Raw genomic sequence first — 144,179 nt, 5'->3', positions numbered from 1 at the left:
CCAGAGTAGACATTTCTCTCCATTGAATATAAAGGGAGCTTAGACAGCCAGCTAGGGGAGAGATGACTGGACTATGTGAAGTTTCATCTTTTCATGTGAATCCTGTCCTCTGTCCATCAGAGCTGTGTGACTGACCAGCAGCAGCTATCTGAGATTGACTGGATGATATTCCTTCTCTAATGCCCAATCCATTTACTGAAAAAGTATTACAACACTATGAGAAAGCTTGCTGATATTTGCCCAAATAACTCTTTTTGCTGCAATTTTCAGTGCTGATTCCCAGATATTCTTCCTGCTGTAATATTTATTTCTAGGGAAAAGGCTTCCTATAAGTTTCTCATCTGTACCATATCCAGGCTTGCAATCATTATAGTGCAACTGTCCTACTCTTGAAATTGCTAGAGGACAAAAATTTCAGAGGGGTCATCAAACAGTTTACAGTCCAATACTGGCTTGTGCTTAAATGCTTAAACTTAAAAATAACCCATTTTATAATAATCTTCTGCTTTTCCCAATCCAAAATGTTTTCTAGCCCCCTTTCCAGAGGGCTCTCATTAGATCGTATAAAACAGTTTCATTCTGTATGCTCAACTTTGAGCAGGTAACGGCTGTTCTTTTGTTTAGTAGTCATAAAACCTGACTTTTTATCTTTAAGAGAAGGACAGATTGACTGTATCATAAAATATTATCATGATCACAAATTTCATTACTTCAATCTGTGCATATATTGTTGAATTTATAGTTAAATTTCTCTGACAAACAATTCATTACCATATAACCGACCACAAAATCAAGCCATCTACATAAAACAATCTGCACTATTACAGTTAAAATGTGCAGCAGCTGGGAATGAAGGCAATTAAATTGCTTAACAAATGGACAAATTTAATTAGTACAATAGCAGTGAAACCATACCTTAAAAAAAAAAAAAAAAAAAAAAAAAAAAAAAACAGCAACAACAAAGCAGTTGTAATTCTTTCCATAAAGAACTTGCATTAAAGACAGTCTGCTCAGGAGTTTTGATTCTCTTTAAGCAGAGTCCTTTTATGGTCTTTTGTTCACTGCAAGTAAGTATTACCAGCTATAAGGCTCAGATTTGTGAAGTGCTGAGCAACCCCAGTTTTCAATGAAATCAGGAGGGGGCTCATGGAGCAGCATGGCTTAAAGTTCCCATTGACTGCAAACACACACAGTCTGCTGTGGAGAAGAGCCAAAACATATTTCTTTTTCTGGTAACCAGGAAGAATGGAAGAATATCTGCTGGGCTGTGGATTCACAACCAACTACAGCAGGACAAATGGCAAAGATTTTAATTCACAGACAGGACACAGCAATGGCAACATAAAATGCAACATGTGGAGATGTAGTTGAAATTCAGCCAGGCTGATATATGAAGCAGTGGCATCACAAATCAGCACCATTCAACTTGTACTGACAGGAGTGAAGTGATGAAAGGGAAAAGATGGTGTAAATTTAACCATACGTTACCCTTTTGCTTAAAAGATCAAATGCAAGAGTCAGTTCCCTAATTTGTACACAGTGTAAAGTCAAGCTGTGGGCTTTTGTCTTTTTGACCTTGTTCTTCTGCTAATATCCTTGGTTATTGAAGGGATCCATGAAGAGGCTTTAGCTAAGTTTAGACTCCTTGAAAGCAGCTCATTAGCTGTGCTCATCCCTCACTGTGAATTCCCAAAGCCCAAAGAAAATCACTCTGCTAAATTTCAGAGGTGTTAAAGATAATCCAGCCAGCCTAAGAGGCATTTTTCTTTCCATAGAATAAAACAATGCCTTATAGCTTTTGTTGCTATGTAATTTATGGCAAAGTTACAGACTGACTCTGATTGCAAGGGAGGTCCTCATGAAGTGCACTCTTTTGCCAGCCATTATTGCTTTGCCCAGGACATGCTGCACCTGCAGTACACAAAGCATGGCAGGAAGTTCCTTAAAAAGGATGCAGGCTTTTTACAGAGCTTCTGGAAGAAAAGATGTCATTCAGATCCAGCATAAAACTGCTCACAGCCTAAGCATTTATTACAAAATAAATCTAAGGCTACAAAGGCTCTTGGGCAGCTCTGTTGTTAGAGTACTGAGGTTAAGGTATCCTGCCGATGTTCTTGCTTCTCTGTCTGTACGAGGAAAAGGGATCAGATGTTTGGCATCTCCAGCTTCATCTGTATCAGTGAGTAAGATGGGCCAGGGACTATGGGCCCTGGGGCTAACTGGCAGGGCACACCTAACATCCTTTGCTCAAACAGTTTTTTAGGAACAGTCTCTGGCAGATACTGTCGTCCAGATTGTGCCTGGGCGTTCCTTGGGGGAGAGCTAGTTGGTGCATGCCAAAACCATGCCAGGGGTTATGCGAACAGCAAGTTTCCAGCAAGTTGCCAGTGCTGGAACCTGTGCCCTAGCCCTGTTTTATTTACCATTATAGCCTTAGTCTCCATTTCTCACTGCCAACTCAATAATTGTGGATGCTGTTCTCTCCTCTAAATGGGATGAACCCTTTAGCAGATGGAAGGCAGAGATCACAGGGTACAGTGCCAGTTCTGTGACTAAATAAAACTAAAATCAGACCATGAGTCAGTGCCAGGGAGGAGTGGGTATGATCTCCAAAAGCAGAAGGAGGCATCTGTGGCCTCCGCTGTAACAGTCATCCGAGGCGCAAAGCTGAGTTATCTGGTTCCAAGTCTGCTCTTCAGACAGGGTGACCATAACTTTCTGGAGGCAATCTCAAAGCTCCTTCCCCTTCAGACATTTAATGTCTGCAAACACTTGGGCAGAGTAGTGACAGTGAAGGCGTCAATGCAGCAGGACTGTCTGGGGCTTGTAGCTGCCAGAGCAAAGCAAACACAAGGCAACTATTCTACCACTGGACTGTCACCATTCAAAATCAGACCTTTCAGCAGGAAAAACAAACAAAGGAAAAAAAAAAAAACAACCCACACCTTTCACTGATTTTACTGAAATCAGAATCCCATCCCTCCAACAAGTCATGAGCAACTGATATTTTAATACTCTTTTGTAAATAAGCAATCTGTTTATTGTCCAAATAAAACCATGGCTTGGTTTTTGAGCACCCAAGACCATGAGCTGGAGCAAGTTATAGCAACTCACTAATTAAGGTATAATTATTTCAGACTACAATTACTTTAATGAGGGGATCACACTGCTCTTCTCACAGCAGTGCGTCACAGCAATTAGTTTAGAGCTGCAAAAAGGCTGGTTTGGCAGCTCCTGATGCCCTGGGGACTTCGCACCATTTCTCAGTGTCATGCCCAGCTGAACCATCTGATGACAAGCAATGGGCACCAACAGCGAGCAGCGGGCCTGAAGGGCATCCTGGGTTGTATCACAAATCATGTAGTTGGCAGGACCAGGGAGGTGATTGTCCCCCCGTACTCTGTTCTGGGGAGGCTGCACCTTGAGTACTGTGTTCAGCTTTGGGCCCCTCAGTACAGGAAGGACATCAAGTCCCAAGATCATGTCCAGAGAAGGGCTACACAGCTAGTGGAGAGCCTGGAACACAGGTCATATAAGGAGCAGCTGAGGGAACTGTGGTAGTTTGGTCTGGAGAAGAAGAGGCTCAGGGGAGACCTTATTGATCTCTACAGCTACATGAAGGGAGTTGTAGGGAGCTGGGGGTTGGCCTCTTATTGCAGATAACCAGTGATAGGACTAGAGGGAAAAGCCTCAAGTTGCTCCAAGGGAGGTTCAGGTTGGCAATGAGGAGACATTTCTTCTCAGAAAGAGCAGTCAGGCATTGGAATGGGTTGCTCAGGGAGGAGGTGGAGTCACCGTTCCTTGGGGTATTTAAGAAAAGGCTGGACCTGGTGCTTAGGGACCTGGTTTAGTGGGTAGTATAGGTGGTAGAAGGACTGTTGGATGAGATGATTTTGAAGGTCTTTTCCGACCTTAATGATTCTGTGATTCTATGATCCCATGTGCTGAATCCCAAGCCTACGTCACGGGTATGGTGGTGACAGCCCAACAGGGCATGTTTCACAAACTCGCAGTAAAACTGTTAAGTTTGTCTACTTGGCAGATCCTGTCATGTTCACAGAGGAGTGCAGATAACTCGGGTCTTTGGGCTTGAAGCTGAGCTAATGCTTGTGAATCTTGCAGGATGCCTCACTCACTGCTCAGCACAAGACCAAGCCTGAGGGCAGCAACCATGCAAACTTCAGAAGCAGAGCTTAAATATTTCATCCACAGTAGCAGAGAGAGCAACCCGTGGCACTGAGGACATGCAGGCAGACATTGCTTGCCACACAGCTGAGCTGGAAGCTTTGAAGCAGAGCACTACCTTTGAAAGGCAAAGGATTCCAACTCCCTTGAGCATATTATCCTTAAGCTGGAAAACTACAGCCTGCTCAGTCATTTAAAGGCTGCCAGCAGCTGCCTTAGCATACACACAGTGTTGTGGGCCGCTGCTCTCAGTCATATATGCTTATCACCACCTACCTGCTCTTAGCTACTCCCCACTTTTGTCCTGAAGGGATGTGGGGTGGCCACACAAGCTAACCAAATTTAGGGTTCATATTCTCAGGTGAAAATCACCCACTGTGACAGCTTAACCCCTGATTTTCCTAGCGTCCACCTGCATGCATTGTTATTGCTGTGGCAGCACCATCCTGAGGCTGAGCCATTTCGTAAAGGTCTTCCCGTCCATTTGGCTAGTGAATTATTGCCATCGTATCTTTCCTGGCACAAAACCAGCCTTTGGAACATGGTCTAATAACAAAGAAGCAATCAGTCTTCAGAAAATCCCACTGCTAACATTTCTGTATGCCTAATTCAAGTTGCTGCATCCATATATAGCTGGTAAAATGAAATGGCCTGATTTTCAGAGATGTTTGGCTCCTCCTTGTAAGTGCCTTTGCAAGACAGATGATTTATAAGGCTGTGCTGTAAAGCTTGTTAGCTGGTGGCTCTAAAGTTTAGAAGACTAATCTAACCTGACAGAAATAAGAGTTTTGTGGAGGGACCATCTCAGAAGAGAAATATTTTATATGAATACACACCTCACGTAGAGAGATTGTTACCTGTCCTGGACTATAAGCCAGGGTTTGGAGTCCTACAGATGGTTTCTACTGGACAGAGAAATTGATAAAGAAGCCAGACACTTCTTATATGTGGTCCCATTTATTCTCAACAGCAACAACAAAAATGCAAGCACATGTGTTCCCTTCACAACACTGATTTAGCAGGGAAACTAACAGATATACAGTCCTCTTTCCAGTAGCCCCATCTAGTAAAACACAACCACCCTACAACTCTAGAGGAGGAACTGCTTCTTCCCCTCCATCACAACTTTGTCTGCTTTGGAGCCACATGTGTGAGGGGAACAAAGCTTCTTTTTCCTTGGCATCAAGCTTCTTTCCTGCCTGCTAGGAAACCTTGCATATCTCTTTTTCATAGTGTCATACAATATAGGCCTTTTTCTTGTCTTTTCTCTTTTTGATTTTCTTCTGCTTTTTTTCTCACATAATCAAATATGTATCAGCATGTACATTTTATTTTTATTTTTATTTTCCTGGAGACTGCTTGTTTCCACTCTTATCTATGCTCAGAATATAATTATTTGCTGTATGAAATGAGTGGTGCCCTTCTTCCTACAGAAATCATAAGAGAGGTTCTCACAGTCTTTTCTGTGCCCTAGATGAAGACCTCCTTCCAGAGTATTCCTTTGTGTGAGATGCCCTTCTCCCACAGATTTCACAGGAAATAAATAAATATTCAATAGCAGCTGTGAAACTGATTCAGGACCCAAAATCAGTGTAAAAAAATAATTTTCTGATGAAGCAAGAATTGGGGAAAATATCATAAATCATTCAAAATTTCCATTTTGGACAAATTCTCTAAATCAGATGGGAACGTAACAAAAAATATGGCTTGAGTGGGGCATTTATTTCTTCTTAACAGCTAGGTGCAGAAACTGATGTTGACTTTGTGATAAGGAACATTCAACAAAATACTGATTTTAGTTACTGATGAGTTCAATACTGTACTTGCATGCTCTTCAAAATTTTAATTTTTCCAGTGAGTAGACATAATATAATTTACTCTTCCCCGAGACAGAAAATGAGCAAAAGACAGACAGCAAGCTCTGTTCTTATAATTCATTAATTCATTAATCTAGTAATCTATATTCCACATTTTTGCAAATCAAATTTTTCCTGCATAGTAAATATAGTCTGGCAAGACTTCACTTGAGTATATGTGATTTTACAAATCTCCTTTCAGAAATCCTTGACTACTCTGCATTTTTGCAAACATCAAAGCAGAGATCATGGCAGCTGCCTTTTTTCTTTTACTAGGCTGGAACTGAAATATCCCATGAGTATATGCTGTGAAATAGAGATGCTGATCTGACAGATTTTGAGATGCTGTAGTCACTGGAAATCTTGCAGCTCACATGGAATCTGTATCGCAAATCTCTCTCATAACCTCATTTTGGGGTGTATAATAATAGCTTCCATACACATCCTTCATTAATTTGGTGGGGTTTATGTTTTTTACTTCCTTTGTGTCCCCTCTGCAAACTATAATATCAGTCATTTCCTAATGTTATCAGACTTTCTAAGCTTCTAAATTTTCTAATAATCTAATGTGTATTCAGTGACAGTTCTTTCCCTCTGTTCATCCTATTATCCCATTTATGCTACACTTTTTAGGAAAGAAAAAAAAAAAAAAAGTAAAGCCATCTTAAAGAAAAGCGCAGTTTCTTGCACTGATGGTTATAGGAAACCTTGCAGCAACTGCTCGTGAACCCTGAAGTCTTTCCTTTTCAGTAGCAATACACTCCTATTAGCACAAGAAGTATTACATTTGCCTGTTTTCGGTGTTTCAAATCTGCTTGTTCAGGAGCAAAAGAGCTTCCCATCAGCTCAAAGAATGATATAGCACGTGTCAGAGTTAGGACACTGAGTATGACCCAGAGCTCCTACTGTAGATGTTCTGTGACTGTTGAGGTCACTGTAATTTAAACTACTTTAAACATAGCTTCAAATCACACCAAAAATCCATTCACACTTCAAACAGAATCAAGCCTAAAAGCATTTCTTTTCAACTGAAGACTCAGTTTTTCTGTGTATGCATTGAAAGCACTATGCATTTTCATATACTGTCATCTAGAGAATATCCTCATGTAGCTAGGTAGCTGATCATAATTAACCAGCTATTTCTGCTATTACACACTGTTCTTTAATCTTACTATTTCACTTGTGTTTAGTATAGCATAGCAGCAAATGTACAGACTTAAGAATAGTAATTCTATTTCGTTACTCAAGATGACTTCTCAATCAAATATGAAACTTCAGACAGGACACTCGTATAGTCAGAGGAAGCTGTTCACTATGTTAAAAACTGAAATCAACCTTGACCACAACATTTGTCTACAGACAATAAATGATTCAAACTTCTTTACAACTTACCATGTTTTTTCTACACTTAAGCTATTAGGTTAATAGGACCACAACACATGTAAAACTCTCAAATTTGTATGAGCTTCCAGGTACTTTGTTTTGTATATTTCAAGCATGTCTTTCAAAAAAACTTATTTTAACAGCTTTCAATTTCTGAAAACAAAATTGTTACAAAATAATAATACAGAATTATTAAAACAAATTAACTCAATCGGGTTCCATGTTAAGAGAATCTAGAAAATTATCATTTCTGGACCTATTTTCAGAACTAGGCAAAGACAATAAATTTATATTTCAGCCAGGGTTCAAAATCCATGTGTTTACCATTTTTAGAGCCCTCCATACCTGAATTGTGTTTGAATTTTTGTAATCAAGCAAGATTATATACTTATAGTTATATAAAGTTATATAAGTTATATACTTATATACTTATAGCATCTAACATATTGTGGAAATTGTTTTCAAGCCATATGGAAAAGTTATATTCATGAAATAAGTAAAAGAAAAATTCTGGAAAATTCAAAATCCATGTGTAGACCCAGAGCCTAAGATATCTTTTGGCATAATGACTTTGTACTAGGAAATTTTTCAATCCTCCTATTTATGAGATTTCTAGATGACTTTTCTTTATCATTGTATGTATGCAGAAATGTTAACATTGTTTGTTTATTTCATCTCCCGGTCTGCATTCAGCCCCTTCCAATATATCCTAACCATAAGTGCAATAGTTAAGAAGCTCGTGTGGATTAGCATTTCCTCAGACCATAGAATTGATGGGCTAAGGCAACAAATGCGTGTAAACAGATAAAGAATAACTCATATTCTAGTGTACCTTGGTTATTCTGCTTTAAATAATTCATCAGCATTCAGCCTTTGTAGGGGACTTCTTGCCCATTAAAAAAATATGTTTTCTACTGTATCTCACAATGGGGCATCAACAGCAGCAGGCTCTCCCTGTAGATAGAACTGGATAAAAAGCTGGACTAGATTAGATTTAAAAGATAAAACAGGAACGGGAAGAAAGAGAGGAAAGGTTCAAGAATCTAAAAAAGATACCATGGTAACTTGGGCAGAGAAGGTACCAGAGGTATTTTTGGCTTGCTTCATATAAGTGTGAAAGTAAGTCTCATTTGATATATTCTTCCAAATAATGTTTTGAAGTGGTCAGAACACCTCAAAACTCACAAAGATGGATCTCTTAAAGGTCCTCCTGCCTTCCCCACCCTCTCTTCACTGTCATTCTTCCTCTCTTTCTTTCTACATCATATTCAGCTTGATTTAGGTTCCAGTTTAACTTCTGCTCATCAAATACAGAAAATAAGCAAACCTGTATGCTTTATTAGTCCTAATTTGTACAAGAATAATTATCTGATTTAGGACTGTGAATCACTTGCAGAAAAAGCTATACTGGTATGAATCCGCCTAAGGAGGAGTTAGCATTAGCTAACGAGCTAACTAGCTAGACAAACTAACTAATGTTGGTATAAGCAGTTTTAAATAAGCATGCTAGTCTTTAGTTGAATAAAATTACTCTAAGGAAACAAAACTGAAGTGAGGAAGCCTATTGATTTCAATGGCATTGCTTACGTGACTAAGGTACTAAATGGGAAAACAGTTGAGCTATCTATTGTTCAAAATGCCAATGAAGTATCCTTAAAAATAAGGTAATGTTTCAAAGAAAGTCCACCAGTGCTCCTTCTCTGCAAAACAGAACTGGACAAACATCTCATTGCTTTTCTGCTGCACTCTCATCTCTTCTAATTCTAAATGAATACAGTTGTGTTCTGCACAACAGCTGTATGTCCTTGTGTTCCTAGATGAAGCCAGCACATTTCAGTTAGAAACTATGTAATTAGTGTGAGTAAAAATGTTTCCAGGGGGGCGCAATGCACCACACATTTTTCTGGATTTCAGTTATTGTAAGAAATATTTTTATTTCCAAAAGTGTTATATATGGTAGCTTATAACAACAACAAAAAAAAATCACAATACCCAATATGATGGACTGTATGTAAAATAAACCAAAATGGAGGTACTGGCATATTTCACACTACTAATAGAAATACCTCTCAGGGTATTTCTGTTAAATTTGGATGTAAAAAATAGTTTTCATGAGCAGAAAACACGGTAATGTCACACACAAGCAGAAACAGCAGTATATATCAAGTGAAGTGTCAGCATGTAAAACATATTAGCATCATGGAATGGTTTGGCTTGGAAGGGACCTTAAAGATCATCTCGTTCCAACACATGTTCTACATGTACTGTGGACATTTATCTTAGAGGGTATCCATCCTGTTTAGATTAAGTATCTGGTGTTTGATTTGTGGAAGATTACTTCAATAAAGATGTAAAAGCTTTCTACCATTTGTTCACATAACATTTTACTCCTCATTGTCAAATTCTGGGATCATTATTTATAGATAAGAGAACCCTGGACTATCACACAAGAAAGTGAGAGTTCTTCATCTGTTCATAATTTATTCTAGTCCCGCTGCTAGTTTTGGCAGTTCAACCATTAGACACAGTCAGACAATAAAAGCTCACAGCACGGTGCATATCTGTAGAGTTTTGCTCTGCTTTTGCAATCTCGGCAACAAAATTCTTCTGTTAAGTAGGGGCAAAATCCTGCATACCCTGCAAACATGTTTTTAGGTCAGCTATGTGCATTACCTGCTGTTGAAACAAATATAAGCAACATATAACCAATGACAGAATCTGGTGTTTTATCTGCAAAGAGTTTATTCTTATTTAGCTTCAGAACCATGGTCAGATATGAGAGGATAAGCAAAACAAAATACAACTTTTAAAAGACTAAATGTGCTCTACTCCTCACATATTTTGTCTTTTTATCCTTGTAATCACAGCTATGCTTACAGATCCAAATGATAATTAACTATGTATGTTAACCGACATGCTGACTAGGAGCTGACAGAAGTTATTGATTAACAGAAGTCATCATATATGCACAGAGATTAACTTTGCCCTGTGGTTCTGTTGATCAGTCTACTTTTCCAGTTCCTTTCCTAGCAAAGAATTTACAAGGAAATTTTGACAAACACTTTGACTGCCTCTGCTAAAACCAGGTAATTCCCATTTCCCATCTTAAAAATAAATAAATATATAAATAAAATAATCCTGTGTTTTTTATCTAAGCCCCCAGAAAATTTTCTTTCAATGGAGGGAGTGCAGTGTGTAGGCACCTTTCCCGGTTCTCTTATTACCCTGTGGTGATATACACCTTCCTGCTTCCCCAGTTCCAGGAGTTATGACTCCTGGTATCACCCAGGCTGATCGGTACATGAAAATGTTGGAAAGCCTGATCCATCCCATTGAACAGAGGGGTAGTAATGCAGGCCTCACCGCACAACCTGACCGTGAATACTGAGGCCTTGTGTATGGGTGGTACCCATTACACTTAAAAGATGCAGAGCACTTTCAACACTAAATGAGAAATGCAACTTCTCTTCAGTGTTGACATATTCTTTAAAGTGGCCTAGAAAAGTAGAATGCATGGACAGGTTTGCAAAATGCAAAAATGCATCAAGCTTTCATATGCAGCTTTTCCCGGGGCGGGGGGGAACTTTAATTTTTGTTGGGACTTCTGCTGAGCAAGGCTCATCCTGCTGTGTTGAACTTAAATGGGAAAAAAAAAAAAAAAAAAAAATTTTGGATTAGGCATTAAGGCAAACTTTTTAATGACATGGATACTAAAGCACTAGGTGGATTGTCCAGGGACATTGTTGAATATCTATGCCTGGAAATCTCAAAAACAAAAAATCTGTTGCTATGGCTGATGATATCTTGGGGCAGGCAGTTAAAGTAGGTAATATTTTGGGGTTACCTCTATGATCTTCTGTTTCTTAAATTACTATGAAGACTGTCAGCGGAACAGGTCCCCTTAGCCTGGTTTCAGCATGTCCTTTGCATCTGACGACATGCTGTGGACAGTGGCACAAAACAGACTGCAGCAGTAATTGAGATGACCCACAAGAACCTTAAGCAGACATGCAAAAGGTGTTTCAAGTCAAGGTAGCTAAGATGAATCTTCACTCTAATGAGCATGAGGCACAAGACACGGGGACAGATACAATTAGAGTTTAACAGATGAAGAATTATGTGAGACTCTTTCCCCTTTCTCAATATCAAAAGGGGAAAAAAAAAAAAAAAAAAAAAAAAGACTGCCTGTAAGCTTTATAAGAAAGCCATTTACTTACTTTTAGCAAATGTTCTCTTTCTACACATTCTGCAGAGCCAGAGTGCAAAACAGCTCTAGACTTTGTTTTTGCATCACTTTCTTACTGGCCTTATGCTAAATAGGATACAGAATTAAATAGGAGCAGCAGGGTGGGAGACATCTATTAGGACTGAAGAGCAGTGTTGACATTTTTAGGAGGAAGTGTGAGAAAAGATTTGTAGGATGCCATGAGCAGAAAGCCTGCGCCATTCTGTGTATTCTTCAAAATAGGGTCCAGAAAGAGCTTATTACATTTAAATATAATCATGATGATGGGAAACAGTCTTTAATTCAATATCTTTAGATACAGCGCAGGTGACAAGTGGTCACTATCATGTTGAGAATATTTAGTCCTCTTCATGAATTACAAAAACATGAATTCCTACTGTTTGTGTATTTATATCCTGAACAGATGGATTTCCTTGCCAGTCAAACTGGTAATCTCAGTTAGGAGGCCAAGATTTGAAAGAACCCTGCTAGGACAAGTGAGTATCACTGTTTTGTTGTTGTTGTTGTTGTTGTTGTTGTTGTTGTTGTTTTTTTAATTTCTACTCCAAGTATAATTTAAAAAACAATAAACAGACAAACAACAACAACAAAAACAGGCTGGAGTACATTCCAAATGGAATTAAAAGTAGAGGAGAAGAAATATGCTTTTTCCACATGTGCTGCAATAGAGAGATAAGCAGATAGGGAGAAATATCATCAAATTCATATTGCACAAGACTAGACAGTAAAAACTTTTACAAACCCTGTGATACAGAGCCAAAGATGTTCTACAACTGATTTAATTTAGGCATCTAACATCTAAAGGGATAACAGTTTAATGCATTCTAGTATGAATAGTGTTTTATTCAGACTATGGAAGGCACAGATGGGAGTTTTCAGTTTCTTTTCCAAGGCAGGGTTTCTGACCTGTCCAATGACTGATCCCAAGATAAAAGAAAGGATTGTGAAATGAGGACTGGAGCTGCATTTTACAAAAAGTGAAGGAAATTCTCAACACTAGAAAAATGCATCTTCAGTGACCAAGACAGCAATACAGCTGTGCAGTGAAAGACTCATTAATGTACCAATAGCCACAGCATGCGTTTGGTTTTGTGTTTTTTTTTGTTTTGTTTTGTTTTGTTTTGTTTTCTCTTTGCTCCTTGTAGCAGTAATGAAGCTTAAAAAGTTCATTTTAATAAAAAGACAGAAAGCAAATATCTTTCAGTGTACTATATTTACTTTGTGAGGCCTGTAACCTTCCTGTCTTCAAGGTTAGCAGTCTCATTAGCTTTTCAGTGTCTGAGCTGCAATGAATAAGCCAACTACACAAAGCCCTCTGAAAATGCAGCTGGTTACAGTACTTCAACACTTAAAAAATAAATAAATTATTAAAAAAAAAAAATCAATAATTACTACTCCCACAGTAAGACAGCCATGAATTATTCTAAACAAACCAGAGTGCACTCAACCTAAATATTTATTTTTGCTGCATTCCTTTTGAAGCATCTAAAGTTGTGCTGTTGAACAGAATGGGTTTATCTATTTTAGACTAAAAAAAAAAAAAAAAAAGGCAAGAGAGAGAAAAAAAAGCCAAAAAAAAACATAATATATTATTTCTCACAGGCTGCTTAAATTTCTCAATTAGCCAAATAAGCATAAAGCTGTGCATTTTTGCTTTTAGGATTACCATCTTCTTTATGAACATGTGCGTGAAAGTACATTCATGCCTGTGATACTGATATATTCAGTTGTACATGGACAACAAATAGAGATACATGACCTTAATTAGAAATGATGTAAGTCTAAATAAGTGGACATAATCTGATGTCAGCTGAGATCATGGAAAATGCAGAGAAAAAAAAAATCATAAAAGATGGCAGAAAGTAAATCTAGAAATCTGGACTGATGGAGTGAAGTCTACTTGACATCGTGGACATCTTTTCTGTTATAATCTTATCCTTGTAATCCATATAGATGCAAACTTCATGAATGTACATCCATATAGTCTTACTGGAATACACTATTTTTTTCATGTAGAGTTAACATCACTATTTTCTCTCATAATTTTCTTTTTGTTAAAACAATAGTTCAGTAGTGATAACCAGATAGCTTTCCAAACTTGTTCTCCAAAAAATTGTAGGAACAATTTTTATGTCCCCCCTAATAATAATCAAGAAAATTAAAGTCAGCTTTAGCCTTCTCTTCTTATGCTTTCTCCCTTTTTCTCCCACCTTAGTTAACCCTTCTTCAAAGCCTTGTCTCTGCCTAGGTTGGCACTGAGCCTGTACTCCAAGTTTGTGGCAGAGTGAGTCAGAGGAGATCTCTGCAGATCCTCTGCACTTGCACTGATGCTGAGTCAGCAGAGATTTCTGCACAGCCAGGCTGCAATACTTAAAATTCTATATAGTGCAACTGAATATATCACTTCACAGCAACATTTTAATAAGATTTTTAGAAATAGGCTAATAAACCAAGCTCCTAATAAAAAGAAGAGAGAGAGAAGAGAACAAAATTATAATATATAAAAGTTGTCTTTAAATTTACTGCTCAATCTTATGTTCAGCCGTTCATTAATCTGCTGTAATAACATGTCGGACCTTTCCTGTTATTAATTAATGTACTTTATCAATAACAATGGTTGTTGTCCATCATTATATGTACATATATAAATGAATAGAGAGAGAGGGATTTTCTCCTTTTTTCGAGTTCTCAAGGCTTACAGAGACTGCAGTTTGCCAAATACTGAGTTTTCAGCACTTTCAGCAGTAAGCATTCCTATCAGCAAAGGCTAAAAAAATAGGGACTGAGTTATCTTTCAATGTCAGATCAACTTCTGTGGGCAAAACATTTTAGTCTAGAGCACAAGAAAGAATTACCATGTAAAACTCACAAAAGCAGGCGCTCCAACTTGTTCTGCTCAATGCACATCCTTCATCAAGAGGAGAAGGAATGGCATCCTAGAAGAGTGATTGTATGGGAGACACCTGAGAGTGCATCACTAGAAGTTAGCTTCATGTTGCGTGAAAGTACCATACCTTCAAATCAGCCAGGAAAAGCTGCATTATCCTGCTAGAACTGGAGAGAGATTCTCTGTATACTATTTCAAAAGATGATTTGCTCAACTTGATACTGGATAATTTTCAGCCCCACTTTAACTCCTGTAAGACAAAACTCAATTTTGTGTCTGAAACACAGGAATGGAAGTTCAGAGATCAGGAAATTCCTCCTGGCTGAGTACCAAGACTTATGTGAAAATGACAAAAATGGACATCACAGGTGGAGTAAGAGCATTCATTCTTAAGGTACCACAAAGAATTCATATGAGCTTCTACCATGGCAGAAGTTTTGCCTCTCTCTGTTCTCCACACTCAGCATATTAGCTCATGGGATGCGTGGAAAAGAATCCTGATAAAATCACATTGATTTGTTATGTACTAAGGTTGCCAAACACTAATCTGCAAAGTCTTTACAAGGGCATATAGTGATAGGACAAGGGCTAATGGCTTTAAATTGAAAGACATTAGATTTAGATTAAATATAAGGAATAAATTCTTCATGATGAAGGAGGTGAGCCACTGGAACAGGTTGCCCAGAGAAGCTGTGGATGCTCCATCCCTAGAAGTGTTCAAGGAAGGCCAGGATGGATGGGGTTTTGAGCAACCTGGTCTGGTGGGAGGTGTTTCTGCCCGTGGGTTGGAGCTAGGTGGTCTTTAAGGTCTTCCAACCCAAACCATTCCGTGAGTCTACGAATCTTGGGATAGCATTACTTTCTTCTGCCAAAGCACTTAACCTAAATGTTGCTATAATTTAATGAAGAAAATGTCACTTTGAAGGGTGCCTGGAAAAAGGATATATATAAATATTTATTCCATGAATCAGAGAGATAACAGTATGACAAAGCTATTCCAATAAAATAACTGCCAATTGTGTAACCATTTTTCCCCCAGTGGGATGTCTTGGAATCAGTAGAAAAATCCGCCCAACTCAACATCAGGTAAGAAAATATGAAATCTTTAATTACAAAATTCCTCCTTTGGCATTTTGCTGAAATTATTAAGGGATTTCTGTGAATTGCAGTTGTTTTCTTTGGCATGCAACCTGGATCTGGAGGTTTTATACTTCTTAATACAAGTGGCTGTTGAAATTAGGGCAGAAATAATGAGGAATAAAGCACACAAGCTGTGGCAGGCCTTTTATTATTTCACTGAAAAATGAAGGGGGAGGCAGGGAATGTATTATGAGTAATGTGTTTCTCATGTTTTAGAGTAAAAAAAAAATAAATAAAAATACTAGAAATATGGTGGGAAACACTATGGAAGATCACATCAGAATTATGAAAGCCACACAGCATTGTATTCTAGGGCACGGAAGAAAATGTTTAGCTGAAAATAAAGAAGTAAAATAAAGTACTTTTTAGTACTGCCTGGTTTCTCATGCCTCTTCATATTTCTCTGTCCCTGCTTGGATCCTGGATCCTCCCACCACCATCTCCCTTGCATGGAAGTTAGAGCACTATCTTTGGAAGAAGAGCCTCAGATCATAAATGTCTCAGAAACAGATTTTTCAGTCCCTGGTGACAGTTCAGACCTACCACCTCTCTCAACATCTCCTTTTCAACAGGAGGGAGCCTTAGCCCTTTAGGCATTCACCCTCCTTGAGAAGCCTTCAGCATCTAGCTCTTGCCCAGGCAGCAGCCCTGCATGCATCCAGCATGCAGGCTCTTGACAGAAGCAGGTCTCATAGAATCTTAGGTTGGAAAAGACCTTTAAGACCATCAAGTCCAACCATCCACTCTCAGGTCTAAGCCATGTCCCTAAGCACCACATCCACACTTCTCTTAAATTCCTCCAGGGATGCTGAATTCACCACCTACCTAGGCAGTATGTTCCAAAGCCTAACCACGCCTTCTGTGAAGAAATCCTTCCTGATATCCAATTTAAACTTCCCCTAGTGCAACTTGAGGCCATTTCCTCATGCTCTATCACTTCTCACCTCAGAAAAGAGACCAACCCCATTCATACTTCAGAATAGTCCTTTCTAGTAGTTTCTTTATCTTGTGCTTGTGGTAAGTAGCGCTATTGAGTAATATATCTTCCAAGATTTCCAAACCCCCTGTACTGCCATCACTTCCCAACATTTTTGCAACCTTTAACTGAAACTTAATGGAAAATGCATTAAGTTAATGTTGTTCTTTGGCTGATCTGTAGGCCTTCAACCATGGCCTTGCAGACTTATTGATGAAGGTGGCAGTTTGGGAAGTCTTTTTTATTTTCTTGCAAGTTTTTAAATGAAGATTTATTCTTTCATGATTTTCCTGTATCACAGAGAGCAGCATGACTGGAAAGCCTGTAGTGTGATCTCTGAAAATTGAAATCAAATACAGCAGAGAATGAAAAGAGCACACAGAAATCACAGCCCTGGCCGGTGGGCAGACAGTCACTTCCTGAGCAATGGCTGCTCTTAGGTCAGCCCTTTTCTTGCAGTCAGAAGCTCCTAGATCAATGTGAGCAGCTTCACACCTCCTGTCAACAAAGATTTTTTTTCCACAGACAAATGTCTCTGCTAAAAGATGGGGCAGCCCAGCAACATCAAACAGACCGGTAGAGAGCAGCAGTATCCCTTTCAGGAGCATATGGTAGAAACAGCTGAAGGCAGCATTTCAGCTGCTTGGCTGTGTGAGCTGTATCTCCATGGAGAGAAAATCAGTCACCTTCTAAGATTAGATCCACCTCTGCTTAGTATTCCTTGCATACCCTCTGGTGAACACATACATAAGGTGGCAAATTCCACATGCTGAATTCACACACTCCTGTTTGAAAATAAGGAGACCAGGAATTGGGTGCACATGCTGACAGTGTTTATGGAAAACAGAGATACCATACAGGGATGACAGGGGAGTTCATCCATGCACCAAACCATGGACAAGAGAGCACCTGCCCAGGAAAGCAGGAGCTTAGCAGTCCATGCCTCCTGGGATGCTTCTCTTCCAAGGCATGGGGACAAGCACATTTGGAAAGGCTACAGAGCAAAATAAAGGTGCACAAGGCTAGCAATCTCCACCAAGACTAAATACAACAATAGGACACTTTATGGTTTGTTTTTTTTCCACACCGTTAACCAAACCTGTACAAAGTGATGCTGTTACCAAGTAGTTACGTGTGTATTCTCATTGAATGTCAGCTTCCCCCATAATTGTAATTGCTACAAAGCCTGCAACTTTAAGAGGTGCTATTCACTGTGCACAGTAGAGGTCAAACCTTACCCAAAATGATTTTCTTACTACTTTGTCTGAACCACCACTCTTCACTTCCCTTTACAGACTTGCCCTTTTATTGATGAGAAAGAAAACTCTCATTTTTAAAGTGACAACAACTATTTTTCACCCATTTACTGCAGTATTAACCTGGAGAAGCTATTGACATCAATAATGCTGAACGTCAAAAGAGGAAAATCAGGCCCCAGTGGCTCACAAAGGATTTAAAGGGATCACTGGTTCTGAAAATGAATAATTGAGTTTTCTGTGTCACCAGCGGTTTTACTTTTCCATCAGAAATGCAAGCTTCTTTTTCAATACTGTTTTTCAAAATGTCTCTAAAAGGTCAGTATACTCTATGCTCAGCCATCTCCTGGTGGGTGCTAGTTAGCAGACACTTTAGGTCAAGCAAACGATATAAAACTCATAATTTTATCTTCTCATCTCCAATTTAAGAAAGGCCACTTAATTAAAGCTCTACTTATGAGACTGAGCAATCTGTAGATTACCAAACACACAATTCTTTGGTCTGCTTATTTATGCAAAATCCCACTGATGGATTTCATGTGCTTAAACAAAACCTTCCAATGGAAGATTTTTAAACTACTGTTCATATGTAAAAGAATTTCGTGAGGAAAAACAGTAAGTTTTCTGGTTCACAGCATGCATTTAAACTCTGTTCTGAACTGCAGACTCTACAATAAATACTGTCCAGAAACACAGAAAAATTCCCCATGATTCCAACATGAACAACACGCTGAAATAAACCCGGAGCTTCAAGAGCTGACATTAGTTATGTGTATTCTGAACAGCTGTCATATAAATCATTCCAAAACTTTAATCTTTAGTCCCACATTTTGTTCCTTTCTAGTTATTATTTTTTCCCATTGTTCAAATTCCCAATAATAAAACCAAACAAACACATCTTCTTTCTTATCAAAGCCAATAAATTTCTTGGCTTCTTGCTTCACATCTCAGCTGCCATATCACCACTTCATTTAACTTCACTCAGCCAATTCTAAATCATATAAAAAATTCATGACTGCTAAAGTTGTCTTAAGATATTTATTGAAAGTGATATATTTACTCTGTGATTGTTTTTTTTTTTTTTTTTAATTTTTAACGTGATTCCAAGCAGATATCAATGTTTCATGTTCATAAGCATTTGCCTTAAAAATGCATTAAAAGAACTTCTAATCTACTGGCCATTCACTAGCAAGGTACTTTGGCTATTTATTAGATATTATTCATATTAAAGTATCACTTCCAGCATTCATATTGTAATATAACTTGGCTACCTACTGGCTAATTGGAATCCTTTCAAGAATATTAACCCTGAAGCTCAGGGTATTCATACCAAAGCTTTCAGCTGCATCACGTCTACAACTAAGCAGGTCAAATATAACTGTAGCATAAGAACTACGCTCTGAAATTTGTTTGACATTTAGGATCCAGTTTATTGACATATCTTTTGGGGAATATTTTTAAGCTTGATCATAATCCAGTTCACAATCAACCAATCTGTTTATAGCATTGACTTGCAGACTCCAGTGCAAATCTGCAGACCTCTCTAGCAAGCCAATAGTGAGAAACATTATGTAAAATGGGACATATTCCAGCAGATTTTCTGTTTCATTTATGGTGCCATGCTCTACTCAAAGAAATCAGGTCCCTTTGGTTTCTGCATATTTAACCTCAGAATTTAGCTACTAATATACAGGGGAAAAAATCAAAATGTTAACGAGAAATCTTTTATCTTTTGGAACAGTAATTGTCCTAAAGGGTATAGAAACACTTGGGCTACTAGATCATTATACCAAAACTGTCATAATGTTTTTAGCTCCCCAAAAAAAAAAAAAAAAAAAAAAAAAAAAAAAAAAAGGTCTAATTACATGTGGGTTTTTTTTGGTTTGGTTTGGTTTGGTTTTTTGGTTTTTTGGTGCTGTGGTGGTTTTCATTAGTGACTGTGCCAGGACTAAATGTATCTACATCTATCGACATATAAACCTGCTTGATCCTGTCAAAGGGTGCATAAATATCCAATCACTTAAGAATGAGAACAAGTGGTAAAAATAATAAAATGCCTGCTCTAACAGAGGGGAATGGACCCAATAGATTGTTTTCTTCTACAGCCTTGAGCAAAAGCCATAAAACACTTTGAACTCCAAAATTACTTCCTGAAAAGGGACCCTACCCTTCCAACCTGGTATTTCATAATGCCTTACCAAAGGAAATATCCACCCGGTACTTCCCAGGCAAATCCCCACTGCGGCCATCCTCACATTCTTCTGTCACGCACCCACACTTTAGGACGCAACATGGTTCTCCCCCACACGATCTCAGGGCCTCTGGTTTAGACTCCCCACTCCATACCTGCCTACATGAACACAAAGCCCACTCCCTCCTGCTCACATTATGGGCAGAAAGCACACAACAGCCACCCTGTCCCTACAGAAGTACTTGCATTCACCCCTTTGTCATGGACAGTCTGGAGGTGTTTGCATGGCAGCCAGAGCTCAGGCCATGCTTCCCAGCCCCTGGTGGTTCATCCTGACCTCTTCACCTGCATGGGGTCACAATATCTCCCCCCACTAGGGAGCACTAGCTCTTGGAAACAGAATCACAGAATCACAGAATTTCTAGGTTGGAAGAGACCTCAAGGTCATCGAGTCCAACCTCCAACCTAACGCTAACAGCCCTCCACTAAACCATATCCCTAAGCTCTACATCTAAACGTCTTTTGAAGACTTCCAGGGATGGTGACTCCACCACTTCCCTGGGCAGCCTGTTCCAATGTCTAACAACCCTTTCAGTGAAGAAGTTCTTCCTAACATCTAACCTAAAACTCCCCTGGCTCAACTTAAGCCCATTCCCCCTCGTCCTGTCACCAGGCACGTGGGAGAACAGGCCAACCCCCACCTCGCTACAGCCTCCCTTGAGGTACCTAAAAAGAGCGATAAGGTCACCCCTGAGCCTCCTCTTCTCCAGGCTGAACAAGCCCAGCTCCCTCAGCCGCTCCTCGTAGGACTTGTTCTCCAGGCCCCTCACCAGCTTCGTCGCCCTTCTCTGCACCCGCTCAAGCACCTCGATGTCCTTCTTGTAGCGAGGGGCCCAAAACTGAACACAGTACTCGAGGTGCGGCCTCACCAGAGCTGAGTACAGGGGGACGATCACCTCCCTAGCCCTGCTGGTCACACTGTTCCTGATACAAGCCAGGATGCCGTTGGCCTTCTTGGCCACCTGAGCACACTGCTGGCTCATATTCAGCTGACTATCCACCATCACTCCCAGGTCCTTCTCTGCCTGGCAGCTCTCCAACCATACCTCTCCCAGCCTGTAGCTCTGCTTGGGGTTATTGCGCCCCAGGTGCAGGACCCGGCACTTGGCCTTGTTGAACTTCATGCAGTTGACCTCAGCCCATCGGTGCAGCCTATCCAGATCCTCCTGCAGAGCTTTCCTACCCTCAAGCAGATCGACACACGCACCTAACTTGGTGTCATCTGCGAACTTACTGAGGGTGCACTCGATGCCCTCGTCCAGATCATCGATGAAGATATTAAAGAGGACTGGCCCCAGCACCGAGCCCTGGGGGACGCCACTAGTGACTGGCCTCCAACTGGACTTGGCTCCATTCACCACGACTCTTTGGGCCCGGCTATCCAGCCAGTTTCTAACCCAGCGAAGCGTGCGCCAGTCCAAGCCAAGAGCAGCCAGTTTCTTGAGGAGAATGCTGTGGGAGACGGTGTCAAAAGCCTTGCTGAAGTCAAGGTAGACCACATCCACAGCCTTTCCCTCATCTACCCAGCGCGTCACTCTGTCATAGAAGGAGATCAGGTTCGTCAGGCATGACCTGCCTTTCATAAAGCCATGCTGACTGGGCCTGATCGCCTGCTTCCCCTGCAATTGCTGCATGATGACTCTCAGGAGGATCTGCTCCATGAGCTTTCCTGGCACTGAGGTCAAACTGACAGGCCTGTAGTTTCCCGGGTCTGTCCTCCGGCCCTTCTTGTAGATGGGCGTCACGTTTGCTAGCCGCCAGTCGATTGGAACCTCCCCTGATAGCCAGGACTGTTGATAAATGATGGAAAGCGGCTTGGCCAGCTCCTCTGCCAGTTCCCTCAGTACCCTTGGGTGGATCCCATCCGGCCCCATCGACTTGTGCACATCTAAGTGCCGTAGCAGGTCACCAACCAGTTCTTCATGGATAATGAGGGCCACATCCTGCTCCCCATCGCCTTCCACCAGCTCAGGGTACTGAGTATCCAGAGAACATCCGGTATTGCCGCTAAAGACTGAGGCAAAGAAGGCATTGAGCACCTCCGCCTTTTCCTCATCTCTTGTAACTAAGTTTCCCCCCGCATCCAGTAAAGGATGGAGATTCTCCTTAGTCCTCCTTTTTGTGTTGATGTATTTATAGAAACGTTTTTTGTTATCTTTAACGGCAGTAGCCAGATTGAGCTCCAGATGAGCTTTGGCCTTCCTAATTTTGTCCCTGCACAGCCTCACTACTTCTTTAAAGTCCTCCTTAGTGGCCTGCCCACTTTTCCAAAGCTTATAAACCCTCTTTTTCCTCCTAAGATCAAGCCACAATTCTCTGTTGAGCCAGGCCGGTCTTCTTCCCCGCCAGCTCGTCTTTGGGCACGTGGGGACAGACCGTTCCTGCGCCATTAAGACTTCCCTCTTGAAGAGCGCCCAGCCTTCCTGGACCCCTCTGCCCTTCAGAACCACCTCCCAAGGGACTCCACCAACCAGTGTCCTGAGCAGCTCAAAGTCAGCCCTTCGAAAGTCCAATACAGCGGTTTTACTGGTCCCCTTCCTGGCCTCGCCAAGAATAGTGAACTCCACCATTGCGTGGTCACTCTGCCCAAGACAGCTCCCGACGATCACGTCCTCCACCAGTCCTTCTCTGTTTGTGAAGAGAAGGTCTAGCGGGGCACCACCCCTGGTAGGTTCACTAACCAGCTGCGTCAGGAAGCTATCTTCCACGCTCTCCAGAAACCTCCTAGACTGCTTTCTCAGGGCTGTGTTGTGCTTCCAGGATATGTCAGGGAAGTTGAAGTCCCCCACGAGTACAAGAGCTGATGATTTAGCAACCTCTGTCAGCTGCCTGTAGAATTCCTCATCCGTCTCCTCATCCTGGTTCGGCGGTCTATAGCAGACCCCGACCAGGACACTAGCCTTGTTGTCCCTGCCGATCCTAACCCAAAGGGACTCGACCTTGTCATTCCCAACCTCGAGTTCTACAACCTCGAAAGACTCTCTAATATAGAGAGCCACACCACCACCCCTTCTATGCTGCCTGTCCCTTCTATAGAGCTTATAGCCAGGCATTGCAGCACTCCAGTCATGAGACTGGTCCCACCACGTCTCCGTGATGGCAACCAAGTCGTAGCCTGCCTGCCGCACGATGGCTTCCAGCTCCTCCTGTTTGTTACCCATGCTGCGTGCATTGGTGTAGATGCACTTCAGCTGGGCCATAGCCTTATCCTCCAGCCTAGCCATTGTTCCCCCTGGCACAGCCCCAACAATCCTAGCCTCAGCCCCATCCCCCTTCCTACCTAGTTTAAAGCCCTCTCAATGAGCCCTGCCAGTTCCTGGCCCAGGATCCTTTTTCCCCTAAAAGATAGGGACCCGTCTGCGGCCATCAGGCCAGGTGCTGAGTAAAGTGCCCCATGATCAAAAAACCCAAGATTTCTGCGTTGGCACCAGTCCCGGAGCCACGTGTTTAACAGGTGAGCTTTCCGTGTCCTCTCTGAACCCCTCTCTGCCACCGTAGGGATGGACGAAAACACCACCTGCACTCCCGCTCCATCCACTAACCGACCCAGTCCCCTAAAGTCCCTTTTGATAGCCTTGAGGCTTCTCTCTTCGATGTTATCACTGCCCGCCTGGACTATCAAAAGGGGGTAATAGTCAGAGGGGCGTACCAGGTGAGGAAGCTTCCTGGCAACGTCCCTGACCCTGGCCCCAGGGAGACAGCAGACTTCCCTACGGGTAGGCTCAGGCCGACAAATAGGGCCCTCTGTTCCCCTAAGAATAGAGTCTCCAACAACAATAAACTTCCTGTCTTTCTTGATGGAGGCAGTCCTGAGGCATGGAGTCGACCTCCTCACCCTAGGCATCCTCCTGGGAACACTTGCTACCTCTTCCTCAGCCACTGGTCTGTCAAGCTCCAGGGCCTCAAACCTGTTGTGTAAGGGCACTTGGGAAGGCAGGGCCGGAAGGGGAGGGCATCGCCTGCGATGTCGAGCAGGGACCTGTTTCCATTCCTCCTCAACTCCCAGATTCCCTCCCTCTGCCCGACGGCTACAGGGCAGGGGGTCCACCCCCATTTGGGGTGTCTCACCTCGGTACCTCCCCTTGAGGCCCTGCAGGGAGTTACTCCAGAAGTCTATCTCCCGCTCACACTCCCTGATGGCCCTCAACCTCTCCACCTCCTCCTTGAGCTCCGCCACCATGCGGACCAGGTCATCCACCTGCTCGCACCTCACGCACGCAGTTTCTCTGCCTCCCGCCGATGGTAGCAACAGGCTCAGACACTCCTTGCATCCGGTGACCTGAACTGCGGCATTTTTTAACGGGTAGTCGGTCTGCGTGTGTACCGACTTCTTGGAGAGCGCGCCGTGCCTGGTGGCGACCATTATCACCTAGCTACGGCTGTTGTTAACGAGGTGTTGTTTGTGTGTAGGGGGAGCGCTCCGCCCTTCCTGCGCGAACTGCCGCGCTAACTGCCGCGCCACTCCCTTCTGACGCGCCACGCCCTGTTTGCCCGTCCTGGTCGCCGCGCTCCTGGTCGCTCGCGCTCCCTAGGGGCAGCTTTTGAATGGCTGGGGAGGGGGCGCTGCTGGCTCCGCCTTCGCCTCGTCAGCCTCCCTCACGAGGGCTGCCGGGTCCTGGCGGCTCCCACAAGTAGGCTCGATGCCGGAAAAAATTAGCCCTGCCTGGCCCGATCCCCCGCTCCGCTGCAGAACGCGTCTGCCCCGGAGCCGATCGCCTCGGCAAATGGCCTTCTTTATCTTAAAAGGTATTGGAGTTGGTTCTGTTTCCCCCTCAATTGATTATGAGGGCTTTTATTTTATTAACGAGAGTCTGGGATTCAGTTTCATGTTGAGAGACACAAATATATGGGTGTTCAGCCTGTGGAGAGGCTCTCGGGACAGTCACTGTGGCCAGAGGACTCCAGCATCAGTCCAAACTGAGCAGCCCCTGTGCCTGTCCTTTGCAATACTCTACGGCATCCAGATCCCTGTGTGGGACTGGGACAGACATGACACAGGACTCACAGGGGTCCGCACATCTCTGGGGAAACAAGTGCTCAGCCAGGACACAACACGATGTTTAAAATGACACTAAATATTTACACTTCTGTAACTAAATTCTGCTTGAACTGTTTTGAGTGTTAGACAAGCCATCCTTTAGGCTCTGCTGATGGAGTTAACTAGATCTTTCTCAACTATACTAGAAACTTCACAGGTTTAGTGATATTGTACAAATCTACAGGTATGTCCCTATGCATAGATGGCTTAATGTCTGAACTGAATCCCAGCGTGTGTAATTAGGAATAAACTTTTGAGGCAAAGTAGTCCCACAATTAATTCACTTCATACCACTGAGGCCACTGAAAAAAAATTAGAATTTACCTTTAGTTTCTCTGTTTCTGTAACGTATTCTGAGATATTTTGAACATGTTTAAAGAAATGCAGAACACTTCTCACTCTTCTTGTTGGGAAAGAAATAAAATAAATAAGATCTAGGCCAAAAGCAATGTATTCACCCTACCTTTGTAAGGCAACCATGCTAAGAAAACAACCATGTGGTAAAGAACGACCGGTATAAAATGGCCAGATTTCCCATCCTTCATGTACAAGTTGTAGGAGATTACCTGAGAACACCTGCGCTCCTCCTCTAAAGAGTGTGGTTGTTGCTTGTCCTTGCTACAACTGACCAAGGTACTTCAGGCAGGTAAAATGTGAGCGATCTGCAACCTTCCCTGGCCCTCCCTTCCAAATGCTGCTTGAGATGGTGTTGACAAGTTGGACTGCATCTCACATACCTCACTTCTTTCCTGATGAATCCAATTAAAGACCAAGCCCCAGCTTGCAAATGAAACCCAAAACAAAAGGCTTCACTCTATTTGGGCAGGAGCTGCAGCTGCTGTGGGTTAGGGAGCCAGTCGGCCGAGAGGGCTAGCCTTCAGCCCTAGTGCCATTTGTGTTTACAGGAGAAATCTGGAGGGAGACGCCAGTGGAGCCAACCCTTGCCTGCCACATGTGCTTCAGGAAACAGAGCTCAGGCATACACATTCAGATCTGACTGGTCTGGCAGAAAGCTTTCCATGACAGGACTGTTCTCTTCTGGGAACTTGCATCTCCTTTTCTTACAAAAGTTGATCAAAGGAACCATGATTCACTTAAGGTTTGTTCCACTGTAAATAAACCCAAAGCCATAACCACAAACACTTCACATGTGCTATTTAGCAGTATGTGAGCTCTATCCCCAGTCCCTTCTGGCTTTTTGCAACTAGTCCAGGATTCATTTATTACCATCCTGAGTGTCTAACTCTATCCTACTGATCTATAGAAAAAAAATATAAATAAATAGTAAGCAACAATTGAATAATATAAAAGGCTCCCACTTTTGCTGTTTAATGCATTGTCAGACTCATATATCTTTACATTACCACAAGGTTTCTGGAAATTAAAGTGTTGCAATGTGACTGGCATGGTACATGAGATTTTCTGGTAGGTTTACAAGATATCAAAGGATCAGCTCAAATTTGTATAAATTGTAAGTCTAATAAGTGGAAAAATGGATGTGTGGTTGTGTAACTGTTGACAGCTGGCACAGGCATGCCCTAGTTTCACGTACAAGCACTTTGCATACTGCTGTCTCACAAAAAGTAAACATTTGTCCTGTTTAATCTTAAGGGACAGTTTTAAACAGCCAAGTATCCAAACAAACAAGAAGCAAAGAAAGCATTTAGTACTTCAGCATTCCATAAATTAGACTGATTTGTAAGCAGACGTTAAATTTCAGTCACAGAAGCCAAGGTGTGAAACAGAAAACTGTCAAGGCAAGAGGCTTCAGCTCCATGCCCACAGCCATGGCACCTGCTGCTGCCATCTTCACACATCATGCAGGAGCAGCAGGGCAGCATTTGTCAGATGTGCAAAGGAAAGTTGCCTGTAACCCCCAGAAAACCCCTACAAAACTGGTGAACTATGTTCCAATGAGGTACACTTGATTTTGGAAGTAACTGCCAACCTACAGATAACGCTGAAGTCAAAGGTAAAAGATTTGCTGTACTGCAATTTAAAATGTTTGGGGAATAATCTAAAAAGAAGTATTGAGTAATTAAATCTCCGTTCTCCTTTTTTCTTTAGATTTTGTCATTACTAATTCATTAGAAACAAGTAATAAAAAAAAAAAAAAATCAATCAGTATTCTAATTCATTAAAAAGACGGAATTAAGTAAAGCCTTTAGAACATCAACAAGAACACCAAGATGCATCACACTGCATTTTAAGTAAAATGAAAGCTAGAGTAAAATATTCAAAACTGTTATGGCAATTTCACATTCTCAAAGGGATACCACTCAAGATCAATTAAATTTTCTAAAGACATCCTTGTGACAAATAAAAAGAAAATAGAAATTGGAATTTGGCATTTTGGGGAGCCATTTCAACAAATAATATAACTTATTGCTTTATTATAGAAAATTATGGCTTACAGAATTATGATTTATGAAAAATTAAAAGATGATTCAAAATTAATGTTTTAAAATAAAATTTTAAGCTGTTTCAAAGACAGTCTTAATGGATAGATTTGAGAAGAAGAGGGATGGTGTATGCATGAGGAACTGAAATACTTTCTCTAGTTTTAGTTATTAGAGGTACCTATAAGGGACAAACAGGCAAAATCAGCACACTTCATAACTCCTGCCTAGAAACCTGGAATACTTGCCTAAAGAAGTCTTAATGTTTCTGATGTTATTTTTCAATAAATCTTAGAACTTTGGAGAAATTCCAGACAGTTGGATGTCATCAGGAGTCAGGTACAAAAAAGGACAGATAAAGAAAGTAGACTACTGCTTCAGAGTAACATAGATAATTGGCATGGTGGATTTTAATCAACAAAGTACATAATTGAGCTTCTCAGATGAATTTTAATATTTCTTGAATTTTATGATCCCCTTTTACCATTCTGTCTAGTATACTATCATCTTCAGATCTGAAATGATTTTTTTAAAGGGTATTAAAATGAGTCTTACAAATCTGGTCCTGACAATGGAGATGACTATTGGCCAATTTAAGCTGTTACCTGTGACAGCAGCTAATTAATTCACTCTGACAAGGGGGAAAAAATGATGTGTCTGAATCTTACCACACTTATGTAAGGTTTCCATGGTGCTTCTACTCCCTGAAAACCAAATCTGGGGGAGTGATCTCATCCCAAACATGCCATCAGTCCAAACTTGCTTTACTGTCATCACTTTGAGACTCTGTCAATAACTCATAATAAGATGTTTTCATAATTCCCCTTTCCATGTTTATATTCAACATATTTCTGATGCATATGATATAAAGGGTTGCACACTGAGGTTTATACCACTCCTTGACAGTCTGCAAAGAACATTTCACTTGCAACAGGTAAATGATCTGTATATTGCCAAGTATCAAGCTACTGATAAGGCGTTGTCACTAATGAGTGTTTTGTCTGGCCAAATGCTAACTCTCTCTGATATGCCCCAGGGACATCAGCATTTCTAAATCATTTTGAAATCCACAACTTTTTGGAAGATGGCTTAAAACTCTTACTTTACTTGTTAGAAGGCAACCATGGGAACACATATTATTTTGGGTAGAGTCCCCAGAGAAAAGGCTCAAAACAAAAGGCATGATCTCAGATGACACTCTGATCCTGCCAATACAATCATGATAGTGGATGTTTTTAAAAGTCTGAGTCCCAGCTTGCAGAGCTGCATGACTATCAATCCTTTTGCCTGATGGAGGAGAGAACACCTTGGAGTTATTAAGCAAAATACCAATAGCTAGAAGCACAGGAGGTTGTCTTCTGTGTACTTGCTTCAGATATACCAAGCATTTTGTGAAGTTTTATATTTTAGCATGATAAACAGTTCATTTTGCTTTTACTTATGCTTTAAAAGCATTATCAATGTGGCACCTGACAGGCCACAGAGATTGCATCTGCAACAGAAACTGTCAGATGGGAATGACCTTTCCCATGTGACATTTGCTGACCAGTACCCTCTTCACATTGGTAGTAATTTTAGGAAGAAAAAAAAAAAAAAGGGGAAAAAAAAAAAAAGTTGATCAACTTTAAATTTGAACAGGCATAAAATCCTGATGTTTGGCTGTTTATCTCCAGGTACTTAAAGTCATGAGAAGCATGATGAGATGACTGGGTGAGGAGTTATAAAATCTTGTTGTTATCAAAAAAGTACTTTGTTTCTCTTTTTTTTTCTATTTGCTATCTGAATTTTTGAAACTTGAGACATGTAATTGAAACATCTTCCCTGCAAGAGCTGGAAATATGCTCTCTTCAGTGTCACATACTCATGTGAGTATAAGTTTTGACTTGGTTAGTGAATTTAAGGTTATGACATTCAAATAGATTTAGTGAAGTATTTTTTTGTTTAATTTATTATTATTTCAAAAACTTTTGGCAGATTCTTTGTGAAAAATCTTTTCCTTGCTCCAAATCTTCTCCCCTAATGGACACCTCACTATTGTTCAATGGTGCCACAGATCATGTTGGGAGTTCTGTGGACTCCCCTCTTTTTTTTCAGAGTCCTTATGTATAGCTTAAGCATAAGGAACACTTAAGGCATCTTCTGTGTTTCCACCTCCAGACTGCTGTTTTTTCATTTGTGCCAAGTTTTGCTTTCTGCTATATGTAATAAAAGAGACATTCTTACTGTAGTCTCTGGTGGAGCTTTTATTTTCTTTCTTGTCACTTTCCTTAATTGAAATTAAAGTACCCATAGCTTGCAAGAGCATGATTTGTTCCTTGTGCATCAAAACATAATGCCCTTCTAGATTATCTCAGTGGGGTGCACTATGCCTGCAATGCACCAAAAACATTCTGAAGGTAAAAGAAAATAAACCAGCTGATTTCATGTTAAACAAAACAATGGAAAATTCCTATTAATATAAAAGAGAGAGCTTGCATAAAAGATATGTTCTTTGTTCTTTGCCAAACTCACCACTTTCTTTTCTGCTTAGCAAGAAAAGAAGCACTGTGCTGCTTTTTCCTGATCAGTGACCATGTTATAATGATGCTCTCTTTCCTACAATCATAAAAAGTTAAAAACAAATAACTTAGAAAGTTGGTAATATTACAGCTGCTCTTTGCAGTTGCATTCATATCAGGATATATCGCTATTAGCCACATAACTCAGCCTCAGTGTTATAGTGGAAATAGCACTATCTGAAATTATTACAAAAGTTTTCCTGCTAAAAGAGATATTTTCATCTCCCACAGTTGAAATCAGTGTGATCACTGACTGTGACCAATAAAATGATCATTTCAACTTCAACTTTAAACCTTTGGTAACAGGAACAAGCTAGTATAATCCATTTGCCTTCAAAGTGCCAACATGGACATCACAGCCATAATTCAGGGCTCTTATTGTACAAATAAAGAACAAAAATGATGATCCTTGCCTCTTTTTCTAAGTTCCTTGTACTAAGTAAAGACATTACTTAGTGATGACAAATGTCAGGATGGCTTCCTATATGCTGTGTGTGACACTCTCTAAAATACATAAGCATGCAACAGTGACAGCAAACCACACATATCTTCAATATCTTCAATAGGAAGCACGTAAGGTAGAAGATTAAATGCCTCAAGATTTTCTTGGAATCCCCACTATTCCACCTGTGATTATTTCAGCAAGGTGAAAAAGGATGAAGATAAAATATATCACTTCCATTTATTTAAATCTCAAAAATTACCCCAAAATACATTTAGATGACTGGAGGGATTCAGAACTTCCATGCTGTTTAACCAGGGCCTTGCTGTTAATCAAAACCCTCTTTTCTTGACAAGGAAACTGTGTTATCTTGAAGTTAGCACATGGAAGTTAGCACACTCATGTTCTCTACCTTTATAGATTGGTTTAATGGCTTGAGAAGTTCCCAGAAGCCTCGGATTTGGAAAATATTTTGCAGTCTAGGACAAGTTAAGTCCTGCTGCAGTTCTGAAGGAACTGCAATGACAATGATAAAGGTAAGGGAATTCAGAATGAAAGAAGCAGAAGTATTGCACATCACATTCACACCAGCATTTGGAACATTCTTACAGCTAACTGTTCTTGTGTAGCTAATCCAGTGCCTCATTTTACAAATAAACAGAAAGCCTTATTGCACTTGGACGCACAAAGGGAAGGTTTCTTATCTTTGTAGGTTGCAATTCAGCTTGCTTTCGCCTAATGAGCCTTGGTAAAGTTTGCACCCTGAAAGAACTGAGTTAAAAATAGCGATAAAATACAGAAATGCTTGCTGAAATGCCAGGAGTTAATCTGTGCTCGCAGTATTTCTTATGAGAGGTTATCTCGCTGATCCTCCCTCTGACTGCCTTGACACCTGGTTGTGGCTGCAGCAAATTCTTGAGCTGCACTTCAACATGCGAAAGGAATGCAGGGACCCAACACTCCCAAGGGTGCCATAGCAACAAAAAAACACAAACCAAAAACACATTTTTGTGTAAGTTTCTTACCAGTGTGAATACTCTTAAATGTAGCGTGGAAGGTGCTTCATCTCCAAGTAAGAGCACCAGGGAAACGACAGCTAAGTCCTTCTGCAAATCTACCTGTATGAATTTCTTTTAGCAGTTACATCACATCTAGGCTGTCACAAATGTTTTAATGAAGTGCTTGCCTTACCAGAATCATTTCCATTTCTACATGCAGAGAAGTCAATTTTAATTATCCCTGGACAAACAAATAAACCTGCTCAAAAGTGAAGTAATTCCCCAGGTTTGGCAGTCTGCTTCCCTGAAGAGTGATTGAACCTTTTGGTGAGACGTGGAAGTCTGTTATATATTGGGGAAGTGTACCAAATATTGAACTAAGATAATTAAACAGGTTTAATGAGCCCAGTATTCTAACTCAGCCTAAAGTTCAATGCCAATTTATATTCCAAGGTAACTGTGCCTATGTTAGATACTTAAACATGACTTAGCATGCCTGAAACAAAAGAAGACATCTGTGCTAGTTAGAAAAATGAGTCCAGAGACAAAACCATACAGCAAGCCTTGCACCCACATAGAGACATTCTCTTTCAGTTCAAAATAGGGTCTTAGCTGCTGGGCTGGGCTGGGCTGTGGTGTTCCTTGAACTACACCCAACCACTGTTTGGGAAAGGGTTAGATGACCCAGATTAAAACCACACCAGAGACATACTGAGAGTTAAACTATGTATGACAGAGCTGTGTCCTGGCTTTTTACAGCTTACTAACACAGATGCAGTATATAATTTCAGGAAGTTCGTTTTTGAATGAATCCATCTGTTTATAGTGTTTCTGCAAAGCCACAGTATATGTTTAAGACTTTCCTAATTTAAGGTGTTTTATGCTGCAAAGCATGTATCCAGGACTCTTCTGTGGCTGTAAGTACCTCCAGCCTATGTCTATATTACTAAACTCTCTTACCCTCCAAAACACAAAGTCCTCATGAAAATTTCTAACTTTGAATGAGCTGTGCTAACTCCTAAATTGTGCCCCGGAACTGCTTGAGAGAGCGCTGCTTGGCCTGGGTCAAATCTGGCCAAAAACATTCCAACAATTTGACATTAGAGAGGATCTAGTTCCCATATCTAAGGTATAGCTAAGATTAGAGTTAGAGTTTGCTTTTGTCCACAGGTATGTCAGTACTAACTACAGGCAGTCAAACATTACACAAGGCAGGCCTTCCTTCAGTAATCTTGGACAGCATCCTATGTTAAAGTCCTACAAAACCACTCAATCCAAGAATTAACTATATTAAAAAACAGAGAATATCAACTTTTTCTACACATGTAGTTTTTATACCCAAGACTTTGTATTTACAGTGGCAAAATGACATGGTTTGTATTTTTAAAAACTAAATATTTAAAAAAAAAAAAGTGGTGTATATGACGTCTATCACATCTATCACAATAAAATATTTTGAATGCACTAACATATGAAAAGAATATAATTAACATTTGGAGGCTGCAAATCGAAGTGTAATGAAATCTGTGGGACGATTGCTACATACTTCAGTAAATGTAGCTTGCAGTTCCAGCAATGTTAGATTTCCAGTAACTCTATTAACTAAGTGGGAATTCTTCCAGATTTGCAGAAATGTGACCGAAAACCAAGTTCAGTCTAAAATATTTTTTAAAATCCACATTAACTATGTGGAAACCTTTCCTTCCTTATTCCTGCCCTTAATCTTACTATCAGAGGAAGTAGCCATGCATTCTGTTTCTCATTGTATTGTTTTGTGCTTTAACAGTTTATGTGTCATATATACAATATAGAAGTAGAATCAAAAATTCCTATATGATCAGCAACCTAGTTTTGTGTTCATCTGTCCTATTTCCCAAGGAGGAAACCTCCTCCTCAGCCTGTTACTCATGTTTTGGGTAATTTGGAGATAGGTCGCTCCATCTAAGTAACCCAACTGTGAAACTGCTTCATGGTCCATAAGAAATACAAATTATCATACTTCCTCTAGAGTGCAGACTTTGACAGTCACTGCTGATAGAAGACTCTTTGTTTAGACCTGAACTAGTCTAGAACTAACACAGGTCTATGGATATCAAGAGGTTGCTCTGATGAACCCCACTGGAAGGCCTGGCCAAAACAAAAGGAAGCTAAGAAATAACTTACAGGGTTTCTAAAACCCTAGGCTATAAACTATTTTGTTTGTGTTAGCAGTGCTAAGAAAATAATTGTTACCATCTCTTAAAAAACATTTATTGTAGCACAGAAGCTTCTAGTTAACTTTATGTATGGCCTTTATTTTGTGCTTTAATTTTGTGCTTTAAATTTAAAATATCTGGCACAAAAAGACTCAAGAAACAGGAATTTCCTACCATGGTTACAGCTACGTGTTTAAAATGTTATATACCCTGAGTATAAGAGCATTTTACATAGCCTTTTGTTCTGACATATCCAATTTTGTCCTTAGATTTTTAATAATTTTAATAATAAAAATATACAGTTTTTTAGGCCAACCCACCTGTATATCATGTTGTATCAGTGAAGAGGCAAAAAATAAAGATATAAATTAGAGTCTCGTTTACACATTTTGAAATTTTCTGTAATAAATATTGTGGACTGAGAAGGGGTGCTGAAAGAGTAATTGGATCTCCTGATCCGGTACAGTAAAAAAGGTGAGAATTTACAGATTAAGAGATTAAACTGTGATGCATAATTGCAGAATTGTGAAGGTCACCCCTATAATCCAAAATAAAACAGATTATAATATACTACAGAATAATTCAAACACTGCTGTCACTCAGGGGGGTAGTAATCAATAATAACTTTCAAAATAAGAGGAAGTATTGAGTAAAAACTTGAAGCAATCTTTTCTGACTCTAGTTCTCTTCTGCATATGCCTCCTGGATATGTAGACTTTATAAAGCTGAATAATTTTATTTCAGGACAAAGCTATAATCCAAAATGAATTTGACAAACTGCAGAAGTGATCTCAAAACACAGGTATAAGTGCAGAACATTACTTTTCAAGTGTAACAATCATTTGCAAAAATACAGATATGGGGATAAGTGAATACATAGTCTTTCAGTAAAAGGTTTGGCACTGAAGCCAATGTTAAAATGAATAAAAGTTAGAAGTGTCAGGCTAGTGTGAGGAAAGCCATAAAGGCATATATAAACTCAAATACAGAATTAAAGACATAATGAAGTAATATTTCTGTTCTATTCTGTTTGGGGAGGACTTCAGTTGGATAACTGAATCTAATTCAGGTGCCTGCATTATAATAAAACACAACAAAAGCATACAGCAAAAGCTTTCCACTCTTGTTGCTCCACTGGGCTATTTTTATTTGCTTTTGAGTGTAATACTTAACTCTTTTTATTACCTTAATTTCATAGATATTTGCATGGAGGCTGAAGGTGTTAAGAACACTTATTGTGTCAGTAATATTTACTTCTGACCACCGCTTTTTGTTAGTGAGAGAAATGGTATGAACAGATAAACTTTGTTCACTGTCTAAGTACTTATAGTCTTGAATCGACTAGACAATGTGCTGCCTTCAACAGGATAAGGCTAGAGCTAAAAATGAAGTAGACCTCAAAACTACTTTCATTAGCCCCAAAACCCCAAATCCTCAAGAAACTTCCATTAGAACAATCAACATGAACTATGTTGCAAGTTCTCCTCAGCTGAACTCACTACCCAGCTTAATTTTTTATGTTTGCTTGTTATGCTTCCTTCAATAATTCATATTAAAATGGAAATAAATAAATAAATAACGCAGTTCCTTTGAATCCTATTTCTGACATGAGATGGATTTACCATTCTGCTTGGTAAATGAGTGGGTTTCTGATGGTTTTTTCTTTGTTCTGGACTCTAAAGCACCCTTGATCCCTGGGGCAGGGATAAGAGACTCCACATTCTTACCTTTTCCTCCGTGGACCTTTGACAGCTTGCTAAGAGCTAGTTACAATGGAAAGCACGTGTCAGAGCACTGAACGTCTCTCTCTGTTGTACCATCTTGAACAAGCCAATTCACCTGGTGTACAGATGTGTATAAAGGTGAAAACCATACTGTGTTATTAGATGGGCACAATTTTTTTCTGGCTTCACATCTTCAGTAATGTCATAAATTTCTTTCAACAGCAGACAACTATTTCAATAAAGGCCAACTTTACTGATGAAGAAACACAGCCACTGTGTGTTTGAGATGGAAATGCAGAGAATTACTAAGCTCTCTTCAGGTGATGATTATTTGCCTCAGCAGCTGTCTCTGTTGGGAGTTTATAGATGCTTGGCATTTTTCAGGTTTTTGTCCACTAATGGAATGAAATGTTTAAATACGGTTCAGCATCATACACATATTTTGTGTGCTTTGTGTCTGAACATTACACACACTGGAATCAGTGAACTCTGTGAAGGCAGATTGTAACAGAATAAAATATGGTGTCATATGTATTCATTTCTCCTTTTTCTCTTTCTTGGTATTTAAATCAGCATACTAAAAGGACAGAGTCTCCCTGCACTGTTGTACTTTTGCTAATGCATTACCAGTTATAGAATCACAATAGTAATTCATTTCTCTCCATACATCTTTGCAGGCAGATTTATTCAAAGCAAAACAAAATTCTGCCCTTAAATTCTCCAAAGCCACTCTGCTCCTAACTCTCTCTTCAAAATGATGGGCTTGGCAGTATGCCCTGGAGGCTAGAACTCTTGGATGTTTTGAACCAAGTAGCTTTCCTGCTCACAAGATCCTAACATATCTGGCAGTGCAATGATCTGAATGTTCCCATTGATACTGGCCAGACCTGCACCACTGTCTTATGTAAACTGTTCCCACTGGAGTTAGAAGAAATGGTTACTAAACAGTCGTTATTAAAACCTTAGCAAATGGTAGGGTGTTTCACAGAAAAATTATAATCCATTAAGTTTACAAGTACACGAATGGCCATCATTTGCACATTTTAAGGAATGATGAATGTGAAGGGCAGAGTTTCAAAGTAATGAGCACAGTGGCTCACACACTCCCTATTTCTTAATACATATACATATACATGTATATATATTGGCTGATGTATGTGTATATATATGTATTGGCAGATGAATGGATACAAGGGCAAATTGCAGCCTTGCCACGCACACAAGTTAGATCCCTTATGCCTGTTCAGTGCAATCCCCAGGCTCAGTCACATGGGAAATACTAAGATTTCTTGCAGTACCCTGAGTTTAATTGTGGCCACACGCAGCCTTGAATTATTTCCACTGCTGCATATATAAATCAAATACAGACACATACTGGACTATATTAGCCGAAGTATAGCCAGCAGGTCAAGGCAAGTGATTATTCTCTTGTACTCAGCACTTGTGCAGCTGCATCTGTAGTAATAGAGATCTGTGGTTTTGCTTTGGTGCCCAGCACAGCAGTGATAAGGACAATTCAGAGCAAGGCCATCAGCAGACTACTGAGATGGCTGAGGATCTGGAGCACTTGATGCTGAAGGAAATGCATTTGTTTAGATTGGAGAGGAAAAGCCTGCAGGAGGGACCTGGTTAGTCTTCCATTTCTTCCATTTCTGAAAGGGAGCTTATAGGTAAGATGGAACCAGACTCTTCTTAGAGCTACACAGTGAAAGGACAAGAGAGGGTGTAAGCTGAAGTAAAAGAAAATTCCTATCAGATATGAGGAAAAAAATGACAACAAGAGTAACAGGAGCAGGCTTCCCAGAGAAGTATGGAAACTCCATTCTTGGAGATAAGATACTCAGACAGACACAGCCCTGCACAAACCTGTCCTGCCTTCATAGATAGTTCTTCTTTGAGGAGGAGTCTGAACTAGACAACCTGCAAGTTTTCCTTCCAGAATGTGCTTTCCTATGAGTCTCTGATTCTAAATATTTACCTTGAAAATAGACACAAGTCTAACAGCTCATTTGACTGAGCTACTATGCAAAATACCTGAAGCAGAAGTCAGAAGTCCTTAAAATTATTGAGGACAGGACAAAAGAATAATAATAATAATAATAATAATAATAATAATAATAATAATAATAATAATAATAAAAAGAAGAGGGATGGGTCCTCAAGGGAAGGGGTCTGTAGATGGGGCAGGTCCCCAAGGGGAGGTAAGCCGAGAGGCAGAGGCAAAGCACTGTCCCACAGCACCTGTGCCACAGTGCTAACATTAGGGGGGCATGGACAGTCCTCGACAAGGTGAGGAGGCGAATCAGGTCCATCCAGGAACCATCAACTCTTTTGAGAGTCTCATTTAACTTCTTTACTGAAAGGGTTGTGAGGCATTGGAACAGGCTGCCCAGGGAAGTGGTGGAGTCACCACCCCTGGAAGTCTTCAAAAGATGTTTAGATGTAGAGCTTAGGGATATGGTTTAGTGGGGACTGCTAGCGTTAGGTCAGAGGTTGGACTCGATGATCTTGAGGTCTCTTCCAACCTAGAAATTCTGTGATTCTGTGATTCTGTGATCAAGAGATGAGGACAGAGATGGCGTTGGAGACAAGGCTGCAGCAAAATTCTGAGATTCATGAGGTAAGAGTGGTTAGGGCCATTAAAGCCTGTTAATGCACTCAGAACCCCGACAAATTCATGCATTAAATGCACATCTTTCCTAAACCTACATGGCACCTGTCTGAAATTATCAAATCTTGTCAAGAAAAAATGCTCAGTGACTCTGAAGACTATTTTCCACAATGCAACACAAAGTGAAACATGTTTATTCTCAATGTAAAAATAATGACTAAGTGTGATACAATCAAACAAACTTTCCTACTGCTTAATAATAAATTAAACCATTGCATCTAGGATTGACAAGATTCCTAAATTCCTTAGCATTCCTTAGTATTAATGCCTACTGCATTAACAGCGGTATCTCACAGGTCAGACCAATTCACAATAATATTAGAGACTGTTTGACATCCTGATTTATTTATTTTTTTTCCAGATTGTGCACTGTGGTCACACTTCAGGAGAAATTGAAAATGCCATCTGAGCCAGATTCATTTCACTGAAGTACACATAGAATAAATTTGACCAGCAGCCATAGATTTTTATTTTAGAGTAACTTCAACAATATTAAATAAGCTTCCTCAGAAACTGGAAACCAATTGTTATACTTAATATCAAGATTAGATGCTGAGTGCCAGCTTTAGAACTGTTTGGAAATGTGACTCTTACAGTGTCCCCTATACATGTCAAAAAATATGTCACTTGCATGTGCACGTAGGGAAATGGCTGGGGAAAGCAGTGTGGGTTGCTCCTGCCTTGGGAAAAAGGAAACCCACTTGTGGGATTGTCTTCGCCCAAGGACCTGGGTATACCTGGTGCATGATGCAAAGGGATGGGGATATCGGGTGAGTGCCTCAAGGAGATTTAAACTTTGGATAAAATAACCTGCAATCTGAGTTATGCGTTATAGGAAGACACTGCAGAACCAATGACAGGTCATCTTCACAAGGAACCATGCAAGTGCAGCAACAACTCGAGCTAAGCTGGTACTGGTGTCCAGAAATCCTGCTCCCAAGTAGTCCCAAGTGACCACTTTGGCAGACGAGGCCTAAATTATCAACAGTTCTTATGGACATTCTGGGAGAGGCCTACAGAATGAAAAGCAGTACTTATAGAAATATCTATTAAAGGACAGGGAGCAGTGGTGATGAGAATACCAATACACTGAAGTACATGGAACCTGAGTGTGGCACAAATGTTATGGAATAAGGGGTGGAGGTTGTGCTGGGCCTGGCTGGGATGGATTTAACTTTCCCTGCAGCAGCCCATACAGTGCTGTGCACTGCACTTGTAGCTAGAATACTCAGCAATAAAAGGTGGGAAATGGGAAGGAGAGAGGGGGCTCTCATTATGAAGATATCTGTCCCCCAAGCAACTGCTAGATATATTGAGGCCCTGCTTCCTGGGGCATAGCTGAATGTAACTCATTGATGGGAAGTAGAAAATAAACCTCTCTTTGCTTCCATGCAACCTTTATTTGTTTTTCCTCTTCCTTTTTCCTTTAATGAAATATAACCCACGAGCCTTTTTTTTTTTTCCATCATATTCCCCACACACACGCCTCTAGCACTCTCTCACACACGAGTGAGTGAGAGAGTGCTAGAGTGCTGTGGTGGAGTTTATCTCCACATCAGGGTAAAACCACCACAGTCACGTATATTAACTGCACAGTTCCTAGGGTAGGAAGTTCCTCCTGCCCCTCCACATGATACATAGATTTTCATAATCAGCTGGCACCTGAATCTGGTCTTCCAATGTGCAAAGCACTTCTCAATTTTTGTTGACACCCTTGAAATTTGTGCATGCTAAGAATTTCCATGAAACAGACCCAAGCCTCCATCTTTACAGATAGTTCCTAGATATTACAAAATCAGTGATAGCATTCTCCCAAGATGTCCTGAATAAAATAAAATAAAATAAAATAAAATAAAATAAAATAAAATAAAATAAAATAAAATAAAATAAAATAAAATAAAATAAAATTTTTTAAGTTTGAGTCTATGCAAAACTTTTGCCATGAACATAAAGCAATGTTTCCCAATGTAATATAAAGTTATTTCCAATAAGAGTGAGCATATGGGTAATGAGCTCAGAACTGCTTGAAGTCTACTTACATTTTAGCAACAGCTTTTGTATCATTTTCTTTCAGCAAAGCTCACAAACTGAACCAAGTCTTCTGCGTTCTCAGCAAATAGGAAAACTAGTTTGTCACTTCATACCTACTTAGGGCTCCACTCCACTGACTGCTGTTATTGTTGTTATTACCACCCCATGGAGCTGTGTGGCATACCACTGTTTTTCATCTCAAAGGTAGGTACACTACTGTTGTAGGAAGGGGAGAAGTCTGCATTCACAGTGGGAGCCAGTGCTCCTGCTGAGTTTTCTTCAGGTACCACAGAGCACACTGGTTCTAGAGCCCCAGTGTCACAACCACACAAGGTCATTAATCATCTGTCTGGAGCATAGTGCCTACATATCAGCCAGGAGTCTGTTGACAGCGTGTCTGTCTGGCAGGGTTTTCAGCCCCCTCTGGATCTCAGCAGCCAGCTGAAAGTGTGGCAGAAGCTCTCCCTCCACTGGGAACGCTGCACGCTGGTGCCACTGCTGCTTTTCCTTCTGGGCTTCCAATAATACATCAACGTGACATTCATTTACTAAAACACAGGGAGTTTGCAGCAGTGCAGCACAAGCCAAGCTGGCTTTTAATTGTTGAGTTTCTCATGAACTGAAATCACCATCTTTTATGCAAAATCATTTTTCACTCAGGCTTCCTTTGGGACGCTGTTTTTTCCTCAATGTCAGCATGTTGTCCTTCTGTGGCACTGGTATGCTGGAATCTTGATACCTACATTTATTTGCAAGAGTGTTTGCAGTTTCTTGAGATTAGAACCCAAAGACAAATGGCCAGTACCCAGAGAAGGAGTCACCATCCACTCTGACCTGGTTTCAACAAAGCAGCCCTCTCAAAGGGAGATTTACCCCTCCCTGTGGAGATAGATACTTATCCTTTATCCAGCCAGTTCCTCTACAGACAAAGGCTGGAGCTATTCTTTGACTTCCTTCCTTAGAAAAGAAATACCATTTACACCGTGTTATCCAGCCTTCTGAGTTTCTTTCCTGGTTCCTTAGAAATGGCTTTGTCAAATTTAAGTTTTTTTTTCTAATAAAATTTTGACTTACCCTTTGAAGAAATTTGTTTCCCTAGCATCTGGAACTGCCTGGAAAGCACAAATGAAGTCTACAAAAATCAAACAAATGCATTATTATTGTTACTGGTCTGACAGATTCATAGCAACTAGAAAAGACCTTAAGTTCCTCTGTTCCACCATTCCATACCATAGCAGGATCACCCACACCTGGATTATTTCTGACAGACAACACTCTAACCTCTTCCTGAAGTTCTTCAAAGACAGACATACCATGACCTTCCCCAGGCAGCTTTTCCATCCCTTTACTATTCTTACTGTTAGAATACTTCCATGGTGTCTAACCTGGATTTTCTGATATAATCTAAGCCCTTACATCTTGTTACACACACACACACACGCACACACACACACACACACACACATATATATATCATAGGGAGCAAAATATTTCCTTAATCCTCACTGAAGCCCTTTTCGTATTTGAAATCTGGCACTCTTTCCCTGTCTTTTTCCCCTGACAGTCCTCTCTTCTTTCGTCTAAATAACCCTAGCTTGTTCAGTCTTCCCTCATAGGTCATGTTTTCCAGACCTCTGGCTCTTTTTGTTGATCTCCTCCTGAATTTCTTCTTTTCCTCTTCCACAAGCTGAAAACCTCTGCTTCTCCAAAAACCTCACTAATGCTGAGTAAAGAATAAGGATTACTTCCTACAGCTTGCAAGCTGTATTTCGTCTTCATCTGAATGAGATATATTAAATATTTAGGTATTATCTGTGTGTGCAAGCAAATAGCAGAATAACAAGACACTTCACTGGTCTTCTTTCATTAAATCTTTCTTCTTCCCGGGTTTTTCTAATGTTCCATCATTTGAATTATGAAAGAAAAACATAGTGAAGCCCTGGACAAATTCCAGTAAATATAAGACAAATTGTAGCACTTGATATTAATACAATTGTCAGAGGTTATTCTAAAGCCATACCAAGGAGACATGGAGAGGTCTGAATTACAAAGACACATTCATAACTCCAATTTTTGGCTTAAAAACATATGAAATTTAAGTCTTAAAGGTGCCTGTTCTCTTTTGGCTACGTAAGAACTACATGCATGCACTACTGGGAAGGTACTAAATCACTACAGCTCCAAGTGAAATTTACTGGACTGTGCACCTGGCTTAGGCTCTTTATTCCAGTTCATAAGAAGGGGAGTTACCTGAGCACATCACTCCCATGTGACTAGAAAAGTAAGCCCTTAAGATCCAGTAGACCAAAAGAAATATTGCTGATGGGACTAAGTAACCAACAGTAATGACAGAAGTTTTGGCAGCCGTTGAATACAATTTGCAAAATGAATGTTACAAAAAAAAATAATCTGGTATTATTTTTGCCAACTTTTTAATTAAAAATGTGAGTCATACTTCATGTGAATGTGCTTCCCAATTTTACTGACTCACTGGATTCAGTGAGAAGGAAAAGAAGCCCGTTATCTGAAAAGTTGAAAAGTGCACAGTCTTTTACACTTTGGTCTGAAGCCCACAGGCCTTACCCAGCAGTGGATACTGGAACCTAAATATTTGATAACAGGTCCTGGAAATGGGAACTCACATTTTACAATTTGGTTCTTTATGTAGAGAGCTAAATGTCTATAAAGGGTATTTAAAATGAAATGCAATTGCCTACACCTAATCAATAGGACTCTGCTGGAGCAGATTTTATGTCTCCCCTTTTCTGGAGTTGGATCCTTGTCTGAGACCCACAGGGATGCAGTAGCGGCAATCCACAGCTCAGTACCGTCTCCTAAGCAACTACTAGGTGGTATTTACTAGGCAGGTTTCTTTCAAAGCAAAACCAAGGGAGGAAGGGCCCAGAAAGCAGGAAGCCTGAATACAGGTCCATCCCAGTGGAGTGCTGTAGGAATGAGGCTGCATTGCCTTGCACATAAAAAACTCCTCATAGTCTAACTCCAAAGAGAGCAAGAGGAGTTCACCCAGTGATAGTCCTACACCTACCAGAGAACCAGTGCTAGCAGTAAGGACTTAAACTCAGGGCTCATACTCCCTTATTCCAAGTATCTTTTATTACTGTATAAAGAAAATGCCTGTGATTATGTACCTAAGAAAACCATTCCCAATTCTGGGTGCAAGCTACTGTCCATAGACAAAAATCCAAAAGATACATATTTATAGTTAGTTCCACCCAGAAGCATGAATTTGATGTAGCTCAGGTCTATGTATCTCAATACCAACCAGCCCAACAATGAATGCTAGAGATTTCCACCTCACCCTGACTTTTCATCCAAGGTGGGGAAACACACCTTTTGTGTGCTGGAATCAAAGTAGAGTTACCAAGACATATGCAGCTACATGAGATCTTTCTGCTGTTCCGTGCAACTTGTGGCTAATTGTTATCCACAAATGCTCCTCCATCCCTCAAGATATTCATGAAAACATTCAAATTGCCAAACCTAAAACAGAATATTGTAACTTTGATTTAGACTTACAGCTGAGTATTTGGGGTAGTCCTTTCCTATGCAGAAAAAAGGAACTGGTGTTTTTCTCCGAGAACTGAACCGAAAGTGGCTTTGAGAGACATTGTTGCATGCCCTTCACAGAGATCTTTCACTGATTAGCTTACGATTTTTTTCCTGAGATATTAAAGCTTGATGATCACTTGATTATACTGTGCCTGTCTTCTCTCTCATTGTGAAAATATCAGTGTTGGATATACTTTTTTAGAATGAGAAGTAAGTCTGTTTCTCTTAAACTACTGTATTCATAACTAAAATGGAAAACATGTTCTAATGGGTGTGGGCCTGTCCCCACATATTTTCAAGAAAGAAAAAAATAATCTCAGGTAAAAATAACAGCATATCCATTACAATGTTATTTCTAATTTTATTTGTGTTTTCCTTTTATAAAGCTTACCTCTTTTAATTTATTTATGATTGAAAAATAAATTATATGTCTATTTGCAATCACCAAAAACACCAATTACAACTTAGATAACTGGCTAAAATATTGAAATTGTGAGAAAAGAGAGGAAGAAAAATTGGCTACAGGAAAGGAAATTTATTCTTAAGGAACTGGATGGAGACTTAAGAAATTAGAATTTTGAACTTGGTTCTGTTACTGTGTAACTTTCAACAAGCAGCTTAATCTTTTCTGGTTACATTTCATTGGTAAAACAAGGATAATAACTTTTCCTTACTTTATAGGAGTATTAATAAGGATATGCAAGGCTATAAAGAAGGCTATTATATTACTAAGTGATATGGAAAATTCTTGAAGTAATGAAAAGAGAATTTGTATTTATTTTCTTCCTTTCAACTAATGTTTAATAGTTCAGTTGTCAGCAATGGAATATTTGTCAACAAGTAAGATAGCAAGCAGATAAAATAAAATAGTTTAAATTCCATGTTCTGCCTCCGCTTTTGCATACTTGGTACTGCTTAGCCAAGAAAAAGTGACTGATATGAAAAGAAAAAAAAAAAAAAAAGGAAAAATTTTTAGAGAACTTCTTTGTTGCTTGTAAGGAAGCATCTTTTTTCCAAACACTGGTTTTGCAGGAAGTCAGAGCTGACATGGGGTTTATTTGCCTGAGTTAACTTGGTAATTGTCAAGAAGAGAAGGTATGTTTTGCTACCTACACTTCCTACCCTGCCACATGTGCCTGAAGTGTAACCAGGCTCTACTTGTCAAAGGCTGCAACAGAACAAGAAGCAGCAGCACAGGGTTAGTCCTGAGCTGGAACTCAATGAGTCTTTGGGAAGACAAAGTGCAGAAAAGTGAAGGTAAAGATGAAAGGTGCTATGAAGATGTCTTTATCCTTAGCTAGGTCTGAATGACTCAGTAATGAATGCAGTTCTTAGCATGCATCAGAGCATCCAAGAGATGCTGAAACTAATGATTTCCTTATTTTTCAGCCTTCAGTAGGCAAGATACCACGTAGCTGCATACGTTGAATACGCACAGTTGAATAAGAATTCAACTTTTATTCCAGAAATGCCCTCTTCCCCACCCCCTGGCCTTACTTGACTGCAAACACTTTTAGAAAGTTATATTGAATATAACTTTTTTTTACCTCTCTCTCTCTCTCTTATTTTTTTTTTTTAATTTGTCCTTCTTTTTAATATTTGGGAAGAAAAAAAAAAAAAGAAAAAAAAAAAAAAGAAAAGAAAATTAGAAGGTATTGACCAGACTGAGGCGTTGCAGTTCCCGAATTCCCACAGAGCCATGTTCAGATAGAATCCTTCTATTGGACTTTTGATCTCAGAAATTAAACAGGTGATGTTTAATGGCTGAATGGGTAACAGTGAAAAGGTTGTTTGAAAACCTGTTTCTCAGCTACTTGAGATCTCTACATGGTGGAAATTATCCTTTTATTTTCATCTACCACTGTCACTGGAAAATAAATAAATAAATAAATAAATAAATAATAATAAATATATATATATTATATAAATAAATATATTTATGGAAACTGCTATTAATAATGCAGGGCTCACACTACCCTGTGTTCAGATGTCCCAGAACTGGGGGTAAAAAAAATAAAAAAAATGTAGGTCTTAATCTTTTCACAGACAAGCTAACAGAATGCATTAAAGCAAATATGTTTGTTGATTTTAAATTCCATAAAAAAATACAAGAAAAAAAAAAAAAAAAAAAGGACCAACAGCATTTATACAAGGAAATGGAATAAAGACTGTGACAGTAGGCATTGTAAAATTTAAGATTGGTAATTAATATATTCTATAGTCAATATTATTTCTGTAATCCTGCATTTTTCTACACTTTCCTCCCTTAATATAAGCTGACATTTTCACTGACATTTTCATTTTCTATTTCACTCTACAAATGGAACTCACTGGAAACTTGGTTCCTAATCCATCTAAGAAATACCACTTGGTTTTTGCTTTCCCCGTCTTTATTAGTAATGGTGCTTTTACCAAACATGGAGGTCTTGCATTCTGCTTCAAAGGCAGTCACACTGTCTAATCTCTTCTTGCTTCTCTGTTAGCATCAAAGCACAAGCAGATTTAGAAAATGCACTGAAAATACTGTATTACATGTTGACAGTTACAGTAAGAAATAGCTCAGCAGTGCAAGCAGCTGAGCTTGTTTTCAAAGAAAACAAGATGCCCCAAGCCTATTGTTTTTGTGACAGATCTGGTACTGTAAGAGCAGGAAAGAGACTAAAACTTTTAAAGAAGATAAAGAATTTTTCCATAATGGAACAGCTTGAGTGCACCAAGATGAAACTACAGCCTGAGCATCAGAGCAATTCTGTTTATCAGAGCATGTGATAAAAATCTTGCAATAATCAACCTGCTTTAGTGCTGAGACTTGACTTCATGCAATAGAGTTCTAATCATAGCAAATTTTATCTATAGTAACAAAACCAGTACCAACAGTGTGACATATCTGTTTCCGTATCGTGTGGATAACATTATTAAGCTCTCTTGTATGTCTGCTTTAACACAATGTTTAATTACATACTGCATACAGTTCTTCCCCAGCTGTGCTGAGGATCAAATCAAGGCAGAATTCTGAAGAAGGCTCTTGTGGGAAGCAGTCTCATTTCCTGAGAGAATAAAAAGGTCTCTAGTGAATGAGGCAGGGTACTTTGGAACAGAAAAAGTTGATCTCAGGCTTAAGGTAACTGAATCTTTTGCTTATCTTTTTGGCTTCCAGCCTCCCCCAAGTTGCTTTCTTACTTTGTTTCTTCCACAGAGCTCCTGTGTGATGCCAGGCTTCCTTTTAGGTAAGTATTTTACAGATGATCACTGTGTTCTTGTTTTCTGACTATCTTTTTTTAAGAGCTGGAGGCTTGACAAAAGTGTTAAATGCCCCTTTGGCAACCAACCTGCCTCAAAGACATAAGAACTTTATACTTTTTTTTCAGACAGAAAAAAAAAAAAAAAGAAAAAAAGCTGTCAGTGTCTTTTACCTTGGGAAGAAGACTATATTTCTCTTTTCCCCTGTTCTTTGTAAAAAGTTTCTGTGTTTTTAGTGAAATTTTCCAAACAAACAAAAACCAGCAGGTGGCTACCACCTGACACTTAGGCTATGACTGTATTAGTAAATAAACTCCAGAGACAGTTCTCTACCACTAGACTAGCCAAGTATCACAAACAGCCTGCAGGCATACAGCTAAATTTTTTTATGTCCCAAAACAGAATATCCACAGCCTGACTGCCTCCCTAGCTTGTGCTGAGCAAACTATGCCCAGGCATCACTGGGAGGCTGCTGGTTTTAATGGGACAAAATTTTGCCAGGCTTCAGGCTAACCATTAACAGGATAGGCAATGGAGTGTCCTGTCTGTATTTAGCCTCATGGTGTAGACATAGTCTGGAAGTTTCAGCTCTGATAGCTATAAACAGAAACATAATGAACAGCCAAGAATACTGCCTGATCATAGAAGTATGATAAATCCGTAATAATGGGCAGTGATGAAAATATTGTTCATCCAGTCCTAACTTTCATATTTGCTGGGGGTCTTCTTCTGATGGCATTTTTACATTCGCTTCATGAAGCTGATGATTTATATTGATTACAAATTTATAGTTCAATATTAGTATTATGTGAAGGATTTACTGCCATGAAATGACAGTAAAGCTATATTTGTATTTTTATATATATATATTTGTATTTAAATATATATATATATTTGTATTTAAAGTTTTATTTGTATTAAGAACTTGATTTAATTCCCTTCTGAAACATCTGGTGATTAAACATGGTAATAACAGGATAGCAGATTTAACGTTGTTTAAGCAATTCCTGTGTTGCTCTTCTTAATATACAAACCGTATCGACCTACCATAATAAAAATAACACTCACCTAAACAGCACTTTTCTCTGTGAAGGATGCCTAAATATTTTATGAACTATCCATCATTCTTCACTACAGATATAAAGGCTTTCTGGAATTGCCTCTGCCATTTGATTAATGGTCACAGCTCAAGCCAGTCTGATAAGGAAATAAAGAATATCATACTACTCAAAACAGGCAACAATTTACATATCCAGGATAAAGTCAATGGAATCAGGCTCCAAGCCATTCTTTGTAACTACTATTTCAGCTTTTTTCAGAGAAACATTTGGTTTATTTCACAAGTTAAAATATTTAGGACCATGCTTTTTATCAGCTTTTCACCTTCACTTTCACTGGCTCAATGGCCTTCCCTTCATTTTGGGGTTCTCATTCACTGCTAATTCCTGGGCTATATTACCACTTCTGGGGTGGAGAGTACTCAAACCTAATACCTGAATTAATGGCTAATGGACTTGCACTGGTGTCTGTTCCACGTGAAGGACAGCAGGATCAGACTTGCACAATCACAAGCACTATCTACAAGACTCTGGTTTCTTCTCAATGAGCTGTGTGGATGTAAGCCACTTGCTTGCTGGGATTTGTTAAGAACACTTTCTGAAGTGTCTTGGAGCAGCTGCAACAATGAAGTTACTAAAAAAAGATAGCTTACACTAAATTAGAGAAATACTTTTAAATTAGTAATTAACCTTTTAATGATAATTCCTAAGGAGCGTAAAATGCTTGACACATTGCTTTATGCTAAAATGTTTATGGGCAGATTTTATAAGACATATAAGAAGTAACATTACCAAGAATGCACATGTGTAAATTCTTCCAGAGAAAAGGTAGCTTTACAGAAGAATACCTATGCTAAATCAAACCATGTGATGGTGACCCACAGAACCTCAATTAATCAAGGAAAGTCATTGAGATAATGGCTAAATGAAGAAGAAAATATGACATTATATATATGATTGATGTGAACAGTGATAGTTCAAGGAGGCTTAGTTATGCAGTTAGCTATATATAAAGAACTGATTAAGGAAAAAGCGTTGTTACATTTTTCTCTCTAGTGAAAGTGGATCTGGGATGTAGCACGTGATTTTAATGAAAAATATGGGACTTCATTTATGATTAAAACAACAACAAAAAAAAAATCACACTTTGTTAAAAGTGATTTTCTGAGGACATCAAGCTAATGAGCTATGGTATTTGTTTGTAAGCAAACAAGCCTGTACAGATTTTCCTGTTAAGTATCTGCATGAGCTCATGTCTGAAAGTGAAATGGAAACCTACTAACAACACAGAAAGCTCATTTTTGTTTCCAGATGAGGGAACATGGTGGGATTTTTGTCTGAGACATCAGTCACCCAACAATTAATGGTATCATTTCAGAGGTTACTGAATCTGGATGACATTTTACTAGACTTCTTTCATGTTTGATGCTTACTTGTGAGCGAGGTTCTCTGCAACAGCTTGCTCCAGCAGTGACCTCGAGGAGTGTGCCTTTTGACTTCAAATCGACATGTTCTAGAAACTGTCAGCCAAAGTGATCCAGCTGATCTTAGCAGATGGGAAAGTAAATAAAGCAGAAGGAGTCTCAAGCTTAGAACGGCTTCATTGTTATTCCTCACAAACAATGACAGTGTTAGTACAGAGTGTAAGTGAAACTATATGCTGGAAGCAGCCTCTCCTCAGCATTTTTTTTTCTTCAAAATTGAAGTTCAACAGTGGCACAGCTCAAGAGCAGATGCTGCATTTTGTTCCATCTGCAGAGACCTGCCTCTCGACAGCAACCCCCCTACTCTGATCCAGTTAAATCTTTGCAGAGAAACAACCCTCAAGGAATATAGAACTGTCACAACAGAAATGCTCTGTACCTCGTAACTCCTCAGTTTGGAGTTTAATTTACATTATAGGTGCCTTCGCGTACAGCAGTATATATGGTTCCATGATATAGCCATTTAGACAATTTGACCTTAAGACAGTAATCTTAATCTTCTTCTGTTTTACCATACCTCATCAGTTCAAGCATGCAGTGTTTGTGTTTACCTTTATTTTACTTTCAAATGATTATATTGTAAGCTTTAGTCAGCTGTATTAAGAAATACCCATGATACTGCCAAAATATTTTCCTCTTGTTTCACCATAAATATTACAGTCCAAGTCCTCAGGTCCCAGCACAGAGCCTTGGGAAGCCAGCAATGTCCTGCATGTTCTGGGAACTGTAATATTCTCTGCAAGTTGTAGAGCAACAGTAAAATACTGCTATGCAACTAAAGGCTTCAGATAAGGCAGGTACATTAGTTAGCATATGCTAAAACCCACTGGCATCCGAGGAATTTGCACGTGCTTTATGTTTAGCATGCATTCTGTTGAATCACTGTCCTCTGAGATTAGCAAGCTTAAGAGTTAATGTGCTGTCTGCACCAAAGAAGAGAGAATCTCATGTAGGCATGTATTCAGTAGTTATGCCCTTTTTCAACCTGAAAATCCCCTTCTGTAGAGACACAGAAAGAGTTTCTGGAACTTAGATTTACAGCACCTGGGAAAGTCTTTCTGCTCTTCCCAGACATCCTAGGTTCTCTACCTTCCCTAGTAAAAGGATCATTTGAGCTTCACCTCAAGTCCTCTGCTCTGGCTGTCTCAGGAAGGGCGATTAGGCAGAATCTGTCTCATATATAGACACATTACTCAGCAAACAAGGACAAGAAAATTGTTCCTATCTGGAAGAGGACAGAAAATAAGCAGATCTTATCATTCAGAATCAAATGGAGATATGTCTTGAAATACAAAAGTTCACATTAGGTTATTTTTTCTGCATATGTGCATTGTTGCCACGAAAAAAACTAACCATGCCTTTTAAATATCTCTTAAGGATGGAAAAGAGAGACAGTATCAAGAGGCTGACATGCCTGCAAGATCATTTTCACAGGCTTTGGAAACTATACTTTATAAAACAATAATAATAATAGGATTTGTTTATTTTTAGATAAAAGCATATCCAAAGACAGTTCTGGGATGGCAGGGTTGACACAGCACAGTTTTACTGGATTTAGATTTTAAGTGCTTTGAACGTGAATAAATGCTTATAAGAGTTAAGAATGATTATTACTGCACATTTATAAAAAAAAAAAACCTTCCTTCTCAACAATACTAATAGCATCTGCAGTGCTGAGAATCATAAAGCATTGCTGTTGGCTTTTAGGATGATTTATAGACCTATTGTAACAGAGAGAGGTATCTTAGCATAGCACTGGGAGTCAGCAGTTCCTTCCTTCTGATCTGGGCTCTGATACAAAATTTTCTTTATAGCCTTGAGCAGTTCACTTAATCTTTCTGCCTCGTATTCCACATCTGTGAATTATGAAGTTACCATATTCACCTAGCAGTAAAGAAAGGTCATTGTTTCTCTCCTCCAAAAATATTTCCCTTAGGATAAACCTCACCTCACAGTCACATGAGAACTGGAATTTATCCTGTGGATTTTAAACCTTTGAGACTGGGTTAAAAGTTTGCAAGTTCTCGATGCTACAGAATTTCTCTCATCAAAATTACCCACTGGCAAGCTCAAAACCAGAATCCTGGGTACACACATTATCTGGCCATAGCATAGACCTGAATATAGATAAAGTGGATGCTTAGTGAGCTCTTGCTTGAAGGTAGAAGGAAGAGTACACTTAAAAGACAATATTGATACAGATCTTGCAGCTTGGAAGACAACCTCAATGCCTAAATTCCAGATCATTACACTGGTGTATGATTTTATACCAAAAAGCAGGTAGCTCACACACACACACAGAAGGACAAGCACAGATGTATATTATACATATATTTAAAGATATTTTTATGGTCGTTTATTGTGAAGCCATGAGCAGGTCTCTGGTTTTAATCCTGCAGAAAATTCTGCAGTATGCTGATGCACTCAGAGCCCACTTTGTTCTACAGGAAATTTGTCAATAGCCCATAACAACATTCTACCAAAGAAATTGGATTTTTTTTTTTTCAAAATTGTAGGAATAGAATATATTTGTGCATAGACTAGAAAGTTTACTTCACATTTTAGTAATCTTTATAGAGTCATTTCTTCTATTCCATAATCATCCTAAATTCCCATTTACTGCAGGGAATTATTGTTCTATCACAAGCTAATGGCTCATCAGCAGTGATGGGATATTGACAGTTATTGACAGCTCCATAAACAACACCTTTCAGAAACTCTCAAAAAAAAGTGTACTGGGCCTAGCTGGGATGGAGAATTTTTTTTTTTTTCCCCAAAATCACCACAAAGATATATTCAGAGAAATTATCCTTAAACCAAGGAGCAGTGAGGAATGCAGAAGTTTCCCCATTCAGCTGTGAAGTCCCATACAGGCGTAGCTACACTACCTCCGCAACACAGTATCCCAAGTGCATTGGGAAAGGAAAAGGAGCTGCCAGCATCAAAAATTCACATCCTTCTCTTCCTCTGAACTGGCTAAAGACATCAGCCAAACAAAAAAGATTTGATGATTGTGAAAGAAGAAGTGCAACTCTGATCTCTCCTCCCAAATTAATGCCATGATTGCATCTCTCTGCAGCCTTTCCGTCCTTTGAATTTATTTTTTTTTTTAATTAAATGAGTCATATAGTGTACTGGCTACTATCCTCTGTTGCAGAGCTGGAAGTGAAAATTTGTAAATTCTGTGAATCTATTTGATCACAAAACTGTTCTCAAGCTTTATGTATTCACTGATTTGTTCAGGAAGTTGAGAAAAGAAGTAGAGCCTTTGACCTTCAGACCCTCGGTAGTCATCCAGTTAGTAAAAATTACTTGTAACCTTTGTTTAGATTGGTAAACCTGCAATAAATATTCCTTCATGAGGGGGCAGATTCTATCTCAAAGCTCGCCAGACTATAAGCTTCTCAAACATAGGTCTACTAAGTTCACATCAGAAGTTTTTTTAGGTTCTATATATCTTGCTAGAGGAACTGTGAAATAGTCTAAATGTGTTTTTGTTTGTTTGTTTGTTTGTTGTTGTTTTTTTTTTCTTTTCTAATTTAATTTAAAAATCTATTCTGAAAACTAATGCCTCTAACTCTCTTTATTCTACTTATTGTATTCATTCTTTACGTTTATTTTTACTGTTTGAGAAGAACATTATTTCTAATGTGTACTGTTGCCATCTAGTGTTAAAAATCAGCAGTGTATTTCAAATTTTACAATTTTATGTGGTTAGGACACATATTTGTATGTCTCCACAAATTTTTAAATTAGCTTGATTCTCCTCTGTATCCATTCTTTTCTATCTATCAACCATGTGTGGTAAAGACCACCCAACTTCTGCCATGTCTACTGCATAACGTCTCCAAGGTCAGCTAGGAATCAATGTTTGTGGTTTCATTTCTGCCACCTAGTTGTGGTTCACCATTTGGGAGCTATGGTGGGAATTGAAATTGTTCCTCAAGAACTGGGACAAATATGTGATCTCCTGCAGCTGATCACAGAGGCACTAAATCTCGCCTAAGTAAATATACTTACCAGGCTGATATTTACCTTCTAGGCTCCATCTCTAGTCACTGGCAAGACATAGGCATTCTCAAGGAATAATCCATCTCATCCTGAAGTAGAGATATAAACAGGTGAACTTATTGATGCGCCTTAAAATTGCCTATTTCCCTCACTACATACACAGCAACAGATAGTAAGCTCACAGAATCAGAGTATCCTGAGTTGGAAGGGACCCACAACGATCATTGAGTCCAACTCCTGCCTCCACACAGGACCACCCAAATACCAGATCATGTGTCTGAGAGCATTGTCCAAATGCTTCTTGAACTCCAGCAGGCTCGGTGCCATGACCACTGCCCCAGGGAGCCTGTCCCAGTGTCAAAGGTAGTGTGAGGATACTTACAGCAGAGGTGGCTAAAGTCAGATAACTCAAACCTTAACAGACCTTAACTCACTCTCATAAGGTTTGGAAAAAATTTACTAACTGTCCAAATTGGGACTTAGGTCCCTCATTTAAAAAGCCCTGTTCTGAATATTCCTCATGAATGGTAATGAGATTTTGGAGTTATGTTTTCACTGAGGGCACCTCGTATCCTCTAAATCTTTTCTAATCATTTCAAGAGAGATCTATAGAGCACTGGCGGAGGAAGGACAATTTGATTACATAATTGTTTAAAGTGAAGATACAGCAAAGCTGCCAAGACAATCCTGTTAGGCCTGGAACCCTGAAGCACAACACAATCCAATAATTCATTATAATGGCAAGTAACTGGAGAAAAGGGATCCAGTTGTGGCATTTTCCTGTAATATTTAGAAAGACAGAAGAAGAGGGTTTTTGTCTTTTTAAGCCAACATTTTTCATAGGATTGAATCCACATTAAAAGATAAAATTTGGCTTGCCATAGTCCACTGGAGCCTTGCCACTGATTTCAGTGTGATCAAGACTGCGTTCTCAGTGTTACTGCTGCCTACTCTATCAAGTAACTAAAACTTATGGAGCACAGTGATATATGAAAGAGCATATGAGGTGAAAGCCTAAGCCAAAAGAGAGAGTATCTTGGAAAGAGTAAGATTCAAGGAATGTGCAAATTTTTCCTCTCTTTTTGTGAAGTGTTCCTGCCTGACTATTAAATGTACACTCCCAGGTCTCATAATTCGTGGGACTCTCCAGTGCTTAAATTTCTGTAACACAGTTAGCTGTGCTTCCATATGGCACAGCAGTGGCACTTAGTTGCTGTGATTAACTCTAAGGATTGGCTGAGAAGGTAAATGAAAAGGCCTGCTTTCTGCTGAAGCAATTTGTCGGTGAAGTACTGCAAGCCATATGTTTCTCCATCTTCTTCCAAATATTTGTGCTGATGTTGCTAAAAGGCGATTTCATCCAAAGAAAAGGAGATGCATGATAGATTGTGCTGGGATAGATTAGTGAAAGTACATAGCACTTGCCTAATGTGTTTCCATCCTCCAAAATCCGTGCTTTACAGCCACTGAAGTGCTGCTGTTGCTGGAATTCATCAGTCTATTCCTTCCACCAGTACTGCCAGTACTGCCCATTACATTCCTGCTGTGTTGGAAGCTGTGAAGGTTGTGCTAACATCTCTCTTGATGGACTTTATGCTCAAAGCTTCTACATCTTACATAAAATTGTTTTTAAAAGAATTGATTCAAAAAATGAATTTTCCAACCTGGTCCAGACTTATTTGAAAAATCCTTTCTTTATCACTTCGTAACAAACCTGCTTCCTCTCTTTCTACCATATTTATATTGCCTCCGATACAATAAAAAGAGTGGATTAGGATGCACTGGTTTTAGGCAAGGAGGACAAAAACAACAGAACATGCTCTATCACTTGTCTCATTCCTCCTTCTTCACCCAGAGGAAAGTTTTGACAACTTCTGGATTCTTGCTATGAACAAATGTACATGTAGGTCAACTCCCTTAGCATTCAAGAAGGCTGAAAGACCCGACAAGTACCAGGTTTTGCACCAGTCCCATGCTATATTACTAGTCATGCCATATTGCTAACCATGTTGACTATCGAGGGCAAAACTATGGGTGGAATCTATCTTCAGCATCTTCATAGGAAAGGCACTGGGCTTTGGACAGTTTTGTCAGTGCTGGTTTACTTCCTATAATCCTGTGAACTGTACTTAGATGTGGATATTCTACAAGTGAGGGTGACTGAGCACTGCCACAGAGAGGCTGTGGAATCTCCTCCTTGGAGATCTTCAAAAACCACCTGGACACAGTCATGGGGAAGCTGCTCTTGGTGTCCCTGCTTGAGCAGGGTTAGGCCAGATGGGATCCAGAGGTCCCTTCCTATCTTAACCAATCTATGATTCTGTGACAAACTGATAGGAGCTATTTGAAAAATACGTAGGCTAAATCTTGTTCCCACATACATAAATTAAATGTTGGGCTCTATAACCTGGGATTTTGACTGATTCTGTGTGAAGATATTTTGGCAAATAGCTTTTCCAGTGTAATAGAACCACGTTATGGAATAACATAGCCTGTATCCAAGAGATGATGCAGCTCCTACTTAACATCTGATAGAATAACAGTACCTTGGGGCCAGTCTTCATCCTGCCAAATTCTGATCAAAGTTATTGAGCCCAGTTCATCTCACAGATATAATCTCTTCAGAATCACTTCTTTTCAGTTAAAATTAACACTCCCTAACACAGGTGGTATCATATAACAAGCATGCAAGTGACTACCAGAGGAGAAAGCATCTAAAATGGTAGTTATATGCAGATAAAATTTCATCTTTCACTATAGAAACTCAATCTAGTACAGTTTTAAGAGTTAAAAAACACTTTTCCCCTTCCCCTCTTCGTTCCTCAACTCTCTGCTATGCCAAATACACTTGGTAGAGATCCCAACTCTGGAGCTGAAAGATCTAGCATCCACAATATAGATGACTTCTTCCGTCATATTTTTTATTTAATTAAATATATAAAATATCACTGTGCTGGAACATAGAGACACAAAAATAGTACATGGGATGCATTTACACTTTAGAACTGTCAGAAAATTTAATCAGGAAATGATCTCTTTAATATAAATGAATACAGGAAAGCGATTAACTTTTTAATTTAGCAACAACAAATTTTAACATCTTTCAGGCATGTAAATCAGAATGATATGATTACCCTCCTGATCAATAACTCCTGTATCCTCCCAAAGCTGAAGAATTAACATAAGGGTAGAAGTTAACAGCAACAATTAATTACTAGTAGAATCATGCATAGTATAAACATAAAAACGTTCTTTTAAACATATTGATATAAATGTGATGAAGATCACCCAGAATAGAATTCTACTGTGTGCAATCCTGTTGCCATTACTTAGGCAAAAATCTTTGCAACTTCAGTTTAGTTTTCACAGGTGCATGACAGGATAAGTCACGGATGATAAGGGGTGTGATTGGGCCACCTTCAGTCAAGTTAGCTGTATGTTTAATCAAATTGGCTAGAACTCTTCTTCACTTTAAGTTCTCCAAATTCCAGTTCTTCACATAGACCTACTGTTAGTAGTAAGGAGTGACTGCTAACTTGCCCCCTTATTTAAATTCTTCAGCGTTGGCAGGGTGAAACACATACAGACTATTAAAGACAGCATATCTGTCTGATTTACATACTGCCCTCACATGCATATTTGCATACTGGTTGTTTTCTATGAAAGATCCTTAGGAGTTTTCCTTCAGGTCGTCTTTTCTACCAGATGCCATCATTGCAAAAGCAGCTGGAACATCCAGAGGCTGCAGAGTGACAGATCCAAACTGCGGGTGATGAGCTCTGCAGGGTGCTTTAAGTGCTTGCCCTGAGCTCCCTTTGGGGGATACTAGTGACATTCACTACAAAAGATCTGAGATGCCTGTTACATTTCTCTGATGTTATAGGTGCCATTTTGCCAAGAAATTAATTTCCCAGGGCATTTCACATGACAGTGTGGATACAGCCATTTGGTACATTTTTTATTTTATTTTTACTTTTTTTCCCCCAAAGCCCCACAGGATGATCCAGATGTGAAGCGCCTTATTTTCAAAAAAGCAGATAATGACCCATTCTGAGGTGAAAATACTCATTCTAGGCAGCCTTTTTCTCAGGTCAAAACTGGGAGGAGCAAAAGCCTCTACAAAAAAACAGAAGCTAACTGAAAGGTGATAGCCCATGAGCCTACGCTGATTTACTGTGTGTGTGCAAGTCCTTTGCTTTTTATGGAGGAGCAGTGTTGGACATACAGTGTTGGAAACCTGGAAAGTCAAAGTAGGAAGAAAAAAGCAGAAGAAAGCAATGGAAAAAAAAAAAAAAGAGAGAGAGAGAGAGAATCAAGGAACTGTGGTTCCTCTTGTTCCTTTCTCAGAGTTTTAAAAACATTTATTTATCCTTTAGGTACAAATAAGTTGATCACTAATGTGTGCTCATTTAATTAGGGTGCTTGCAGGAGAAAGATATACAAGTGATTCTTGCCTCTAGATGGTGGGATAACTGTACACCTAGCTATGCAAAGTCAGTCTAAATAGCATGCCCAATGCTATCAGCAAGACTATTCACATTGTTTATTGGTATTTGCTAGCATAAATTTCCAACTTGAAAGGCTCATTGCTCACTTCCTGCTGTTTCTCTAGGCTAGTATGGGTGTTAATGAGTCAGTTTTATCTTAATAGGCTTTTTAAATGATTTAATTCTTTGCATATTGCTTGTGTTTCAAATAATGAATGAAATCTATGTGTCTCCCAGCCCTATGTGCTTCTGATGAGGACAATGTTTAGTTTAATTATAATCCTCCCTTTTCTATCAAAATACTTGTGTAAAAAGAATTTTGCTGTGCATAAGACCTTTGTCTCTTTCCTAAAAATTGCTGTACCTTTCCATAGATTTTATATTTAAGATATCTATCAAATCATAATCAAAGTTTCCAAAAAGCAAGTGAAGAAATGTATACTCAGAATTAATAGTTCTAAATCTTGCTAAGATCTGGATAAAGTGACTGCTAAAGAGTCCTGCATTGTGCAATAGAATAGTCCCAAGAGAAATCTATTTGTGCCTCTGAATAAAATGTTGGTTTTGCTTGTTTCTTCTGGCAAGTAAAAAGGAAAATGAAAAGAAAACGAAAAAGAAAACGAAAAAGAAAAAGAAAAAGAAAAAGAAAAAGAAAAAGAAAAAGAAAAAGAAAAAGAAAAAGAAAAAGAAAAAGGAAAAGAAAAAGAAAAAGAAAAAGAAAAAGAAAAAGAAAAAGAAAAAGAAAAAGAAAAAGAAAAAGAAAAAGAAAAAAAAAAAAGAAGAAGAAGAAAAAGAAAAAGAAGGAACCCTGATATTTGCCCAGATCTTTCATGACTGTTTCTGGTACTAGACTGGCTCTGAATCGAGCTATAAAGTTTACAACTGTACTGGCATATATGCAGTTGCTTTTTTTGTGTATAAACAGGCCTGATTCATATCCTGTGAAGTAAAGGTCAAAATCCTCTTTTACTCCACTATGGTTTGGATGGCACTTAAAAAGTCTGCCCAACAAAGTGTTGTTCACATTAATACAGTAAGCAAAGAACAAATAACCAAATGCAGGAAGTTAACTCCAAAAAGCTTATTGGACAAGCTCACAGTAACAATAAAAAGCTAGCACTTTATATTCATCTGTAGACCATGTGAACTTCGGGACCATAATTAAATGGTGAGCAAGACTTTGAATAAGGACCTTAAATGTATATAGTGTTTCAATTGCACGTTACATTACTTTTCAAGGCTTTCTCTGTTTAGCACTTCCAAAGGAAATGCTTTACAACCATGGATCATTAGCATTACTAGTCATGAGGACTGCTAATGATGAGGTATAGAATTACTGATCATACACTAATCCTTGGTAGATTGTTGAGTAGCTAAATTACCTGTAAATACAGCAACCTGTATAAGTCAGCCTTCAGGCTTTACTTTTATTCACTAGGAATTCACATCTTTCCCACAAAGGCTAAAATTATTCCATAACCCATCAATCTTATACCTTACCAGCTACGGGCTTTGTCAGCTTGCTTGCTGTTTCATCTCTGGGTCAGATAGCAAATCCATTGTTGTCACTCTCTTTCAGCAAAACAGCAAATCAATCTAACAGAAACAAGGGACAACTTGTTAATTATAACCACAGTTTATTTCTCATAAAAGCCTAATAGGAAGGCTTACATATGGACTAAGAAATAAATAAATAAACAAACAAATAAATAAACTAATTGCCAGCTGCTAGGAGAAGGTGATTAATTTTAAATATGATAGTGACTCCCTCTGGCCAAAGCCAGGAGCAACCTTGAGCTCAGGAATTAACAATGTTTTTGAAGAGAAAGCCATCATAACTCAGAACCTCCTGAGAAAAGAGAGAGTGAAAATGGGAGATTTCAGAGTCTTACAGGACACCTGAAAGGGATGAAAGCATAAACTGTATCCATCTATTTGTCACTGCTAATGGCAGCAATAACACATCTCAAAGAAAGTAGCTATTAAAAACCAATCTGATACACACAGAGTCTGTGATGACTCCAGTGCCCCAAAGCCACCAAAACATTGCTTCCTGTCACAAAGTCACATGAGTTTGTTCTTGTTTTAAATCTTAGAGTGAGGTAAGAAACCCAACCCAGGGCACAAACTACCTTAGTAATAAAAAATGAGCATCAGGGCGGAGCGTGCATCCCACAGCAGCAGGCATACTTCCCAGCAAGATTTACGATGCTCTAGTGTTCATCATCTAATTGTCCTCAAGCCCTAATTTTGCTCTCTACCTCTACATAAATATTTTTTTTTATTTCAGAAACTCACATTCTTCCTCTTATCCCTATGTCTTTCTCGACTCCCCCCTCCTTTACCTTGTCAAAGTGGCAAGCGCATGATACATGGAAACTGAAAAATATCACAAACTCAATAAATTAAGCCATTCAACATGCAAAATTTCTCAGAAAATCTCCAGTAAGAAAGGAATATTATTTAGTTCTGAAAAATAGCATAGGTATAGAATCAAAGTAGTAGTAGTAAGAAATTGGCTAGCTCATTTTAAAATTAATCTGGAGTGTGTTTATATCAACGGAAAGACACGTTGACTTTATGGGTTCTCAGTCCAACTTTTCTATTGTAAAAGACCTTTTATTTTTCATTAATATGTGCTTGCAGTTCATTTCAGAAAGCAAATCTGAAATGGAAAATTTATTAAACTAGAACTACATTTCATTGACAACTGAGCTAAAATGCAATCACTGTGTGTATGTGCAACTATGAAGGCATTTAGTTTTATCTTGAATTACTTTAAGTTAGGATTCTGCATCTCATGTAGATGAAATATCTAGATTAAAATGTTTGTTGGCTTCCATTAAATTTCTCGAGTCTGTTCTTACACAAGTAAGATAACATAAGTTGACTACCACAATTATTATTATGGGTATTTTACCTGTATAAGCAAAAGCAGGGTAAAGTTCATTAACTTTATTTCTTTAAAATGATTTCTTTTTTATCCCCTGAATGATCCTGTTTTTCTGAATAATGTTACTGTTCTACCAGATACAGCTTCTGCTGTTGAGAGAAAGACATCTCACACAATTAGTTATTTAAGATTTTTGTTTGTTTGTTTGTCTTTTTTTTTTTTTTTTATGCAATTCCATTGAACAGTGGTTATTTCACAAATTGCTAGACAGAATAGAAGTGTCATATGGGCAGACAATTTAATTACAACTAGATATATACAAGAAAGTCTGCAGGGAATTTGGTTCTCTTTTCCAGAACACTTCTCCAAGGTAATTTTTTATCCTTAGCATATCTTTCCACATTCTTACAGATTCTCCCATATTCTTTTTGTCTACCATTTTACCATGCATACACTATTCCATACTTCAGCTCACTAAGTCATATGTTAATTCCAGATTTTTCCATTGGAAATTGAAATTTAATTTATAAGCTATAATTAAAATTATAAATTTAATTTATAAGCTACATTTATAAGCTATAAATAAAATTTATAAGCTATAATCTTGTTTCTATTTTATTTCTTTTTAAATTAGACATAGCATTTGTCCTTTTGCAATATTTCCCCAAATCTTCCATGTTTTCTACAAAACTGACAGTATGTTTGAGATTGCTTACTGTCTGCACAACCCTATTTATCAGTTCCAGCCAAGCCAGTGAGCATCTAGTTTCTCTAAAAACTCTCTAGTATCTTTATCTTTTTCTGTCTCTGTTTTCCTATGGAAGCCATACAGTTCATAAGCATTTGCAGTTCTACTAGCTATCTCCTTTAGTTAAGCATTTCTGTAAACACCAATATCATGCTGTAAAACTGTAAAGCAGATTTTTTCTCACCTTTCCTGTTACCTCTGGTAGTTCTCATTCAGTTCCCAGCAGTCAGATTCACCTACAGCACATAGCCCCTTTCATATACTGATTAAGCTTCTCTTTAAAATTAATTAGGTAACTTTGTTCCAATTCTTCCTATGGGAAAGCCTGAGAGAGAGGAAAAGGAAGGAGAACCTCTCTCCTATACAGATTAGATGTCTTCACATTTCTAGATTAATTTTGTATCTATTTTAATTATGATAACATTGTCTTCAGTTTTGATTTGCTTCCTCCTTGAGCTGTATGTCCCTAGCTTTTGCAGCAGCAGACATTTTCTCTTATGAACACATTTGAAACCACTGATCTAAAACTAATTATTGGTTTTATGGATGCAGACAAACACAGAGAAAACAGATAGTAAGCTAACAATACAGTTAGTCCCCTCCTAAAGCTTGTGTGGGCTTTTATGTTTGTATGGGTTTTTGTTGTTGTTGTTTTCTGAGTAAAGGTTTCATATAGAAGGTTGCAAAATCTCTCACCATCTTTCATTAGCACAAAAGCAATGAATCTCACTTTTATAAGTCATTTCTTACTAATTTCTAGAGCTTGAACTACCACAAAAAATATACCCCACACAGCAACTTCCTAAGCTGATTTATTTCCTCTCCTAGTTATCTCGCTTATATAAGCAAAGCTCATATTTTTTGAAAAATGAAAATTTCTCCTCAGAAACTCAGTTTTGATCCAACCTGTCATTGATCAAACAGTGTAATTTCCGGTGGTGTCCCAGTGCTTTCAATCAAAGTTTTGTCTCAAGATATGGTACATGCTGTTTTTTAGATTGTTTCTCTGGACTTTAGCTAAAATTGTGTTCTTCATTGCAACGCTGGAACTTTTATTTCTCCCTCAGTGTTGTTTGCCAGTAAACTGTTAACATTTTTTTTTTTTTCCCAAAAATAATTGCTAGTTTTCAAAACTCATTGCCCTATACTACATACTGTTTCTGCCAATCAAAATGTTTTCACAATCAACTATAGGTTACTATATAATAAAACACCTTTCATATCAACATTTGACATCGACCATTGATTGGTGAATTTCTGCTAAAGAATAATTAATCTTTGAATGTAATTGTCACTAACCTGCTGAAAAATTCCACAAATACGGATTCATTTTTTCACCAAGCTCACATGAGATGTTTCTTATTTACATTCCCTGCATCACGGGGAGCTGAGAACTGAGAGAGATCCCAGGACCAGAGGAAATGGGAAGGCTCCGAGGTGGTGGCAAGGTTCCGTCAGGTCACCAGGTCTGAGGCCAAGCCAGGAAGCCATCCTGGTTCATCAGGTTTTGTGACCAAACCAGGCTGCTCCCAGCCCTGAGCCTCTCTCTGCTGTCCTCAGAGGGAAGGGGGCAGCCCTGTGTTGTGTCACCGCTGAGCTGGTCCTGAGCCCCAGCAGCCAAGCCTCCAGGAAAGGGGACACTCTTATGCATCTCAGCTTCCCCTAATACACCTAAATGTTATTTTCTCATAATGTGGGAGAGTAATAAATGTAAGGAGGGAAGAGCTGCAACACTACCTCTTGCTGTTGGCAGTATTGATGATAAATATTTAGAAGAAAAAAAAGATGCCAGCCACAAAAGAGAGCTCTGAGGAAGTGTATAATACAGTGGAAATCACACATTAAATAATAGTCAGGACAAGGAGGCCTTTGTCCAAGCTTTGCTGCTTTTTTACTAGTTGGAAGCTTTCCTGTAAAATGAAATTATAAGCAACTGACTCACTGGAAAAATTGTAACTGCTTGGATTATGTGTTCTTTTCCAGTTTTGGTTCACCTATGAAAGAGTATGACTTATGTCTTCATTATCATTATAAGCTCTCTTCTGCTGTCTAATCCTTTCATTGTATCTGCATCACTTTCCTCTTGTTAGCATTAAATGTTGCTAAGTAACTGAATCAGTCTGCAGTGCTCTTCGGCATAACTATTCTGTTCTTTAAAATAAGTATAGAGATCACTCAGCAAAATGAAAATGATTCTCCCAAAGGCAAGAAAGCCATTTGCATCTACAGCAACCCTCATTCTCAGACGATTTCTCAGAAAAAAATCTGAATCCATTAAACATGATGCATGTTTCCAAACCATGTGATTCAGGAAACATTAATGCAGATGAAAAATTGCTTCACCTTCTCCATGAGGTTATCCTAGGCCACCCTAAATAACACCATTTATTTTGCTTTTAATCAGGTAGGTCAGCTCTTACAAGCAAAATAACTTAAAATACTCTTGTTGTCTATGAGTACAATCTCATTTAGAGAACTCACCTTTGCCATGGCATATTAGATAGAAATAATAGTTTAAGTAATTTTAATAAGAAAGAAATGGGAGAGACAGACTTTGCCATTTCATTTAGGTCCCTAATTTCATGTTAATGTGACAATGATCTAGAGGCCCTCATCTGTACTACTCATACGGACCTGCTACCAACTCCAGGGTAACCATCCAAGCTGCAAAAATAGAGACCCTCCGAGTTTAATGTAATTCTCATTTTATCTCCCTCTAAAATAATCAAAAGCAATTACAGTCACGCTGCAGACCAGTTTGTTCAATTTCCAGTACAAAAGGTTCAAACTGCTTTAGCATTAAATAAAACATAATAGAGAAGGTCCAGATGAGGTCTGTGGCACTAGAAAAGAAAAATTCACACAAAATTTTATGGAGATTGTCTGAAGCAGAATAGTACCAAAAAATATTAAATTATTCAAGAGTCTGGTTGCTCATTGTTGGTTAGAACTGTCTTAAAAGTTTCCAAGTTTCACTACATTATTTTTGTCTTTGAAATTCCCCCAAAATGAACAACATATTTTCTTTCATACATTTTTAACTTAGACATGTACTACACATATTTAAAAATATATATATATATTTCTCAGTCTTGAACCTGAATACACTTGACATTTTTATAGGTAGGAGCTTGGACTCTACAACCTGATTACACTTGCAATAGAGAGGATGGTATAGCACCATGGGCAATAATCACTACATCTGCTTGTCAAATTAGCCCAAGATTTTGATACTTTGGAAGAAATTCTGTGTGTGATTCTGTGATAGCCATGTATAAACAAAATCTTTAAGTTATAACAACTGATGTTGCACTAAATTAAAAATAAAATAATAAAAAAAAAAATCCACATTGTTACAGCTCCCTCTAATGTATAATTAATATAAATATTCTGAAGCCAGCAGGGGAAATACAATAATTACAGATGGCAACTATGGCTTACAAATGACTCTTCTGCTACTGGTTGTATGTTTCTAAGTTCCTCTAGCCCTCAAAGGCTCTGCACAGCAACAGTGTTCACTGCTTGTCCAATCTTTACCTAAATCCTTCTCTTCTCCATGTTGAAATTGTGTCAAATGGGATCAGAAGGTGCCAGGCTTCTGTATAGCAAAGCTTCCTTCTGCCATTTTCCCGTTCCTAGAATTTCTTTAGAGGTTGCCTCCCCATAGGAGGCAGCCCCACCAAAGCTGCAAGGTAACCATTTTTTACCATACTCATTTTATGGCTGCACTCCATACAACTCCTCAAGAGAAAATGGAGAAAGAACCTACAGACAGAAGGATATTTGCTCCAGTAAGAAGGAATTTTCTAGATTGACATGCAAAAGAGCAAGAAAGATTCTTTCATGGGCTGGGCAAGCAATGTCCCATGTTACTGGCAGAGCAGTATGGCTAAGACATGCATTTATGACAGAATCATTTGGGCCAGTCAAGGAGAGGATGAGTGCAGGTAGACTCAGTTGTCTTGCTGAGGGCTGCCAGCAGCAGCCAGTGATCTCAACAAGAACCTAGGCTAGCAGAAATAAATAAGAGGTTGAGGAAATGAGAGAGGGGTGCTAGCAAGGCTGACAGTTATGAGTGCATGACCCCACAAAAGGCTCGAGACCAACATAAAACTCTCAGCATTGCCTCACATTGGGAAACTCTTTAATGACTGAGTTCACCAAGGTGACAGTCAGGCTGACAGTGTGGACTATGTCCTTTTTCTGTGAGAAGCTGCTGCTTTTGCCATGGCTGTATTTGGCTCAAGATTACAGAGTCTTGAAAAAGACCTGACAAAAAAACCCTGGCTGACATAAGGTCCAGGTCTGTGCTGCTGGTAACGATGACTTCTATGATAGTTCTGGGACTTGACGTTTTTCCTTTGGGCAGTTTTTGAGAAGACAGGTGAGGAGAGACTGTGGGGAGCTATGTATGCCTGGCGTCCTGCGTTCCCTCTCTTGCCCTCTTCCCCTGTACCTGTCACTGCCCCATTCTCACCACTGTCATTTGTCACTGATAGTGTCAGCACGGCACCCATTTTGCTGGTGGAAAGGCAGCATCACTGATACAGGGGTCTGTGAGTATATCTTAATGATGTATATACAAACACATCTGTATGTTCACACATGTATGGTCTCATATTACATACATATATGTATGTATAAGAACTAGCTGTCTGATATGTAGGAATTACATTACGGCCAAATCATTTAACCAGCTAGGGAGCCACTTAGATGAATATCAAAACACCCAGTTTGAATAAAGAGAGACAAATCCTCTCTCCATACAGTAGTTCAATAAGTAAAAGTGACATCCTGAGGACATATTAAAATCAAACTCATCTCACAAAGAACTATTCATATGACTTTTCCAGCTCACAGGCAGAAAGGAAGCCCTTATAAATCATCCCAGTGTGCGCAAAAAAGATGCAAGGGGATTAGGGGATGCTTCCATGTAGGAATAAGTGGCAGCAACCACACTATTGCAATTTTGTCAGTTCTAAACATTCAAAAAATTACAGGTTAACAATTTGTTCTACAGAACAAAATGATTGACATTTATTAAAACACAACTCTGATTTTTTTTTTTTTTTAAAGGGGACATGGAGGCCCTGGAATGTGTGCAGAGAAGGGCTACAAAGCTGGCAAAGGGCCTGAAACATAAGTCCTATAAGGAGCGGCTGAAGGAATTGGGGTTGTTTAGTCTGGGGAAGAGGAAGCTCAGGGAAGACCTTATTGCTCTCTACAACTGCCTGAAAGGAAGGTGTGAGGAGCTGGGGGTCAGCCTCTTCTCGCAGGTAACCAGTGATAGGACCAGAGGGAATGGCCTCAAGTTGTGCCAGGGGAGGTTCAGGTTGGAAATGAGGAGACATTTCTGCTCAGAAAGAGCAGTCAGGCACTGGGATGGGTTGGCCAGGGAGGTGGTGGAGTCACCGTCCCTGGGGGTGTTTAAGGAAAGGTTGGACCTGGTGCTTAGGGACATGGGTTAGTGGGTGACACTGGTGGTAGGGTGATGGACCAGATGATCTGATGAGTCTTTTCCAACCTGTATGATTCTATACCTACTCCACATTCTTAGTGGGAATAATTACTGATTTCTAACTGAGAGCCGAAAACCTCACACAACCCGCAATTCATGACCTAAAGCTTGCTCCCCACATCCCCCGGTCCTTCTTTTAACAAGAAGCCCGGCGTTGGAGGCGCCTCTGCCCAGCTCCACAGAGCGCTAAGGGCACGGAGCTCCCCTGACAGGACGACCGTTGGCGACCGTTGGTGACCGTTCGGTGGCCGTTGGGCCGCCATTACGCGGCCCCGCCCCTTTCCCCCCTCTCCCCCCTCCGACCAAAACATTGACACGTGCACCTCGCTCCCCCCTCCCTTCACGTAACGCGCCGCGGCTGACGTGAAACCCCGCTCCACCAATGGGAAACGGCGCTGCCGGGTAGCAACAAGCGGCGGCAGCCAATCAGCGGGCCGAGGGGGCGGGGCCGCGCTACTTCCGGCAATAGCCCCACGGCCCGGGCCCGGCGGGGAGCGGCGGCGCTGCCAGGTAGGGACCGGGCGGTGCGGGGGGGATTTTTGGGGCCTTTTCGTGCTTTTTTGGGGGCTTTTTGGGGTTTGGGGAAATTTTGGAGGTTCTTCTGAGGGGAAGGAGCGTTTACGGCCGCTGGGGAATGAGGCCTGGGGGCGGCGTGTGGGGGAGCGCCAGGTGGGGTGAGGGGGGCTGAGGGGCCCAGCCGTGGGGGACGGGGTGTGAGCTGAGGGGGGCTGAGGGGGGGGGGGGGGGGGGGGGGGGGAGAGCAGGGAAAAAACACCCTGGGCTGGAGGCTGACCGGCTCCCTGACCCGTGAGTCACAGGGCTGGTAGGGCTGGATCCCGGCAGAACCGGTCACCGCCTCCAGGAGCAGCTTCTGCAGGAGCCTGGGCTGCTGGGCAGGCACTGAGGTGGTCAGGGAGAGGCGGCTGTGCAGGGGGGGAGGCTGGGGAGCAAGAGGAGTCTGGACTGTGCCCGTCTTGTTGGTGGCAGCCTTGCTACTGAGTATCAGGAATGGTTTGGGTCATAATTGTATGTTGCTAAGAATAAAGAAGCATACTCAGAAGACAACTACTGTACAGTCACGGGTTATTAGCGTGTCTTGCTGCTATGCCTTTGCAGTAGTGTTTGCTTTTGCGGTGAGCTGCCTACCTCACAGAAAGCAGCTTTCCTACAGGTGGATGAATGGCTGGAGCAGTCACTGTAATCTCAGGCTGCACTAACCCTGATATAGACAGGTTTCTGTGCTGTTCCTTCCGTGCTTCTTTCTGGTGGCTCTTATCTTCATAATCCATTTTTTATGTGTTCCTTAGGAAAATACATATGATGCAAAGCGTTCTTGTTTCCTTTTTAGGAGAAAGCTGAACCCAGGTGATATATTTTATTAAAGCCCAGTTGTTAGGTAACGACCATAAAATCATGTAGTTTGGAAAAGATCTTCGGAATAGAGTCCAAATGCCAACCTCATCTATTGGGTCCCATTGCTAAGCTGTGTCCAGTTAAGTAAGACCAAATTTCACTCAGTGAAGCTTCCTTCTCTTTTACACAGCATCAGATTGTTTTCTTCACGGTAGTTTTTTTTTTGTGAAAATGAACAGGTTGCTCAGCAGCAAGGACAGAAGTCCTTTTGAGTGTTAAAGAACCCTGTCCCACTGCATTTTCCTCAAAATCGAAGTTTAGGGGGCTCTTCTTTTGTGGTAGTGACAGTTTTAACAATCCGATATTAAATTACTTATTGCTGAAGGTGTGCTCATGGGGTATGTAAACTGCTGAAAAAAAGCTGTGTTCTGAGAAGCCACATGCATGCTTCAATGCAATGCTGTACTGGGAAGCAAATCTTGAGTGCAGGCAGAGCAAAGGCATGAATTTCTATTACACATACCCTGTGATCAGCTACTTCCTGAGGGAGATGTGTAGGAGAGACATTTAGGACACCGTAGTTTCTAAAATGTGGTAATTTCTGAGCAATGATCATTTTACATTTCAGTCCTATAGGATTTTACATTTTACATTTCAGTCCTATAGGAAGCAAAGCAATGAGATTTCCTGGTCCTAGTTGTGTATGTGCTGTTACTAAAAGAATATGTTCTTTAAAAAGAACAGAAAAAAATAATAAACCTATTCTTGAAAAGAATAGGTTTGAGTCCAAGGTACAACTTCTCATGTAATTGTAGAATGAGCTGGGCTGGAAGGGACTGTAAAGATCAACTTGTTCTAACCCCCTGCTGTGGGTACAAGTCACTTCCTGGAGTTGCTACTCATGGGATACGCTCTGAGTTTGTCCAGTAGTGAAAATATATCTTGGACTAAGAATATCTGTTTGGGGAAAAAATTAGGTCAACATGTACAAGCCTCACAGAGTTGCTGACTTTTGGTAATTTTCTACCACAAATTCTTAAGTTAAAGTTTTAATCTGTGAATTTTCTAGTAGTGTTTTCTTGTTGTCTTTTAAAAAGATAACATATTGAACATGCATTTAGAAAAGCTATTCGTATCTCTTTATGAAACTTGTCCGAAGTGCAGTTTTCCAGCATTTCTGTAGCAGACTTTGGGAGTCCATGTGTATATATGTACTTGCTGCTACCACTATTTTGAGGTGCTTAATGTCACTGCTTGCAAGAGGGATGATAGAGAACTTTTATTCTGTTGTTGAAGCCTTGCAGTGAAAGACCATCAGATTTCATTTTAAAGATCTGGAAAGTAGTCTGGTTTAGAGCTTTTAAGTGTTGAGGTGTGTTACTTTCAATGCCTCTGCAGCTCCACAGCAGGAAGTTACACATCCTACTTACACCACTGGCCTGATAGCTTGAAACCACTTATTTCTAAAGTTCAAGGATTTCTAAAGCACACTAAGATTGCTATCCTGTAAATTGTGATTGGCTTTGGGCTTCTGCTACTGCCAGCCGCTGGAACAAAATATTCCAGGCTTTCTGCTGGTGTTTTCAGGAGGCGTTACGTCTATTGTTATTTTTGGAACTTACCCTGTTAACCTGTAACAATGCATGATTCACCTTCATGCAAGTTGTGTCTAAGTGTTTATTTCCTTTCCCAATAATTCTTTATTGATTCATAATATCAAGTATTCTTAAAAATGTTAACTTCTTAAAGTTAGCCCAGTTAGCCTGTAATGTTCTCTATGAATTTGAATTTTCTATAGTTTTTAACTTCTGGGCTAATCAGGTGCATCTATAATAGTGCTTAATTCTTATAGCAAAAATGCTGACTAGAAGTAGCTCGTGAGCTCTGTATCTTTAGACCTGATTCAAAATTGTTTTTAGTCTCTTCCAGTCATTTGTTTTAATTTTCAGGTAAACTCTGCTGATTTTATTGGAAGAAAATATTATTCTGAATATTATTCTGAAATGCACTCATGAGCACTAACTATAAATTCTTGAAAAGATGAGATGTCTTGATTTCAGTCGCAATGAGGCATTCTAAACAACTGTGAGAAAAGTCTGTTGTGAGGCGTATCTCCTGGTAAGCAGTGAAAAGATTAGAAAAACAGATAGGCATGCATAGAGTTTGTGGTGGCTGGAGGAAAGGATGTGGTAAACTTTGGAAATGATTCCTGTCAGATTCAGAGGAAGGCTGGGTAGTGAATAGCAGGGGGACTTTCATCAGTGCTGAAGGCTAGACAGCAAGCTTTGTTTTGTGTGCTATGTTGTAGGATGTTTTAGTCTCATTTTTCTTTTAATTAAATAAAATAAAAATGATGCTCTTGGCTTGTATCTCTTCAGGCTTTTTAGCCTTCAGTGTCTTACCCTGTGCTAATGTGTTGGACAGATGCTGGTCGAGAGTGCAAATGGGTAAATAAATTCGGTGATGTTTAACTGATCTGGTCTAATATTTTTCAACTTGAAGCAATGTTTAGAAAACAGTTGCTTTGAATTAAGCTGTTGGTGTTGCATTAATACAATACAATGTTTCAGATACAATAATGCTTTTTTCCTTGTACAGTCTGCACATGAAACCTCTGGTTAAAACAAAGCAGAATGTATACATGATGAATGGGAAAAAGAGAGGGCAAAAGCTGGCAAGCTTGGATTCTTTAAAGCATAGGGAATTGCTTTCTCCAAATTCTTGGCATTTATGTATTAAAAGTTACTTTCCCTTGTGAAAAAGGGTGACAGAGCACTGTAGAATGATACACCTGTGCTGTCCTGCATGCTGTTGGTAGCAAGTTCAGTAGTGAACTACTGATGTTATGTTGCAGTCTCCATTTGTGTGGGTTATCTAATAGCCTAGCTAGAAAGGTGATCCTCAAAAACAACTGAAAAAGTGTTTGGGGAAGATCCAAATTCCTTTACTGAAACGTAACTGTGTACAGTGTTACACTATCTCAGTGTTTGGAAGGCTTGTAGAAAAATAAGAAGAGTAACACTGATTTGGGCTTACCAGGTTTGAAAAACAGTCTGTTAGTTGAGTCTCAAACTGGTTATCTGCTTACATTCTGTAAGTGCTAATCTGCTCTGCAGTGGTCAGTCTTCCTTGGTTTGGTATCAGCCCTTTCCTGGACCATGGTGATTCTTCTGCTTTTTCGTGAAAGAACTGTGAAACCTACTTTGATCTAATAAATAGCAAAGGACATTTCAGCAGGAATTTTCAGAGGTTAGAGAATCAAAAATGTACTTGGGAAACCATTGAGCCTCTTAAGAGGATATTCTATAGGAAACTTTCTTCCTTTTCCTCATTACATTTTTTTTTTTGAGGTCAAAGAACTGAAATAAGTTTCATAGCTTTTGTTAACAGCTAAATCCTGCACGATCTTCTTGTTGCTTACAGAGAAACCATGCCTTTTTTGGGCCAAGACTGGAGATCCCCTGGATGGAGATGGGTTAAAACAGAAGATGGATGGAAACGATTTGAACCCTTCAGCCCTGCACTTGAGAACAAGAACAATCAGCTTAATGACATCAGTCACGCTGTGTAAGTTCTTAAATAACTCATGCAGAACCACATTTATTACTGATTTCAGAGCAGGTGGGAAGGCAAAGACTGACTTCTTCCATTCAGACCGATTGGGGCTGGTGATCTCTGCATGCATGAGAAGCACACAAATGCAGCCATTGGCTTTGTATGTTTAGGCAGAGACCCCTGTGGAGGCTACCTATCTTTAGGCAACTCGTGGAACAGTGACAACTTTGGGCGGTCAGATCTCACCCTATGTTGTGTGTTATTTTTCATTTTAGTGATAACTGCGAGTTGCAAACACAACAAGCATGTTGGAATGTTACCTGGAAACAAGTGAAACCTTTCTGGTGATTGTTTGATTAGGCCTATTTAGGGTACTTGCTCTAAATGCATGACTAATGGTAGTTTAAGGCAATTCTCTAACATTGTATGATTATATGAGCCTCTGTAGAACGGGTAAGAAACGTACTAGGTAGCTTGGGAGTGAAGCAAAGTAATATTGATGGCAGATGCTCACAGACTGGTGTGATACAAATAGCTTAGTTCAGACAAATTCCTGCTTTGTTTCTTTGCCAAGAAGTAATTCTCAGGGTTAGCATTCTTGTTTATAAATTCCAGCTTAATGTGCTCATAATGAGAGAAGGGAACATTCAGTGTTTGCTGTTAGCCTAGTAAATGATAAAGAAACTGATCTGATTTAGAGGGAATTTACTGGCAAGCCAGGACTTGTTCTACTCATACACCTGTGTTTTCTAAATTTGAAACGAACCTCAAGGGAGTAATCAAGCATTGAAGAATTATTAAGCTTATCTCAAACTACTGTTTTCTTCATGCCTTTACTTCTTGTGCTCATCTGCCACTGATAGTGGTTGTTTTTTTCCCATACAGTCTGGCCACTGTGGATAAGAAAAGCAATGTTTGTCTGCAAGGGTGTTCATAAAGCCTCCAACATAAGTTGCCTTAAATACTTCTGGAAAAATCTCTTCTTCTTTCATGTAGCTTTAATATAGTTGGAAAATGAAATCTAATTTAATTTTGATAGCTACTTGCAGTTACTAAATTATATTTTGTAGGTTGTTTTATGTCACGCTTGCCAAACAATATTCATTAAATGATTGGTTTTGTATCATTTTAAATGAGGACTCACTGTTCTGTTCCTAATTGGATGTTGATTTTTGTCTGTGCATGCACTTACATATGTCTGTATATATAACACAATCTTTTCTCCAGAGAGTGAGGTGAGACTGCATTTATTGCTTCTTCAAGCAAAAATGCTAGATTTTTTTTTCTTAGTGTTGAAAGAACAATTTGTAGTGTTCAAGGGTATTGCTGGTAACAGATTTAAACAAGTCTTGCTTGGAAAGATATGGGAGTCTTAAGTTCAGGATTAAAATAGGAACATTAATTTGAAGTGACTGGCCATGAAATGCTCTGGGTGAAATAAATATTTTTGATATGAGGTGTTGCGTGATCTGAATTTTGCTTCCCAACTTGTCAGAATCCCAAACTTGAGAACTACCCTAGCCTGTAACAGATGCCCTCATCATAGTGATTCCCTGGTTTCCCGTCTTCCGTATTTCCTACTTTGTGCAGCCAAAGCACACCATATTCTGTAGCCCTATTTGTTCTGCTGTGTATTTAAGAATGTGTATTGTCCAAAATTAGACTGCAGAACGTGAGTTGGTACTTGGTGTAGTAGTGCTACTTCAGAGTAATTTCACCACAACTTCAAAGCTTTGGATCTGAGTTCACTTTTTGCTGCTGAACACTGAATGATGTCTAATTGCCTAAAATGCAGAATTCAGGTTGGTAAGGACCTCTACAGGTCATTTGGTTCACACCTCCCAACTCAAAGCAGGACCAGCGGAGATGGCTTGAAGGGCCTTGCCCCCCTGGCCTTTGTTTCCAAGAATGGAGATTCCTTTCCAGCCTCCTGTTCCAACTTCCATTACTTTCACTGTAGTTTTTTATATTACTTTCCTATCTTTTAAATCTAATAGGAATTTCTCTTATTACAGATCATGGCCATTACTGCTTGACTTGTTAATATATACCTCCTCTAATGTTGCAGTCTAGTTCCCTTTTCTTTATACCCTCATAGTAGATACAGGCATGAATCGGGTTTCCTTCTTCCTCACCACCTGCTCTTAATACTGACCAAGCTTGTTCTCCAATGCATCCTCATGTGTTGTTGTGCTCCAACAGTAATTATCTCAGTAACTGCCCACTGGACTTGTTCTAGTACATCAATCTTTATTGTACGAGGGAGTCCAAAAGTAGACAATATTCCAGACATGGTTTCTCAAGTGCCACATGTGATGACCACTTCTGCAGGGTATGGTCTTGCTAATGCAGCCCAGGGTGCCACTGCCTTTGTTCAGCACAAGAGCATGCTGCTGACTGGTGTTCAGCTTATCCAGTAGGACTTCAGCACTTTTTCTGCAAAGCTGTTTTCTGTCTTCTCTGTACCTAGCATATACTTGTGCATGGGGTTCTCTGTCTCGTGTGCAGGACTTCAGTTTGAAATAGAGCAGCATACTGTGTCTTGCTGACTGAGTTCTCTGTACCGTGTTAAACACTAGCTTCCAAATACCTTATGTATACTGAATGGACACCTCAGCTTAGGATATCTGGTGCTGTGATGTAGCACTGAGTAAGAATAAGGCTTTATAGAATGCTTCCTTCCATGTGGAAGAAACATACAGTAAACAGTATATATGTATGTATCTGTCTCTTAAGATGTCATTTGAATAGGGATGGTGGTGTATGCCAGTCCAGCTGTTCTAATAGGATTTTATTTTATTAATTAAATGTGCTGTTTTTTTCACCAAAATACTCTGTAGAAGTTTATGCAGCGGTAGTAATAGTACTTGAGTATTCTATTCCAGTTAGAGCAGTTTTCCTTCAAAAATAAATAAATTCAAGCTATGTAGTTGGCTTAAACCCTGTTTATTATTGCTTGTATTCTCTTCTGTGAGAGAAAGCGTGGATAGAGTTAATTGCCAAACTGTGTTCTATCTCTTCAAATACCTCCTGTGCAGAAGTTAAAAAGTTCTACTTACCAGCAGATTCAGAAAAAGCTTCCAGGCATGTAAGTATCTCTTACAAATTTAAGACAAATGTTTTCAGTAAAACAGAACTTTTCATCTTGTTCAATTAGTCATCCGGTGCTTTGGTGAATCCAGCTGAGGAATTAGTCAAAAGCAGTGAACATAACGATGCTTGAACAAACATAACTTGTTATGCAGGGCTGATATAAATGATTGGGGATAATGCTCAAATGTTACACTTCAAATTAGTTCTGTTTATGAAACCTGATATGGAAAAAGTGAGACCCCCCGTTTTGTAGCTCTCATTTAGATAAGTAATGATATTGTTTAGGTGAAGAGAGTATTGTATTCATGGTATATGGTGGTGGGAAATGTGGCAGAGTCAGAGCTCGTTCTACCTGGAGGAAGCATGTGGGCTGAATGTTGGCCGCAGCTATCTGCAGTTTGTACCTATAAATTCTAGTACAGCTGTGTGTTTCCAGTGCCATATCACTGTGTCCTTGAAGCTTGGTAGGGAGTGAAAAACACAGCCTTACAGAATTGTATTTAAATTCCTCTGAAGAGTAAAGCCCTCTTACATTTTCCTTTTGAGGTACAAGAAAGCGAATCCCTATGACAAGACTTCCATAACTATGCTATGCCTTTTTGTGTGTCAGGTCCATATGAACTACCCAGGATGGCAGGCCAGTCATTCGTCTGTAGTCTCATTCACAAAAGTGCTATTAATTCTGGATAGGAGTCCTCAGATTTGAATCTAATCTTAGATAATTTTGGCATTTGACAAATGTGTTGTAACACTGTTTGGTGCAGGCACTTAACTCAGGATTTTCTATATGTGGTCAAGCTGTAAATGGCTTTGAGTGTCACCTGGAGGAACACTTAGTGTCCCTCTGTAGGTAATTGTGTGATGTTCATGAATTTCTTCGTCCACAAGAAAAGTAGATGAAGAACGGTCAGTTTGGATAGTCCTGTCAAGCCTTCCAGCACTTTAACTGTCATGCCCAAAAGGTTATTTAAATACACCATTATGAAACTGCTGTTTTGAAAGAGCTGAAATTCTCACATGCTTTATTATTTATGTAGGGTATTGTAATCTTAAAGCATCTCTAGGACACCAGATGCTTTGCTTTTAGAAGCTATAGAACGAATTTTGTGAAAGAGCTTCATCAAGACAAGAATATAAGAGTAGCTGTAAACTGGCAGTAGTACGTATGTATTTAGATCCTTTCAGGTGCACTCAGACCTCATATGTGCTATAACAGTAAAAACATTCAAGTCATCTGTTATGCCATATGGCTCGTGTAGCACTTGATTCAGTTTCTTCTGTCTTAGCGTAACTGTAGTGTGGTGGCTGGGGAGGCAGGAGATGTTCTTAGTGAAGTGGCTTTGCTGATCAGCCAGCTCTTCAGACTTCTTAATGGAATTTTAAAAGTTGCTGGGGGTGTACCTGTAATTACCTTGTTCTTCCTAATAGCTGTGTGACCCTTGCTTTCTTTCTCAGTAAGACTGGAAACATGTGAACGCCTTAAAGTTCATCAAAAATGGTGCTGATAGTACAGGTACATACCTTCCCCAAGCAGGGAAGGTCTCTGTGTGGAGTACAGAGACCATAAGAAGATGAAGCCTCATATGAGAAAATCCTCAGATTGTCAAATTTTCTTGCTAAAATGACATGAATTCCCAGAATGTCTCAAGTGGATTTGGAAGTCAGACTAACATGCTCGAAATAGCTCTCTGTGATTCCTTGTGTTAATTAACTGTCCTCCTTAGGCTGCCTTGCTTTTGTGCCTGGTACTCGAGGAAGTGTGTATCTGAGGGACTGGGAGGGGGAGAGCAGGCTATAAATAACTTCAGATACTTTAACTGCTCTGTGCCGCTTTCTAAGGAATCTTTCTCTCCAGGAACAAAGGAAGGAACCAGATTAACCTTCCTGTTCTGAAGCTGGCCTTCAGCAGTGCTGCCTGCCCTGCTTTGCTCGTTGCAAAATGGGAGTGGGTGTGTTTCTGTTCTGACTGTTAGGTTGTATAATATCCTGTATCTTTGTAGCCTTGTATCTGTTGCTAGGATCATAAAGCCAGAAGCTTTACTGGGGGACTGAGCTCTATTTCTGATTCTGTAACAATTTTTCACGTGGTGTGTTGATATGGTCAATACACTAAAGCATAATTAATTGTTCTAGTGACTTTAAAAGGATTTCCTTCATGATGGGGGGTAGGAACTGGTATAGCATGATATAATTCAAGTAACTTGTCAGTGCTGATGTTTCACTTCCATCAGTTGCCAGTGCCTTTTCTCTGAACTCTTTTTCGTGTTGGACTAGATGTGATGTTTGGCAATATTGCATAGAATATTGAAATTGTAAAGTCTATCCTATGGTTTAAAAATGTCAAGGCATGAACCAAGGCCCTCACCTTGGATTGAGTTCTACCTGAACACAGGTGGACATTTTTTTTTTTTTCGGGGTTTAAACTAAAGATTAAAAACAAATTCCTATTTTTGAGTGTTCTAAACTTATGTGTCTTCAAGCTGAGCTAGTCTTTAGTGATTAGAGCAATTACATAAAAAGCTTTTTGTACAGTGGTGTTTAGTCATCATCCTTAAAAGATGATTCAGGCCTGAAAATTTTTAAATTTATTAAATAGTAGGAGTAGACTAATATGATTTGGGTTCTTTTGCCATTTAATGCTGAAGTGCGGGTTATTTTTGAATGAACCAGTGATCTTCATTTTTCATGTTCAGATTTTGCTGGTGCAATTTGAAGTTCAAACTGACGTTGACAAATAGATTTGGCTGGCAAATTCAGATTTTTAAAAATGAATGGGTAGAGTATTCTGTACAGCTTTCATTTTCTTAAAAAAAAAAAAAAAAAAAAAAGATGACTATAAAAATGACTATAAAACAGTCTTATAGTTAAGCTTCACTGGATTACTTCCTTGGTTACTGTAGTTATCTGTACAATATTATTACCTTAATATGAATGATCTCTAACCTGTACTAGAAAAAATACATATTCATTACCTCTATTGCTTTTGCTTAGAATTATCCATAAAAATGGAAAGGAGAATCTTCGTTGTGTAGACTTGCATAGTGCAGGTAAGGTTTTTAATGTATAAGCACTTTAGAAAGTTTACTCAACAAACTTTAATAGCATGTCCATATGCTTGTATATAGTGTGTGTATATACTATATACATTAACTCAGTATAGGTGGTCTTTGTCAGGCTACATAATTCACTGTCAGAAGTGACAAAGGTACAGTTGATCCTTCTTGGGAAGGATGGAGGTGACTACATGGTTCTTGATGCACTACAAGTGGTAGAACAGTATGGCAATACCTAAATTATATACAGTGTTGTGATTTGTGCTTTTATTGAGACTTTCTTCATTTGCCCCAAAGTTGACTGTGAGGGGATAAGAGATGCCTTTTGCTCGCTTTCTGCCTGAGAGTGGTAACTCTGACTTCACCAGTATGCTGCGGTTTCATAAGGCTTGGTCTGTTTTGGGTAGTGACTTTAGTATTCTAGAACACTGCAGACTGTCAATTGTCCAGCTAGTACAGCCACCTCAGTAATCCTTCTTAAATGTCACTAATGACTTACAAGATAGCTATTAAGAAGATACTTGTATGCACTTAATCACTTTGATACCAAATTCAGCACCACTAGGAAGAGAAGAGCAAGGCAGCTTCTCTCAAGATGTGTTGCTGTAGACCTTCAGGTAGACAAGCATTATTTAAATACATGATTTTTATTGCAGCTGGCAGACTTCTAAATGTAGAGAACTATAAGCTATGTGCAGCTTAATTAGAACAGCAATGATTAAATATTTATGTCTCTATTTCAGCATTTTAACTGGTGATGAAGATGAAGATATATACACTACAGAAGATTGTGAATTTGCAGCCAAGAAAAGGAAGAAAGACCACTGTAGGAATAACACAAATTCACAATGTAAGGCTGGGTTATTTTCATTTGATTTGGAAGATTGTTGTAGGTTCAGGAAAAAAAAAAAATAACCATTTGTATATGTGTATCTAGAGAGTAGCCTTTTAAGTTATGTCTACTTCTGTACTGACAAGTTCTGGTGTCAGAAGTGATGTATCTTAATTGGACTGTGGCATTGATCACCTACTGTGGGATTTAGAGATCCAAAGGTAATTCATTTAAGAATAACAATTCCTGAATAATAATTACCTTCTGATACAAACTGCTGTTTTGCTTTGTGCACTTGTTTTAGATGAAATTCTTGATGCTTAGGGCAGTCAGTCTCTGTTTATCAAAGCAGCAGTTCTATTTCTGACTAATTCAAATTCTCATAACACAAATAGCTCTAGAATTGGTTCAGAACTAAATATCGTTTGGTGTAATACATAGAGCTCTTGGTAAAGACTTTATTGAATTTCTTGAAGTTTGTCTGTTGAAATATCAAAGCCACTTTTGTCTTTTTCTTTTTTAAAAGGACCTGTTTTAGACTCCAAGTGTGAGTGATAGCAAAATTTCGTGAAGCACAGAATTTGAGTAGGTAGAAGTAAGCAAGTTGATAGCAAATCTGGGGGGTTTCCCCATTGATCTTGAGATTATGTTCATTATTTTGTACCTTCCTAAAATTGTAACAGAGTCTTAGATAGACAAATCTGTAAGCATCCTCAGGGTTGTGTGGGTTTAATGTATTCTGGAAGATTCAAGTGGTTATATGTATGAGCACATTAATTGGACAACACATCCAGACTTCTGCAAGCTGAATGTCTGTGTAAATTGCCATTATGGGTCTTGCTTGTGCAGGATTCTGCAACTACTTGGAGCAAGTGGATGCAGATCAAACACATTTACAGAAGCAAATCCTTTTTTTAAAACGTAGAGCCTTCAGGAACAAAAACTTTGCATGTTTCTGTATCTCCTGTGCTAAGAAGCCCTGTGAACCAAAAAGTATCAGGACTTTTCGGAGAAATTGACTGCTGTTGGTACACAGTCAACAAATATTGTGCTACATCTGCCCACTGTGTCCCAGCTCCTGTGTTTAGTTCATAAAGTTTAACTTTTGGTGTGCTTTTTAAAGTACACAACCTCTGAAACTTTGTAGTCATTCTCTTCGGCTTTAATAAGCTTCCTTCACCAGAACTGTTACATTCTCTCTCCACTCACAAAGCATTTTGAGAATGGTATGTATTCTTCATCTTCCTAGAAAAAACTACCTAAAATAGAAGTTCAGAAAAGCTTATGTCTTTTTCAGGTTTTTATCGTGAAAATTGGATTTATGTCCATAAGGAAAGCACCAGAGAAGTAAGTCCTGTATGCTATGGGTCAATTTCTAGCATCTTTGTGCTGCTTAACTTTTTTTTTTTTTTTTAAATAAGCCATTTGTCAATTTTTGTGACTTCTAAAAAGTTGTATTTAGCCCTCTCTTCATTGCTACTGTAGTACATCATCACTTGCTGAGGCAAAGGCAGATAACAAAGTGACTTATGTGAGCCATCCTGGCAGAGATGGGAAAACTCACAAGGATGGATGTAGTAGTCCTCTGGTACTTCTCCAAGCCCATTTGTCTCTGTCTCTTATGTATAATTACAAGGTTTTTAAAACAAACACCTCCAAAGAAAGTGTTTGCAGGCAGCTACTTGGTGTCTTGGGATCTTGATGTAAATTTGAATGTGAGTAAAATCTAAGGCCCAGACTTTGCTAAGAGGACCTTTGTATTCAAAGTTCAGATGCTTCTTCCTGTTTGGGATAAAAATGGTACCATGTAACTGCAAAGGATCTTGAAATGACCTCCTGGAAAGGTGAAGCTGATGTGTCCATTATATGTAGAGAGAAACTGTCTCAAAGTTTCTTTTGTTGATTGTTACAATTATCTGGGATGGGTGGAACTTGGACACCTGTGAGAATGTCTTTCATCAACAGAGTAATGCCAGCCAGCAGAGAGGGAAGGAGGTGAGTCCAACACTAGCCAAACAGGCAGAAGCTGGCTTTGTATTTCAGGGCTGAGAAACACCTGAGTACTGTCTTCAGGAAGAATGTGGTGGTGTAGAAAATGAAATCCTCCTGTCTCACCTCTACATAAGTATTCTTGCAGGGCAGTGACACAGGCTGCCCTTCTACATTAGAAGGGTATTATGAAGCCTTTCACCAATTTTTTTCCCTCAAGAAGGTCACTGTGGCAGTCTTCTGCGTGGCTATACACTTACTCAGTTTTTGATCCCATGGCATTTCAGGCTGACACTACCATCCTGAGTAATTCAAAAACAACCTCTGAAACTTTTGCTTTTACCTTATTATACTTGTGCAGAAGCATTAAAAAGAAAAGCTATTTCTCTTGCTCTTGGTATCTAAGAAAAGTGTGGTTAAATTTCTAGTGCCCAGAAAACAAATTCAAGATGTTGGCTGTTTGTTCTTCCAATTCCAGGAGCAAGTAGCCACGTTCTTACCTCAAATATGAATGTAAACTCAGTGCATGCATGTGGTTGTATGCTCGGTCTGCTGTCTGAGCAAGATGCACCTTGTGCTGAGGCAATTACAGAGCGTGGTGGCCATGCAGTAGTGGAACAGGTTCCCAGTTCCACATGGATACCAGTGATTATAGATTGCACAGTTACTATGAATTTAAAGGTCTTACTATCAAGTAATATTATGTTGGTAGCTATTAGTTCTAAATAGCATATCTGGCTTCGTTTGTTCTACGAAAAATAAAAACTTCAGACCGGTTACATCAGTTCTAGGAGGTGCAGTGTGTATATGCTTCAGTTGCATGGTAGAGTGCTTTTATATAGACCTTAATAGTTTGGGGGAGGAGAGGGACGTTCTCTTGTTTGCTTCTTTCCATTTACAGTGTTTCTTTCTCTTCTCAGAGACATGGCTATTGTACTTTAGGAGAAGCTTTTAATCGCTTAGATTTTTCAAGTGCAATTCAAGACATCAGAAGGTTCAATTATGTGGTCAAAGTAAGCTCTCTATTTTATATATGTCTTTTACAGATGTGTTTTCTGATGTATCCCTATGTACAGAAAATGTTGCATTGACCAGTTTGTGGTTTGTGTAAATATTGTGTACATAATTTATACTGCATTAAGCCGCTGGGCTTCTACTTGAAACTGAGTGATTTTTCTTTTGTGAAAACTGGTTATATTGGTCTGTGAAAGCCTATATGTCGAGAATGATGGTGATGGCCAGTATTCTGCTATATATTTACAGTGAAACAATGATGATAGTTTCAGTTGTTCCTTAGTCTGGGTAGTGAAACCTCTTTAAAGGAAAATATTTCCTATACAAACAAACAGTAAAGCATAATACATCTTAAATATAATCTTAATCTTAAATAGAATTAGAAGAGCAATTTCCAAAACAATACTTGATGTGTAAATATTCTGTGATTTCTTCTGCACTTAGTGCAGGGAATCATGCTCCCATTATGTTTTGAGGATAGTATTCAGAACTTGGAAAGACACAAAACATAATTGAATAAGCCTACTGAAGGAACACCCTAACTATTGGAGTTACTATTTGGAGAGAAAACGTGTTCTGCCCATCCTTGTGAAACCCTATGTCATACCTCCAGAAAAACAGGAGTTATAGGACCAGAGGAAATAATGAAAAAAAAAATTGTCCCTAGGCTAGTGGTTAGGGTACTTGGCTGTTTTATGTCCCCTACAGATTTTTTTTGTATGTGCACGCACTATTTTTTTAAAGATGGTTATGTTCTAACCTATTAGCCTCAGAGGGTGGATCAACTGTTTTACTGTACTTGTTTATGCTTGTTTATAATATTTCTTAGCTATTAAATGTCTGATACATAAATTGATATGGATGGCCTTTTAAGAATTTTTTTTCTATTTGAATAAATAGTTGATACATTTGAGGCTATAATCCCTAGTAGGCAGCATAAAGCCATTGCTATGCACTTAGCCCAAGAATCAGCTTGTGTTAGATCCTTGTACATGTGCACCTGCTAAAATTCTTGTCTTAATCCTTGCATGTTAACCATCCTTGAAAATGGAATCTTCATTAAAATCATCTGGGTAGAATTTGTTCCTTGGATTTGATCTGCAGTCTAAGTGACAGGACTGATTATTTTTAAGTTAATCAAGAGAAATGTACATACTTGCCTGAGCTGGCAAACTGCCAGAGACATCTAGGTGTTCTCCAAATTGTTAATCAAACTAAAAGGTTTTAAAAATGCCAAGAAAGAGGTCCTGATACCTAGTCTCAAAAGCTGTATAAATAAATTAATTGTATTTAAATACGTCAGGAGTTAATTCCTCCTTTCACAGCACATAATGTTTTGTCAGGGATCATGCAGAGAAGCCAGAAGGAGCATTATTAAATGAGGGAGAGAACAGGTGTATTCTCTCCTCCTCCAAAGGAAAATTAATGTTGAGTATAGTGTCAAGTCAGTGTTTTAGAAATGAAGATACAAAATAATTTTTGGCAGGCTTAGTCTTTGCTCATCCTCTGTGCCAATAGTTGATTCTCTCCTACAAAGCATGGCTCTGCAGGCTGGTGTTCAGAGTACTCTGTAGGAATTGTGGCTTCTGCTCCCTGATTTCTGTTTCTGATGCATTGAGAAATTTTGTCCTGAACTCAGCATTATGAATTGTAATCAGAGAACTTCTAAATATTACAGCGCTGTCATAATATCAAAGTCTCTTGTATTTGAGAGAGGTTTTTAGAGACCATCTTCTATTAGGGACAATCCTTATCAGCTGCAAAGCCAAATCTAAAACAAAAGTGAATAAGCAGGACTTGAGTAATTTGTATTTGTGAGCTTCCAAAACACACTCTCTCTGTTTTATTACAGTTTACAAAGACTGTATGTCACGTGCTCTATGATAATATATTTTCATATTATTTCATATATTTTCAAAATACTATACACATATATTCCTCTCCATGAGTTGGTCATGGGATGCCATTGGGAATGCCTAAGGTTTTCTGTGTTTGTCTTGCTTCATGTTCCAAACTCTGTGGTGTTATTTTCGAGATATGGTCGTAGTAATCTAGGCTGTTGTAAGTGAATGTACGTACTGAATGTGTATTTGAAACAGTCTTTTACTTCTATCTGTCTTAGGATGGTTTTGGTTGGAAGGAACCTTAAAGACCATCTTAATTCCAACCCCCTGCCATGGGCAGGGATGACTCCCACTAGACCAGGTTACCCAAGGCAAAGGATGGGTCCAGGGATGGGGCATCCACAGTGCCTCAGGGAAACCTATTCCAGCGCCTCACCACCCTCAGAATAAAGAACTTCTTCCTGATGTCTAACCTAAATCTACCCTTTCTTAGTTTAAAGCCATTCCCCCTCATTCTATCTCAAAATTCCCTGATTCCCTATAACTTCTATTTCTTTGTTTTAGCTCTTACAGTTAATTGCAAAGTCCCAGTTAACTTCACTGAGTGGTGCAGCACAGAAGAACTACTTTAACATTTTGGACAAAATTGTTCGGAAAGGTAGGACCTAGTATTTTATAATCTATCTGCTTTTTCAGATTTCATAGAAATGCTTGCTATCTAGTATGAATGTTTTCTGTTACTGTATTTTATCTATTGAAACAGATTGAAATTAAATGACAACTAAGTTCTGTTCAGAAACTACTATTAAATCAAAAATTTTATGAAATGTGATGAATGATGTGTTAGATCAAACAATTGTAATGAAATTAGTAACACAGTTGTCTCAATTTGCATGATGTGTTTTTTCTAGTCATGGAAGACCAATATAATCCACGATTAATCAAAGATCTCCTACAGGATTTGAGTTCTACTCTTTGTATACTAATTAGGGGAGTAGGAAAATCTGTTCTGGTTGGAAACATTAATATTTGGATTTGCCGATTAGAAACTATCCTTTTGTGGCAACAACAGCTAAAAAACCTTCAGATGAACAAGGTATGTTCTTAAATTGTGCAGATAAGGTATTGGGGAGGGGTGGAAGGAGAGAGAGCATATTGAACATTGGTTCATGATTTGTAAGTGGGCATAAGTTTAAATCTTAAAATGAACTTGGCTGAAAGAAGTTTCTCCTACAGGAAACCTAGTGATATACAACTTACCTTGAGAGAAACAAGAAGCCCACAGTTCAGTTTTCCTTGGTTTTGGAGGAGTAATGTGAAGTTACTTAAATGGAAACAATTTCTAATGTTTTCACAGCTCTTCTCTAATAAGAACTAGTACAGTGCCTGTACTCCTGCATTGTGACAGATGTATAGCTGCATTTTTTCTTATCCAATCAACTTCTAAAATGTTTCCTTTTTTCTGTCTACTTAACAATCTACAAATCTTTGATTCAGAAGTAAGTATTCCAGTACTAAAAATAAAACCGAAATTGAATTTCAGACATGGACCAGGAAAACAATTTCAAGTAGCAATTCCAATGTTCTAATCATTAGCACAGTTGCCTTTTGTAAAAATAAATAAATGACTTCAGTGTCTGGACTCTGACTGTACAACTTTATTCAAAGTATGTGGGATGATATGCTGCTCCAGATTTTTTTTTTAAAGTGGAAACTTCTGAAGCAAGAAACTTGTGTTTTAAGGCTGAGCCTGTCATGGGCACTGCTGGATGAAATACTCCCAAGATGTTGCATGCAGTAAAACTAAACAGCTATTTCATCTGTTTGCTTTCAGCTTTGGAGTTGGCCTTGCTGTGTGTGCTGGGCAACTGAATAAGTCACTAGGTTCCTCTTTTTTCTATTCTGAAGTTAATCTCAACAGTTCTCGTGTGCCACAGCAAAGAGTTTGTGATGCTGCATTTGCTGCATCTCTTTCCAGCATGTCACTTGCATCTGAGCTGCTTTGTGTTGGCTGAAATAGCTGATTAGAGATCTTGCATCTGTAGTACAATGCAAGCAGAATGGCCTTGAACAGAACGATAGTCCCAGGGATGTTTATAACAGTGACACCATGGAAAGTCTAGTGTAAAGTGAGATAAATGGTGGTGAAGTAAACAAACTTAACCTAGAGCTTGCTAGAGTGCAGCTGCTGTGGGACCAGGTCTCCCTGGCAGGGCAGCTCCACTAGGTGGGGCAAGCAGCCTCCATTCTTCACCTGTCAGCAGTGACCATGCCTCCAACATACATTCTCTTAGAAATTGACAGAAAATTGTCTGTCTGTTCTCTTAAGAGAAATTTGTATGTGCTGTCCTTAATAAAAACTGAGAAACTTTATCCTATAACTAATCAGTTCAAACCTTACTTTGATTACTATGCTAATAATCACAGTTAACCATAGATGATACTCAGTGGGTTTGTATGAACTAAACTAAGATGTGAGATCTCAAGATTTTTGTTTGTACCTTTTACTACCAAGTTTTTGTAGCTAAGTCTTCAACTTTTATTTACAGCAAGTCAACAATGGTCTTACGCTTAGTGATCTCCCTCTGCATATGCTGAGTAACATCTTGCACAGGCTCTCTGATGGCTGGGACATTATTACCTTAGGTCAAGTGACCCCAACTCTATACATGCTCAGTGAAGACAGACAGCTGTGGAAAAAACTATGCCAGTACCATTTTGCAGAAAAACAGGTAATCACCTGCATAAATGTGAACCTTCTTTGCAATACGGTATACAAATGGTGTGTTGAACTTGTTTTTTGAGGAAAAAATGTGGCAGCATGTGGTAATATTGAAAGTGTGGGTTCTTCTGTGGCTCATACTAAAGATTGTATTCAATATGTCTGAGTTTAGGGTAGCTATTACACTGTTTCCTTACATTATTTAAAACAAAGTCTCTCAAGACTTTTCTTTACTATGCAGTGATAAGCGTGATTGAGAATACCTTCAAGGTGTCACTGTTTTCAGTACCTAAAATGTAATTTTGCTAATCAAGGTAGGCAGACATTTGATTGCTTGAACTTGTAGACTATATGAACAATCTGGTGAACAAAAATGTCCTTTTCCTATTTTTTGCTAGAATAACTTAGCAAGAAAGTTTGCTAGAAAAAAATTAGAAAAAAAAAAAAAACAAACAAGTTTTTGATTTTGAAGTGAAGGGAAATAATTTGTCCCTTATGTAAAGCATTAAGGTAACCTAGGAATGCCTCCAGAACTGTCTTCAACATCTGTTTATGTCAGAAAGTGAGAAAAATCAGACTAGGTGAATACCTTTTACAGGTATTAAAAAATAGAAGTTCCCATATCAGAGCTCCATGAAAAACTTGAAAAACCTAGTACATTCAGGACTAAAGGACACAAAAAATCTGCCTTAAATCTGACAGATTGAAGTTGTACCATTTGGTCAGTGACTAGCAAATTAATTACTAGTATAATGCGAAAGGTAGAGGAGAAGATAAGATAACTCTCATGCAGTTGACTTGAATAAGAATTTTTGTAAGATGAAAGACTTCAGGGTGAACTCTGTGGAAAATACAGCTTAATGGAAGATGAACTTTTCTGAGGCAACTCAGATGAACTCAAGGTAAAGTGATGAAGATTCAACCACTAGACTTACGAATTTTGAGGGTAGGTAAGGTAAGGTCATCTGAACAGTGACAATAGCTAGAGAATAATTTATATTAAGGTAATGCTGGGGAAAAAAGATCACAATCATTTCAGTAATTTCAGTATAATGTGTTTTATAAAGAATACTTCTACACAGTGTTGCTAATGTATTCCTAAATATTCACATCCAATTTTTATTAGAATAATCTAATAAATTGATACTGAAAAATTACTTCTATCAAATACCGCTTTTTCTGCTTAATAGTGTGCTACCTTAATAGCAACAGAGTGGAGTTGGGTTGTTTTTCCTCTCCTCTGCAGTGTATTTGTTGAGCCATTGAAACAACTACAAAAACATACTTGATATCTGAAGAGCATTTTTGGAAAAAATAAGAACTTTACACAGGGAAACTATTATGAAACAAAGTGAAGTATAGCTGAAATCACAAAGGCGATGCTGTTCTCACCCATGTGGCAGTAGTCTTGTGAATGAAGAAAGCCTGTAATGTATTAGCATTTAATCCAGACAGAGTGGAATAAGGAGCCTTTTGCAAATACACTTAATAAACCTTTTCTGTGGATTAAGATGGAGGGAAATAGTAATTCTGCATTAGCTGCTCTTTGCATGCAGATATGTGTTCAAGAAGTACATCATTCACTATTATGGCTGTGCTTCTAGAAAGACAATAAGATGTGAAAGAACAGTGTATATTCTTAAAATGAAAAAGTTTAAATCTATGGTTACCATCTTACCAGAAATTCATGAAATGTAATGCACTATTATCTTATTCTTGACATAGAAAATTAATTTATGCCTCTAAATATTGTTTTTATTATGCAGTTATCACTGACTATAATTAGAATCATTTCAAGACAGTGGAGTTAGATCAGCTGTATATGACCTACTTTTTCTTGGCAAATCTATACTCCTATTTTTAGTGTGTTAACTTTTTTTTTGTGGCTGGATCTCACTACTTTTCAAAGATGTATAATATCAGATTGCCTTCAAAGAATGCCTGTTATAACACTTCAGTTTAGATACCTTCAGTTTTCTAGTCCTTTACCTGATTTGACTAGTTCTTTAACCAATTTAAAGGAAAGTATTTTATGTCCAGTTTTGTAGGCATTTGATTCTATCAGAGAAGGGCCATATTGACTGGAAGCTGATGTACTTTGCACTTCAGAAATGCTACCCAATAAAGGAGCAGTATGGAGACACCTTGCATTTCTGTCGACACTGTAGTATTCTCTTCTGGAAGGTAAGAGCTTTGAAATAACCAGAAATGTGTTCAGTTACTGATGGTTATCTGAAAGGAAAGTTAAGATAATCTTCTTAGTTCTATCATGTGAGATGTGGTTGGACAGCTAATATCTAATGTTCATATGGAAGCTTTATATATTTAAATTAGTATTGAATTCCAGACCTGTTCTTGAATTAGCATTTTTATCTCTGTATCTGACAATCTTAATACTTGGAATTTCAAGGAAAACTGCCATGGGGGATGAGCTACAGTCTGTGTATTCTTGTATTTCTTTAATGTTATGTGAAGTTGTTATGAGCTTGTATGAGGTAACCTTCCACTTATGGCATCCTTCTTCTAACGATGGCATGGTAATCAATAAAAGCCTGTAGTAAGTTACTACTGTGGCATTCCTACCATGTTGATGCAAAACTGTATTTTTATAGTCTTGCTTCTGTTCTGTATGAAGGTCTGAGAAATGCTGGAAACTTCAAAATTTATTTTATGTTGATTTTGATCTTGACCATGAAGCATACAGGATGGTTGTAATTTCTGTAGAGCACCTTACTATTTCATTTATGTGAACTCAAGTTATGCTGTTACTTTGTGTTGTAGCATAATTTAGCTTTCCAGGCAGTAATGTTTCTTAAATTTTGCAGCCCAAGTACTATATGGGTAGTGTTAAGTGGACAAAGAGTAAGAAATATGAGAAATTTTCATCTTGAGAAGTATTTATCTTCTAATTCATAGAAATAAAATAGTTGCTCTTATGTTCTCTTTCTATAACTTTAGAGTTGCATGTCAGTGTGAGACCTCATTTTCTATATAAAAATGAGGCTGTTGAACAGGATAGGCTAGTCTTCACAGAAATAGCATGATATTGAATTATGATATTTTAAACTTGAGGGTGCTTCATATCACAGAAGCTCTTGCAGGTACTAGTATATTTCACTAAATTAATAGTAGGAAAGCAGGTAGTGGTAATTGGTTTTGCATTGAAGAGCCTGAGTACTTGCTGAAGAACCTGTGTCAAGAATGACTAAGTGTTCATTCCATTCTATTATAGTGGAATAAGTCTTGATTTCACCCTACACATTAAGCAACACTTTCTTTGAAAAATACTTTAAAGGTACAGCATACAGTGTACATGCAGGTGGGCACTTCTGGTTGTTGGGTCATCTGGGTCTGCTGTGTAATGCTTTTCACTGTACATCGGTCTCATTCTGATCTTTGTATAATTGAACATCCAACACTTCAATATTAGTGTTGACTAAATGGAGTTGTTTAATAGCAGACCACATGTGACATTAAGAGACGGTGAACCTCTGCAGGCAGATCTTGTTACATTACCAACCTGATTTTGTTACTGGAACAGCAGCACTTGCTCTGTGGGTTTGTATTTTTAGTGAAACACAACAGAATGAGCTGCTAAAGGTACTTTGGTTTGAGCAGTACCTGTTGATCGCCATTGCAATACCAACTGTCTCATCCTGGAGATTTGGATGGGTCTTAAAGTGATTGTGGTTACAGATTAATTATATGCTTCCCACTAAAATTCTGGAGGAAGTGGTTTGCAATTTGAATTATTACTATGAGCATGGAAAATACACAGCTTTCTTTGATAAGCTGATCTGATTTATCAGTGACCTGGAGGAGGCATTAGAGTACTCTCAAGATTGCAGATACCTCCATTTTGGAGGGCACATTCAATGAATGAATGGGCAGCCCTGCTGTTAGAGGGAACAGGCTGGAGGGATGAATACACTGATATACTCCCATGAATGAGAAAAAATGCTGGTGCTTGTACTTGAGAAGGAAGAGCCCCAGGCAGTGAGAGAGGCTGGGGCAGGCCTTGGAGCAACTCTGCTGAAGCCCTGGAGGTCCTGGTGAGCAGTGAGCTTGAGCCAGTGGTGAGCCCTGGCAGCAATGGAGGCTCTTGGCAGCCTGGGTGGGTTTCACCAAAAGGGGTTAGGGAACGCATTGTCCCTCTTGTCACTCATTAGACTGCATCTGGAATACTGTACCCAGCTGAGGGTCCTCCACTATATTATAAAAAAAAAAAAAAAGCTGATTAACAAGGTGGAATTCAGGGAAGGTCCAAATGGTCTGGGTGGTCTGAGGACTTGACATGTGAGGAGAGGCTGGAGAAGACCACATCAGAGGAATGTAAGCCTGACCTTAGGACAGCCAAGCAAGGAAACACTTGGTCTGAAGGGGTTTTGCAGTTTCCACCCTTAAACGTGTTGATGACCTGAGCAACCTGGTCTGATTTCATAGCTGACCCTGCCTTCACCAGAAGGCTGGACTGAAGACCTCCAGCCCAATTGTTCTGCAAGCCTGGATTCAGTTTTGCTTCACTAGGTTTTAGAAAAAGACAAGGCTTAGATTTTTAAAATAAATATTTGATCAGGCTGAAAGATTGTATAAAGAATTGATTTCTGACCAACTGGCACCACTACTGGCAGAGGTTAATCACTAAGAGGTTAATCATTGGTCTGAAAAATGGTTCCTCTGTTTACACTGGCAGGGCAATGTGAGTAAAGTACTGCTAGTCATAGTCACGCTGACTTGTATGGGGGGAGAACAGTTCTGCTTTTTCAGGCACATGTACCTATAACCTTTCACAGAATCACAGAATTTCCAGGTTGGAAGAGACCTCAAGGTCATCGAGTCCAACCTCCAACCTAACGCCAACAGCCCTCCACTAAACCATATCCCCAAGCTCTACATCTAAACGTCTTTTGAAGACCTCCAGGGATGGTGACTCCACCACTTCCCTGGGCAGCCTGTTCCAGTGCCTCACAACCCTTTCAGTGAAGAAGTTCTTCCTAACATCTAACCTAAAACTCCCCTGGCTCAACTTAAGCCCATTCCCTCTCGTCCTGTCACCAGGCACATGGGAGAACAGGCCAACCCCCACCTCGCTACAGCCTCCCTTGAGGTACCTAAAAAGAGCGATAAGGTCACCCCTGAGCCTCCTCTTCTCCAGGCTGAACAAGCCCAGCTCCCTCAGCCGCTCCTCGTAGGACTTGTTCTCTCTTTCCCAAGCTTTCTGAACAAAGATGAGAAACAAAGTGCATGTGTGGGGAACTTTATCAGTTCTAGCAAAATGTGTTAGATCAATATATTCATCAGGAAACTATTTGTGGCTTTGACAATTCAGAAGAGCTTCAGGCAATGAACTGAGCACATTATGGGGTTGCCATAATTTTTTTCTCCCTCATTCAAGAGCAAAGCAAAACATAGGTGCAGACGAGAAGTTCTGAATGAAGACTGGTAGTACAGTTTTGTTAATTTAGCTGAATTAAATCTACGAAGGAATGTGACTGCTCTCCAGAAATTCTTAGAGATGGAGGAGGTGAATGTTGCCCTATTTAGGGAAACTGCTTATTTCAGGGCTATCCCTTAGTGCAAATTGTAGAAATCAGCTACAGTAATATTTGAAAGCTTAAATTTTTAAGAAGCAAAGCAGTGAGACTGAAATACCACTAGTTATGCCTGTTTTGTATCTGAGGAGAACTTCCATCAGTTTGTAAAAATGATAATATAAAAGCTGGCAACAAGAGAGGGCTAACTAAATCTTACCCAGGCAATTCTTCTGATCCTTTATTTTGACCTTTTTAAAGGAAGACTTGCACAAAAAAGGGACTGAAGACTGGTGAATTGAGTTGGCAAAGAGTCAAAGGGAATTTTTTCATTTTTCAGTATGTTATGATAATCCTTAAGAGTTTTCAAGAAGCAGCATTTGAGGCATGTGCTGCTGTATTTGTTTAAAACCTGTGACCATAGTAATGCTAAGTACAGTAAGGAGACTCCTGAATTCATTGCAGGGAGTGCAGTGGTATCATCACCTTGTACTCTTCAGTGCTAAAGGAGGGAATGACTGTAAGAAGCTCTTCATATTGCATGACTCTACATTCACTTTGAGAAGTGAGGATTTTTCCATACTGAAAGCGAGCAAAATGGGTAATACCGGTAGTTCAAAAAGGGCAAACTGATAAAAAGCATTCAGAGAAGCATTATGTATTACTATTTCTATATGCTATTATGTTTACTCTTCATTTATATAGCACTATTTCTGTTCCTTTAGGCAACGTTGCCATTGTGGGCAGTTCTCTTATTTTCTTGGTCAACTCAGTAGTATGTTAGAGAACTCAGTAGTACATTACAGATATCCCAGGGATGGCCATAGAAGTTGAAAAGCCTTTTGTTCTGACAGTATTACAGAAAGCCCAGGGTATTGAAACTGTTTTGTGTAAGTGGAATGTTTCACGCTTGGTTTTAGTAGTCTTGGGGTCTGTACTGATTTTGGTTCCTCGATTCCTTGTGACTTTCCATGGGAATAAGACTATTTTTCTAAATGGCACATAAACCTTAGCTTCAATAAACCTTAACTCTGCTTCTTTTACTTTATGGCTTTCTCTCCTGCTTCCTTCTTCATGACCTCAAAGGACTACCATCTTGCTTTGTTACTCAAGGTATTTCTTACATGTCTCATCTGTTTTCAGTGCTAACTGGTGTGTAATGTCAAAGTGAATTAGCGTTAATTTCTTTGTTTTGATACTTTGTGTTCTTGTTTCCCTACATCAGCAGGAATATTTTAATTTTCATGTCCCTATCAGATAGGTAGTGGTGACTTCCCATCTCAGTTTTCATCTTTGTTTATTATTGCAATATTGCCTGTTATTGCCATGAAAACTGGGGACCATAATTGAACATCTAATGAACATGAGTGTACACTTTAGATTGACTAAGAAACAGGTCTGTGCACTCAGTGTTGGTAACTGTTCCTGTGCTTCCTGATGTATTTAAATTCAGTATTTAAATCTGAAAAGAGTAACACAACCTCACTTTCTGTTAAGCGGAAGTACTGCAACCTGTTTTATTCCACTTGGAATACTCATCTTCTTATAAAAGAGCCTCTCGGAAAAGAAATTCCCAGAACGGGCTATGTATGACTTGAGAGGGTGGGAGAGGCAATTACAATGTTATTTTCTGAATGAGGAGATGGTGGAAATAATTACACGGAGAAGGACTGTAGCTCCGGAGTTGTCATGGGAGCTTTGTAATTTGCAGTTGTGATAAAATAGGAGGAACCAAAAAATTACATTTGTCAGTAAACATTTTTCCTGGTGAATTCTCTTGTTAATTCAAAAGAATTGTTTTAGCTTTAAGTAGATATATCGAAGATCAGTGTGACTTATTAAGTACTGAAAAGTAAAGAACAAATGTAATTTCAAGGGAAGGATGAATACTCATAATTACAGGAAGTTTGATACTCATCTTCAATCCACATCACTTTAACTGTAAAACTGCTGTTTCCATTTTAATAACTTAAACAAGAACTGAACTTACTGAGATTGTTATTGGCTCTATAATTCCTGACTGAGCAGAGCCTTTTGAAAGCATTTTTATGATCATGCACGGAGCAAAGCATGTTACATTTTTTTGTAAAATGTTTACAAGTATAGGTATAAATAAGCAATAAGGGAGAATAAACTAACTTTTCCCAGAATCTTATTTCCTGGAAACTAGGAAGTTCTGCTCATGACAATGAGTAGAAAATATATTATTAGCAGCTACCTCTGGGAGTGTGCTTTTTCTGCCATAGCATCTCCCTTCCTTACAAGTGTCATCTCAAGATGAAAGCAGTAGAGCAAGACTGAAACATATGTACTAAACCTTTCTTGTGTATTTTGCCTACATGGACTGCACTCCAAGTAGGACTGCCTATTTCTGTTCCTTTTTTTCCTCCTGTTATGAATGTAACAGCTGGTTTTCAAGTGATACTAAAGCAAGTACTAAAAGAAGTGGGAAAATGAGATGTCACTAGTATTTTCATATGGACATCTATATTTTTTAATGAAAAATTACAAATAATGTATCTGTACAGTAATGATTTTCATTGGCAAAGCTGAGTAGTATTTAGAACATATGCTTGGCCTAATTACTTCAGTGTTGCAAACCTTTTGGAAGGGAGTGTGGCATCTCTGATGAACTCATGTAAAGAAAATAGTAAGAAAACTCCACTTCCAGATTCCTTCCTTCTATTAACTAAATTGCATATAATTTCATTTCCCATGGAAATGAGAGAAACTGCAGTGGTCTGCGATCTACCTACCATATATTTATTTTAGCTTTCTCATCCTACACTGTAAATTCATCAACACTGGAAAGGGAGAGAAGCCCCTCAAAACCTGGGATGACAGCTTGAGCCTTAGACTGTTATCCGTCAAGGTGTTTGTTTAACCTCTTCACTGAGCTGTCTGGGGCCTTCTTTTCATAACAGCTCTGGCATTTCTTTCCTGTAGAGGGTTCCAATGAGGTACAAAACTGAACTTTCCATTATAAGATGAATCTGAACCTTGAATAATCAGACAATTGTGCTGAGTTCAAGACTCTGTAATATTAAAGAAAGCACTGCAGGTTTGGTGAACTTAGAATGAGAAAGCCTTTTCATTTGATGTCCCCAGTTCAAAAACTAATAGAGTAAAGAAAATTGAGCTTTCAATATGCTGCAGAGCACAGATCAAAGATGTGTTGGGTATCTGGCCACAACTGAATGCAGGTGCGCTTAAAATAGAAGTTCATTTAAACTTGAAATGTTTTCTCATTGAGCAGTGAGAGAGAATGAGTGTTCTGCAGCTTCCTCTGTAAGACTGAGGAAGCTAAGTGTAACTTTCTGAGGCTGGCAATGCAACAGGTTGTGATTACACAGCTTTTCATGTTACAGCTCTTGTACTTCAGCTTTAACTGTCTTACTAAGCTGGTTGTATCACACAGAGGACTGTTGTCTCCCAATTGTTTCTTTGTACCAGATACTAAGAACACAGAAATAGGAGCCTTTGCAACCGGACCACTCTTATGTTTAAAGCTTCCTTGCAATGGTTTCCAGTTTAAGTACCATGTTAATCACTGACTTCCAGAATCTATCAATAGGCTGTGCTTAAAAAAAAAAAATCTCAGTGTTTATGATAGCAAACAAGTATTTGCACCTCTAGAAATCTTTCTACATCTTTCCTCATAGCTTATAACTGCTGCCTCAGTGAGGAATCTACTCCATAATGTGCTTATGCTACTGATTCTCCATAAAGAGGCATGTGTGTATGTATATCCACCCCAATATAGCCAATATTTTGCAGAGCTGGTCACAACACTGCAGTGTTAACTTTAGAACATTAGAGCAATGTTCTAATTTGTTTTTGTATCTGCTCATTACATAAATACTCCTGCCAACTGATTAATCCAGGCCCTGACAATCTGTAGCCCTAAACTAATGTGATTTTACTGTTTCTGGGCTGTTCAGACAGCTGTACTTTCAATCATCATCCCACTGGTTGAATCTGACCCAACTGCTTGTGAACTCTACCTTCCAGAGTAAATCTTCCTTGTTTCATTGTGCAAGATCTTTACCACGTCCTTCCTTTAGTCAAATCGCTGATGGGCTTAATTTCTGTTCTATGTATCCCATTAATTACACCAATGGGTAATGATTTGAGGCAGTTCCTTCCTCTGCATGACTTTATACATCCTGTCCATCTTCTATATTCCTAACTTGCCTGGGTACAAATATCTGGTTTAAGGCAACAATTTCAGCTGGGGAAGAGGTAGGAGTGAAAAACATCTTAGGAAGAGAACAAAGGTAGAAAAACTTGTGTTGACTGGGACATCAAACATTCTGCCCATTCTGGGGGGGAATTGTCTGCTGCTCTTCACTTGGAAAACAAAGCTCATTTTCCCCTGAAGTAATATCTGATTTCAGTTTTTCATTGAACAGACAATAAGGTTCAACAAAGCAGCTGTTCTTTAAATTACATTTAACAAAATGTACTTTTTTTTTCCAAGAGCTCTGACTCAGGCTCTGTTTTTTGAGGGGAGGAGGGGTGTTTTTTCCTGAAATCTGAAGCATCTCAATACCACAGTCAAATGGGAAAGGCCTATGTTTGTGTGTGTGTGTGTGTATATATATATATGTATATATATACACATATATATACACACACACACATATATATATATGTATATATATACACACACAAATTCTTAAATTATCAGTTTGCTTCAGAAGTAGTAGTTACATGTCCCTTATGTGAACTCTTGCATTTTTTTTTTTAATTTGGGGGTAGAAAGATAGTGGATATAGAAAGAACTTACTATTTTCTCTCTCACTTTGCAGGATGGAGGACACCCCTGCACAGCCAGTGATCCAAACACCTGTCTTATGCCAGTATCTCCTCAGCATTTCATTGACCTCTTCAAATTTTGAGGTGTTCAGTAGCTGTTCTCCTGTGTTGTGGCCATTTTTGTGAGGAGTCAGGCAGGATCTATCATGCTTCTTGTGCAATATATTTAATTGTTATGTTTTGTTGTTGTTTGTAAAGTGGATATGGGGGGACATTATCAGACAGGTATATTTGGAGTGTTGGTTTTTGCAGAAGAGAGCTGAGGAGGAGAAAATACTTAATCTTTGTTAGGGAATCTGCATTGAATGACCATTTTAATTGCAATTTTAAATACATTTTTGATGCCTTAATCAGTTAAAATTATCAGTTAAAACTATGTGGAAGAGTTTTGAAAATTTCTTGGAAGAGTTAAATTATTCCTTCAGGGACCAAAGGAGCTTTTTGCTGATTCCTCTTTCTTTAAGCCACTGTTTTCAAAACACTTCCATATAATTTACACCATTATAAAGAATAGACCAATAATTCTCTTGGACTTCTGTCAGTTACCATCAAGGCATTAATTGTTGTGAGTTAGTGAATAAAATATAGCTGTAGTTATATATCTGAACCTATAAATAAAGGAAATAACCATTTTTTGTATGTACATTATGCAAAAATCCTTATTTTTTTCTTAAAAGGACTTTATTAAATATATAACATATCTCAGCAAACTCTAACTCGAGAGACATCTGGGGCTACTGGAAATTGACTTTTGTAGCTACAGCTTTCACTTATACTGCAGATGCAACTGCATTAATTCATCTTCTAAGAAGAAGACAATTACTGAAACTTAATGAGAATGGAGTTGCTGTTTCTAGACTGTGTCAGGACAATGCAAACTGAGGTTCCAACCTGACAAGCTGTGGAAAATCCTGGAAGGTAGTCTGAGGTGAAGCACCTTCTGCTAGGTTAATCAGGTAACAAATTCTCCGGGAAGCTATCTTATTCTATTCTGTAAAGCAAAAGTAATTGCTGAGCTGCAATTTTTCCTTTACCTGTCTGAGAAGTGTTGGTATTGTTGATGAAATTTAACCAATAATATGTAATGTACAGAAAAATAAAACTTACTATATTCTGCGCTTGCTTATTCTGAATCTAGTTTTGCACAGTGTAATAAATCATGGTTTTTATTACTCCTTTAAGTCTGTCTTGCATAGATGACCCCATTTGAATTTTATAGGGAGATCTTTCTATACTTTCTATAGCCTGTTCTTTGCAGTGATTCATAACAGAATGAGAAGAATGCAAGTAGGTCAAATGCCATTGCTTTTCAGTAATTGGTTGTATCAGTGGTTGTATCAGCATTTGTTTTTTGAATGGGAGAGTTAAGACTTAATAGGTTGCACAAGAAGACGCTATTGGAATATAGTTTTATTCACTCAAATTTAAGTCCATACCAATCCTTTTCTTTTAACTTACTGGTAAGTGGATTTCTCAGCATAGGGATTTGTTGTTTTTTCTTCCCCTTAAGATGTCTGCTGTGGTTACTGTAACTTTAAACTGTAGAGCTGTAACATCTCTCTATAATGTTGCTGCAAGCCTTGCTTTGTTGGCTGGAGCACTGCTTTAGCTGCTGGATTTGTTGAGGAACCAGCAGCTCTTAATGAAGATTTGTACCCATAACATTGTGAACTTTGTTTTCTGTCTATAGGAACCTTTAACCTTGCAGTGGTTGAAGAATGCTGCTATTCATTTTTTTTTTTTTTTTTTTTAAATCAGGGTTAGAATTCTGCTACTCTTCATGAAGATTCATGTTCAGGGGCCCTACCTGCTCTGTCTCTTGTACATAAGTTTACAGGAACAGTCCTAAGACAGCTGGAAGTGACTTCCACTAGTGTCTAAGCTGAGTAGGAAAAAAACTAAAAGGGATGGTAAGGCTTAAAGGAAAAATCAGTGTTAATTTTCAGTTCTATTACAAGTGTCAGATAATAAGAGTCAGGTTTAATCTTCTTTTCCCTATAACTACTTGCTGTCCTGCTGTCTTCTGTAGCTGAAAGCCTTTGCCAGGCCCTTAAGGCCTTTCAGATGGCAACAGCTAAGGTGACAAGAAGCAGGACATGTGCTTTTAGTCCTCTACCCCAAGGATTTCACTGGATAATTGTAGACTGAAGTTGGAAGGGATCGCTGGAAGCTCTTTGGTGTCCAACCCTACGGCCCAGGCATGACCGCCCTGTCCAGATGGCTTTTAAAAATCTGCAAGGAATAAGACTCCACGGCCTTTCTGGGCAGCTTGTGCCAGTGCTCTGTCACCTGTGTGGTAAGGAAGTGCTTCAGACAGTACCTGCAGTTTTTCAGTTTATGCTTCCTGTCTTGGCACTGGGCTCCACTGAAAAGAGCCTGGCTCCACTCTCTATGCACTCTGCCTTCAGTTATTCTTAGAAATCGCTAAGATTCACACCCTCAGCCTCTTCTCCTGGCTTACCAGTCCCAGCCTTTCATCATAGGGATGTTCCAGTCCTTTAACAACCTTCATGGCCCTCCACTAGCCTCTCTCCAGTATGTCTGTGCCTTGCAGGGGAGAGCCAGGAACTGGACACCAGGCTCCAGCTGTGTCCTCAGGATACCATTAGCCTTATTAGCAGTAAAGGCATATTGCTGGCTTATCAATTTAAAAAAAAAAAAATGTTTTTGAATGCAGAAACTGGAGAATGGAGATGTTTCTGCTGTGATATGCACATTTCAGTGCAGGGGTGATTGCCCTCCATCTTAAGATTTAAAAAGAAAAACAGAGTCATCCTGTCATGTGCAATGTTATAAGCTGTTATAAGCTTTTAACGCAGCACAATTGAGCTTTGGGAGTAGTTTCACAATCTCATTAAATATTTAGTGAACATATTTCCTAGACTGGGCAAATACCATAGAGCTTGATTAAAAGTACATGGTGTGAATTCAGCAGCTGCATGAGAAGTCAAATTTTAATTGTGCCACCAAAGTAAAAAGCCATGGCAATGATTTTGATCAATAAAGTTGTTTTTTTTAAAGCTCTTCATGAGATGGTAAGGACTTCACTTTGAGGATAATGATACTGATAATCCCTCATCTGTGGTAAAGAACATACTTTGACAACCTGAATTAATCTCTTAATCATGTAACCTTAAGTATTGTAACTTGTGAGATGTGTTATGACTTAAAGTAAAACCTTAATTACGCTGTCCTCCTATATGCTGGCTACTGTATGCAAAGAAATGCAGCTTCTCCTAAAGGAAAGTATACCTTGAAATATATAGCCCTATAGTCATTTAATATAAGTTTCAAGGTATACTTGAAATATAGGACTATTTTGCTCCAGCAAAATATCCTATATATCCTGGATCTATTTTTTTATATCCAAATATATATGTTGCACTAGCACTAACAGCAAACCTTGTTCTTGACACTCTCACGTGATTGGGGTTTTCATTCAGTTATAGGTCAGAAAAACAATCAAAGGCAACCACAATGTTCTCTGCCTGTTCCTAAGAAGCTAAACTTATGACTTTTTTTTTAAAAAAAAAAAAGTTCCTCCTGTATTCCTGCCACCTCCCAAACACACACTCTCTCTTACCTAAGCACATGGTCATTAACTCTAAAAACCATCTCTGAGCGATGCTAGCTGTTGTATTACATTATCTCCTAACAATTTTGTTCTCTTCTTCCTGGGGAAAGACATCATGATTATAAAAAGAGTAGACAGGGACCTGTTCAGAGGTTCCGAGTGAACCTTCCTACCTGCACATCATGCAGGATCCAGTCATTAGCTAGAAAAAGCAGGGAGCAAAACTCTGCCCTTTTTCTTTGATCCTCAGCCCTGTGAAATGCATAAAATTTCTTTTAGAGAGAAGCTGAAACGCAATTAAAATCCTTGCTCAGAAAAGAGCTACATTTATGATCAAAAGAATAAGAGTATTTTGTTGTCTGGGAGGTAGACGCAAAGCAGGCTGCCAGAATGGAAGGGGGGGATGGAAAGTAGTAGCATAAAGTTAAGGATTTGTCCTTAAAAGATAAGTGGTGCACATACCTAACATTTACAGCTCCCTCATTGGCAAAGAAAGAATTGTATTAGCTAAATAGTCTTGTATGTGAGTGTTTCTGAGCCAGTAAGTATTGAAGTAACTCATGTAGCGTAGAGAAAAAAGGCAATGAATAAGAGGCAAAAATCCATTGATTTTGCATTTATGCTGTTGCTTTCAACCTCTAAGTCTTGTCATATATATGCATGCATAGATGCACCTGTGTGTATATGTACTTGCACAAAGAGAGCTAAGCCTCAGCACTTGGTCAGACAATGGCATCAAAAGCTGTTTTCACCAACCTTCAAACTTCACAAAATTGGTCGTAGGTACTGCAGCACCCAATACTTAGAAGTCCTGTAACCCAAATTTAACAAACCAAGTTCTTCATAGCTTCTTGAAGAGCTATGGGGAAACTCGGTGCCTAAGAAGGGCTGCCATAATGGCCAGAGAACAAACATGATGCTAAGTCAAGCAACAAGAAACACCAAAAACAGCTTCAGATGCTTGATTTAGGGGCAGAGACAGACTTCTCTCCAGCAAGGTCAAGCGCATGAATCTTCTGGGAGCTTGCCACCTGCATTCTTGCTTTGAAAAGCTGAAGAGGGGAGCTCACCTCTTTTTAACTATGTGAGAGTTCCAATTTTACCCCAAATCTTCATGGTTAAATCACTATTTTTTATGGTGTCTTGTCCTAGAAGCTACATTTGAGATCTGTCAGTGAAACAAACAAGCATCACACCCAGCTCAGCAGCAGCCAGGGCTGGTTTCTCAGGGTCCCTACCCACCCTTAGCCTAGGCTTGAACTTCCCCATTCAGCCTCCCCTCCCTCATCCCATGGCAAACATTGATACAGCTGCAGAGTCAGCTCCAGGAGCTGAGCCAAACGCAGTGAGAAATTATTATTTTTAGGGATAATTTTCATGGAACCAGCCCTCCTCAATCTTTTCTGCTGAACCTCCAGCTGTAACTTACATACAGTAATTCATTTTTCTAGCCACTGCTCGGTATTTAATTATTGGGCTAGATTATTGGAACTCATCTAATAAAAAGAAAGGGGAAAGCGTCGTGGCCACCTGTATGACCGAGCACACACACTAACAGAAGTGACTACAGGGGACTGCAACTTTTCCCTTTTGTATGCTGAGCATTAGAGTTAGGCTTAATATCTGCTTCAGACAGTCAATTCAATACAAAGACACCAACATTAAATAAACTGCTAGCCAATGCTTGGAAATTGGTAATACAGTTGTGGCCCTTCTGTGCTTTCAGCCACAAGGCTTGGATCCAAGTCCTTAGGCAGCCGTGGAATGTAATTCCTGACTCCTGCAAGTTTCAGCAGGAGAAAGGTGACCTTTAAAGCTTTTAACATGTACCTGAGGGTGGGAAAGACAAATGGATTCAGGACGTGGCAGAGGGGAGAGTGCCGCTCAGCATGGATTTCCTTTCATGGACCCGTTCCCTGTGCAGCACACAGACCTGTCCTGCTGCCTTTCAACATGCTGACAATGGTTATTTCCTGCAGGTTTATGTGCACATTCTTGTACAAATATGAATAAGACATTCAACCAAACTGACCTCCCATTTGTAATTCATTCACTAGGAGAAAAAAAAAAAAAAAATATATATATATATATATATAAACCAACACTAATGGGGAATTATCAAAATCATTTGAGACACCAAAAACCGTAAAGCAAACACAAATGCTGAAAACAAGCTTAATCAATATAGCAAAATCATATGATGACTGAAAGTTAAATGAATGGTAAATTAATTGTTGGGTAAGTTCTTGGACAATAATAACAAAAAACAACAACAAAAAGGCCAAGTTGGAAAACATCCCACCCTTACTGAGGCTGAAGAGGTATTCAAAGGGAGTTTAATTGCTGAGAATTAAAGCAGAGAAGGAAAATTTGGGCTGTCTTGAAGGATTAGAAAATATAAGTCATACCTGTGAGGAAAACAGGAATCAGAAAAATAAATAGAAAGCCAGGTCACACAATCAATACGTGTGTAAGGGAAGAACAATGTCTCCTGATGAAGAAAATACTGTGAGGAGTACTCTGAAACCAGCTACCTCAGAGAGGAGAGGGAAGGATGGGGACAGCATGGGGAAAGCTCTTAAGCTTAAAAGCTCTGAGGAATCTGGTCAGAAAGCAGAGAAAAGGGAAGAGGCCGAAAGTACAGTATGTAACGAGGCAGAACACTGCGTGGAGCTGTTGAGTTCATGTAAAACTTCCACAGATTTCATTGCAGCACAACTGAAGTCCTCACTGCAACCTCCTCGTATCCTGACTTTTGAGTCTGTGCTTTACAGTCTTCTACTACCTGCACTTACCTTGTGCATGGTTGATGAATTAGGTCTCATCTACAGGCACTGTGCTGTGGATTGGCTCTGGAGAAGTGCTTGCTGTGAGTTCTGCAGCACCAATCTTCCAGGAGTCTTCATCCCTGAAGAGGTAACCCAAACCTGCATTTTGTGCCTACAGGGGAACATCCTTTCCAATCGGTCAGCACAGCCAAGAATCGTATTCTTTCATGGGACAACCAAGAAAAAATATACTGGAACATTACATGTCTGCTACCCAGACACATCAGGAATTGAGAGATGCAGATGCTTAACAGAAGCTGTTTATCCTATAGCAAGCTGGAAAGTCTTTAACAAAGACCCACGGGTACTTTTTTTCCCTTCTCCCAGCTGATTCACAAGAACCTCTTTGGCTGTACCAGCAGACACACAGTGATGCCAAAGGATTACAGGCACCAGCAAGGCCCAAATCCTGTTAAACCTCAATGAAGGCCTGAGACCACACAAAGGACAACTTTTAGTTTTATATATGCCAGACACTAGCAGTTAGTTGTGAATGGTAAGTTTACAAATTGAATGAAAAATAAAAATAAATCTCTAATTTTCAAAATAACCCTATGTGAAGCATTACTGCATCTGCAGTATGGCTTCTGGCAGTTTTGGAAATCTTGTGCTCCGTCCTATCAAACAATAGTTTACTTCCTAATGGGAAGTGATGCTTGATTTGTTTTCCTTTGTTTGTCCCGTCAAATGTTGGCTGCCAAGTTTCTGTCCAAATGTTCAAAAGATAAACTGTTTACAGGCATTAAACTGAACACAAGTCTGTCTAAAAATGGGTGTCTGTCATGAGGGAAGCGGCAAGGATTAGGTCTTTATATAACCAGTGAGGTCTTTGCATAAGTGACAAAAAAATTAGCCTAAGCAGCTAATAAGGGACAAGCACAAAAAGAAAGCAAGTGATACTCCATATCAACTGTCTTGCACGTAAAGATTTAGTAGCAAAAATAAAAATTAGTATACTAAGGACAATATTTGGACTCTGGATAAACGAGCCTCCCTTCCTTTCTCCTGCAAACACATTTTTCTCTGTCTTTCCAACACCAGAAGCAATTAGCAGTGTAATCTCGTGAAGAATTACAAGTCTCCCAGACAAACAAGATGTTCAGAGCAACAGCAAGTGAGGTTTTCAAGGAAAGATGAGAAAAGCTGAAAACCACTGCTAACTTAAAGGAATGGTACTGCTGCAAATCTGTTATTTTCCTATACAACTCCAAACAAAACACCCGTTTCTCTGAAAAGGATTTCAACTCAACTGCTCAGTCAGTCTTCTCAATACTATGTGTTAGAGCTACCAGAAACCCAAATACCACGATTATTTTCAGTAGTGGGCAAACTAAGCTTACAAAACATAAACATCATGCACGTCTCTCTACAAAGAGTGATTTTTTTTTTTTCCAATTGCAAGTTCCTATTTCAAAATGCATTATTAAGCTTTCAATACCGTTATTTAGGTCTCTAGAGCATAAAAATTTACATGCCAGCCAAGCTTTTACTAGATTGTTATGGACTTGTAAAGAATACAGTAGCTTTCTTGCATCTCTCAGTCTACCAGGCACAGAATAGGAGAATTTTCTTCCCACATACAGAACAAGCATTCCTTTATTCTGTATCAGCAGTAAGGTTTTGTAAGTATCTTACATAAAATTTTCCCTTATACTTCACTTGCTATTGTATATTTATTTATATTGTATATTTCATATCATTTCCTATCAATATTACTCCTATCCTTACTTTCTGGTTTTTCTCCATACTCCTCCTTACTTTGCAACTATAGAAGTAGCTTTTTTTTTTTTTTTTCCTTCTTCTGCTACTATGCTGGTTGCCCTTACAAGAAACGCAGTTCTGTCCTTTCCCTTTCTAAACTTCGGGTCATTGGCCTACTTGTCCAATTCCAAGTCTTGTACGGTGCAAAGCAGTCATGCTGCAAGAAGTTTTTTTTTGAGAGACAGACTAATCATAGAAGCCTTTGCAAATTATCACCAGTGACTAAGCCTTTTATGAAATTATTTGCATTCTTGATAAGAGCTGGGTTTGTTTCCCAGACACTCACACATTAGAGCCCAACTAGCAGGCATTCAGAGAAAAAATAAAAATAATAATTTAAAAAATGAGAACAGTTTAGATGTACAAAAACCAGCTAAATAGCATGTGCATTCATATTCTTTACAGAGATGAGACATACAATAGTTCTGTCATCTGACATTCATGTACATGAACAAGCATTTCAGAAAGCTTTGGAAACTGAGATAGACGCACTCAGAATTTGGCAGGCTCCTTGTCCAACCAGGGTCTGCAGATGTCCGTCCCCCCATTCCCCCTCACCTGCCCAGGTGTACAGCTGGCCCATCTGGGTACAGTCAGAGATGTCTCTAAACAGGGATTTTTCCCCCCAGGAATGCAACCTGTATGAATAAAGTCTTCTCTTCCAGCTAATTCACCCACCCTGGTAAGAAGTGTTTGCCTCAACAATCCCTGCTAAGCCTGTTTAGAGAGCAACAAAGCCTGTAAATTTGAGAGGAAGAACGAGAAGCTGACAATACCTCTTTCTACCTCTGACCTATGGGTATGAGCGGCTGCATCTAACTTTTGTTAGATGCCATGAGGACGTTCCAGGACGTGCGGGTCTCACCTCGTTATGCAAAAGGATTCCAGGTCCTCCGGTTTACATACTGCTAGTGAAATCTTTTGGAAAAAATCCTGCTCTGCCCAGGCTTTCGTAACAGCCAGTAAACCAAAAAAAATAAAAATAAAACCTGTTTAAACCAATAAATACCAGTTAAGCAAAACATATTCAGTCTGTCAAAGCTAACAAATTCTTCCCAGTATGAAAGCAACAGGTGGAGCTTTAAATCTAGGGTGTTGCAGGTTCTGAAATGGCATCAATCACTGTGTTCACACAAATACAGCTTCACTCCCTTTGCCATGTTCTGCAATCATGTAAGTAACATCCACACAGGTGGAAACAAATTCATATGATCAATAAAACAAAAAATTAAATAAATCAAAGAGTAAGGCATTTCAGTTCAAACTAAATCTTTATTCATATGGAAAATACTATTTTTCTTTTTGCAAATGATGCTAATAAATAAAAATACTCAGAAAACTTTGCTGAGAGTTAAGTGACTAGTTACAGCCACACAAAGCTTTTAATTCCCGTTAAAACCACGCCAACAATCATGCAGATTGGCTACGAGAAAGCAATATAAACTATATTTTTATTTTGTGCAATCTTATTATACAATCTCAATGCTATCTTCTTCTAAACCGTTTCACAGAGATTGAAATGCAATTCCAAAACAAATAGTAAGGGACATATTCTACACTTATTCCACATATGGAGCCGTGTATAGTTTAAGCCCATAAATGTGTAATGTAGTTAAGCGTTTAAAGAAGGTAAAAGAAAAGGGGACCCCGTTCTGAAAATTCAGACAAGTTTATAAACATAAGAGAAGAAAAGCTCACGCCGGTGAGTTCTCAAGACAAATACATTATCAAAGCATAACAATAAATTATATTAAATTTAATAATGTTCATCCTTAGAACGATTATTTCTGAGGAAGTATCACTTAAAAAGCACACCAAAACTTCCATCGCTAAGAGTCATACCTTAAGTTTACATATCTCAATTTCCCACTTAGATGCAATTTTGTTTTATGCTAGACTTCAGCTTTGTGAGCATGTTCTTTGTCATAAACCTAAAAACAAATTGAAAAATTCTGCAGCTAAGCTGTGCATCAAACACATCATCAAGGTGAGAAACAGGCACTTGACAGTATAATGTGCAAGGCAAACCTTTACTGGTCACAGTAGAAACAGTTTCTTCAGGAGGGAAATTAAAAGTCCTCAGCCCACCTCTGAGAGCAAAATATCGAGGGCTGCCAGCAGATCTTTTTCTGTTCTTTTATGTCAGCACCAACATCCAAACTAAATACTAGCTCATGCCTTACAGGGTATTCCGTAAACTATAAAATGCAGCATACTTTACCCAAGAATCCTAATTCTTTCCTATAATTAACCTCAGCATATGTACTTGCCAAAGGCAAATATGGAGTTTACTCACAGACTAAATGATGCAGTATAAATGCTAACCCTTTCTCCTCTGTTAGTATTTTATTTAATATATAATGCCAATTTTATAAATACAAGTTACAAGATCCTGTTTTGTAGCCCAAAACAGCAACGCTTTTCTATACAAAATTAAGGACAATATCTTTTATCATCCTATTAAACGGAAAACAAACAAACAAACAAACAAAAAGCCATTTTGCTCGTTTCCCTCCAGGCACATCTCAACAGGAATTTCCAAAGAATAGCTATGCAGAAGCCATAAGCCAGAAAACTACACATGAATTGGAGGAGAGAGGAGAAAGAGCGCTAAGAAAGGAATAATGTGGCAGTAACAGAAACAAGGTACAAGCTTAGAAGAAAATTGCATGCATCCCTTTTCATCAGCTTCTTGCAAAAATACGTTTGCAGGATTTCCATTAAATATAAAGGTATGTGTTTCTTTCTAAAAACGTTGATTTTCTCTCCAATGGTAACTTGGTCTTCCTATTGTACTGGCCATGCTGCTAGGCAGTCAGCAAGTTTTCAGTTCAGTTACACCAGATAAACAATCCGGAGAGAAAAGGCCTACTGGTCATGTTTGTTGTGGGACTTTTGGTTTTATTTTCTTCCATGAATGGTAAAGCAGCGTTTCTGTCGGTCATATAAATAAAGTGGAAACCAATCTGACATTGGCTGTACTAATAATGAGCGAGAATATGCTAGAAAGAGGCACTTTTAGTATTCTATATACACGTCAAATCCCAAGGTCAACACTTCGCCCCCTTTTACCAAAACTGAAAGCATCAGTAGCTAATAAGACAGAGCTTTATAACAAAAATGCTTCACGAGTTGTGTGCATGCACATACCTGTAATGGCTCAGTTATCCCAAAATGTCAGGGTACAGTTCAGTCACTGCTTACGGAGGGAGGAGTGGGGAAAGGACAACAGACAGTAGGAAACGAAAAAACTGTGAAACAGAGGTCGGCTACTGTAAAAATGAACGTTTGCCCTTCCATAAGAAGCAACTCATCCCTAGATTCAGGACTACAGATACCAAATACCAAGATCTTATACTCTACCCCCTACTGCTTTCCAAATTTTCAATCATTTTTATTTTTGGCATGACATGCATCTTAAAAACTGGTAAGCTTTGTCAAACAACATTCACTATAAAAAAAAAAACAAACAAACAACAACTCTGGAAGACCCATTTGACCTGACTACTGGTGAAGTTCCTGTAATGGAAGGAATTACCTTAGAGTAGTATTTTCCCATTTCTTACACAGTACAGCACAGTGTGACAGTTGAGCATCTTGTGTGCACAAGCTGAAGCATATGCTGAGGCTGAAGATTTGGAAAACAGTCCACCAAGTATAAGCATTCTTCCTGCAAGCTACAGATCAGTATTCTTATTTAAAAAGGGACAGCATCAAAACTAACATTTTGAGTGACCCTCAAATACCAGGAAAAACCAGGACCTCGAGCTAGTGGAAGTTCCTACATAAGGCAGTCAAATTTACAACCAGTGTATACATTCACTAAGGAATTACTTCTTGTTTTTTTTGGTAAAACCAACAATCCAACGTACTGCAGTCTGAATGTGAAATATAGGCACAAAATAGATTCTCTACTTTTTTCAGTGTGGAAAACATAGCTGTTTAACAATGTAATAAGAAAATTTACTATTAGGCGAGCAAAAATTTGTAACAATCTGAATAAAACAAAGTACTGTATAAAGGTGCAATATTGAGCAGATTTGATTTTGGTTTAAACATACAAGTAAATCATGGAACCTTTCTCTTCTTATCTATAAAGAAATTCACATTACCAGTATCATTCTAGTTCTTCCCAGTTGTCAGTAAGGTTACCTTTGCTCTGACGTCTAATACTAACCAGCTTTCCAGCTGATTTGATACTCCACCTGGAGCTGTTTCCTGAACTGGCCAGGTTTGTGTACTTTGTGGAGCCTTTGGTTTCATCTTCCCAGCCTGACCAGGCTGTATAGTCACTTAAAGTAGTTGCTGCATCACTGGCAGAGTCAGCAGCAGTAAGCTGTGGTGGTTCCCATCCCTCAATCTCATCTGGTTTCCTAGATTGGACGTTCTGCTTTATCACCAAACTGTCCCAAAAACCTGTCTTCTTTTCTGACTTCATCTCTTCCTTTAGCTTTAGGTTTGTTCTAGAAAATAACAATGATGAGGCAATTAATTTCTTCATTTAACAATGTATGTAACAGTTATTTATAACATTCAATTAATGTTCTATAGTAATGAATGCTAAAATATTGCTTAATCAAAAAGAAGCATCTTGAATTTTATCCAAAGCTAGCTCTGCACATTCACTAAAGAAGTCAGCCACCACTCTGTGACAGCGCATCCATAATTGCTGTCTTCTGCAAAAACACCTTCCTATACACGTAAGGCTAAGCCCAGCAGAGTCTGGCAGCGATAAATCAGAACTAGGCTGAGTACGACCACTTCCTATTATCATAAACCTCACCTACCCCACAATGAATTACCTTTGGAACTGGCTCTGGAAACATATGAAGTATTTTAGCATGCATTAGAACAATTTAGGACTTCAGCCAAAACAAAGCAAGCACCAAAACCAAAAGTACGATAGTAGAAGCACTATGTAAATATTCTGTCTACCACCAGCTTTGAATACTCACTCATTGTTTTCCTCAGTTTCATATACCTGTTACGACCTTTCCAGTTACGTGTTATATCCTAAAATTTCTGATTTACAGTATTAGGACTTCAGGAAAAAAAATCCTGGTGTCTATGAAGATATGCACAGTACTTTGAAAACAGTTGATTTGCATTTCTGAAAAGAAATCCCCAAATACCCTTCCCCCAAATAAGAAAAAACAACCCTTGTATGGTTGTTTCCCAACATAACAATTTGTACTGTTTCCAAATCCATATTAGTTTCTCTCCCAGAGACATTTGAAAGGGTGCTCATTCATGATAATGTTTCTTATCTCATTAAGAACTTTCAACCTGAGTTATTTCATATTTGCAGTGAGGAGCATTTAAGATACAAAATGTCAAGTATTTATGCATAAGTTTATGTACCAGGCTATGTATGTAACCAAAGAGCAGAACACAAAAGGCTGAATACCAGTGGTGAAACAAACAACCTTCAGGGTTCAACAAGCTAAACAACAAATTGAAAGAATTACCTACGATTAGCATACAAATTCTTTAGCCTCAGATAAAACAACCACTGAAATTTTACAAATATTTCTATTAAAGAGCTTTTTCCCATCAACATAACATAACATAAGGATTTCGATACTATCATATTTAAGTAGAAGCAATACCTTTAAAATACCTTTACAGTGAGTTTTTCAGTGAATTTAGAATTTTCAGAATTCTCATCTTGCTAAAGCCAGTCACAGACTCCAACCACTCTTGTATTTTGTGGCTAGAGCACTTGAAAAGTTGCATTTTTCTTTAAAAATAAACTAAACATCAGGGCATATGATTATAAACTAAAAATACAGCCAATTTTCATAGGAATACTAAAAATCCCTTTCCACGTTTATGGGAACTCAGTTTTCATACTGTATCTGCTTTATTCCCTGGGTTATTTCATTCTTATCTTCAGCATAAATTGCAAAGGATCCTTAAAGGAATTTAGCATCTGAACACCCATAAAATTGTACAGGGAACTTTTGGGTAATTTAATCAAACAGGCTCAAAAGGAAATACGTGTATTTGTATTCTAAATGTTTTTATATCTACATGTACATGCATGCATCTACATATACACATATATATTGAAATATATGTATTTCAACGTAAAATGTATTTCAATGTCAAATGGAAACAAAACATACTATGGCAAAGCTTTTATTTGGCTGAACACCTGCACTGCTGGGTAGCACGTTTCTGCCTGTTTGTAACCACGGTAATTAGGTAGGTGGGTAAAGCCTACATGTGCTAGCTGTAACAGCAAAACAGTCGATCCTGGGAAGAGGTCTGCCTCTTCAGGAACGTGCCCTAGCCACAGCAGCAGCAGCACTGCCAAGTGAACACTTCAGCTCCAACAGGGAAGGTTTGCAGAACCTGGTACAGGTACACCACTTAACCTTTTCAGGTGCAGACATGACTTCAAAAAGAGGGAGTAAAGCACGTAAAAAAGAGGAATTCCTAAGTTCAAATGTAATTAATCCTTAAGAGGAAAGGGGAACGTGGATGACCCTTTTACTCATAAACCTTTACTGTTCTACAATAAAAAAAAAAAAAAGATGGATTATGCAGCTAAATTCCCCCTTCTTTCTGACATACCTAAAAAGGTTAACAACAATATCCATCCTTTCCTAGTATAGCACGCACGTTAAACTTGCAATGAATAATTCTGAAATGCACATAAACCTTTCTCTGTGATTTAAGTTCCAGGAGTCGAACACTACTGATTTTCAGCCTCTGCCTTCACTGTTCTGCAGAGCTATTTTCTGTTCCAGTCTGTGTATTTTTTAGAGCAGGCAGAACAATCAATTGAACTCACCCTTTGGATTTTGGCGACTTGCATCCCGCTAGCAATTGCTGTTCATCATCCTTATTGAACATAGACGTCACTTCCTTCCAGCCCCGGAAACTTGCGCCTTGAACCTATGCAGAGAAGCAGACACATCCATAAATGTGTGTTACAGACTTCAGGCAGACAGCAGGGCTGCTTGGGTGGCAGAGGAGCAGCACCAGTCCTCCCTCTCTCGTGCCATGCAGCTGGAAGCATGGAAGCTCTCTCATTTTGCACAGGAGTGGGTTGAGTGTCTGCAGAGAGAGCTGTAGACACTTCCTACCTCTGTGTAAATCGGTAAATCCGTACACAGCACTGTACTGTTCCTTCAGCATCTACCAATTTACAGCTCCATGGATCCCATGATGGGTCCTCTAAACCTTTAAGACATACTTCCACCACTTATTTGTGATTTCCAAAGAAAACACTGCCAGAATAATCCATAAAACAGCATCAACGTCCAAGTAGAACATACTTTGGTAATATGTGATACAACTGAGTCTGGAGTCAAAACATATTTTTGGAGTCACTCAGTTTGGAGCCTCCTCCTTGGAGATCTTCAAAAGCCACCTGGACATGGGCCTGAGCACCCTGCTCTGGGTGGCCCTGCTTGAGCAGGGGTTGGGCCAGATGCCTCCAGAGGTTCTCCCAACCTCAGCCATCCTGTGATTCTCCAAAAACTCACTCTGCAAAGCCTAGTGGATATAAAATGGACTAAGCTGAAAGAACCCCGAGATGTGCAACAGTAAAACCACAACTTCTGCCTACCACATTTAAGCCTCCTGTTCTAGCTTTGCCCTCACTGGTGCTGGCACTCCAAAGCATCTTTTCACTCAAGCGAAAAGGAGTGAAGAGCTCCCTCTCAGTAGTCTTCCCAGTGGTACCATACTACAGAATGCAACCCTAAGCAAAGGCAGGGGTGAAATACTTCTCTCCTACTTCAAGAAGCCTTCTTCTAGGTGCTGAAGAACTGTGATCTTTCTTTTTGACCATGGCTGTCATTCAACTGTCACCTACTAAAAAAATAAATAAATCTGCAAAACAGCCTGCTGCAATCCTTACAGCTGGCATAGTTCCACCTGTAGCTGCTGGTAGGTACAACCCAGGAAAGAGATCTTGATGCCACCATTCACTGAAACCATTAGTGTGACATGCAGCAGCTTCAACAGCTTTGCAACGTTATGAAAATATGAAAATACACTACTGATATAGCCTTCAAATATCAAGCCACTTGTAGGTCTTTTATTTTTATGATGCAACTGTCTACACAAAACTCAGAAGTAGTACTCCTGCAACTTTCAGTCTCTAAACATAGCTGACTAGCTCATATTCTCAAACTTTCAAAGTACTTTTTCCATGAGTCAGTGGACACGTGTCCACTGCTTTGAAGTTTACAGGATCACAGAGCCCTTAAGGCTGATCTCTGGAGATCATCCGTCCAACCACACTGCTCAAAGTAGGGTCAGCTTGAGCTGGCTGCCCAGGATTTTGAACACCTCCACAGGTGGAGACATCACAACCTCTGGGCAGCCAGTTCCAGGGCTTGACCACACTCAGGGTGAGAACGTATTTTGTTTAATTGGAATTTCTTCCATTTTCGTTTGTGCCCGCTGCCTCTTGCACATTCACTGGGCACCACTGAGAAGAGTCAGGTGCCCAGTGAATGTGCAAGAGTGTTTCACATTCTTCCTACTGCAGAAGGCACCTGCAGAAACCTTTCTTGTTGCCCTTTCTTCCCCTCATCAGATACAACTTCACACAGGTTTTGGCATTCCTAACCCCATCCCTGCATACTCAGACAATGTCTTTATGTTTCACCCCCAACACTTGAACCTTCTGCCACGTCCTGAACACTTCATTTTTATGCTTTTTTTTTTTTTTTTTTTTTTTTTTTTCCAGGAGCATTTAGTTCATCCACACAGGCCTCCTGTCACCTTTGCTTCTTTCCCTGGTTGACAGACTAGACTATTTTGGGGCTTGGAGGAGGTGATCTTTGAAAATCTAACCTGACTGACAACATTAGGATAGCGCTGGGTGGACAGTCAAAACTCCAGGCTTAAAAAAAAAAAGAAGAAAAAAAAAGTAAAAATTTATATAAACAAAACAAGTAGACAAGTGAAAGGTCCATAAGAGACTGCAAAGAAACCAGCACAACTAAGGACTACAATTCTAACATCAGATGTTGGAAAGTCTAAGCCTTTAGAGGACCAGGTTGGCTGCTGCAGCCTACTACTCTTCAAAAATGCCAAACTTCTCAAGATGCCGTTTCAGTACTGTATGGAGTATGATTACAGACTGGTCTCATGCTCATTTGAGTATGGGAGCATGGAGTACCCCAGTCGGTACAGCCACTAATAAACTTTCTCCCCTATCTTCCATTTTAGGTCGTGAAAATCTTTAGCACAAGGCCCTGTGCAATCACCCAGAAGGATCAGTAAAATTGAAATACAGACGTAAATTAAACCATCAATTGGCAGACTACTGAAAAAGCACCATCATCTTCTGTCCAAATAGGCATCTAAAGGTCTCAAGCCCAAAGCACAGATTCTTCCCCTTCAGTAGATTAAGTCCCAGCTTACAAAGTACTTTCTTTACTATGAAAAAGCTGCCATTTAATTAGTGCATCTCTCAAAACTGGAGTACGAGTAGTCGCTTCTAGAACATCGTGTAAAGGATGCAGTCTGTCTACCCCTGGTCCAACTGTCTGCTGTTTCTCCCCCTCACTCCCATTCCCTCCGCTTTGCCGGCGCTTCAGCATCACTGCCCATCTGTCAGATTCCTGGAGAGGAGGTTCACAAGATGGCAGAGCTGGTCTACCAGACACTGCTGCTGGAAAGGGCAGAGCCGGTCCATTACCTGCTCACATTTGTACTGCCTGCCTTATGCCATGGTTTGGTACTGAGGGCACTGGTTCAACTCCCTGAGCCAGCAGACATCTGAATCACTCATTCTTTGCATTCTTGTGGGTTAATGGTAAGAATCAGCTCATTAAAAGATGTCAATGAACAAGTGATCATGGAGATTAGGGGCAACAGAAATTTCTTTTTGTAGCAGCAACTACTCTATCAATTCACACACCCTATGAAAATTACAGTCATCTTTCTTCTGCACAGCCTTGTATGTGCAGCGTGGCTTCCCCAAACTCACCCCCATCAGTTCATTCTACAAACTCAACCCTTACTGTAAGGTTTTCCTGCTTTGCTGCCCATATTCACAAAAGCAAATCAAATATGTATAAACAAATGTCTATCTACTAACTTAATAGATCAAGTACATCGGAAAGGGACAGGTCCCTTAAGTTGGAAGTCTCCTGTAAACTTGAGAGGCATTACTCCAAATTAATGACTTTAAGTATACCACTTTTAAGCACGCCAACAAATTCAGAAGATTGACACGACTCTCAGCCTCCCATACTAGGTAGACAGGCAATGAGTATTACAGGAACAGTCAAAGAGTCTACTGGGAAGCAGAGAAGCACCACTAAGATGACTTTTCAGTTAATTTTACTGTCAAAAGCACATAATTCATAATTAAAGCTCCACTAGATGGCAAGAAGGTTCATGAAAAATTAAGCTAAAAGGTGACGAACGAGGAATACTAATAGTTGGTTATATACTAAGTTGAAGAGTCCTAAAAGCAAACTGATAAAGTATGTTGCAAAAAATGTATCTTGACATACAGATGAACACATAATAAAGAAGACAACTGTAAACTCAACTGAAAGCAGCTAAATGTGCACGAACACATTGCTGAGGAGTGGGGGGAGAAGGGTAGAATTCAATCAAGTCAAAGAATAGTAGAAAGGATCTGGGATGTTATGTTAGAGGTATATGATAAATGGTTAACATTTCATAGCAAGTGATTAGAGTGTGTTTGAATATGACTCTAAAACGATAGTGCTTTCTGAACGGGTACTAGCACTTGCAGTTCTGGTTAGACTTCTGTTTCTTGACTGTTGACCAACAAAGCACAGAAGTCACTCTCTGTGGGCTACAACAAGCCACATGTCAAGAGACTTAGCAACCAAAGAAGAGCAATTTTGAGCTCTGCATACCTGCAGTGAGAACCAGCATGTTCAATGCCATTGTGTAGTTAAGCAGCTAATCCCTAAAAAGTCTCTGCTCAGCATGTACGAAATGAGATTTCCAGAAATTTATATTTTGGCCAAGTTTTTAGCAGACCTTCACAAATATTTTCACACAGGATTGACAACTGGTACAAAATCCTTCAGCAAAGTAGAGGCACTCCACGAAACACTTGCAGATTATTATTTTTTTTTTAATGTAAACAAGAAGAATGGATTTTTCTCCCAACCTTGACTGAGAAGAAACAACTGTTTGTTCTGCAGCTTCCCTCCCTCCTCCCCCTGGCAAAATGAGGCGAAAATTAAAAGTCAGAGCTGGAATTTTCCATATAAGTACTTTACAGTTCAATAAAGTCACAACTAAGTGTTTTATAATAAAAATGTCAATCAATAATAAAAAAAATGTCAATCAGCTTTAATTAAAGAAGCGTTGTTCCCACATTATAGGAAGCCTATTCATAACATGCAAGAACTCAAATAACAAAGAATTCAAAATGGAAAAAAACACCCCCCGCCCCTCAAAATTTGTCTCCCAGACATCAAAGCGAAGGAAAATTTCTCAACTCTGCTGGAGTACAGGCCAACAATTACTCTCTTCTGGGGTGCACAAGTTGAAAGGCTGGAATTCAGCCCCACTGGATTTCCCAGCATCTCCAATTCTGTTATTAGTGATTGAATTTGTTTCTCAAGAACAAAATTTGCCTCTTTTCAACAGCTGGCCTAATAACAACAGTAGGCAATGCCCCTGTACTTGTAACTCCAGACCTCAGCACTTTGGTCGGCCCCAAGATGAGCTTAACCAAGGCCCAAGGGGCAGCAGCGACATGAACATAGTTTCCAGCTTCAGCATTTCCCAGCACACCACCAGAGGGTTCATGGCTCCTCAGATGAGAGGCTACGAGGCTTTCTAACCAGCTACGCCCACCCTTCAGCTGAGCCGTGAAGAGGGAAGGAGAAACCCTTAGTGTTACAGTCAGTGTGAGCTCACTGCCAGGTGGGCAACTGTCTGCACAAGCAAAACCACGAGCATGTTTTGCATCTCCATCTCCATCCACTAGGACCAGCTCCCACTTGCACACCTTCAAACCTAAGTCAGAGGCTTTTCTCTGAGAATGGGAATTGGTCTAAAAGTCAGGCTTTAAGATCCCATAAAGGTTATCTCCCAAGAGGGCAGACATACCAAGCTCACTTCTCTTTTCCTCAAGAGCTGCATTGTTCTTCACTGTGCTGTTTCAACATGGAGACTGCTTTATTCATGAAACACACATACTGAAAAGGCCACACATATAATTCATCAGCCTTTTATTAACATATTAAAGATTTCAGAAGTCGTGGGACACCACTGTACTGACAGCTTCTAAGAAGACAGAACAACCAAATGAAATACAGAAGTGCTTTCAGAAACAACAATAAAGAAACAGAAGATGCGAAGGATAAGGAGCTTTTTTTGTGAATACATTTTCAAGACAAGGGGATTTTGCTTTACAACAGAAAAACACTGCAGCTCAGTGGTTTGCCTGAGGACTTTTTTTTTTTTTTTTTTTTTTTTTTTAGAAATCAAAACAGACTCTTAGCAAGACTTCCTGAATAACTGAGAAATGGACAAAAAAGTTCCAAGAAAAATTAGATTAATGTTAAGATTCTTCTCCTTAGCATACATCATCACCTATAATAAAATAAATAGTAGTTGATGTTTCCATCAAAAAGAACAAATATTTTCTTCTAAAAAGCTGAAAAGGATATAGTACAATTACACTTCCATTTTCAGTGAAAAATCATGCTGCATCTGAAGTAGAACAAAAAAGAAGTAACAGAGGCAGATGTTCACTTTATACATATTAATGTGAAGTCTTCTGTTACTCTAATGAAACTATTTTTAAATGCTTTTCGCTATACCTATGGAATTTCAAAACAAGCTCTAGCATATCATAACAACTTCCAGTTCTTTCATCTTCTACCAATGTATTTTAAGAACATAAAAAAAAAAGTCTTGGACACACATCAAGGTAAAAAAAAATAAAAAATTAACTCAAATGCCTACTTTTCTGAAAGAGATAGAAGATAAAGTCTTTAATCTCTTGTGGTCAGAGAGCCAGTTGATTTACAAGCGTAACTGAATACATACAAAAATTTCACTTACTACTTGTGTTTTCAACACCTGTTACAGCTAATATTTAGTACTTCCTTAGATTTCACTTTAGTTATTCCCGTGGATTCTTATTTTTGCTTTGCTTTTTAATATATGTGAAGGAACAAAAATGGTTAAGGTACATTTTTTTTCCCCAACAACAAAAGGAAATAAAGCAGCTTTCTAATTAACTACTACACTGCTATTATTACTTGAATGAAAAATCCACAATGGGATGAGGAAGGATCAAACATAATTATAAAATCATCAATAAAGTACATAAATATCCCCCTTAATTCAAGCTGTACATGATAAACAGGTAAGTTCCTAACACACACAGAGTGAACTATGTATGACATAAAGCATGTTACACTTCCAAAGAAGTATTACAGGTATTTATTTACCTTTGTTGCAAGTTGTGATACTGAAGACGGAACTTCATCGTGAAGAAACTGGTCTTTATTCTCAAAAGAAAAGAAAAGGGGGAGAAAAGATAAAAGAAAAAAAGAAAGGCCCATAGTTAGTTTCAGCTGGACAATTAGCAGTAACATATTTTATAGTATTCATGAATGCTTTTATTCTGTTCAACCCATCATAATAGAAAATTGACAAAATACGGTCACAGTGCAGAACTAAGCAAAGACCACTACTAACATACAAAATGTTATCAGAACTCCAGCTAGAACGATGCAAAATGATGTACCAGAAGTAAAAACATAGATTCAAACCCCTACCAATAAATAAATAAATAAAATAAAATAAAATAAAGTGTTCAAAAGAGAGCTCAAATATACCCTCATACAATAGTGATTTCCACACAATCAACATTTAAAATTTTAGTTTGAATCTTACATTACGAGTTGTGTCTATATATTATGGATCTACATTCATCTGATGAACGCTGTCGTAGGTGGTGGTCTGTGCAGTGCCTATAGGCTGGAGTGGGGCATCTTCTAAGACATTTCACATTAAAAAGCATTGCATTTCCTTAACTGACAGGCAAACCTTTGCCCACATTCCTTTCTCCTCTATTTTTAACTCAAGATTTCTGAAGAAAACCAGAGTACTGAAGATGACACTGAAGGCAATTCAATTAGGCAACAGTTCTGTCCATCTCTGAATTACACTGGTATCTCAGTGCACTCAAGCCATCATACTATCAACAGCTTCCTCAAGACACAACAAGATCAGTACCAGGAATACTTTATGGGCTAAAGAAAGATATGAGATGTGGGGCACAGTATACAGGAATTACACAATTTTCAACATTTTCAGTCTGTGTTTTAATGAGAAGTTTTTTTTCTCTAGATATACAAATAATCCCCAAATACAGAATAAGAACAGCAATCTATAACTTGAATTATTTAACTGCAATTCCAAAGAAAACTGACAAAAATTACAACAGAAAGTTTTGTGGAAAGCATCTTTGAAGTGACAGATCCCCCAAATCCCCTGCAGTTACTTCTGTCCATTTTTTTTTCCTTACATCAGCCAAATACTGCTTCAAAAACCAAACCTGAGCAACTCCCTTTTCAACTACAGCAAATGCTAAGGAGTTGATACGCTCCGTGTTTTTAAGGTAACTCCACATAAACAAAAGCACAGACCTCTGCACGCACACATGCCAAGCCACACAAAACGCCCAGCTCCGTGACCGCGGTCACTGCATCTTCAGCATCGGGCAGAGGTGAGGCAGCCCGCAGGAGAAGCAGCAGCTATTCCTTGTCATGCAGGGGCCCGGATCCATCAGCTTCCTCTCTGAGAGACCACTTTGAGATCCCACGTGATTTTTTTTTTTTATGATATTAGGCAACAGTTCATATTATCCAAGGGACAAGGATGGCATTGGGAGCATTTCTAGAAGCAGCACAAGGACTGTCACACTACAGCTCAGTGGTAACTCTGCGCTGGAAATCATGATCTGCAGACAGATAGCTTGACTTGTTGGGGCAGAACACAAAGTCAGGAACTCCTATAATCATCCAAAATGAGAATATTGCTTCCCGGAGACCTCACCAAGTTATTTAACTTCTGGATTTCAGCCAGCTGTCTTTGACACAGGAAGGTATTATTGTAGACGGGATACCAAACATGACAAAGTTCACATCTGTGCTGTACTCTAAAATTAAATTCAACTACTATTATTTTTTTTTAATTTAAAAAGCAAATCACTGGATCATTGGCAATGTTTTAACAGGAAATGCCACAAAAAATTGCAAGAGTTTTCTCGTTTCCCCTTAACACTGTCACCTCTCATTCTTTTGCATGAGGTCACAAACACGTCCTTAACGTGACGGTATCTCTGCTCTGGCACGGGGTTAAGAGCTAGAGAATATTTCAACTCATTTGTCCGAATTTTTACCAAAAAGAATAGAAAAGCCTCTATGAAATGGTAAGAGGAAAAATGATTTCAGACATCCAGAGCTGGCAAAGCCGCCAGCTGCAACAAGCACAAACCCCATCTCCAGAACAGACACGTTCACACCTTCAGACCAGAGGAAGGACACCTCGCACTTCCACTCATCCAGCTCTGCAAACACCTTAGGAATGATTTTAAAAACGTGACAGAGCATGGAGAAAAGATGGAAGCGTGAAGGCACACAGCCTCCAGCAAGCCAAAGCATGAGGAAACAGAAGTGTGAAGCAGCTTCCACAGCGAGCACCTGGTGGGGCTAGGGAGCACTGTCAAACTGGAACATCACCTTTGATAGAAGTTGTAATTCACAATAAATAAAAGAAGAAAATAAAAAAGAAGCAACCTTTTTGTCCAAGTGAGAGAGCTAGGGCTGTGTGTGTGTCTGTTAATACATCCGTGTGTTACTGCTCATGGGCACGCAACGAGCCTCTCCTGTGGGGTGAGGCAGGAGCTGACAGCAGCGGCACGCACACACGGCAGGGCTATGTGTTGGAGGACAACACCAAGTTAAAAAGATGTAAAAGAGGCAAAAATATATGAAAATTTCAAGAAAAATCAACTGTTGAGGATCAACTGCCTAAACTACATGTCTCAAGAGCAGAAGACCTATCAAGAGGCCAGGGACCCCTGCAGAAGGTCGGGATCTTTTCAGACCCCTTGCCTAGGGGAAGAGTTGCCCAACTGGTGCGCATCTGACGTCCATCCGTACGTCCCACGTGCTCGCGGTAACTCACAACTGAAACCAATCGAGTTTCAATCAGCCAGCGCCAGTAGGTTTGAATTTAACCATCTCCGAGAGACGTGACTTCTACACATTTTCTGGAAGACCTCTGGCTAGGGAGAGCAGAGGGAAACACGGCAGGAAGAAAGCGTGATGGGAGCACCGGCACGTTGGGAGACAGCCACAGCACACGCTGACTTGCGTGGCTTCATTTAATTTTCTTTCTTTCTTTCTTTCTTTCTCCCTCCCCTAAGGGGACAGCCAAATGTACAGGTATTTGTAAAGAGTGAAGATGAACTTGCTTTATGGCACTGCATAATGAACACTGTCACTGCGAACATTTACAAGCTACCCCAGCGTGTTTTGGTCTAAGTGGTTTACAATTACAACAATTCATTTTTTACTTTAACTTAAAAGAAAGACATGGACTGCATTATAGTGCATGGTAATGAAATAGGCAACCTAATGCTCAGGCGAGTGGGAAATGCTGATCAACTTGAATAGCCTTCCAGTTCTGGCACGGGAATGCTGGTATGCACAGCGTGTTTTCCTAAGGAAACAAGCGCCCTTTTGTTGGACATGCTGCAAACCATAAGGTACTCAAGGGATTAATTCAACTAGCACACAAACCTTTTTGTACAGAGATCAAAATTGTAATCTACTTCCCTCAGCTTCCTTTGTGGTAAAGTAATTAATTAGTCTCCTTAGATCGTTCGCTTTAATAACTCGATCCGAGAGGAGAAGTGCTGGACATGGAATAGTTAAGGCAAATAACAGCATCACCTCACCCTGCGTGCCCTTCTCTTGCTCTAGCACATGAAATGGCACATTATCGATTTTCTCTACCCAGTTGTGGAGCCTCCCTACCATACCCATACTAGTCGTCGAAGCTGAAGGCACGTAAGGATAAACAAGCCATTATTTTAAAAGCAGGTCTTTTCGGTGCAAATTATTGCCCTCCTACTGACCTGCCTACTGCCGCATCTCATCAAGGACCAAGCGTAATTTAAAGGCTAGGTTATCGTGCCCGTAAGTGCAAATTACAGTATAAACCACAAACATACAGCTTAAGTGGAAAAAAAAAAAAAAAAAAAAAAAAAAAACACAAGCACTACCTGAAGAGATACGTGCCAGTGCAGAATTTAACCCAACTCCCACTATTCCACAACCCCCCAGAGCAGTTCAGCAATAGGAGATGGCTAAGAAAAAAGAAAAAAAAAATCACTCAGGAGATCACACACCTGAAAGTTAACCTCTGAAGCTGGAAAGCTTCCCAAAGCACCGACTACAAACCGAGAGGAGAACAGCTTTGTAGACATGCCCGGCCAGAGGCGGCGGGCTCACGCTGAGAGAAGCGGATCACAGCAGCAGATCGCTATCTCGAACTGCAGCTAACAAAAGCACCAGTTTCCTTGGGCTGGGGCACCCCTTTGCTGCAACATCAAACGGCACAGAGACTACAGCAGGTTATTAATGCAAAAGTCGCTCCACTTATCTAATGTGGGATCTGAATCAAAACCAATGTAAATTGCACTCTGGCGTAGGTAAGGAGGAAGTTATCAGCAGATAACTGCTGATGGGACGCATTTTCTCTGCTGTGCATAAACACACCTGGAAAATTCAGTGTGTGGATACACGCCTTCTGCCCAGTAATGAAACTGAGGCGACCGTGATCGTGTTTAGATGGACGGAGAAGCAGCTATGCTACATGTATTTTCTACGTACTCTTAACATGGCTGAGGGATAAAACTGAACTGTTTTAAAACAGAAACCGATAAAACTGAACCCAAATGCTCACCCAACACCGAATGTGCCCTCCGAAGAAGCGAGGTTTGCAGCCTGGACAGCTGGAGGATGCATTCCTCGGTCACACACAGCTTTCTTTCACACGAGGCAGCGTGTTCCCAACTCCCATGCTGAACCGTGAACTTCCTCTGCTCCTCTCTTGCAGAGGAAGTCTACACTAAGATCAAGACCACTTCATTAGCGCTGTCCATATTTCATCTGCTGCTAGATCTCACCCTTCCATTTCTGTGTCCCCAAAGCAAGCGAATGAACCAAACCAACCATCTGGGCAGCTGGTGCAAATTGAAAATTAATATTGCCGAAGGAAAATCTGAAACCAGGCATTTCTCAAGAATTCCTTGATATTTTAAACTGTCTTATTTCCTCTACACAGAACACTTCGGTGCTCCAAATTGCTCATCGAACTTAGAAAAGCTCCCCCATCACAACAACCACCAGCCTCAACGCCACTGTGTCTGATGGTGACAGTGACTCCCACCCCGCAAGCCTCCTCTGCCACTTGGTGGCAAATTGAAAGTAATTTGCCCACAGAGAAAACACCAAAAATAAGTCTATTAAAGTGTACTTTCAGCTGTTCATTCACTGCTTCTTGTTCCACGCTGCCAGCTTTAAGAGGTCCAGGTGACTATCTCGGATCCAGCAGACATTCCATCCAACATGTCCTAAAATGCTTTCATCCCTCTGGTCCCAGCCTGCTGTAATGAACGATTATCCTCCACATTGACTGGGAGATGAAAAACAGATTTCCTATCTTTTCACCTTTTAAATTACTATTAAAACCGCAAGAATCCAAAGAAAGATGATGTTTTCTCCTTCAGCATCCGCAGCTGTCAAAAGCTTGTTTAGCATTTTCACAAACCATTCCATTCAACCATTTATTCCTCAGTTATTGCTTTGCATTCCTTCACATTTTAAAGCAGGGCATCTAGATTATTTCCATATTTTTATCCTGTCAATTGATACAAATGGCAAGAGTTACTGGAGAAGATTGATTTCTGAATGTAAGTATTTACATAAGAATACTTTTGTAGTTGGGCATTTTATCGACATTACAGAAAGAAACATCAGAGCAGCAGATGCTCGTGCTCGGTGTTTCTACATCAGTGCAGGAGGTTATTCCATGAACCATTCACATTATTGTGTATCTCTGTAGTAAGTCATTATGATACATCTCACTCAGACTTTGCTTCTCGTAACAGCTTTGGAAGGATGTCATTAAACACCTTAAAAATAATTCAAGAAACTGATCTCATTAAGATTTTACTTTTGCCCCGCTTTAAATATTACAAATGTGCTTCAAGAACTGGAGACAACTGTATTAAGACCGAAATACCGTCAATGTCAAAGCCGAAATGAGGAAGGTCAGATAATCAATTTGACTCGAATTGCTGCAACGATTTGAATATTCCAATGAAGTTTTCCATTTTAATGATGTTTCTGTCTGAAAATTTCTCTGACAGTCATTTTTTAACAACTTGTCCATGCCAGGACTTCACATTTGCTGCTTTCTGATCCCAAAAACGGGCCAACCAGTGGTAGCTCAAAAGACATTATCTGACATACGATTTTTTTTATTCAGTCACGCATGGCATTTGCAATTAAATTACACATCCCTCCCAGAAAAAGCTCTTGCATGAGTAATGGCAATATTTCCATAGTATAGTTTCTGCAAAACAGGTTGAAGGCTTTATTTTTGGTTACACCGCAAAGGCACTGCTTCCCTCCGAGATGCTGCCTTCCTCTCCGCTTGGAGACATGGAAAATCTCCATCACCTCTGCTGGCAGTGCCACAGCCCTTGTGCAGCCTGACAAAACGCTTCTGGTTAGGCAAGGAAAGAAATTGTAGCCTTATTTTACTACTAAAGATGTAAGTGCATCGATTCTTTCTCAGGAAGAAGGGTATTTTGGTTTGTATGTTAATGGCACACAGTCCCTGCGACTCCAGGAAACCATGGCTTTAGCAAGGAAGGGGATGCGCTAAGAAAAACCTTGAAAGCAATGCTAGAAACCTGAACATGAATGTCCTGAGAGGAAGGGAGGCCAGCTGAAGAAAGTGAAGCAGGGGGATGAGGATGACGGCAGCTTGATGCCGTGAGCAGCAGCCGGAGTATCAGCCATGGGACTTACTAGGGGTTTGGGGAAACACAGCAGAGGTATTAGGGCTGAAGGAGAAGTAATCACCATCAGGATGGAGAGTGGGAGTCTGCGCAAGAATTTCAGCTTCTACACAGAAAGAAAAATAATAATAATTAAAAAAATAAATATAAAAAAAAAAAAAGCTGACCTGGACTTTATAGAGGAAGCAGCGGTAAAGTATTGGGTACTTGAGTATTTGAGCAATGGATGTAAAGCACAGACAGCCTTCGGCTTACAGGCTTCGCTGAGAGAAAAGGAGGGACGCTGATGTTGCCTGCAGCAGGAGGCCACCAGAAAATGGGCACCTTGGAGGACTTCTGGTGGCATGAATTGACACAGGGCAGGAGGTGAGAAGCAGCAGCCCGGAGCAGGGTCAGTGGTGTGAAGCTGGCAGGATAAATCAGAAAGTGAGGTAGCTCAGAACTGGAAGAAAAATAAAAAACGAGAGCCCAAAGCCCCACAAGGCACTGTCAGATCCACAGGGCTCCATGAAGGCCGTGAGAAAGACAAAGGATCCAGCCAAGAAGCTACTGAAGGATGAACATGACCAGGAGGAGGAAAAGCAAGAAAGGCAGGCCAAGGGGGAGTCCTCGCTGCCGGGCCCACGATCTAATGTTCAAGAATGATGACAGAATACAGGTGATGGATGTCAGCCAGGAAAATGTCACCGAAATGTCACAAGAACGACTCTGATGAAAAGAAAAAGCAGGCTAGCATCGAAGAGAAAGTATAAAGGAATTAAAAGAGTACTGCAGGCAAAGCCTGAGACGCTTTTAAAAGGTTAGGAAGTGAAGGGGACACATTGGCTGGATTAACACTTACTACTTTTTTAATTAAAAAACAACACTGCTACCACCACCACCAAAACCTCTCATTCAGTGCTCTAGCAGACCCCACGAAACGCTGCACAGCTCCCACCCATTCCTTCAGGGCCTCAGCCCGAGATGAAAGCTGGTACTGAAATGGTACGGAGCCTCAAACGCCTTAATTAAAGCAGATAACGAAAGATCTGCATACCCAGCTTTGAGACAGCCCCCGAGCAAGTCTAAACAAAACTTAGCATCAAACGTGCCTTTGCACATAGTCCCTTTGAATACGACCAAAAACATGATCGGAGGAGAGCGGGTCAAGGCTAAGGATCCGAAACATTTCACGGGAAAGGCAATGCTGCCAAAGGTGATACTCGGTTTACCCCGATACCCACCTGCCACCCTCACACACAGATATTTGCTACAGCTGAGCGCCACTTTACGTAAGAGTTGCATGGAGTATCGACACATCATTGACATCTCCGAGGGCTGATTAGATTACAGCAGGCTTTAATCAAGGAGAACCCAGCAGGACTGCCAAAACATCGCCTTGCAGAAGTCACAACCAAACATTTTTCCCATTCCAAAAACACAGCTACAGTTTGAAACATAATGAGTGTATTACAAACTGGACGCAAGTTTGGCATGCAGCACCATAAGTTCCAGGCGTATTTTGGGAGAGAAACGCAAGACCCACGTTAATTTCATTTTATACACGTGTACTACTTACATGTATTAAGTTGCCTTCTTGCATTAATTGTAACTCTAGCCAATAAAGATCCTTCACTGCATAAACGTAAAATATTTATGCTCGGGAGCATAAATTAAATCTAACTTCTATGATTCAGTCTAAAAGTGTTTGATCTAAAACAAAAATATACAATTCACACACTCACGTGCACAAGTACAGTTTCAGAACTCACTTGTCTTTCTTATCTCAGGAAGCAGCTTACTATTTTAAAGAAGTGTTAACAATTCAATGCACTTCAATGTATGCAGAGACTCCTGCTGAAAAGCGGCTAAAGGCTGACGGTTCCCTCCCACTGCAATCTTCATCTTCTGAACTTTGTTTTTGTTCTCCCCTGGAACAAAATCAAACCGCTCGGTACTCCAAAAACCCAGAACCATCAAAACTTCTGGTTTTAGATAATACTAAGCTCTTCTATTTCAGAAATTGAGCCTATGAACTTCTACAAGTTCAAATGTCTGCTTGAGTAAGGCCAGATCAGCTTTCCATATCTAAATACAATTACTAAGATTTCTGTGCAGCAACAATGTTTGTTGTTTTTCAGTTTCTGTAGCCTAATTCTCTGTTGCTGTCTGCCACTGCAATGTCCTAATTATGAGGCTGTACAAGAGAGAACTCCTTCACTCTTCCTCAGCTTGGAGCAAACAGCATACAGCAGCATAAATCAGTCACAACGTGATGATGACAATTAGTCTTCTGTTTTACCAAATGACAGATCAGAACAGAACCTAGAGGAAATGAAATCAAACAGTAAACTTCTGCCCAAAATCAAATGCCGGGCTTTCTTAATTCACTAAAAAGCACTCCGGCAAATTATTTAGAGCTTGCCCTAGAGACAGAAAACCGGGGAAGCCCTGGTTGCTTTCCTCCTGGATGAGGAAATCCTTCATTCATAGCTCGGGCAGGCTGTGCCACACAACTTCAGCAGGGCAGAGGGGGCTGAGAGTTTCTCCGTGGCATCACGACTGTCCCCCAGGGCACAGCCCTAAGCAACGTGGCTGAATCCCCCTGCACTGTGCTGTGTCCCGCTCCCTTGTGATCCTAGGACCAGGAGCAAAAACAGATCCTACAACCAGGAGCAAAAACAGGTCAGAAACTGCAAAGGCCCGTGAACCTTACCAGCTCCAACAAGCTTAGCAAGTACTTTACCTTACCCTTGAGACCCAAGCGATGTTTTAGAAATACTGTACCTACATCCGACCTAGATGCTGCCTTTGGTAGATCAACAAGAATTAAAAGGTTAACCAGGTGATCCTGCTTTTCCATACAGTCCATCACGCCTTAAAGTTTAAATAAACTGTACAATAACTACTTTATTTTTTTTTCTGAATTTAAAAATGAAGCAGACTTGACTCAGACAAAACAACTAATAGCTTATGGTCTTCATGACAGCTTCTGGGCTAATCTAGGCTCCAGCCTTGCTAACTTTCCTGAATCATTTGTCTTCAAGAATATTTCATTTAGTGCCTGGGAATGATTTATTTTCCCCTGCCATCTCCTACACCAAAAAAAGCATCTTTTATTTCAGAGCCATTGGGAGCAGACACTGTTGGGAGGAGGAATGGAATTTTATGAAAATTGATGAAAACTCAAACCTTTTGGACCAGAAATCATCGCCATTATAATCTGAGACCTCCCACTAATGAAAGAGAAGCCCGTGCTTGTAAAGACAACGGGACAAAATCAAACAAAGCCCAAACAAGCCTCTGTTGCTAAAGTTGTGGATAAAACGATGGCAGAATTGCCAGGATGACAGGCTGAAGAATCACCTGCTGATCTGGGGGGGGGTTTGGTCAGCAGCCTCTGAGGGGCTTGGGGTATTTGTGGGTGCCGAAGAGAAGCAGCGAGCAGTCCATGGGATTCACTGGAAGCGTTTGGTTGGCTTGGGTGGGGGAGGCAAGGAGACAGGAGGTCAGCAAGCCCAGGAGGGCTGTGGACAGCAAACCAGCAGCTTAGTGAAAGCAGGGGAAGTTTGCAAGCACCTGAGGGTAGGAACCGTGGATGGAGAGAGGGGAGGTGTGTGATGAGAGGCTGCAGGAGATACATGGGGCCACCTCCAGCCCCGCAACCCCTTGAAGGGGTCTCTGAAACGCAACTCCTCCTGTTACAGGAGATCCCATTTGTCTACGTGCATCTTCCCAGGGACGGGGCTCCTGTGGCCACAAGCAGGAGAGAGGCCGAGGCCGGGCAGCACCGGGGCTCACCCAGGCGATTGGGGCTTCCGAGGGAAGAACTGCTGGCAACTGGGGAGGCTGCTCCTCATCGGGGGCCCCGTGCCGGCAGCCAGCACCCCAAAACCCAGGCAGAGGGCGGCTGTGCAGGTGCCCTCCGGCTCTCCCGGCTGAAGCGCTGGGTGCTGGCTGGATGCTCCCACACGAGACCAGCGGCTCCCACCCGGAGCTGCAGCCCCAAAAATCGCCCCCCCCACCCACCCTCCCCGCCCCAAACTTCTCCGCACGCACCTGCAAAGCCGGGAGCCGGCCGGGGCGGTGCCAGCCCAGGGCCCGGCGGGGGAAAACTGATTACTCATGTGGCCGGAGGGCCGGGCAGCGCCGGGCTCCGAGACCCCAAACCCGTCCCCATCCCGGTCCCCGTCCCCGTCCCCGTCCCCGTCCCCTACCTGCGGGGCCGCGAAGGCGGCGGCGGGCGGGGGCGGCGGCGGGGGGCCGCGGGGCCGCGCCTCGTCCTCCTCGGGGGAGTCGTCCAGGAGAACTTTGCTGCTCTTGTTCAGTTTCCACATGGCGGGCGAGGGAGGGAGGGAAGGAGGGGAGGCGGCCGGCCGAGGAGGGGAACGGGGGAGCCGGGAGGTGGCTCCGGGCCGGGCCGCGCTGTCAGCCCCGGGGCCGGAGGAGGAGCGCTGCCTGCCGGGGCCCGGAGCCCGCAGCCCGGAGCCCGCCCCCCAGCCCCGGCCTGGCCCCGGCCCCTCCTCGGCGGCCGGAGGGAGGGGAGGGGACGGCAGCGCCCCGCCGCCCCCCGCCGTGCCCCGCCGCCCCTCCTCACCTGCCGCCTCGCCCCGCCGCCGCTGCCATGTTGGCGGAGGGAGGGAGGGAGGGAGGATGGCGGGCGGCGAAGGGGGGAGCCCAGCGGGGCTCTGCCGTCGCCGCGGCAACCGGGCCCGGGGAGCGCGGCCGAGGGGGCACGGAGGGGGACCCGGGGGCGTACAGGGGATGGGGACGCGCTGAGGTGGCCGGGGCCGGGCCCGGGTGCTCCCCCCTTCGTCCCACGGCAGTCACCCTACACCTACGTGCTCCATCTCACTGCCCCACAGTACTGATTCTACATCTACCTGCACTACAGTACTGACCCTATATCCCTACCTGCCCCATCTCACTGCTCCACAGCACTGACCCTACACCTACCTGCCCTACAGCACTGACCCTATATCCCTACCTGCCCCATCTCTGCTCCACAGCAGTCACCCTACACCTACCTGCCCCACAGCACCAACCCTATACCCCTACCTGCTCCATCTCGCTGCCTCATGTCAGTCACCCTACACCTACCTGCCCCATCCTGCTGCCCCACAGCAGTGCCCCTATAGCTCTACCCATCCCACCTCAGTGACACTATACCCCTACCTGCCCCACCTCGCTGCCTCACAACACTGACCCTATACCCTACCTGCCCCACCTTACTGCCCCACAACTGCTGCTCCCCTCAGAGCAGAAGACTGCTGGTGCACCCAGCCCCAGGCCCAGTAGCTCCCAGTTTGGTGGCCGAATGGCCCGACGTGGACGTAGCGCCCTTGGCATCAGCTGCTACTTCTGACGGTTCTCGTTTTGTTTTTAAACAGACAAGCTAGCATTACTCTGTAAAAATCCCCGCCCAGGCACTCATTTTTCCATTATTCCGAGTTAGGGTCAGGTGCCCAAAGAACCATGAAAGTGCTCTAAAAAGCCATTGCTGTTTTTTCTGCCTGCTTGACATTACTCCCAAGTTTTCCAGCGAAAGGCCATAACCCTCATGCACTCCTCATGCATCACGGAAAGACGTGCAAGTCCTTCCTTGACTGCCTGAGCATTTTGGGGGCAAAACGGCAGCAATTAGGCAACAGCAGTGCTTCACCTTGCACATTTTTGGCTGCAATGTGCTCCTACCTGCTTAGCTGGAAAAGTGCTGACCTCGGGTGGAATGCCAGCTCCACATGCTCAGCATGCATAAGGGACATGAAGCTCATTGGGATGAGCTTCAGCTTCATCCCAATGCTATACGATCACCCACAGAGTCAAAGTTTGCAAATCAATAAAAAAACACTCTCATAGAACATCCTTATCCTGTAACTTCAGAGGCATCATCCTCGATCAGTGCAAAAATGAGATTGTAGTACTGATTAAAAAATTCTGCAATGACTAAGGAGTGCCCTGTAGGTAACTGTATTTATTACCTAACCACACAAAAGGCATGCGCTTCCCTTGAACCCGAAGTCACAGAATTTACTCCAGCACAGTTCTAGCCCTCCTGCCTGAAAATGAACTTAGCAAAATAATATTTTCATGCGGAAAGCAAACATACCAACGTTGGAAGTACTGGAAAAGCCTTTAGTTTTATGGTACATTTCTAAAAATCTTTATCTCATTTTCAGTCCCTTCTCCTGCAAGACTAAAAGCTATTAAGAATGAAGCCCAAATTTCCATTTTCCATCCTGCATTAATATTAACCAAATCACAAGAGGATAGGAGACGAAACACATTCTTAGTTATTAAAGACAGATCAGGCTTAGCATGAGCTTCCTCTAGAAGGCCAGGTCAATTTATAACTAGTTATTTATCTTCTCACTCCTTGTTTTATACATTTATTAACAAAAACATCAAGTAAGCAGGGCTCAGTATTTCTAATTTACACTGACTCATATTTGGGTAACTTTAAGTAGTAAAGTATTTCCTTTTATTTCAATTCTGTATTTATACTCTTAAAAAAAATCATATATGTTATCAGTCACCACGTGGCCATAATATTTTAATCCATTGCCTTCCTTATGCTATATTTCTTACCCTTATCTGAATCATCAGCTCTACCATTAAGCTTCAATCCTGCAAATATTTATGACTGTGCTCAGATTTGGTTTCATGAAGAAATCCACTCAGCTTTCCCAATACAACTATGCACACAGAGAAAATTAACTGCATGCCTTTCGGGGGGTCTTTTTTTAGTTTTCTTAAGGTTTTGTGTTTGCTTGTTTGTGTAATTCTTATGTTTTCTCTTAAGCTTTTGGACATTGGTATGAAATCCGGGCTTTAACCGAGTCACTGAAAATAGGTCCAATTGACTTCAGAGAGTGAGCATCAGTCCAGATTTTCTGTTTCTGTGAGACCCCAAGGCATGGTTGAGCACTGAAATGTTCTTCTAAACAGAATATTTCTTTTGCTGCTGATTTGTTCTACAGACTTTGTGCTTACAAATTTGTTATTTCCTTTTAAAACTAATTACGCACATCTAACCAAATTTTCCAGAGTATGAAGATGACATCCACGGAACTGCCCAGGATGAAAAAGAAAACAAAACACTTAAATATGAAGTTTCTTCCTCTAAGCATCTAGACTATGGTGTTTTCTTAAGTGCTGTGGAGGGGAAGTCTCTGAAATCCTCTTTGAGAATCTTATTGGATGGTATTTAAAATGTTACAAACATCTTTATAAATATCATTATGAGGAAAAATGGATGATTTTGCCTCTGAGCTCTCATCCTGTCTTCCTTAAGGGAAACACACAAACAAAACAGGAAAAAAAAATAAGGAGGGAGGTAATAGAAAATACAGCCTTTGTCTCTGACTCTCATGGAAGACTGAGCTGTTTTGAAAGCAAAGCCAGACAACATGTCTTTAGCAACCACTTCATCACCTGGCAAAACATTTTGCTACCAAAACAGTGGTTTCTGCTGTGCTCTTTTCATCCAGGCTCCCACCCAGCAGTGGACGACATTGCTTTGGCAGACTGAACCAGACTCTAAGGAGACAGAAACCAAAAGGGGAAAGGTAAGAAAGAGCAATAGAGAGGTGACCTGCTGTGCCAGACAATGTCAAGCAACTGCGTGATACTTGGCAGTTTCAATGTACTTTGGTGACTCCAGGCTGTAGGCTGCCTGTGCTCCATCCATGGTTTCAGGAGCTCCATTTACCCTAAGATCTTCCAGGGCTTGCCTTTTAAATGCCTCATGGCATATCTTGCTCATCTATGAGACCCACGCAGGGGGTCTATCACTCTTCATTTGGCAAACTAATCCAGACTGTGGCTCCCAGTCCTGAAAAGCATACAAACTGAGAGAAAGTGAACATAGCTGCAGTTCTGCTGCTCTAGGGAAAAAGCAGAAAGAAGCCAGGGATGGTGAGCCATGTTGTGTCAGAGGCGACAAATCCACTGTTGGTGCCACCACCAGCAACTTTGACACTCAGAGGGTTTAAGCAAACTGTTGGAGATGTACATTTGCTACTGGGAAAAGGCTCACCACTTCCCAGCAATGTTGGGCATGCATTAGGAACATCCTCTTCCTCCAGCAGCAGCCCGTACTTGGCCATTTTGTGGTGAGAACTGTCTTCATGGCTCCCTGCCAGGATGTAGCACAGGCTCTAGAGTAGCCACAGAACCTTTCCTGGATTCCTACCCCAGGTTAGAAGCAAGGGGTTTCACTTTCTGGAAGGTGGTAGTGCCAGAGCCCTAGGCTGGTATTAATCTCATGAAATTTTTAACATCTAGATATGTATACGCACTCATTCTCCCTTTCCAATCAATGTAGAGAAATACTCTGTGGTTTTGCCTTTTTCATCATACCTTCCTCAGCTGCTTACTGTAGGCATCTAGCTATAACCATAGCAAAGCTCATAAAAAAAGTAATGCCTGTGTTACCTGCTCAAAGCTGTAGAAGGGGAGGCGACTTCAGTGACTCGCAGTAAAGGAGTTCAGGGATGGTAAGGTTTTTCTTCTTCGTGTTTTCCCCCCATACACTTTCTAGTGGTTCCCTAGCAATATTTTAAACTGAACCATATGTAATATGTATGAGAGAATACATATTGTGTGATATGATACGCAGTTTTTATGACTGTGAATTCTGAATGACTACAGTACATGAGTTCTGCAAGTCATCAGAGTGTGCAAATAAAATATTTATGTTTCACCCTCCTATACAAAGATATTAGTCACATTTGCTGCAGAAAAGCTGTTTTAGAGCAGTGTGAAGAAGGTTGCATTTTAACTTTTTTGGAACTTAATTATAATTCCTGATTAAAACAAGTTGTAAAATACAGGAGAAAAAAAGAAAAAAGAAAAAAGAAAAAAAAAGAAAAAAAGTCTAGGCATATTTTCTATATTCTTAAATAACTATTTTAAGCCTTTCTAACATCAAAGTGAGGTCCAACACTTTAAGGCAAAAGAGATCTTCTGTCTCTAGCCAAACTCAGTTCTTATTGATAGAAATAACACTTTGAAACTGAAATGATCTGATTTAAAATAGTGAAATGTATCAGAAAGCTTTTTGTGGCTTGGCATATTACTTATTCAGTGTGTCCCTTTGTCCAAAGAAAATGTGTGAGGAATAAAAGCAAATGCTTCTGAAAGATCCACTTATTAAAAAAATTGACAGCTGGCTGAATTGACTGGAAGTCAGTTCAAGAAATACCAGAATTTTTAGAGGAAGCAGGTTTAGTGCATGGAAATGCATACTAAATTAATTTATACTCTGTCATTGCAATTTATTATAGAAATTTTATGTCCCTAGGGATGACATAGCAAAAATAGAAGAAGACCAGAACTGATGACAAAGATTGTTAGACATGGAAAAACATTCTTATGAAGATAGGTAAATACTATGCTTTAAAACAGAAATAAATAAGAGGAAATGGAATAAATGAAAAGAGACAAATACTGAAAAGGTACTGAAATAGAATTGCCTTTTCTCACCAGACATATATGAGGAAACATCCATTTAATCAAAGGATAATAAATTCATAACTGACAAAAGGAAACATATTTTTCAACCATGTAATTTGCACGCTGTGTGAACTCATTTCCAAAGAATGTCATTGAAGTAGGATTCCAGAAACAGGAAGTTTTGAGGATAACAAGAACATCAGGTAACATAAGTAGAAACCAAAAAAATCCTCAGATTTGAGGGAATATGCTAGTTTTCAGAAGCTAGATGTTAATAAGAATGTTAAAAGACTGAATTCTATGGTTTTCTACTGCAGGATTTCTTGTTGCAATGTAAATCAAATTAGCAGTAACCTCTATTGGAAGTAGGAAATTAGGATATAGACTGATAGAGCAGACCTGACCTCTCTGTTCTTACGTAACTTTTCCTTTCTATACATCCTTTTCAACAAACCTTCCTGGGCATAAAAGGATTAACATGCAGTGACCTGAATTAGTAGTGTTCTCTGCAGTGCATGCACTGGATAGAAACTGTGCTCAGAAGACTGCAAGTGCTAAAATTTCATTGTCTGCAGGAAACAAATGTCAGAATCTTAAGTGGGTGCAGTTCATTTTTCTGCGGTATGGTGGTTTTTGTATTACCGTGCTCAGAAAGAGATTTCCAAGAAATCTAGTGCATTTATGAATTTGAATTATCAAAAACTAATGAGAATTAAAAATTACCAGACTAACTCCTGATTATTGAAGCCACAGGGTATGGTACTCATGAGATATATTACCCAGTCTTGTACAAGAACAGCAAAAATAATCAATACCAAAATAATCAAATCCTCTTTTCTATTCAGATATCAAGTTAGCAGTGGAAGTACTAGAGTTAAGCCTGAAGAAACGTCCTTGACACTTTATTTAGTTGACAGTAAAACTTTGGTTGCAAATTCAGACCTATTCTGCCTGAAATGTATTTACAGATATACCAGGAATCACAACAGGCAAGGCATTTTCTGACAGATAGGGCTTTTTGTTCTACCATTATCTGAACAAAACAAAGCATGTTGGGGTTCAAAATGTGTCTGATTTGCCTACATACTGATGTCTACCAATGCAGCTGCTCAGGCTCTGTACTACGGGGATCAGCCAAGATATAAAATCATAGGATCATTTTCGTTGGAAAGGACCCTTGAGATCATCAAATCCAACCACCCACCTAACACTACCAAGTCCAGCACTAAACCACGTCCCTAAGCACCACATCCACAGGTCTTTTCAATAACTCCAAGGATAGGACTTCACCCGGGCAACCCGTCCCAATGCCTGACTGCTCTTTCTGAGAAGAAATGTCTCCTCATTTCCAACCTGAACCTCCCCTGGCACAACTTGAGGCCATTTCCTCTAGTCCTATCACTAGCTACCTGTGAGAAGAGGCCGACCCCCAGCTCGCCACACCTTCTTTTCAGGTAGCTATAGCCAGCAATGAGGCCTCCCCAAGCTTCCTTTCTACAGACCAACCAACCCCAGCTCCCTCAGCCGCTCCCCACGTGTCTTGTTTTCTTGTCCCTTCACCGGTTTCATTGCTCTTCTCTGAACACATTCCAGCAACTCAGTATCTTTGTTGTAGTGAGGAGCCCAGAATTAAACAAAATATTCGAGATGCAGTCTCACCTGCACTGCCTATAAGGGGACAGTCACTTCCCCAGACCTGCTGGCCATGCCATTTCTGATGCAGGCAGGATGCCCTTGGCCTTCTTGGCCCTGTGGGCACACTGCTAGCTCACATTCAGCCGGCTGTCGACCAGCACCCCCGGGTCCTTTTCTGTCAGGCAGCTTTCCAGACACTCTTTCCCAAGCCTGTAACACTAGCTTGGGTTGTTATGGCCCACATGGCAGAGGTGACCTGTTTTCTTTGGAGAGCAAACTTTTCTCTACAGCTTTGGTCCAAATCTACAGCACAAGGCTGCAGAGCTTGCCTCCATGTTCTCTCCTCGCTCGGAGCATTGTGAGGTGAGTTCTCGAAAAAAAAATCTGAAAAAAAAAACCCGCTACAGACAGAACAAAGCGATTGACAACGAATAACACTCCAGAAACACTGCAGTTCAACATTTCTTGTGCCAATTGACATCAGCAGTGGAAAGATAACAAAGGAACTACTCAGTGTGGAGGGAGAATCTCAAGGCACCTGCATACGACTCTCCTGGGGCCAATTATTCTGCAAGTATTTCTCAGTGATGCAGCGAGCACATAAGCTTTCACTAGACCATGCAGGAAGGAGCTCAGATTTTTTAATTAAGTCCTGTTTAAACTCTGTTAGCTGTCATTCTGCCTCTTAGAGCCAGGTGCTAGCCCAACCGTAACCAAAGCTTCAAGCCCTCAGAGCAGAGAAAGGGCTAGGGGAAAAAAAAAAAAAAAAAAAAAAAAAAAAAGTGAAAAGTGAAAAGGAAGGTGTGTGAATCAAAAATTGATTGAGAAAATAGATTGAGAGGGCAGTGGAGCAGAACACCTTTCAACATCATCCATTGCTCCTGGATTGTGCCCAGGGAAGCAATGGATGCTGCCCAGGCTGATAGGAGAAGGAAGCACTGAAGCACTTGGCTGATAAGAGAAGGAAGACTGGAAGCACCTGGTCAGTTGGCAGGGTCCCTCCTGACTGTGCTTGCTTTTCCTGGTGGCTTGAATGGCTACTTTGGCCATGGCAAGGAGGAGGTTGATGAATAGGTCCTGTGTTTACCATCCCTTGTGTTACAAACATCTCAGGTAATCATTAACGAAAATGTGCTTGAAGAGTAAGCATTCTTTAATCTAGGAGGGACTGAAATGCTGTTGTGCATCAAGAAAGCCTGCTTTTTGTACGTCATGTGTGATTTAATGCTGAATTTTGTTTACTTGTAACTTCTATTCTTTCCTGACATTTAAAATGTTCCTTATTTGCCATAGTAATAATGGGCTTCTGATGTGAGAAAGCAAATTACACGCTTCCTTTATAGTGCAGCTTCAGTGCAATGATCTGAAAGTACTCACTTATATATTAGTGAATTAATCCTGACAACGTATTTCTCAAATAACATCTTCATAGCTGGAAACTGCAGCTTATCTTTTTTGCCTCTTTTGCAAAGTTTGCTATTACCAGAATCAAACAACAAATCATGATTAATAATAATGTGCTATATATGCTGGAAGCCAACATACACATATTTTTCTAGCAAGCTTTGTCAAATCAGTTACAAAGCAAGCAGCAATTTCCTGACTTTGCATGTTTACTTACTCACTGTTTACTTACTAACCTGTTTTCTTTTCCAATACCACATGTACACTTGCAAGTATTGTTGCAGAAATGTCAATAAGTAGTCATGGATTGTATAACCAATCTATAAATAAATTTATTTCAGTGATCAAAAAAACTCAACTTATTCTCATCTGAGCAATACAACCTCATCGAAGTCACAGAAGCTTTTATCCAGCCTGCAGCAGAACAGGAGCATAGACATTGCCTCATTTATGTTTTTCCCGAGTCTTCCAGTTCCACAATGTCCCGTTCCCTCAAAGTAATTGTCCCATTGGAGTTTTGATTTCTATTGCTGTAGGATCAGTGTGATATGAAGCCTTCATATTTGAGAAATACTTTTTATTTTCTCCACTGCTAGCCCAGATTGCGGGCAGGAAGACATTGCAGGCAGTGCCTCACATAAATTGATAAGACACTTAAATACCATGCTTCTGTCTGGAAAGAAAGAAAGAGAATGAATCTCCTCACCCTGGAGAGAAGGGAATGTGTAAAGCTATTTATGGTGCAGCTGTAGGAATAACCACGTTTACGAACAAAACAGAAAAGATGCAAAAGCAAGGAATGGGAACCAATATCCTGCTGGAACAGCAAAGGGATACTTGCATTAGGGGGACCGAATCAAAAGTCCATAATGCCCCCCAGAAGTCGATTTGTCCATTGTGTTAGTTTGCACACATCCAGAGTGCCCAGCACTCAGGTATGTCTTTACTCTAGAAGCATAGTGTAGATTTTCAGAAAAGAGACCTTACCATCATTTAACTCCCTATTGCTGGCAGAGGATAAAAGTCTAGCCCAAAGTCTACTGAGCATTTCAGGTCTTACTGTCATCCTAAGATATGGACACATAATCACTTTCTCCTTCAAACACTGCATAGTCTATGAGCATGAGGATGCCAGTGGAATGCTGAGCTCAGATTCAGAAATATATGCTCAGTTTCTAATTTATGGGAGTAAAGAATTATGTGTGGTATAGAAGCGCACTATGGAGGCACAGAATTTTAGTTAAAAAAGAAAATGCCGTCAAATACATTGAGAAATTAAGTTTGAAGAGTTGCAAAATGGTACAAAATACTAGCTAAGCAACTACACTGAGCCAACGGTGTGATAGAAGGTGTTAGAGATATGGCTTATAAAATTATATGCATATAGTTTTCATAGCGTTCTGCAGTGTAAGACTTGTCAGTCATGACCATTCAAAGTTCAAAATTATCTTAAAGCAAGTTATTATAACCTCAGTAAAACCACATGTGAATCTCCTATTCAGAATTAATCAGTTAAATTAATTTTGCTTACTATACTTTGAAAGTCTTTGAAAAGTAGACTAAATTATATTTACTCCTCATATATAGAGACTTGCTATTAATATGACCTTGATTTCATTTAATTCACTTTGCTTCCAAAGTAAAGTATGCAAAATTAAATTAAGGTGCCCTTTAATTCTGAACCAGTGTCCACACAGGATTAAAGGAAGTTTTATTAATCCACTTCAAAGTCACACCTGTAGTCAACTCAGATCACTTTCCCGAATGTTCCTACATAATCAAGGCTAGTGTGACACACAAATGTGGGAAACTCTGCTGTAGCTTGGATAATGACAGAGTAAGAAAGAGCATTATAAATATTTCCACAGAAGTCATTACTCAGTTTTGATTATTAATTACTTTTCTAATAAAGTATGCAGGAGCCAGTGGCATTTTCCTAAATTTGCCTAAAGAAAGTGCCATCCCTATTAATGTTCTTCTCATTCTAATGAATTAGCATGAAAAAATATGTTCCCATGCACAGGCTAATGATGCAAGACAAAGTTTCTTTTTATTTCTGTGCTTCAACCAATTTACTGAAATTCTGGCCTCACTGAAATTTTTGATAAAAGTTTTTATCAATTTAGCAGAGATGTATTTTAATTCAAAATAACAGTATATGAAAGGGAGAGAAAAAACCTATATATGTATGTACAGGAAGATCAATTTAATCTAAACAGGTATTTGAGCAGATTAACTCTCGGTAAGACTTTTCTCTATGGATAGATCAAGTTGTTTTTAATTTGAAATTTCCTAATCATGTTAATGAAAATGCTAGTTATACATCCATGGCCTTTTATTGTCCCTTATGCCTTTGAGATCAATATTAAAAATGAGATTTTGTTATCCAGTTAGAGTTCACAAGAGAAAGATTCGCTTCAGCTGCTTCAAAAACTATTTAAATGAGAATTGCTTTTTCTTCTCCATTCCCTCTTGATCACAGCAGTACTATCAGATACACAATATGAAAGGACATCTAGCATTTACCCCATTTCTTCTGGCAGAGTCTTATCTAAGATGTTTCTGAATGAATATTAGAAGTGAGGGATATAGATTTCAGTGGATGTTGGGCCAAGTCCCTAAATTCTGTTTTGCTAAAATTCAGATTCTTTGAAGTTATTTCCACCTGAACAGTTCTAAAGACTCTCCAATGGGGAGTGAGGAACACAACTGAAAAAAAGCCTGTCCAAACACTGAGGCACCTTTTGCTTGATCACAGGTTGGGTTCCAAAGCTGGAGCTCCAGCCCTCTGAAAACTCTGGTCCAGTCCTGGCAGATTTGGGTTTTACATGTAGTGCTGCAGACACAAGAAGTAGTGAGGCTCTGAGTTTGAAGCAGAAGATTCAAATCACAACATTTTCATGATCTACACTTAGGAAATCTGGATAGCATTTTACAAGGCTGAGTCTTTGCAGACTTGCCAGTCCCTAACTTCACCGTCATTGAAAATGTTTTTCTTATCATTTAATCATTCCAAAGCCAGAACTCATGCAAAGTGCTTCAAAAACCATAAAGTTTTCAACAGTCATTTGCTGTCCACCACTGTTCTCAATGCAACTAGCATCTAAATCCAGTGCAGATCACCAAGGAAACTGGAAGTTTGATACCTTACAACTCTCTTAGTGAAAAGAAAAGGTTTCTTATCTCCAGTAAGACACAGACCTACAATAATGTATATTTTTCACTTTTTATGCCAATTAATTTTTTAGCTCCAAATAATTTTTCCTTAGGTGTTCACTAATAATATGTTCAGTCATACTTACTAGAAAGGTCTACTGTGAGGCAGGTATGGATGAGCTAGTTAGTCTCTGAAAACTTACAGTGATTTGTTTGTGTGTCTTATTCTTAATGTAGGTCAGGTAAAAGAGACTACATCCCTTATGTTTGGGAATAAGGGAATATAAAGCTTGCTTCAGCCATGAGGGGTTTATTCCAATCTAGGAATTCAGTTTAGGCTAAAGCTGGAGAGATTAATGCTGGCTGAGAATTTGCTTATGCTTAAGAAGCTTATTTTGATTTGGAAAGTTCAGAGATTTTAGCACAGGCTTCAATTAGAAGAGTTTACCTTCCGTGGGGGAAATTTGCATACCAACACTTATTTCTCATAAGAATTTTGTAGTTTAAATTTGCATACTTTTCATTATATTTAAAATAATGTTATTTATTTTTTCATAGATTTTCCATTCCTTTATTTCATCCACTGCTGATGAACCTACATATTCACATGTTACAGTAATATTCTAAAATCACCAGCTTCTTTGAAATCCCACTGTACTCTTCTCCTGTCCTTAGTAGTCCCAGTAGGTACTTGGCATACATCCCTTTGCTTTTAAAATTGTGATAATTAACTGTCTAGTGCAGTTTTTCATTTGGTCATCAACTCACATTTATTGTTAGCAGAAAAATCAAAAAGTTTATCAGTTACTTGGGACTGAGAAATCCGCATGTTTCAGAAAAGTGTAGATCAATATCAAAAACAGTAAGCTTGCATTTCCTATGAGGACAAATGTTTAGATGTACAAATGCCATTGTAAATAATTCCCCATTGTCTGTGGTGCTGTCGCATAGTGCTGTAATCTCATAATCCTACTTCTACAAACATGTTTTTAAACCTCCACGCTAGATTTGGCAATTGGCCTGTCCATCTCGAAGGTAAGCACACACCATTATGTGTGTGTGCACAGTCAGTCATCCTGCATTTTGCTCTTAAGAAATACCCAGTAAGTAAAGTTTCCTTTGAATTTCAAAGCAAATAACATCTGGTTTAGTCATCCTGTGCAAGGTTTCTGGATGAGTTCAGCAGCACGGGAGCCTGCACTTGATCAGTCCTGCCACAGCCTTTAAAGGCAAATATTGAACTGTTTCAGATGGCATAGGATAGCTCAGCTGTCAAACCACCAAATTAATCAATCTATACATGAAAGATTTTAACACTCCTCTTTTTTTTTTTTTTTTTCTTCTCAAATAGAGGTTTGGCATCCCAGTATAAGACTGCAACACGTCCTTCTTGTGTAAGCTGATGAAAGCCCAGCAGTGAGGCCATTTCAGCAGGAACTGAGAACATCCCACTGACCTAGATAGCAAGCTGGGTACCTGTTGTCCAGCTAAAACCTTCTTTAAGCACCAAACTCCCCAAGCACAGGGCTGGGACCATCGCTATACTGCAAGTGTCCAGCTTCCCCTGGATTTGCCAGCAGCCATTTGAGGGGAGGAGGCCTGGCCTCCACTGCAGCCACTGCACAAAAGCTTTGGTTTTCTGGCCCACAGTGGGTCTTTGCAGGTCTCACAAAGGGTGCCACCATCTCTTGTTTACAAGGTTGGTTCACAAAAGAGTGAAAAAAAAGAGTGTCTCTGCTGCTGGGATCCTGGGCATGGCAGCAGTCCTAGCCTTGCCCTCTTGCTGAAGCAAGATATTGCCCTGCTGGAAGGAGGGCAAGTGAAGGACAGAAGGAAAGAGAAGAAGAGCCTGGCAAAGCAGGAGTTTTTCTTAAAGCTGGAATGAATTATCCCTAAGGGACACTCCTTCGTGACTGTTGCAGCTACTCAGTTTCATGCAAAGAGCAGCTATATTCCAGAAAGCAGGGCCTGGAACTCCGATTCTTTCCTTTCCCATTATTATTTTTATTATTATTATTATTTTTTTTTTTTCCTGCAGAAATGCAAAGAGGACCTGCTCCCTGCATTTCTACAGACACACAAATGGCAGCTGACCTTGTCCCTCACAGCAGATACACAGAGAACACTCCTCGTGTTTTCTCCATAAGCGTCCTTTCAATGACTGTGGTACAGTGTGACATGATATAGAGAGAATTATCATAGCAATGGAGCTAACTAACATGATATAGAGAGAACTAACATAGCAATGGAGAGGTTATTTTACCATGTAAAAATAAATAAATAAATAATCTCCATTGCTAATAAAATAAAAAAGGAGGATTTGCTCAGATTGTTTACCAAAATACTCCTCCAAAAATTCTGGTGCGGCACGTGCAGACATGGGTTGAGTTACTCAACATGGAGACCCAACGGTGGTGCATCAGTTCCCATTTTGTTCAATGATCAGTGCCCCCATCTTAACCCACTGCCAGTAATCCTCAGGCTACTGAAGAAAGATCCCCAGCAGGCAGGATCTGAGCCAACCAAAATGAGGACATCCTTCCGTGACTCTTCTATAAACCTCTGCTGCCTAGCAGAGGTAATGCAGCCTCTGTCTTAACCACAGCTGCAGGAAAGAAAGAGAAATATATAGAGGGCATGAACCTGAACATATATTGTTGCATATTTTTATTTAATTAATTAAGCCTTGTGTTCTGGAGAGATCTTACTGTTGAATTTTGAGAATGTCACCATGACGTTATCTTTGACAATAAGTATAACAATAACAAGGCAAACAAAACAAAAGCCCTATACCTAATGACAAAAAAAGTGCAAAGCAACTCAGCTAGTCATACATATATGCAGAGATTTTCTCCATTAAGCAAGCCCATAGGGGAATGCCTGAGTAAACAACTGAATTACACTAGCATATAAATCAATAGATCTAGTCAATAAAAATGGCCATCCCAGTGCTGACCCCCCTCTATGAAAAAAGTCACTGGTGTTTCTCCCGCGGGTCTTCAGAAAAAATAATATAACATTAGCAAAGCCTAGCTTTTGTCTTTCAATGCAGTCCCAAGCGGGGGTGTAATGCATGATGACACGAGTCAGAGACTAGATGACAAAGATCAAAAGATAGTTGGGCTTTTTGGTTGGTTGGTTGGTTGGTTGTATATTTTGTTTTGTTTTGTTTATTGATTCCTTTTGCTTTATGAAGGCAGGAGATGTTAATAATGTTCCACAGTCTTAGATGAGAAGCACCATGTCTAAATTTT

General features: G+C 39.7%; 2 protein-coding genes across 3 annotated transcripts; one reads left to right on the top strand and one right to left on the bottom strand.

The window, feature by feature from the left end:
- Window positions 1-67,719: 67,719 nt before the first annotated feature.
- FBXO25 (F-box protein 25) lies at window positions 67,720-98,126 on the top strand. Of its 2 annotated transcripts, XM_084284978.1 has the most exons (11): window positions 67,720-67,755; window positions 72,022-72,165; window positions 79,043-79,149; window positions 80,429-80,478; window positions 82,041-82,133; window positions 84,543-84,636; window positions 84,890-85,074; window positions 86,528-86,710; window positions 88,741-88,884; window positions 93,318-93,344; window positions 97,043-98,126. In XM_084284978.1, exons 2-11 carry the CDS (start codon window positions 72,029-72,031, stop codon window positions 97,130-97,132), a joined length of 1,110 nt encoding a protein of 369 aa, XP_084141104.1. In that variant the 5' UTR covers window positions 67,720-67,755; window positions 72,022-72,028; the 3' UTR covers window positions 97,133-98,126. The 2 variants fall into 2 exon arrangements, with proteins under 2 accessions (XP_084141104.1, XP_084141105.1); XM_084284979.1 differs by lacking the exon at window positions 93,318-93,344.
- An 11,203-nt stretch (window positions 98,127-109,329) lies between these two features.
- On the bottom strand, window positions 109,330-129,611 carry TDRP (testis development related protein; the record flags this gene model as incomplete). Its single annotated transcript, XM_084285023.1, has 4 exons — window positions 109,330-109,675; window positions 112,012-112,115; window positions 118,640-118,699; window positions 129,492-129,611. The coding sequence occupies 4 exons, from the start codon at window positions 129,609-129,611 to the stop codon at window positions 109,330-109,332; spliced, it is 630 nt and encodes a 209-aa protein (XP_084141149.1).
- Window positions 129,612-144,179: the final 14,568 nt, after the last annotated feature.

This window comes from Netta rufina (genome assembly GCF_964035555.1).
Source record: "Netta rufina genome assembly, chromosome: 3".
In the NCBI taxonomy this organism is placed as follows: domain Eukaryota; kingdom Metazoa; phylum Chordata; class Aves; order Anseriformes; family Anatidae; genus Netta; species Netta rufina.
Note: the sequence above shows the minus strand (reverse complement) of the source record. Positions and strands in the feature narration are given on the sequence as shown.

Excerpts from the sequence above, each read along its gene's own strand:
- FBXO25 (XM_084284978.1), top strand. The coding sequence starts at position 72,029 with ATGCCTTTTTTGGGCCAAGACTGGAGATCCCCTGGATGGAGATGGGTT. Across the intron at positions 79,150-80,428 it reads GAATAACACAAATTCACAAT|GTTTTTATCGTGAAAATTGG; the intron begins GTAAGGCTGGGT and ends TGTCTTTTTCAG. Across the intron at positions 80,479-82,040 it reads ATAAGGAAAGCACCAGAGAA|AGACATGGCTATTGTACTTT; the intron begins GTAAGTCCTGTA and ends TTCTCTTCTCAG.